The following is a 126,367-nucleotide window of genomic DNA, read 5'->3' on the forward strand; positions in this document are numbered from 1 at the left end:
ATTAGCGAATGCCAACCTCAATTTTTTCTCACTATAAACTATTATTGTGTAGGCCAAAATGGTGTTTCCATATCATCTAAGGTTGCTAACTCGTGCAATGCATGTACTATCTAATCTGGTTATTCTTTTTTTTTGCATATCAATGAACAATACGGTATATCTAATACTAAGGCCTCGCGATAACCACAAAAAATAAAGGATGAAAGGGTATTTTTTTTGTGGTAAGAACAAAAATATTTTTCTTTTCATTTTTTTAATGTTTAATTATTAAAAAATAATTAAAAATAATGAAATCATCTAAAAAATCATTTTTTAATCCATATCAGCATATATATTTCGGGGAGATGGACGGAAAGTAGCATTGAAACATCAAGTACCATTTTGTAAGTGAACCACAAAGCCGAAGAGCCAAACCTCATGAGTAGAACTTCACGGTACCTTTTTGTAATTTCCCAATTTTGTTACGGTGAGCTATAGAAGCAGGAACAGCCGAGCAGCAGAGCTTTTCACTCTCCAGTCTTTCTTCGTCCTCAAAGAGAAGCGGGCAAGAGAGCACGAAAACATCATCCAGAAAGCGGTGTGTGTGAACTGAAGTATAAATAATATCAAAACCAAAATGGCTCTCTCCATCTCCACATTTCAGCCCCAAAAAGTCTCCTTCAAATCTCACCATCAAAAACATCCGTTTCGTTTATTTCCCACTTCAATCTCAATCCCAAACCCTAGCACTAGCTTACCAATTTTCCCCATTTGCCAATCCACCAGGTCTCAGACTGGACCGGTCAAGAAACGCTCCTCTTCCTCTTCCTCTTCTTCTTCCGCCTCTGCTAGCCAGAAGAAGAAGAAGAAAAGAAGCAAAACTGGCGGCAGCGATAACCTGAGGGATGTCGAAATCGTTAAAGACGAGGTAGCTGATGATAATAATGAGGATTCGTACTCAAATTCTAGTTCAAATTCGAGGTCATTGTCGTACATTCCGAATACGCCACTGCCGAAGCCGCCGGCGGGATTCGTGTTGGATGAAAGTGGGAGGGTTCTCATGGCTTCTAACAAGCGGATTGCTACCATCGTGAGTGATTTCTTTTCCTTGTTTCTGTCTTTGTTTTTACTTATCTACCATTTGCTATTACTTCAGTTTTGCTCGTTTTCCTTGCTAGCTTCCAATTGTCAAAAGAGAATAATTAATGCTTTTTTTTTTTTGAAAAAAAAATATATATATTCCTGCATTATTGGGTCTGCAGAACTATTCTACTGAGGTTGGCTTCTCCCTTTTAAAATATGCAAATGGTTACATGTATATATTTGAATATCTTCCCAACATCTTCTGTGTCATATTTTTGTACGCTTTTTGATACTTTCGAAGTTTGAAATGAGGCATTTGATTAGCAAAACACTTCCTAGCATTATCTAATCCTTTGTTTGGGAAGAGATTTTTTAAAGTAATGTAAGGTTTTTCAAGGGTTAAAAACTTTGAACTTGTGTTCGGCATGGCAGAAGGTTTTTTAAAGTATGGTGAAAACCTCCAAAAACAACCCACCAAATTTGTGGGTTAAGGAGGTTTTCTCCCAAACACCAAAAAATTATGAAGGTTTAAAAAACATGAAAAACCTTACTTTGAAAAACTTTATTTTATAAAATCTTACTTAACTCTACCTCCTTCCAAGTGGATGTTAGTATCGTGTTTGGCATCCAAGAAGCCAAGGAAAAATGGTTAAAAGTTGCAAAAAAAAAAAGAGGAAAGGAAAGAGAACTGAAACTAAAGAGAGAATCAAATTGCTTATTATTCTATCTTTTAAAGCTGTCTAAGCACGGTTAGTCTGGTGTTATTTTATTAACATAATAACCATTCTTCTTTTTGTGTTTGTGGTTTTTTTTCCCTTTCATGTATTAAAAATTCTAATGAAATATTGACAGGTTGATTCCTCCAATAATTATCCATTAGAATGCATCATAAGGAGAGTATTTAGAAGTTCACAAGGGGATGAGTGCATGCTGCTATGCCCAGTAGACACGTAAGTAATTCTAAAATATAAGAATATCAAATTGTATTTTTTTATTTTATTCTTTTAATATCTGATATTCATTGCTGCAGGCCTGTGCAGATATTAAAGAGCAAGAATATTGATGGGTGGTCAGCTGTATGTTTAATCTGACTCTTAATTGTACATTAGAAAATATTTCTTGATTTTTATATATAGAAACTTTATTATATTAAACATTCAATTTTAAATTCTGTCTGTTGCACTCATCTCCATCAAGTCTTTCCTATTGTTGAAATATGATCCTAGCTTCTGGATATCAAATTTGGCTGTGATTGTTCTGTTACTTCTTGTCTTCTTGCTCTGGCTTCTTCTGACTCGACAAGAACATGGTTTGGAATTTTATTCCCTTTTCCCCCTTACTTGAGGTTTGCATTGAGGGGAATAATGGGAAGGGGAGGGGAATTGTGAAGAGGAAAATTTTTTTAAGTCTATATGGGGGGAGTATTTTAGAGAACTATATTTAATAACAACAACCATTGTGTGGCTGCATTTAAAAAATGCCATTGCATTATCTGGTATCTGGCATCATGCAACACCGGATTGCAGATCTCTTTGTGCAACAGCCTTTGCATAGTGGTTGGTAGCTTAATGGATTAAGCTTAATTAACGGTTAACTCACTTCCTCTCAAAATTCTGTATTTCTGCACTTGCACTTTCATCCCAACTGCTTTTGATTCTAATTTTTCCGTGAAAGAACCTCAAATATCATGCAATAAGTAATGAATTTTGACCTTAAAACAAGATTGAAGGGTAGTTGTCAATCTATTTAAAGGTTTAGTTAAAATGATAAACATTGTCATATTTGTTTGAATTTAGTGGAAGTTCTTATGGAAACTTTTGTTGGTGACTAATAACTGATGCCTATTCATGTGCACTTATAGATAGGTGCCAACTTATAATTTTTACGTTAATGAGTTCTACTTCTACAGCATGCAATTCCAATTTCAGTGTCATAAGAAATAGAACAACCAGATTTCTGTAGCTAGCTTTTCCCCTATATAATATAAATGAGGTCTATAATGTATTTGAAAAATGATTTTTTGCATTTTATTATTTGAAGGTTGATTATTAGGATAGAGGGGCAGAAAAAGTTGAAAAAATTTGAAGGATACCTGCCACTTTTTTGTCTGGTCTTCTTGTGTTACAGGTGGTCGTTAAGTGAAATATGAACCTTATTATTTTGTGTGAGGTTTTGCATAAATCATGTTCATAGTTCAAATTTCATTGTTTATTTCAAACTTTGCAAAGACATTAGGAAATTTTATTTAAAAAAAAAAGATGCTAAAAAATTATATATTCCTTCCACTCTGAGGAGGAAATGTGTCCATGCGCACCTCTCGCAATTTTTTCCCTCCATTTTGGCCCATATGAATCCCAACTAGTTTGGGATTAAGGCTTAGTTGTTGGTGGTGTTATTATTGGTCCATATGAACTAAAATTGTGATAAAAATTGTAAAATGTTTGAGATATGAAGGGAAATGAGTCAACTAAGTGTGAGTTTGTAAAGATTGTTGCGGGTGATAAAATTGGATGGATAAGCTGGCCTTGGAGAAATTCTGTCTTTCCCAGGCTTGCAATTGACCAATTGAAGATAATTAATTTGCAATTTCTTATTATTAATTGGAGTTCTTTTTTTTTTTGGCTTTTTCCATGATTTCTTTTTGTTCCTTTTCCTGTGGTAAACTTTACATCCAATCTAGTAATCCACATGCTTCTACATTTTAGGTCAGTGATGAAGAAGCTGAAGCTATTCTTCCAGCTGCAGCATATGCTCTTGCCAAGATACACATGCACCTGGTACATAGCGGGTACAATGAAGTGGAGCTTGTAACAATTTTAAATACTTGCATATGTTGTTGTGTTATGTTATGTAATTTGTCTTCACACTCTTTGGTTTTATCTTTGAATGGTCTTATCAGATTCTGTTATACAGCAAGGGGGGGATTTTGTTACTCTGAAGATGACATATTTGATTTCCGCACAGGTAATGACCTTCCTATTATGCTCCTTGAAGTGATTTAAGCTGTTATTGTTTATGGGAGAAATAGAGAATATCAGTGGTCAACCACTTTTTTAATTTTTTGTTCAAGGGAAGGTAGGGTGAGGGAGTAGTAGCAAGGTTTTAAATGGTGCTGAATTATTGGGGTATCATGGCCTATGTGTAATGATCATGGCCTATATATCTATATATATATATATATATATATATATATATATATATTTATTTATTTATTATTTGGTGATATCTGATGTGAGGTCCCTTCATCTATGAGATGTTTTGCTAACTTGTGGTGCCCATAAAATGTTGCAGATGATGGTCAAGATGTAGATGGCTTGCCAACTGAAGGTGTAGAAATTGCATGCTTCCATCTGGTAATGTGATAGCTCTCTATGATTACATGTAGTCTTATATTCTTTGGTCTTTATTTTAATTGACAATCCTGGATTTAGTGGTATGCCTTATTTTGTCTTTACAAAAATGTTTGGTTGTACTCTATTATCAATGAATATAACATCATATAGTAGCAAAGTGGCTACAAGAGAGCATGCCTTTTCTGTGAAAACCATAACTGATGCATGTAATATGCTGATTAAAGCCTTTATTTGTCTACTTCTGTGTTCTTGCTAGTTTTGGGAATAAGTAAACTTAGGATCTATTTGGCATTGTTGTTGGAGAAAAACCTCCTTAAATATATTAGTTAAAGGGTATTAAAAATTGGTTTATAGTTAAATTTGAAATGTATTAGTCATAAGAACTTCAAAACAGCTAAGCTCCTTTTTTTCAAACTACATTTTTCAACATCTAAAATGATTCTTTTCTAAATAATGAGCAATAAGTCTTCTATACTTCAATCTATTTTCTCTTTAAATTTTGGCTCTTCATGTAGGTGTTTTTATTTTAAAGCAAATCACTATGGTTTTTGCAGTCATTGATCTTTAAATTGTCTTGTCTCATACCACTTATTGTCATTTTTATCTACAACACAATTCTTCTCAATAAGTTCCTTGATAATGGTGGTGTTTTTACATTAGTATTGTCTCATACTTTTTATTGCCATTTCTAACTACCACACAATTCTTTTCAATAAGAGTTGAAAGATATGTATGAAGGAGCAACTACTATTGTGCGCACAGTGGGAGGGGACACAAGAGATTTTCCTATCTCAATTGGATTACACCAAGGTTCAGCTGTAAGCCCTTACCTTTTTACATTAGTTTTAGATGAATTGACGAAACATATATAAGAGAGTATCCCTTGGTGCATGATGTTTGCAGATGATATAGTTCTGATAGATGAGACGCGAGAAGGAGTTAATAGAAAGCTAGAGTTTTGGAGAAGTACTCTAGAGTCAAAGGGTTTTAAGTTAAGTGGGACAAAGACAGAATACATGCATTGCAAGTTTAGTGAAAGCCGAACTGGTGATAGGGAAGGAGTTAGTTTGGATGGAGTGATACTGCTCCAAAGTAATCACTTTAAATATCTCGGCTCAATCCTTAAAGTAGATGGGGGATGTGAGGAGGATGTTAGTCATAGGATTAAAGCCAGATGGTTGAAGTGGAGAAGTGTCACGGGAGTTTTATGTGATTGCAAAATTCTCAATAAGTTAAAAGGCAAATTTTACCGTACAGTCATACGACTGGCCATGTTATATGGTGGTGAGTGTTGGGCACTGAAGGAGTCGTATGTGTCTAAGATAAGAGTTGTGAAGATGAGAATGTTAAGGTGGATGAGTGGTCATACTAGACTAGATAAAATCCGTAATGAGAGTATTAGAGAAAAGGTAAGAGTAGTGCCAATTGAGAATAAGTTGAGAGAGGGGAGATTGAGGTGGTTTGGTCATGTGAAGCATAGACATATGGAGGCTCCAGTTAGACAAGTAGAGCACATTGGGTTAGAGGATAGAAAGAAAAGAAGGGGTAGACCTAAACTGACTTGGAGGAGAGTAGTACAACATGACCTAGAAGCATTACACATTTCCGAGGATTTAACCCAACATCGTTTAGAATGGAGAAAGAGAATCCATATAGTCAACCCCAAACTCTTGGGATAAAGGTTTAGTTGAGTTGATGTTCACATTAGTCTTGTCTCATACTTTTTATTGCCATTTCTAACTACCACACAATTCTTCTCAATAGGTTCCTTGATAATGGTGGTATTTTTACATTCTTTCTTCATACACTTTTCTCACCTTTTTGGTTTTACAGAGAGAATGGATGGGGCTTAACTTAACCACAAAAGTTAGCTTGGGGGTTGGGGGGGGGGGGGGGGGTGAGGGGGGAAGGAGAGAGAGGAAGGAGGATTGCCCAAGTCTTTATATTTAGCATTCTTGTCTTATAATTGATCAATGTGGGACAATACGCCTCCCTCACACCTAGGCATCAATATATGGAGCTTGAAGTTTGGAAGATTGAACATCTGCGAGTGGTCCAACATCGAGACAAGGGTTGGCTTTGATACCATGTAAAAAAAATGGATAAGCTTTAATTCAACCCCAAAAGCTAGCTCAAGGAGGAGGATTGCCCAAGTCTTTATAGTCAGTACTTTTGTCTTATATCTGGTTGACATGGTACAATATCATAGCGTCCCCAACCATTGTTGAGCCTCTAATAAGTGTTTCACGATCCAGCTATTCAACCCTAGTTATGAGAGGGCGTGTTAATATTCAATATCAGTTTAGGATAGGACTGCATCTTACAAGGTGTTGGGCACTCCTTTCCCATTGAGTTAGCTTTTGGAGGTGAGTTAGGCTTAGTTGTCAAATCGAGATTTGAATCAATAATTAAAATTTTGATTTTGTGAATCGAAAATCGAATCAAATAGTAAGATTCAATAAAAATTTTCAAAATTAATTGAAAATGATATATGTACAAAAAATAAGTAAAAAAATATATCACAATGATATATTTTGATAAATATAGAATTATCATTTAGCTAATGTAAAAAATGCTTTATAATAGAACAATATATTCTTATTATTTTATGTGGTTTTATATTATAAATTATGAACTCTTGAATTGTAGACAATGATTATCGTTGTGTATGTGTTGAAACTTCCATTTAAATTTAATCAAATAGTTACATAATATAAAATGATAGTGTGTTAAATTAAAATGTTGGAATTTTGCTAGCGCTTTTAAAAAGAAGTAGGTATAGGTTCAATTAGACAATAAGTAAACAACCTCTACTGGGTCATTCCAAAAATTAACACCATTTACTGGGGGAGCCTCATGACAATCGAAGGGAGTAGGAGCTAGTGGTGTAGTGACTTTGAGTGCGGGTGGTGCTTTAACTCCATTCATTAAATGGCTTAGCAGGCCGAAGATGGCTGAACGTCGTGCTAAGATATTATGTTACAACTATGATGAGTCATATCCCTTCAACCATCACTATAAGAAATTATTTTGGCTAGAGTTAAAGGATCTTGCACCATATGTTGTTGAGTTGAATGACATAGGAGTTCGTGAACCTAAAATTTCCTTGCATGCTATCACTAGTAAGCAACAATCTCAGACCATGCAGTTGCATGTGGTAATTGAAGGCTATCCTTTATTTGTGTTGGTAGATTAGGGAAGCACCTACAATTTCATTAGTAAGGCTACTGTTACTCGGTAAAGTATTCAAATCCATCACATGAAGGGGTTACAAGTAGTGGTGGCTAATGGGGAGAGGGTTCCAAGCTTGGGCATATGCATTGTCATGACTTCACAGGTTGACCAAGAACTTTTTACGGTTGATTTTTATGTAATTCCTTTGGGGGGTTTTGTTGTTGTTCAAGGTGTCAAGTGGCTGAAAACATTGAGTCCAATCCTATGGGACTTTGCTTCTCTCATTATGAGTATTGACTTGCAAGGATGGAGTGTTACTCTTCGAGGGTAACTATGGAATCAAGACCCATATATTCATCTTTCAAATGGCGATACTTCAACAAAGGTGATGTTGGAGAAACTATTGGCTATGTTAAAATAGGAGTATAGAAAGGGGTAAATCCCTATAATCAAGGAATCCCTTGATTACTAAAATTATGAAATTCTTCCTTAATAGGGACTCTATAATTATCTATATATGTATAGCCATAGCTTGAGAAATATTATCAAGCTATAATTCTATTACTTTAGTTCTCTATCCACCACGAGTGGTTCTAGTAAAAAATTTAAAATCAATAGCTATTGTTGTCTCAAAAATAGTCCAAGAAAGGGGTAAATTAAACTTTACAATTTTTTAGTCCTTATTCGAAGCCTTTGAAAAATTGAGGCTAAGTTCAATTAGGTGTTCTTAAGTGTATGTTCAACCCAATTACAACATTAATCAAGACAATATATATATATATATATATATATATATATATATATATATATATATATATAAAGTAGGGGTAAACACGATATCATGCCAACTTAACTCCATATGCTCAATAATCCCAATCAGTAACACTCAAGCCAATTCAATAAAACATAACAAATTGCATAAATTTAAAAGTGTAGGGTTGAGAGAAATAAACACAAGATATTTTTATAATGGTTTAGCTTAAATAACATACATCCACTCTCTCAAAGTTCATCTTTGAGTCTTCACTACGCGATGTGTCCTTTTTAATGGGCAAGAGATAAGCCTTTTACAATCACAAGTCTTCACTAGGTGCTTGCTACCCTTACAAGTATTATTCCAAACACTCAAATCACATCAAGCTTCACTAGGTATATGAACAACCTTCATAAATAACATTTAAGATGAATTTTATTCAATCTCACTAAAAACATTGAGCAATTATTAAGATGAGAGAAAGCATGTATGCCAATGTAGCTAAAGAAAAGTTTAAAGCACTTAAATGAAAGTAATAAATTAATTTCAAAGAGTAGAGAACAATATCAAGCCTTCATAAGTGTAAAATGGTGTAAAATAAGTGTATTTATAGCTCAAAATCATTGTAAACAGTTGGATTACTTATTAGAACATTATAGACACATTTTTCTAGATTTAACAACTATATTTAGAGAAATAAATTAACAAAAACAAGAAAAAGAAAAGAAAGAAGAGGGAGAGGGAAAAGAATAGCTAGTGGAAGAAAAATAGCTAAGCAAAGGTTTTATGTGCATTTTTCATAGTAAAAATGAAGTGAAATCTTAAATTTTGAAGCTATAGGGTGTAACAACCCTATAGAAAAAGAATTAACCAAATCGGTAGATTCATATCGATTCACCCAATTTACCATTGAATTGTAAGATTCAATCACGATTTAGGTACATTTGAGATTCACCCCATAGATTTGAAACACTAGAATGGGAAATCAAATCGAATCGTAAGGATCTAATAGAGAATTGTAAGATTCTAATAACAATGGGCGCAACCCATTTTCTTAAGAGTTTTCTTGGAATCAAGCATAACAGGTGTTTGCCTTGGTGTGTTGTTTCATTCCATGGTATTGGATCATTGAGAATTAGGAGTTATGAAATTATGATGAGATTATGAAGTATGAACTATGATTGTACATAATCTATGATTTCACATAATTTTAGTTTCTTATATTTGTCTAGCTTGCCCTAATCTGTTCACTACATTGCTCTGCGTGCAAAACATTACCCATACTGATGGATCCTTGTTATTGTTTAAAAGGATGGATCCATGTAACAGGTGAGAGGGGAGGAAAAAAAAAGATGAAGATGAGACTAAAAATGTCCACTTTCTTTCAATTTTCTATTTCTCAAGTTGACAGAGAATAATGTGAGCATAAAATGAAGGGTTTGATAATGTTAGAATAAAATGAATGGGCTACATTAATGTGGATCTGCTACTGATGAAATTATGTTTTGCTGCCAAACAAAATAATCTGTAAATGTGAGCCTCCTAACAAATGATACAAGCACCATATCTTTTTTCATAAAAAAGACATTGTTTTGGAGCCTAGTCAGTTAGCATAACAAATAATTTGTTGACTTCACATGTGCTTGTTTTTAATAATGTATATTTATCTTTTCTATATATTCATTTTATGCAGGATGGTGCTCATTACATGATTTATACACCATCTGACCCACTTCTCTTTGTTGCTGTCAAGGTAACAGATATTCTTTTCTTAAAGAGATGGATGGAATCTCTTTGTTGTTGTTCATAGAATCTATTTTCAAATTATATCATGTAGTACAGGACAGTTAAAAAGGTTCAATCTGCCCCCCCACTGAAATTTGAAAAGCCTTAAGGATTTTTTTTTTAATTTAAATAATTTTAAAGTTATATGTGAATTCTAATAGAAATTTTTTATTTCAATTTTTTAAGTCTCACCTGTATATATTAAAAAAAAATTCCATTAAACCTATTAAATTTATTAGACCAATTAAAAATTGTCATAAACAAAATTTTGTTTATAAGACTCACTATAAATTCTGATTGTTATTGAATAGTTATTTGACAAAATAATTGAAAAAAAAATCAAAAGAAGGAAAATAGCATGTTGTATGAAGTTTAACAACATTATACCAATCAAACAGCCTTTATTTAAATCCATGTGCCTTACATTTTCTGCTCCATATTTATTTATTCCACATGCTATGTCACATTACAATTGGCTTGCGTTTAGTGCTCTACACTATTGGGTAGGATTATGACAAATAAAACAATGCCACGTTAAATGGGATAGTTTTGTGCAAGATATTTGGGTTAAAAAGCATTTTCTAAAAAAGGAAAGGAAAGAAGTAATGGTCTTTAAACTTTCTCTTTCTAAAAAAGAAAAGGAAAGAAGTAATGGTCTTTAAACTTTCTCTTTCTCAAAATTTAATTGGCAAAATGCGTTATTTGGTCCTTAAGTTTTTATTAATTTTTTTTTTAAATCAAGTTCTTGTAGATTTATTTGGTCAATTTGCATCTCTGAACTTTAATTTTTTTATACACAGAGGCCTTGGACTTTTTTATCATTTTTGACTTTGTATCTTTTTCCTAATGAATATAATAAAAAAATATTAAATTGACTAAATATTGTTAATAAATAAATCCATCTTTTTTCTCTCTCCTTGTCACCTTATCTCGCTTTCTCTCTCACTTTGCAATAGGAATATCTGAACCCCTCTCCCCACCTCTCTGTCCCTTCTTCCCTCTACAAACACATACCCAAATTCTCTCCCATACCATTTGTCCGTTGACAACACAACAAAATTAGAATCCAACGTAAGAAAACCCAATAAAATTAAGGCAAATCAGAATAAAAGCTAAGAAAAACCTCAGAAAAGCAAAGGCAAATCACAATCGAACCTAAGAAAATTGAGGCAAATCAGAATCCAACAGTCTTCCTTCACCATTTTGCATGACCCAACAGAGCCTTTTTTTTTTTTTCACCATTTTGCACAACTCAGCAACTTTCCTTGGAAATCGATTTGCTTCAACATGGATGATTGCTGCTTTTCCTTTCTCTATCAACTCATGGCCATTGTTGAAGCTTCAAATATGAGAAGAGAGAATAGTGTGGATTGGGACCCAAGCATTCATATCCATCTCTGCTCCATAATAGTCAAAGCACATAAACTAGGGATAGGAAATTACTTACCCAAATCAAACTCTGCTTCATTATTGACAGAAAATTACTTACCCAAGTCAAATTAAAGTACAAATTCAGAGAGTTATGTCTGCTCTGCACCCAAATCTAACTCTGCTCCGTCTCTGCTCGTGGTATTCACAATCTGGTGTTGAATCAAGCTATTAATGGTTGCAGAGCAAGTTCATACAACCTCCATGGTAGCCACAAAATGTGGAAACAATTCCGGAACTATGACAAATCTGGAACTATGTGAATCGAATGTTCTAAGTTTCATCTTTGAAAACCTTCGATTTGCTTCTCCCTTCAAAAACTAATGCAATTGTCCAAAATTGTGGCTCTACAAATGATTAGATGCAATGAAAGGGCTGGGTTGCTTTGATCGTCATTGGAATCGCTGGAAACAAAGGTTGTAGTGACTGGTTGTCTTCTTCGTCTTCTTTAGTTCTCGAAGGCAAAGAATGGATTTAATTTTTGTTTTTGCTTTTCTTTTTCCAGCTGAAAATATATCCTTTAGTTTAATTCTCATTTAACATCGTGTATAAAGCAAACGCTTAACTACTGTAAAGAAGTTCTCAATGTAAATAAATAAATAAAAGTTCAAGGATGCAAATTGATGAAATAAATCTATGGGGGATTCCATAAAATAGAAAAGTTCAGAGACCAAATAATGTGTTTTGCCAAACTAAAAAACAATTAGGTATTGTAAATATGATTCTTTAAAAATCACTGTACTATTATACTATTTCATTACCTTTTTTAGTTAATAATTGGTTATTGCTTTTTTTTTTTAATATTCTTTTGACATTTTGATTTTAAGATGAGCAGTATAACTAAAATTTTCTAAGTATGCTTTCTTCTATTTGTGCTAATATAATATGTTGAAAATTGTACTCGTTTACTTCATTATACCCGAGGAGGTTATGACAAAATTTGTTACCCTAATGTTACTTGACAGTTGACACTTGATTATGCTGACCCTTTATTTTTTTTAAAGCTTGATTTGGTTCCATTTATGTCAGGAATTAGAGCAAGTTGTATTTTGTTTGTGCAGGATCAAAATGGACAATTGCAAATTGCTGATGATGTAAGCATCATACATTTAGGGTTAATGATAAAAAAAAATTTGAATCTTTGATCCAATTTGCAGTTATGGCCACTTATTTTAATTTTTTTTTTCAATTATATAATCAAATTTTCATATTGGTATCAATTGTAGCCAAACTTGGAAGGATATGTGCAACAGCTCTCCATCTGCTTGGATGGCATATGTTTATTTGCAAAAGTTTTACGTAAACTATTTAATGGGACAAATAGAGTAGAGAGAGTGTGGTGGAAAAAATTAGAATAATTTTTTTAGCCTTTTCTTTATGTAAAAATTTTTTTTAAAAAATAATTTGTTAAAAAATAAATTATTTTTTAAATGAAATAAACTGTTGTGGGGTATTACACTCAAATATACCATATCATATTTCATATGCTAATGTAAAAAGTTTTTGAATAAAATATGTCATGTTAGCAATTTTAGAGTTTTTATGTATGCCTTTAGCAGTTTGGCTACGATTGATATCAATGTGAAAGATTGTATATGTAACTGACAAAATTAAACTATTGGTTATAACTCAGAATTTGAGAAAAGAATTGGAATTTTTGGGTCATTGATCCTACATATTATCAAATAACTTGTTTGCCATTTTATTTCCTCTAATTTTCCTTATGCTATATTACGAATGAGCTCTCTAATTTGAATTTTGATGATACATGGCAAAGTAGAAAGTAACATTAAGCAAAGGCATACATACTTTTTCTCCCAAAACTGTATCTTGTACTTTCTGCATTGTAGCATATGGCATATACGTGCAATCGTGTATAGCAAGCGGCATTGATGAAAAGCCATGAACATCCATGTCTAGTTACTTTGATATGTTATACTTGCTTACTACTTCATTGATGGTTAATTGGTTAAATATTTTGAACTTGTGAGAAATGTTGTTGTTGTGAATGTTGCATCTATATATACTAGATCAAGTAAATAGATTGCTAAAGTTTTGGTGTTTGGATAGGACAATGTGGGACTAAACAAGATAGGGCAATCCATCACAAGACAAGTAATTATATATTGTTCCATGTTATGTTTGATGTAAATTAGACAAGGTAAAACAAAACATGTAACTCCGCCTAAGTAGTTTGCGCTTAGCCGGTCCCAAGCTCGAATAAAGGAGGAGAGCTGCAGTAAGTGACAACCAGCATAAAAATTTCGTCACACCTTATGATATGAATTCAAATGATATAAACGTTGGGGCGTCCTCTACTTACGACCAGCTACATTGGAGCCCGGGTGTAGTGAGAAATATGCAAGGGTGTAGGGTGTTCACCTAAAGCGACGCGCCATACCGGCGCTCGAGTGTAGTATTAAGTGAGCAAGGGTTCCCACATCATGGACGGGCGTGGGTAAAGAAGTTAGTCCATAGGACATATAGTAAAATAGATAGTGGAACAGAACACAAGATAGACATAGAAAACAATAGAAGATATCATAGAAGGAGACCAATTAGGAAGGAACAGGATAGGAGGAGGATCAGGGTTGGTACTTGGAATGTTGGATCACTTTCAAGAAAATTAATGGAGTTTGTGGATACCTTGGAAAGGAGGAGGGTGAGTATTGCTTGTATTCAGGAGACTAAATGGGTAGGAGAGAAAAGTAAGGAAGTAGGTAATTCAGGGTACAAATTGTGATTTACCGGAAATGAGAGAAGTAAGAACGGAGTGGGCCTAATCATAGACAGGACATTGAAAGACGCTATAATAGCTGTGAAAAGAGTAGGAGATAGAATTATACTAGTAAAGGTAGTACTAGAATGAGAAATAATAAATGTAGTTAGTACTTATGCCCCACAAATAGGACTAGATAGTGAGAGTAAACAAATGTTTTGAGAAAATATAGATGATTTAATGCAAAGTATGCCGAATAAAGAGAATGTTTTCATTGGTGGAGATTTGAATGGACATGTAGGAAGTGATAGGCAAGGTTATGAGAATGTTTATGGAGGTTTTGGTTTTGGCGGTCGAAATGAGGAGGGGAAATACATCTTGGATTTTGCTATGGCATATGACCTAATATTAGCAAATACCTACTTTATAAAAAGAGAGTCACATTTAGTGACTTTCAAAAGTGAGTAACATAGAAGCCAACAAGTCAACATCGGTTAGTGGTCTTGGATGTCAAGTTTAGAAATAATTCAAGTAAGGTCAGAAGAAATAGTGTAGTTCGAACAAAGTGGTGGGAGTTCAAAGGAGTAAAACAAGTGAAGTTCAAAAATGAGCTTCTCGAGTCCGAAACATGGAAGCTGGATATGGAGGCCAATGATATGTAGATATAGATAGCATCAAAGATTATAGAAGTAGCTAGAAAAGTACTTGGAGAGTCTAAAGGATATGGACCACCCGTAAAAGAGAGATGGTGGTGGAATGAGGAAGTACAAAAGGCAGTGAAGAGAAAAAGGGAATGGTATGAGAAATTACCTAAATGTGATAATAATGAGGCATATGAACAGTACAAGATAGCAAAGAAAGAGGCAAAAATGGCAATTAGTCAAGCAAGAGCATAAGCTTTTGAAAAGTTATATGAGAAACTTGGAACTAAAGAAAGGGAGAAAGATATTTATAGATTAATAAGGAGGAGAGAAATGAAATGTCAAGATCTCAATCAAGTTAGGTGCATTAAGGATAAAGAAGGAAATGTGTTGATGAAAGATGAGGACATTAAAGAAAGATGGAGAAATTATTTTAATGATCTCTTTAATAATAGTCAAAATGGTAATAGCGTGAATATAGACTATAGAACAATAGAAAAGAATGTGAATTATACTAGAAGGATTAGATCTTTAGAAGTAAAGGAAGCACTTAAGTGAATGAAAGTGGGTAAAGCCTGTGGACCCGATGGAATACCAATTGAAGTGTGTAAGTGTTTGGGAGATATGAGAGTGGTATAGTTAACTAAATTATTTAATAAGATTCTAAACTCAAAGAAAATGCCTGATGAATGGAGGAGGAGTATTTTAGTACCTATTTTAAAAAATAAGGGAGACATACAGAGTTGCTCGAACTATAGGGGAATTAAACTCATGAGCCATACTATGAAGTTGTGGAGCATCGACTACGTCATAATACTTCTATCTCTCTCAATCAATTTGGCTTTATGCCCGGTCGTTCAACTATGGAAGCGATATTTCTCATTAGAACTTTGATGGAGAAATATAGAGATGTGAAGAAAGATCTACACATGATTTTTATTGATTTGGAGAAGGCTTATGATAGTGTTCCAAGAAATGTCTTATGGAGTGTGTTAGAACAAAAGAGGGTATTTATTAGGTACATACAAGTGTTGAAAGATATGTATGAAGGAGCAAATACCATTGTGCGCACAGTGGGAGGGGACACGAGATTTTCCGATCTCAATTGGATTACACCAAGGATCAGCTACAAGCCCTTACCTTTTTACATTAGCTTTAGATGAATTGACGAAACATATACAAGAGAGTATTCCTTGGTGTATGATGTTTGCGGATGATATTGTTCTGATAAATGAGACGCAAGAAGGAGTCAGTAGAAAGCTAGAGCTTTGGAGAAGTACTCTAGAGTCAAAGGGCTTTAAGTTAAGTAGAACGAAGACAGAATACGTGCATTGCAAGTTCAGTGAAGGCCAAACTGGTGATAGGGAAGGAGTTAGTTTGGATGGAGTGGTACTGTCCCAAAGTAATCACTTTAAATATCTCGGCTCAGTCCTTCAAGTATATGGGGGATGTGAGGAGGATGTTAGTTATAGGATTAAAGCCGGATGGTTGAAGTGGAGACGTGCCATGGGAGTTTTATGTGATCGTAAGATTCCCAATAAGTTGAAAGGAAAATTTTACTGTACAGCCATACGACCGGCTATGTTATATGGTAGTGAGTGTTGGGCACTGAAGGAGTTGTATGCGTCTTAGATAAGAGTTGCTGAGATGAGAATGTTAAGGTGGATGAGTGGCCATACTAGACTAGATAAAGTCCGTAATGAGAGTATTAGAGAAAAGATAGGAGTGGTGCCAATTGAGGATAAGTTGAGAGAAGGGAGATTGAGGTGGTTTGGTCATGTGAAGCGTAGACATACGGAGGCTCCAGTTAGACAAGTAGAGCATATTAGGTTAGAGGATAGAAAGAAAAAAATGGTAGACCTAAATTGACTTGGAGGAGAGTAGTACAACATTACCTAGAATCATTACACATTTCTGAGGATTTAACCCAAAATCGTTTAGAATGGAGAAAGCGAATCCATATAGCTGACCCTAAATTTTTGGGATAAAGGCTTAGTTGAGTTGAGTTGAGTTGAGTTGTACTTTAATATAAAAATAAATTATTTTCATTCATTTAATTTAAATGTTAGCCCCATCACTAGCTGAGATATTTACGCCAAATCACCAATGACCACCTGTCTTTGTCACCATCATTCTAACCTCTAGTGTTTTATTTTGTTAACATAACCTTCTCTTTTCTATTTCTATTAAGTGTTTTTTGGCCATTGAGCAGCAAATGCTGTGCATATCCTTTTTCATAAATTATGATCATTTTTTATAATTTTTATTAATATTTATAAGTATACCCTATGTTTTTAATATTTACATGTTTCTCATATTTTTGAGAAATTAGAAGACCTAAATTTTTTAGTAGCCATACAAATTATAATTGTTTCTAAAATTTTTATACAAAAATTAATATTTATGAATATATGCCTATATTTTTAATATTTACATGTTTCCTCATATTTTTATTTCCTATATTTTCAGAAATATTGTTTATATATGTCCATTTCCGCATTTTTGTTTCCATACTACATAGGTGAAGGCAATTTTCATTTGGAATAAAGGGCATTCTTGAAATGAGAAGTTGTCGATTTTGTCCTATGGAATGGACAAGTTTTCCCCTAATTGACTAAAAAAGAATAATTGTGGATGGGACATGATGTGAACATGCCTATCGTCCTTCGCATGTACATGCCGAAAACTTCATGTCCCATCCTATCACATCCATCTAGTGTATCAAATGCATCCTAATAAGTTATTCAAATAATGCCTCAATAATTTGTATTGGTGTTATACGTTGAAATATTCATACCAAGTTGAGAATGAAAGGATTAATATTTGTATGTGATCATCTCTCTTGTACATTGTACCAACAAATGACAATGGAAAAAAAATCCAAAAAATTTGATAATGCATTGCTAGAATACTTTGAGTTAAGCCTGTAGAAAGAGATGATTCTCATTGATTTCAATTAATCTGTACATGGGTATATATATACAATTGATTCCTATAATTGTGTTCTAAGGAAGAAATCCTAAATAAGAAATCCTGAATAGAAATATAGAATACAGAATATACAGAGAAATAATATAGTGATTGACTTTCCATAACACTCCCCCTCAAGTTGGAGCATAGATGTTAATCATGCCCAACTTGTTACAAATGTAGTCAATCCTAGCTCCATTCAGAGTTTTTGTGAAAATATCTCCTAACTGCTCTCCAGTTTTGATGTGTCCTGTTGAGATGATCTGTTGTTGAATCTTTTCACGAATAAAGTGACAATCAATCTCAATATGTTTGGTCCGCTCATGAAACACCGGATTAGAAGCAATATGAAGAGCAACTTGATTATCACACCACAATTTCGCAGGCAGGGAGGTCTTAAAACCTATCTCATCTAGTAATTGAAGTATTCACATTACCTCACATACTGATTGTGCCATGGCTCTGTATTCGGATTCAGCACTAGATCGAGAAACTACATTCTGCTTCTTGCTTCTCCAAGACACCAAATTTCCTCCAATAAAAACGCAATATCCAGTAGTTGACCTCCTGTCAACCTTAGATCCAGCCCAGTCGGCATCTAAAAAACATTCAACATTCAAATGCCCATGATTACCATATAGCAAACCTCTTCCTGGAGCGCCCTTCAGATAACATAAGATTTGTTCCAAGGCTTTCTAATGAGCAACAGTTGGGGAAGACATAAACTAACTTACCACACTAACGGCATAAGCAATGTCAGGACGAGTGACTGTAAGGTAGTTCAATTTTCCTACCAATCTCCTGTATCTCTCTGGATCTTCAAACAACTCACTATTCCCTGCTAATAGTTGTAAAGTTGGAGTCATTGGTGCGCTACAAGGCTTAGCACTTAATTTTCCTGTCTCTGTCAATAGATCGAGGACATATTTTCTTTGAGACAAGAAAATACCCTTCTTACTTCTCATAACTTCGATACCCAAGAAATACTTTATCAATCCCAAGTCTTTGGTCTGAAACTGAGTTTGGAGGAAGGTTTTAAGAGATGAAATACCTACAGAGTCACTCCCAGTGATGACAATGTTATCCACATAGACTACCAAGAGAATTAGACCAGCCTCAGATTGCCTATAAAATACTGAGTGATCACACTTACTCTTTTGCATACCAAATTCCTATACTGCTTCACTGAATCTCCCAAACCATGCCATAGGATTTTGTTTCAAGCCATAAAGAGACTTCCGAAGCCTACAAACTTTACCCAACTCCCCCTGAGCAACAAACCCAGGTGGTTGCTCCATATACACCTCCTCCTGAAGATCACCATGAAGGAAAGCATTCTTGATATCCAATTGATGCAGGGGCCAATCATATGTAGCTGCTAAAGAGATAAACAAGCGAATAGAAGTAAGTTTAGCTACAAGAGAAAAAGTATCAGAGTAATCAATCCCATATGTCTGAGCATATCCTTTTGCTACAAGGCGTGCTTTTAACCTAGTCACAGAACCATCAGGATTTACCTTTACTGTAAATACCCATTTGCAACAAATAGCTTTCTTACCAGTGGGCAAAGTCAATAGTTTCCATGTACCATTAGCATCTAAAGCCTCCATTTCCTCTTTCATAGCATCACACCAGCCAAGATGAGACAGTGCCTCACCAACAGTATTAGGGATAGGAACAGAGTCTAAAGAAGTAACAAAACACCGAGAACAAGAAGACAATTGATTATAAGAAACAAAAGAAGAGATAGGGTAAGTACATGAACGTTTACCTTTACGAAGAGCAATGGGTAAGTCTAGATCAGAATCGTGATCAGTATGAGGTACAGGATCTCCCAACGAAGTAGCTGGTGGAGGATCTGAGTCAGGAATCTCCAATCTCTTGGAATAAACATGAACAACGGGAGGTCGAGTAGGTCTAGAGACAGAAGGAACAGGCTGTGGGAGAGGACTAGACATTGGTTGGACAGTTTATATTAAGAGATCATCCTCCTCTCCCGGACTCTCATACATAGATGATGGAGGAAAAAATGGAGTGGACTCAAAAAATGTGACATCTGCAGAAACAAGATAACGATTAAGAGTAGGAGAGAAACAACGGTACCCTTTTTGGAGCCTGGAGTACCCAAGGAAGACACATTTGAGAGATTTTGGATCCAATTTAGTAACCTGTGGACGAACATCACGCACAAAACAGATACAACCAAAAATATGGGGTTCAATAGGGAACAAAGATTTTGTAGGAAACAAAGCAGTATAAGGAATATCCCCATTAAGGACAGAAGACGGCATACGATTGATCAAAAAACATGCTGTAGAAACTGCATCCACCCAAAAGTATTTAGGTACTTTCATTTGAAAAAGAAGAGCACGAGTTACCTCAAGAAGATGCCGATTTTTTCTTTCGGCCAGGCCATTTTGGGATGGGGTATCCACATAGGAAGACTGATGAAGAATGCCATTTTGTGTCATATAAGACTGAAATTGTGCTGAAAAGTATTCTTTGGCATTGTCACTTCTTAATATGCGCACAGAAATATTAAATTGAGTTTTGATTTCATTGCAAAATGCACAAAAGATAGAAAATAACTCGGAACGATTCTTCATTAAATATAACCAGGTAATACGAGAGTAATCATCAACAAAAGTAACAAAATAACGAAATTCAGTTTTAGAAGTAACAGAACAAGGACCCCAAACATCAGAATGAACTAACTCAAAAGGGAATGAAGCCCGTTTATTGATTCTAGACACAGAAGGCAAACGATGATGTTTTACAAATTGACACAGACTCACATTCTAGTACTGGTAAGGACTGAAATTGAGGACACAGCTTCTTCATGGTAGACAAAGAAGGATGACCCAATCTACAATTAGCTTCAAGAGGTGTTAAGGTACTAGAGCAAACAAGCGACCGCGGTACATGATTTTCCAGAATGTAGAGACTACCTGACTTGCGTCCTCTACTAATAATCTGCTTCGTCGTAAGATCCTGAAACAAACACTGGTCAGGAAAAAAGAAAACAGAACAATTTAAGGTACGAGTAAGTTTACTAACAAAAAGTAGATTAAAAGAGAATTTTGATAGACACAAAACAGAAGACAAAGAAATTGACGAAGTCGGGTTCGCAGTTCCAGAACCCATGACACAAGAAGTAGAACCATCAGCTAAAGTAACAGTAGAGGAAGTGAGATTAGACTGAAAAGCAGATAGAAGACTAGAATTACCTGTCATGTGATCTGTCACACCAGAATCAATAACCCATTTAAATGAGGAAGACACAAGGCATGTAGTGGATTTACCTGACTCAGCGATCGCAGTGACAGGGAAACTGGTAGGCTTTAGAGATGCCTGATACTGGGAAAATTGTGCAAAATCCTCTGCAGATACCAAAATAGTTTTCTCAGAGGAAGATACTGTAGAATTTTCTGCTGCCATATTTGCCATCTGTAATTGCTGATTTTTCCTTTGAAGTTGCGGACAATTATATTTTGTATGGCCAGGCTCATGGCAATAATAACAAATGACTCCTCTTGAGTCCTGATTAGAACTAGCCTCTCCATTATGCTGATTACTTCTGTTGCCTGTAATTCCTCCTCTACTTCCTCTTCTATTACCCTGTTGTCCATTTGGATTACGGCTAATAAGAGCACTACTGGCAAGCTGTGAAGATTGAGTACTCTCTGTACGAAAGACCCGTGTGAACGTTTCATGCAAAGAGGAAATCTCAGAACTGGAGAGAATCTGAGATTTAGCAGTCTCATACTCTGAAGGAAGGCCTGCAAGAAAACTCATAACAGCTAGTTGCTCCCGTTGGGCCTGCTGAACTTTCACATCAGGATTAAAAGGCAACAATACATTAAGTTCCTCATATACCCGTTTAAAATCCATAAAATAAGCCGTGAGAGACTTATCCTCTTTCTCAGCATGGTAAAATGCCTTACAAACATCATAATACGGGAGATATTCCCTTTATCAGAATACAGAAAATCTAAGTAATCCATCAATTCCTTAACAAATTCACAGTGATTAATTAAACTAATTACCTCACTATGAATCGAGTTCCGAAGCTGCAAAAACAACCGAGCATCCTCCTTTAGCCAAGTTTGTCGTGTATCATCAGTGGGTGGATCTTTAGTAAGGTGATCATCCTTATCAATGCTACGCAAATAGACCATAACAGTCTTACTCCACTCCAGGTAATTCGAACCATTAAGTTTGTGTTCCGTGATCTTAGTCATCACCGGAATCACATCAGAAATAACATTCTTATTGTCTGCCATTTGTTGAGACAAAGAAAACTAACCGAAACGCTAATCCAAAGTGCTTATAACAGCAAAATAACCCAAAATCACAAATCAAGCAAATACCGAAATAGGATCTGAGAGCCAAACCTCAGAAGTCCTTTAATGGTATATTGGATCAGGCAACAGCACATAGTGGTGGAATGAGGGGATTGAGGCGACGCCGGCGATGTTGTTCGGGGTCGAAACGGCCGGTCGGCGGCCAAGGTCTCTCCTAAGCTGGGTAGTGAGAACAAATAGTTATCCTAGATTGATGACCTGCTCTGATACCATGTAGAAAGAGACGATTCTCATTAATTTCAATTAATCTGTACATGGGTATATATATACAATTGATTCCTATAATTGTGTTCTACTAATTAGGAAGAAAACCTAAATAAGAAATCCTAAATAGGAATGCAGAATACAGAATATACAGAGAAATAATATAGTGATTGACTTTCCATAACAAAGCCGTTCAAGTTTTTTTGCAATGTGATTCTTAATTTGGGCAGTGTCAGTTTTTCCATTGTATATCTTATTTGCATAATGGTGAGCACCATTTCTTTATGCTTTGTTGGGGGAAAAATATGTCTCAAAAAGAAGGGTGGAGGAGAAAATGATGGAATATAAAATGGTGGTGGTAGATTGTTCTTTTCTCTCCACCTGTTTGGGAAAAAGGTGGAAATGGGGGAGAAAATAACTTTCCCTAGTTTAGGAAAGTTATGAAGGTAGGGGAAAAAGATATTAAAGAAGTTGAAATGAGACTTTTGCAAACTGCAATGAGTTTGTGCTTACAAATAGAAAAAAGGCAAATGAGTAAAAATGATATAAACTTTAGGTTTTGACTCTTGAAGTTGGATTTCTCCTCATTTTCACCTCGAATTGGTGTGGTTTGTATGGTTTTTAAATAAAGGCCATTTTGTTATGTAACAGCTGTTATTTATAGGTTTTTAAAGAGGCAGTTATCTGTTACCATATTTTTTAAAGGCAGATTCTGAGTTGCATTGGTAACGGTAGGCTGTTACCTTAATAATTCAACTCAACTCAACTCAACTAAACTCAATTCAACTAAGCCTTTATCTCAAAAATTTGGAATTGGCTATATGGATTTTCTTTCTCCACTCTAAACAATTTTGGATTAAATCCTCGGGAATGTGTAATGCTTCTAGGTCATATTGTACTACTCTCCTTCAAGTCAGTTTTGGTCTATCCCTTATTTTCTTTCTATCCTCTAACCTAATGTGCTCCACTTGTCTAACTGGAGCCTCCGTATGTCTACGCTTCACATGTCCAAACCACTTCAATAATTCAGCCAATAAAAAAAAATATAGGCTATGTTTTCTTCAGTTTTTTTCATTCTCTGTATGTTCCAACTTTCCGACTAATGTTTTTATCACATTTTCTCTCAAAATTTCACCTAAACTTCTCCTTCTTTTTACAAATCTCTCCCTTATTCTTTTTTAGGTTAAGATCATCATGAATATTTCTATTTTCCACTACTTATTCTTTTAAAAGTTGTGCATTATTTGTTTTTTTTTTTTTTTGCATATTTGTTGGAGAAAATTTTGTTTGATGTTAGATTTTTTTGTTAAAATAATAGTGTGAAGCATTTTTGCTCGATCTATAGGTTTATGTGTTTTTTTTTTCTAATTTAAACTATTTTCCAGAATTATTTTGCTAAAATACATTATTAATTATAAAATTACATATAGTTTGATGTATTTATACTTATTATATAGTTGTGTATTTTAGTTTTACTTGTATCTAGCGTTATCTACTCATTTCATGAGCTTTGCAAATTTTTCAAAAAAATTTGCGTAGCGCTTGGCCGTTACTGTTATGTTATGGCCGTTATAGGCCTATTTCTGTTACTTGCGGCTCTAACTGCAATTTAAAACCATGGTGGTTAGTTTCTATTAAATTTTCTGATCTCTTTTTTCTCATTCTCTCCCAAATAATGGAAAGGTGGTTTCACTCCTCTCTTTCTTCTCCCTGACATTCCCCCCTTGCAAAAGGCCTGTTGGTTAAGAGCTATAATAATCACATGTATCCTTGTTTTTGGAAATAATAGCCATACCTTATATATAACTCAACTCAACTAAGCTTTAACACCAAATTCGTAGGGATCAATTATATGGATGTATTTTATTATTTCATTCGTTTTGGAACTACATCTTAAGAAAGATCAAGGGTTGCTATGTTTCTTTTTAGTTTTACTACTACTCTTCTTATCATCTTAGGTCTGCCTTTTTTTTTGTTATCTCCTACCCCTCAATGTGCTTAATCTTTCATGGTGGAGCATATGTTGTGTACATGTTCTTCACTACCCAATGCATGCTACCATGCATCATGTCTAGTCAGATTGTGATCCAATAAGATTTTCGTTTGAACTTGGTCGGTAATTTGCGATGACATATGATTCTTGTTGCATTTCAAAGACAATATAGGAGTCTTTTTTTTTTTTTTTCTCTCTCTCTCTCTTTCTTTCTTTCAAACTTCTCCATTGATCCTCTTATTAGAAAATTGTCTTCATAGTTATCTTCCTGGCATATGACTAAACTAGTTATCATGGAGTCTTTTCCTCTGTGCCCCCCGTGCCTGACGCTCCCCCCCCCGCTCTCTCGATCTCGATCTCGAAATTGGATTGACATTCCATTACTCTCTCTGAAAGTTTCATTGTGTGAATCATGAGCTTGATACGTCTATAGTTTGAGAAACTTTAGGAACCTCCCTGCTTCATAAATATAACAGTGCTCCTCTTCACTCCCTTGGCTTTGTCTTTGATATCAGGATCTTATTGAAAATCTAGTCAACCATACCACTCCTACCTAGCCAAGACACTTTCAAACCTTAGTAGGGATCTCAGTTGGTGCATTTGCTTACCCATCTTCTATTTTAGAGCTTCCTTAACTTTTGAAATTTAAGTTCTCCAACTGTAGCTGATTTTCTTTCTTCCACAAGAATATTAAGATCTCCCAGGCCGTCTTATGGCTACCATTAAAAAGTCTAAGAAAGTAGCTTCTTTACCTTTCTTGAAAGTCCTCTTCTTTTAGCCAAACCTTGCTATCATTGTGTTTTATGCTCCTAACTTGTTTTAAGTGTCCACATTTCTTTCTCCTTCTCCTTGTCCAATTTGTAGATATCTTTCTCCTCTTATATCATATCACACTTGCTGCTTTCTTTGCTTCCTTTTTAGCTAGCTTATGTTTGTTCATATGCATCTCCATTTTCACAATTAGGTAACCTCTTATACTATTTCCCTTTTTGTCTTGATTGCCTTTGCGCTTTCAAAAATTAGCTTTATTTTGTAGCTTCAGATTACAACCGAGGTAAAAGTGGTTCCAAGTGAGAGGCTAAGAATGAAATAAATCATCAGCTGAAATCATGAAAAAAAAAGGATGATTGGCTATTGAATTGCTGTGTTTTTTTTAGCTGAGTTTTCAGAATTTTCTTAAAAATCGATATTGCTTGATTTAAATTTAAGATAGGACTGTATAGCTATGGTGATGGCTCTCACATTGTGATTCCCTTGTGGACAAAGGTTCTCTTGGACGATCCTGCTATAATAAGTGCGATAGATGAGGAGACCGAATTTAATGCCCTGGTGGTATGTAAATACTCCTTGCACATGCTCTTAATTCCTTTGCTGATTGACTTCTATTGATTTCTGTATCATAATGTCTTGTGCAGGAGGAAGAGGCAGCTCTTCTAGAATCATTGATGGGTGAAAGATGATCAGTTAGTTCGTGAAAACTTAGTGGAGTCTTCCAAACTTTTTCTTTGGAAGTGGCTTCTAGTTATAAACGGTTTGATCTTACCTGGCAAAAGCTGTTAAAGAGTTGCAACAGTAATTGGTTCCTTTTTATGTATATAGATAATTGCTAGCTAAAGATATTAAAATGCGGAAAATTACAAGTTATGGATCTTCCCCAAGCTTTGTTCAATGATCATATCCCTCTCTGTTTTTTCATCTTGTTTAGTTTTTTGTTCTCTTATTTGATGTTGTATTTTTTCATAGACACGTGCTTTAATCCTCTGAGCTACAGGCCCCATCCCGTCTCCACTGGTTCTGTTCCCTGGGGTTGGAGGGTTGTCCATGGAGCATGCAACTCTTAGATTAATGAGGGAAGGGCACCTTTTATTTGAATTTGGGCAAATATGCCAAGAGGATCACCTTCTATTTGAATTTGGGCATATATGGTCTATAGGAGGATGAGCTTAAACTTTTGATACATTTTAATAGAATGTAATTATGTTTGGTGGGTTGTAATGGAATGTAATCATATTTTATGAAATGGATGTAATTAAATAAAATTTAATAAATGAACTAAAAAGTCATACCGCTTACATTGTCTATGTTCGATTGCATTATATAAAAGATGCACCAATTGTTGTGTGGAGAAACTGGTCAGAACACTAGCTAGTGCCTAGTGACGTGGTAAGACGTTAATGGGCTTGTCAAGAATGACTGTTACTTAGTAGGAAGTATGTTTGATGCAATGTTGTAATCCAATTGATATGTTGGGCAGTAATAGCTTGTAATATTAGCTGTATTAATGCAGCCAGCTCATGTAATGCAACTGTGCAAATGCCCTGATTTTTAATCATAACTCAGAAATTCTACTTGTATCAAACTAATAGAGCTCCTTACCGGTACTTTCCTACGGGCAATGGCTTTACTGGCTATTGAGATTGCCATTCTTGATTGGGTGGTCCTATTTCCTCCATTTTATAAATTTCTCAATTGGCATTCATAATCATAGACGTGACAATTTCTCAATTCATCAAACCCTCAAACGCCTCCACCATCCAATGTACCCCGCGGCTAGTTATTGAAATCCTTAAATGCCTCTGGAACCACCGTCCCAAGGCCTTTCAATTCTTCAACCTCCTTTCCCATCGTCCTTCCTACTCCCACAATACTTCCTGGCTCCTTCCACGTCTCTGCCCGAGTTCGTGATAATCGCACTCTGTGTACCCTCATTTCTCGCATGTGCTCCATTGCCTAAGCCCTTTTCAGTTCCTGCTTCGATAGATTTAGGAATCACTTTAGATTATCATCACCATAATTAAATCTCACAAATCTATCAACAACAATCTTCGTTTTGTCACCTCCATTGGTGGATTCTCGAGGTTTCGCGTTCTGGCACAAATTTAAAGCAAAGAAGAGGAGCTTAACAACGTCTGCTTCTTTTAATTCTCGCTACTTAATAACTTGTGATGCCGGGGTATTTAGGTTAAGGACAGGTGTACAACGTCTAGACATAGAATGAGGTGATATGAGCGCTTCATAGTAACTATACGACTACTTCTTGGTACTTTGATGAGGTATAAAGAAGATTACAATGCTTTTAAGTGGTTTGGACAAGGCTTTAAATGAGATCCAACGACAACAAGAGTTAGAAGGCCAAACGGATTATCTCACTTAACAATCTACTACTTAAGTTAGTATAAGAGAAGAAAACAAAGAATACTAAGAATAAGTGAAATGGATTGTAAGAATGTTTTACCTAAGAGAATAAATGCCCATATATATACCATAAAAGACCAATAATAAGTGAATACATGGTGGTTTATGTCAAGTGAGATTATCTCATTCAATTAGATCTCTGCATAAAGTCACAGAGTACCACACTAGAAGTAATAACAATTCTGACACAAAATTGTGGTTGTGAGTAATTAGGAATACAAGTGTAGTATGCTAGGTAAATGGTTTAGCCAACTTATTACCAAAAGTTTATACTTAAAAATATAATATTATCATAAAATCTTTTGAAATATATAAAAATAATAAAATTTTTTATTAAACTTATATAATTTTAAATATTATCCATTTAATAATTATTATATTTATAATGTCAAATATTTAATAAACATTACCTAAAATTAAAGCAAAAGTTTACTATATAATTATTATTATGTTAAAATTTAAATTCATAAAATAAAAAATAGCATAAATTCAGTGATTGAAATATATGTTTTTTTAAATGAATAATGAAAATATTTTAATGTAAAATATACAAATTTATTTAAATTTTTAAATAAACAATTTAAAATATATATAAAAAAAAAATAATGATGGCTCTATATTTTTATGGGGAGCTCTCGGGGCTTAGGGAGGCATGCCCACCCCTAGTCCCAAGTGGCTCAGTCGCTATAAATATCTACTATCTGATTATTTATTTTTATAGTTGTTGTTTAAATAAATTTAATAATTAAATTTATTTATTTATAATATATATAAATATATGAAGAGTCAACATTGCCTTTCATGATTTATATTATTTATAAAAATATCAATAAAAACTTGTTTATAACAATACCTGTATATATTTATTGTTAATAATATAAATTAATAATGAAAATTCATTGTTAATATTTTCAGCAGCGATAAATTATTCATTTATAAAGGATTAGTAACAATTTTTAGCGATAACTATATGTCACTAATATTTTGAGCAGCAAAAAAATATTTTACACAAATTTATTGCTAATAATTTTTAGTGACAAGTTATTAATTGCTAATACTTTTAGCAATGAGAATTTATCATCAATAATTTTTAGCAACGACTTATCCAATACTAAATATATAAATAATTTCAAATTATAATATTACTATAATTAATAAAAATTAAAATTTTAATATTGTTTTAATAATATTGTACTTAAACTAAAGATCCTATTATAATTCTATATTTTTTATTTTATAAGTATTATTAATTTATTAAAATTTATTTAATTTATTACAATAAAATTAATAAATAACATTAAACACTGAATTATTCTAAATATTTATAAATTTATAATATTAAACTATTAAAATAACTATTTAATTTATATAATTATAAAATTTTATTCAATTAAACAAAAAATTTATAGTTATACCAATAGATATAAAATTTTAATCATATTCAATAACAAATATTTTAATTTTTATAAAATTATAGGTATTTTTTTAACTATTAATAATAGATAGTTTTTACATTTATATATTGTATTTTCATGCAATAAGATTTAAGCTTAATTAATTTTAACTTATACTGTAATTTTTTTTCTTTTTCAATATATTTTTTTTTGCTTTTTTTTCTTTAACAGATAAAATCTATTTATAAAATTTTAAATTTTTTAAGTTTTTATAAGTCACATTCACATGTATTATTTTTGTTAGGATAGTTACATGTGAATGTAATCATTATAATTTTATTATTATTGCTAATATAAAATTAAATTAATATCCTTATAAATTTAAAGATACCTAAAGTAAAGTTTTTCTAATTGACTACTATATATTTAATATTTTATTATTTATATAGTTTTAAATTAAAGATGTCACGACCCAACCTATGGGCCGGACCGGCACTAGGACCTGGGCCAGCCTAAAGCCCCCGAGGCCCGTAGTAAGCCTAACTATTCCTCAACCCATAACCAAGCCCATAATTTAGGCCCAATAAGCATATAAAATAATTTAAATTAAACTGTTATAATTTTATTTCGGGCCAACTTAGCCCAGAAATTATTAGAAACTAAAATTAGGGTAGCCCAGCTCAACCCTGTTACCTCATTTATAACCATTTAAAACTCATAAATTTTTTTTTTCATTTATTAATACGAGAACTTGAATTCATACAGTCCCTGACAGGCTTAATGGTACTACTAGCACATGCGGAGTCCTAAATTACAAATTTTGAAGAATAATAATACAATTAAGTAATCTTTTCATAACCTGAGAGGAAAGGGGCAGGTTATTCTGAAAAATGTCTCCTCCTGTGGCTTGGAAAAATATTGAACAGGAGTGAGCGTTCGACTCAGAGAGTAAAATATCAATTTTAACCACAATCTCTATAACTATCTAGAACTAATGCAACCTGTGGAGTGAAATGCAACAGCAACAATATTTTCACATCATAACAGCAAAAAGGTAATTTGGAGCACTCACACACCCTGTAATATCAATCATAATATATGGGAGCTGATCCCCTATATAACTCTCTTAAATCCAACCTGGTGCCAGCGAAGAACTCAGCTCGGACTTCCACTTAATAACCAAATCGGGGTCCCAACGAAGAACTCAAGCTGTGTCTACCCCGAAGGACCGGGTCCCAGCAAAGATCTCAAGCCGTGTCTACCCGTCCTATCCATAGTCCACACCACATCACACGCACGCCAACGCACGCACACTGCTCCAAATTACCACAACAACATCCATGGCACTTTCACAGTTATGAATGCAACATAAATCGTGCCTAGAGTTTATCTACATAGATATATGCATATAAGTGATGCATGGGCATGCTTGAACATATAATAATATCGAAATTACAATTAAAATTAATATTTTACTCACAGTACACCGATGACTATTGTGGCTGCTGGATGCATAAAAATAGTTGACCTCGATCACCTAATAATTAAATTATGATTTTATTAGTACTAAGTTAAGATAAAACTCTATAGAGGTAATAGACAGCTTAATTCATCTGGCAGAGTTTCCCCTATACCTGAGACCTACCCAACCTGCAAAAAGGCTCAAATAACACTTCTAAATTCTCAATTTCCACAACCACATCTCATCAATATCACATGGCTCCTCCTGGGCCCTCCAAATCAGACAATACTCAAAATCTCAAAAATTACATTTTAGTCCCTATAATTGACATTTTTCAAAAATCCACTCAAACAAGCTCTAAAACTTCTAAAATTTTTGCCCCGCAGTCCTTAATAATATTATAAGGCTATTGTAAAATGAATTGTAATTTTCTAATCACCCATGAATATTTTATTCAAGAATTTTACTCGATTCCATAAGTTTTCAACATCTAATGTATTCTTAATTCAACCCAATTAAATATTTACATATTTAAACCTCCATCCTCAAGCTTCAACCAATTATATAAAATTTAATTATCTTAATTTCAAATAATCTTATATGCCCATATGCTAAAAATCTAACTAAAATCCATCCATACTTCTCAAAAATATTCTACAATCACTCAAAAATTCAACAAACACCATAGAATATCTCCAAATAATTTTAATTTCATCATATATTTTTCTTAGAATTTTTCTCCAATTTTTCCTGTTTAAGAAACACTATATTTATGCCCCACAGACAGAGAAATAATAAAAATAGTCTTACCTGAAGTTTATCTGTGTCTCAAAAATTTCAAAAATTTATGAGGAAGCCTCTGGAAGTTGAATCATCTCCATAGCTCATCGAGCTATCACGCACCACCATCACAAGACGGTGGTCGCCGGCGACATTTACCGAATCTGATCATACCACCATGTTCCTCTCCTCTTCCTCAGTCCATAGGTGGTCTCGGATCGTCGATCCAACGATCGGATCGTCGTAGATCTGACGAAAAAGCTTGAAAAACCCGAAAATTCTCCCCTCCATATCTCACTCATCCGACCTCCATTTGCTGCAAAATTGGTATCAAAAGAAAGGTCTCGGAACAAGCTTTCCAACGCCACCTGAATCGCCTCGATCGGACGTCGGATGAAGCCAGAATCGCGTCGGAAAGTCGCTGCCCACTGTGCGTGCGTTTTCTCTCTCTCCTCCCTCTCTTGCCGCCGTTTTTGTTGGTTCTTGCCGTCGCCGGAGGGTCGCCGGCCAGGTGGGGAGCTGCTTGGAAGGTCGCCGGCCGGTCACCGGAAAAAGAAAGAAGAAGAAGAGAGGGAAGGAAAGGGAGAGAAGAGAAAATTTGGGGGGGGGCTTCCTCCTCCCGTTTTTTATTTTATTTTATTTTTTTTAATAAATGTTGGCAGTGACAGTGGAAACCCACTGTCACACACCAACAGTCAAATCATTTTTTTTTTTTATTTCTGGGTTGTTACAAAAGAGTACCTTTAAGTTCACGAATAATTATTGAAATTTATCTTTATTTCTTATTGATATGTCATGTATTTATGGAATCTGCATAATTTTTCTATTCATGGATGTGCACCAATGAAAATTGAGTGAAATTAGAATAAAATTGATAATTGAAATCTTGTTTGGTTGAAAAAGATTAAAGGTAAATTATAATGGAATAGGGTTTAATAAAGCCTATGAATTAATTTTTAGAGTAAGTTTAATAATAATTAAGTTATTAAATTTTATTTTCATTAATAAATTTATTATTATATTTTATTTTTATTAATAAATTAATCTCTATAATCATAAATTTTAGGAACCAATTTATTAAAAAAATACAATATGAGTATTAAATTATTAATAAAAATAAAATTTAAATACTAAATCATTATTAAATTTACACAAAAATTAATAATATGAGTTTTAATAAACTAGAACATTTAAAAAAAAAAAAAATTTACCCAAAGATTAATATGATGATTGGACCAATGACAAAATGGGTATTTGACCTGAAAAAACGACAATCGTTTTATCCGAATCGAATTCCCCAATGTCTCCGGCTGGTCACTGGTCAATGAAGCCAGTGTTAAGTAGTTAACAGCAAAATGATCCATTTCTAGGGCTTTTCTCTTAACTATGATCCTTGCCCATTGAAATGAAGTCCCAGATGAGAATTCTTTGTTTTCTTCTTCATCTTCTTCTGGTACTTTTTCTCGCCTCGCAAACAGTACTTTCCTGGAAAAAAGACGAGTTTCGAAATTGCAACCAAACCCCCTTCTGCAAACGCGCCCGCTCCAGGAAGCCTGGTGCGTGTTCACTAATCGCCCATGACGTAGCCATCTCCGACGGTCACCTCACCGCCAAGCTTCTCCCCAAAACCCTACCAGAATTAGATCAAGGTCTAGAAGATCAAATCAAGCCTTTGATCCTTACTCTCTCGATCTATCAAGATGGCATCATGCGTCTCAAAATCGATGAGGATCTCTCTCTGGAGCCTCCGAAAAGACGCTTCCAAGTCCCTGACGTAATCATCCCGGATTTCGAGAACAAGAAGCTCTGGCTCCAGAGGGTTTCAACAGAAACGATCGACGGGGACGCTGGTCCCTCCTCCGTCGTTTACTTATCGGACGAGTATGAGGCTGTCCTTCGTCATGATCCATTCGAGGTTTATGTCCGCGAGAAAAAATCTAATGATCGCCGTGTGGTTTCCTTGAATTCTCATCAGTTGTTCGATTTTGAGCAATTGAGGCCTAAAAAGGAAGGGGATGATTGGGAGGAGAGGTTTAGGGGTCATACAGACACGAGGCCCTACGGCCCCCAATCCATTAGTTTTGATGTGTCCTTTTACGGTGCTGATTTCGTGTCAGGGATACCGGAGCACGCCACGAGTCTCGCCTTGAGGCCTACCAGAGGTCCTGGAGTCGACTATTCTGAGCCTTACAGATTGTTTAATTTGGATGTTTTTGAGTACTTGCATGACTCGCCCTTTGGCCTCTATGGGTCTATCCCTTTCATGATTGCGCATGGCAAAACCGGAAAAAGCTCTGGATTTTTCTGGTTGAATGCAGCCGAAATGCAGATTGATGTTTTAGGAGATGGATGGGACGCAGAGTCTGGGATTTCGCTGCCTTCAGGGCAGAAAAGAATTGATACCTTTTGGATGAGTGAGGCTGGGATTGTGGATGCCTTCTTCTTTCTGGGTCCAGGCCCGAAGGATGTTGTCAGCCAATACACGAGTGTCACTGGAAAGCCTTCAATGCCACAATTATTTGCAACTGCTTATCATCAATGTAGGTGGAATTACAGGGATGAGGAGGATGTTGAGAATGTGGATTCCAAATTTGATGAGCATGATATTCCTTATGATGTTTTGTGGCTTGATATTGAGCACACAGATGGTAAAAGGTACTTCACATGGGATCCTGTTTTGTTTCCACATCCAGAGGATATGCAGAAGAAATTGGCAGTCAAGGGAAGGCACATGGTTACTATTGTGGACCCTCATGTTAAGCGGGATGAGTCGTTTCGGCTGCATAAACAGGCTACAGAGAAGGGTTACTATGTGAAGGATGCAAGTGGGAATGATTATGAGGGATGGTGCTGGCCCGGTTCATCTTCCTACTTGGACATGTTGAATCCAGAGATCAGATCATGGTGGGGTGACAAGTTCTCATACAAGGAGTATGTGGGTTCAACCCCTACATTGTATATTTGGAACGATATGAATGAGCCTTCAGTGTTCAATGGCCCAGAGGTATGCACCTTAGTTATTATCTGTTCTCTGAGTCTATACTGTATTCCTCCTTCCTTCACACCTTATCCTGCTCTCGCCTTCCCCCCCTCCCCCTTTCTCTTTCTCTTCTCCCCCTCTCCTCTCTTTTTCTTGTATAAGACAATGACTTGCTATTTAATCCACAATAGGTCATAGATAAAATTTCTAAAGATGATAGCCTTTTCCTTACTTTTAGAATACATGATTCTATGCTTACAACTAATGTTTCTAGTACTGACTCTGATTATTAGCTTAGCAGGACGTGCCTTGCATTTTGGACTCGTTTGATTTTCGTAGCATTCCTTACATAGCTTTGGTTTCTGTAGCCCTACTTGCAAATAGTTCTTAACTTCTACAAGAATATTTTGATTCCTTTCCATATATGATTGGTGCTCATTGAGCTTTTTATTGTCAACTGTTTTTACTTTCATAATTCATTGTTACATACCTTGAATTACCATCATTTGTGATCTAGGACAGTGTTGCACAGCAGAAAGTGAGAAAAACCTATTTGAGACTTGAGAGAATAAAGCCCTGTTTGGCATTAAGTTTCAGAGCCTGAAACTGCATTTCTGAATAAAATCACCCTTTTCGAGAAAGTAGTTTGAAAAAAAAGTTGTTTTATTATTTTAGTGTTTTTATGATTAAAACTGATCAAATTTAATTTTTAATTATTTTTTAACACTCTCTATCTAGTATATTTAAAAAATTGATTTTCTTAACTGCAGTTTCAACAGCAATGCCAAATAGGGCCTAAGAAATATGCCGAAGAATAGAAGAAACAAAAGATTGAAAATTAACACCATAATTAATTATTTATTCTAATTCATTAATGGGCACATAGAAGGAAAGATTCTTTTTTTTAATGTTGCAAAATGTCTTTTTTTTTTTTACTTTTTAAAATTTTTTGATTTTGTAAATGAGCTTGTAATGCAGCATTTAGTTGTGTTTAAGATGAAGTTTAACATTTTATATCGTTTCAATTATCATAATAATTTGAGGGCTAATGGCGAATGTGATGCAGTCAAGGAAAACTAAATTTAGGAATTATTTTTTTATTTAATTTTAATTGTGAAATTAAGATCTCTGATTCAGATTATCTAGTACAATTAGGAAGTTTAGGTTCCTATTATTTAGGAATTCTATTTTTATGAGGTATATTGGAAAAGTTATAGTAGGTTTCTCCTAGTTAGTATCGGTTTAATATTTTCCTAGTTTGGTATTTCTAATCCTAGCAGTAGTAACTAGTAAGGTTAGTTATTATTCTATAGATACATATGTAATTTAGGGTTTTTTTTTTTCTCTCCTGAGGTTTGTTATTTGACAATTAAGAATTAAATAATTATGAGAGTATCATTTCTTTTTTAGTTGAGTGTTTTATTTCTGTGGATCTATATCAATTTGGTGTCAAAGCTTGTTTGACCGAAATTTCTGAATTTCTTCCTTGACCACATGGTTGTTCACCATTTATTGTTGTTTTCTTGGTATTTTTTATTCTTAATGTACATTAGCTGAAGGCTGGTTGGATTGTTGAAGTTTTCTAGCAGTTTCCTAGGATCTTTGAAGACATGGTTCTATCCATGAAACAAAAGGTTTTACTTTTGCTGCTATGCTAGTTACTTTCTTAGTGGAAACTGTTGGACAATCTGATCACCAAGTCAATGTAGCAGCTGCAGTTTCTTTTTTTATATAATTCTTTTTTTAACTGCTGAATTTGTAGGCGGGAAAAAAATCTAGTGCTACATCTATTCCTTGGCCTTTGAAGATTGCATCTCTTCCTTGACAATTAGATTCTATATGGTTTGTATTCAAAGATTACAAGCTGAAATTGATCCTTACAGTCTGAATTATTTTTTAAATTTCAAACTGTCAAACATCTTTTATGAGCTTGAAGCATAGAGAAAGCATTGTGTGTTTCGACAAGCATATTGGAAGACATCTTTTATTCAGCTACAAATAAGTTTTAACTATTTGCTTGTGATGCTTACTCTCCTAACCTTTCTCAAGAAAATTCTAAAGAAAAACGTGAGAAGCCTCTTGAAGAAACTTTGGATAAGGTCGAAGTTATATTAAGAAATCTTGAAGATATTATTATTTACAAATCAAAATAATGCAAGGCAAGCATTTCATAATGAAAAGCAAGTAGTGTAATTTGAAGGATCAAAAGGTTTGGTTGTGGAGACTTTGCATATTGATAAGGTTGAGTTGGAAAAATTTAAGAACCCATTGTAGGGAAAGAAATGATAAGATATGAGCCATAATAGTTTGAGGAATGTATTCTATTGTTCATGGTGAACCGAAGAGCTTTCAACATTGGTTGTGACTAATTTTATATGTTCATATGTTCCTAGGGATGTGAGAGAAAAAATGAAGTTCATTGTTTCACTCTTTTTACTACCATCTAAGAAAATAAGAGTTACTTGGTCTCCAAATTCAGTTATTGATTCTTTGGCGCTATAAAACTTGAGGGTGTGTTTTCTCCAAGCTGGAGAGAATGATGCAGTTAAGGAAGCTAGAATTAGAATTGTTTTTTTTTTTAATTTAATTTTCAATTATGAAATTAAATTCTTTAATTTAGATTTTCTTGTGCAATTAGGAAGTTTAGGATTATATTATTTAGAAATTCTATTGTTGTTAAGAATATTTAAAAAGTTATAGTAGGTTTAGAATTTCTTAGTTAGTATTGGTTTAACATTTTCCTATATTGGGTTTCCTAATCTTATTAGTGATTGGTTATTAGTCTATAAATACCTATGCAATTTAGTTTAGAGCTTTGTTATTTGACATTGAGGATTGAATGCTTTCGAGAGTATTGTTTCTTTTTCTGTTGAGTTTTTTTTTTTTTGGTTCTACATTACAACGGTTTTGAAAGTTTGTCTAATTGGTGTTTATTTATAGTTGAAGTTTGTGTAGTTAAATGTAATACAATTTCAAATTGAGTTAAAGTGATTTGTTTAGTGCCTTTTTGGGTGTTGGAATATCACTTGTGGGAATAAGTCCCATATCAGTAATGTATAACAAAATTAAAGGGCATATAAGTGTTAGCAAACCTTAGCTAAAATGGCTTAGGCTATTTTGGTGATGGAGAGCCTAGTTAAAGCCTAGTTTAGCCTGTAACCTGCCAATTTGATATTCACTTTCTTTGGGTCATAAATCTTAACATGGTATCAGAACCATGGTTTCAAATCGTGATCGTGTTCATGCTCACGGTCACGAGTAACGGAAACAGGCCTATAATGGCCATAATGTAACGGTAACAGTTTGGCGCTACGCAAATTTTTTTTTTTTTTTTGAAAATTTGTAAAGTTCGTAAAATGACTATATATTGGTAGATACAAGGAAAACTAAGATATACAACTAAAGAGCGAAAAACCATGAACTTTACAAACTTTCAAATGTGGGACATAATGATTTTCCTTGTACCTTCAAATTCTGTATCATGTGGTATTAATGAGCCTAATGTTTGAAATGGTAGGGACTAAATAGCTATTCCATTTAAGAGCTGGGGCCTATAGTTATTGTATTTAATAAATTTGTTATCTATTGGCTAATGGAAGGACTGAAGTGCAATTGGCTTTAAATTTCAGGGACTTTGTGCTACAAGTTTTAAAAAATAAGTTGACTCAAGTGAATATCATGTCTAACTTAAAGAGTTCTTTTTTATTTACTCTTATTTATTATTTTGCATGGAACGTAAAATTTTCACATGTAGAAGGGGAAACAGGGTTCTAACTTACTATCTACTGTGGCCAGGTAACAATGCCTAGAGATATTTTGCATTATGGGGGCATAGAGCACAGGGAGTTGCATAATTCCTACGGCTACTTCTTCCACATGGCAACATCTGATGGGCTTTTAAAGCGCGGAGATGGGAAGAGCAGGCCCTTCGTTTTGTCAAGAGCATTTTATGCTGGAAGTCAAAGGTATGGAGCTGTTTGGACTGGAGACAACACAGCAGATTGGGATCAATTAAGGGTTTCAGTTCCAATGATTCTGACTCTAGGTCTCACTGGAATGTCATTCTCTGGTAAGTATGGTTTCTTTGTTTTGGGTTCCTCATTTCCTAGATGGTCACAGCTGATCATTTTTATTCCATTTCCCTATCTTTTAGGCGCGGATGTTGGTGGCTTCTTTGGGAATCCAGAGCCCGAGTTACTCGTTCGCTGGTATCAGCTTGGTGCTTACTATCCTTTCTTTCGAGCTCATGCTCATCTTGACACAAAGAGAAGAGAACCTTGGCTATTTGGGTACATATTCTCTACTTCTCAAATTAGTTGATCATGCAACTACTATTTGTGCTTTGTGCACCTTTTTTAAAAAATAATTTTGTTAATTTTTTTGTGGGAGTGGCTATGGGGTAGGGCAGGGTGGAAATGGGCTTCCCCTTTTTAATTGTTATTATTTTATAAATTATTAAAAAAAATTATATTTTAACATATTATCATCTCATTTTTTCTCTGTATATTTCAACATATTAGCATCTCATGTTTTTGTGTGTGTGTGTGTGTGTGTGTGTATACATATTAAATTTTGCATGCTATTGGTTAATATTTAAAAAAAAAAAAGGAAAAATAATGTTAAGTAATAAACTTTGTAATTTAAAAAATATAAAAATAATTGTATATTTTTTGTGTTAAAATAATAATAAAATATATTTTTATTAACATCAGGGAGTGGTGGGGGCCTAAACTCCTCATCGCATATGGAAGGTTGGGATTCCCTGCCAAGTTCAGTGCAGGGCAGGGATTCCCCACTGGAATTGGTAGAAATTGCCATCTAAATTTTTGTGTGGGTTGTAGAGAGAGAGAGAGAGAGAGAGAGAGGGAGGTGTATTTGGTTTGGTGGGGGGGGGGGGGGGGTTGGTTTGTGTTTGTTAGTCAGTGCTGTCAGTGTTGCTCTATGTGGGCAATCAAGATTTATGGTGTTGTTTACATTGTTCTTGTGCATTATTCACTCTTTTTTTTCTCTCCAATCCATGTTATACATTGTCCACTCTGTAGGCATTGCTTTTTCTTTTTATATTCGTTTGTTTGGCTGTATGTGGTTGCATTATTTCCTGGAGCATTGCATGATGGAGTCCAGGCTATAATATTTGTCTTCAAATGCTTAATATAAACTATGCCCAACTTTATTTTCAATGGTAGAAATGTGTAACATTTAAACCTGGAGGAAAACTCATTAATTTCTTGCAGCTGTGCTTTTCTTGATTTTTCTTCTATTACTTTTCTCCATTGCCTGTGGAAATCTAAGCAATGGGTTTTTTTTTTTTTTTTAATCCCTGATTTGATGCTTAAATAGTTGTATGCAAGATGATTGGGTTGTCTGTTGCTTGTGATGTGTTTCACATTGAATGAATGTGCTCAATTGTTGCAGAAAAGATGTCATGGTCTCAATTGATATGAGTATGGAGTTGGCTGCAGAAAAGATATATTTGCCTGTGTCTAAGTTGTTGGGAATATGTTTTGATGGGTTGGACAATCAAATTTTGTTGACTGGTTGGCTTTTTGCATCTGCAAAATATGCTGTGTGCTTGACTAATTTTCAACTCTGCCCAAAAATAATAATTGCTTTGCTTTATTAGCATGTTACAATTGTACAATATTTTACATTCATGACGGCATGTGGGGAATGATATCATGTATGTATTAAAACTATGAAGCATACATGCAATAACCATTCAATATACTAGTGTTGTTAAAGGCATGCCTCAGGGTAATGCCTCTACTAGTGAAATGTGGGTGACTTTTAACAGGTGTTTGCCTTATGGGCCTTGGTGTGCACCTTGTTCCTAGTGCAAGGCTCTAGAAAGGCATGTCTTCTTAATTTCCAGCTTTGGCAAGCGCCTCCATTGGCAAAAGACCCTACCATTAGACTTGGATTTTGCTGATCTACCAGAATCTGATATTGTCATACTAGGAAGTCACTGGAATTAGTGTCATTGGAGATAAAAAGTAGCAGGAATCTCATTAAAACACCACAACTAGGATTGCTGATCTCCCATATTTCCATTTTCGTTACTCACACTCCTTTAATCCCTCTTCTTGTACCTTGTTTTAAATCTTCTCTCATTATCTCGCTTATTTTCGCTTGTTGTTGGACTCCTTTGTTTCTAGTTTATTTGAAATTGCCCTTTTTTAAACACTACTAACGGTGCTATTTGGGTAATTGGGTTCATTATTTCAGGATTTTCTGAGAGTTATTCTTTTTGTTTTAAGGAAAAACACTAACATGCTATTTAGGTCCTCTGTTCATGGGTTATCTAAAATTGCTTCTTTATTTTCTTTTTCTAACACTAATAGCGTATTTGGATTTGTCTTGGATGTCCAAAATTTGGTTTATTTTATTTTCTCAGAAGTTCTAGTAGTGTTCTCCTAAAATAAAAATGATATTAATGGCTGTGAAATTCATATTCATTTCATGTACTTTTCTATGCTTATTAATCTTTTTAGATTGATAATTTTGATAAATTTGGTTAAATAGAGCTAATGATGACTATCTGATTTTAATTATAATTTTTAGTTAAATTTTACATTTTTTGCGCCTGACCTCATTCAGGTGTGTGCCTGTGCCTTTAATAACTATGCCACATATTGGTGCTGACTAGAAAATAACAAATTGAAGATATTTTGATATCTAGTGTGATTTGGTGGTAAATGTAATGTTAGACTGAACTATATATGGATACTAGTTTGGTAACTTGAAACCAAATGAATTTTGATTTGACTTGTAAGCAACTTGTGTGCTTCAATTGTCTAATCTAGAATTTTTTTTTTTTTTTTTTTTGAGTCTTGGAAATGAAAGTTCTTAAATGATTGTAGGGAGCGAAATACAGAGCTTATCAGAGAAGCCATACATGTTCGTTACATGTTGCTCCCATATTTCTACACATTATTCAGAGAAGCAAACTTTAGTGGTATTCCTGTCATGCGGCCTTTGTGGATGGAGTTCCCTTCTGATGAAGCTACTTTCAGCAATGATGAAGCTTTCATGGTTGGAGGCAGTCTTTTGGTGCAAGGGATTTACACTGAGGTGCTACTGTAACTTATTCTATATCAAATTTGAGAGTTTTTCTCTTGGCTTTCTCTTCTTATTGTCTCCTAAATTGAAATGTTTTATATTTTATTCCTACCAGCGAGCTAAACATGCTTCTGTCTACTTGCCTGGGAAAGAATCTTGGTATGACCTCAGAACAGGAGCTGCATTTAAGGGAGGTAGAACCCACAAGCTGGAGGTTTCAGAGGAGAGTGTTCCTGCTTTCCAAAGGGCTGGAACTATCATACCAAGAAAGGACCGGTATCGTCGAAGCTCCACACAGATGGTGAATGATCCTTACAGTCTGGTATGTAATTGACAACTGATACTTTTAGGCGCATATTTGTTTCAACTGCATATACAACACTGATTGGGGCACTCATATATATATACACAAAAAGTCTTGCCCCAACAAGAAGTTCCATTCTTGGAGGTATCATCAATTACTTGACAACGCCATAGCATGTTTAAAATTCTTATTTTTGTAACCTCATGTCTCATGAATCTGCTTATCATAGCTCTATAATTACTGGTCATATTATAATTTATTACTGGTTATATTATAATTTGGGGTTTGCATAGTTAAATTTCATTAAAATGAAACCTGAAAAAAGAATAATGGGGTAGTTTTCGATTGTAGAGGTAACTCAAGAGATGGGGTTCATGGAATAGAAAGCAAGGTGGGGGTTTATGGGTTAGAGATCAGGTGGTGAGACAGTTATCATCTTGTTCTATTCCCTTTGGTTAACATAGGTTTCATACTCAGGCATAGATAAACTTGCATCAAAGTTCATCCCTATCTTTAAATATCAAAATGCATTTAACCATGTAATTGCTGCAACTTCTTTGAATTCAGATATCTCTATATATTAGACCTTTTTTTGGTTCTTAGCATGAACAGCCACTGATTTTAACTTGTCCATAGGTGATAGCTCTAAACAGTTCTCAATCAGCTGAAGGAGAACTTTACATTGACGATGGTGAAAGTTTTGATTTCTTGCAAGGGGCATACATCCATCGCCGCATCATGTTCTCAGATGGCAAGCTTACTTCTGTAAACTTGGCTTCCAATACTGATGGCAAATCTCAATTTTCTTCAAGATGCGTCATCGAAAGAATTATACTACTAGGATACTCACCTAGGCCAAAGACTGCAGTAATTGAACCTGCAAATCAAAAAGTTGAAATTGAACTTGGGCCACTTCGGCTTCAAAGTGGTGCACGTGGAGCTTCTTTTGTAACCATCCGCAAACCAGTGGTCCGAATTGGAGATGATTGGACAATAAAAATTTTGTAAGAACCAATCGGGATCATAAGATTTTCCTTAGGAAAGATTTTCCCGGTTAATTACTAGGATGTAGTCAACTAAAAGATCGGACTTGTGTTTCACAAATACTGGGGTCATGCAAGGTCCAAAACGCTATTTGATTGCTGTTTGCTAGGAGGGACTGGGCTTCTCACAATACCAAACATTGACCATAAGCGTAATTGTAATGGATTAGTTAATTGTCTGTTTTTGTTATTGGGGTTATTGTTGCGTTACATCTCCTTGAATATGTTAAAAGATATTAAAATTTTAAATGTGATATTTTAATTATAAAAAATTTTTAAATAGTAAATAATTTTTAAACTGCTTTCTACTACATTTAAAATAATTAATTTTTATTTTTTTTTTATTTTTTGGCATTTCAATTTTAATTCCTAACGGAACTTAAGACCGGTATAAAGTGGAAAGAAGGGATGTTTGAGCTGAAGAATAAAGCAGTGGGGTTTAAAGCTTCATGGTAAAAAATTTTATAACTTTGTGCCTTTCTGCAATTTTGTTCAAGCTTCTTAATTTCGGTATTTTGTTCTAATTTATATTAAAATAAAAGATGAGTTGAAAATTTCCTGCAAGTAATTTTTTTTTTTTATCCAATTGTACAAAGGCGCAACTGACGTGAGATATTCTGGTCGCGGGCAGACGCACACTGGTTTGCCTTGGGTATTTTGCCTTTTTTTTTTATTATTGAAAATAAATATGCATATGTATCGGTTTAATAACCTTGTGACAATTTTACTGTAAAATGTGTTAACCCTTGAAAGCCTTTACACACACTCGTATACAATTGACGTCTACCTATAAATAATTAAATATACCAAAAAATTTAAAATATATTTCAAATAACATTGCATGAAAAATTTAATTAATCAATATAATACACAAATTTATACATGGTTATTATTAAAAAAAAAATTTATATTAATATGCCGAAAACACCCCACAAGGTAATTTTAATTATATTATATATAAATGTGGAAAGGGAAATATTAGTTTGTCAAAGATGCCATTTATTTTTGAAATTAATTATAATTATATTTTTATTATTTAAATTAATTTTAATATTTTCATAAATTTAAAATTCTTAATTTTAAAGTTCATATAAATTTAAAATTCTTATTATTATTTATAATTGACTTCAATTAAATATAAAATTTTATAAAAATAATTAATTAAAATAAAAAATTAATAAGTAAAAAAAAAAAAACAATTACTGTATAATCTATATCTATCTATCTACCTATAATCTATTTATAATTTATATTTTACACATAAATGTATGAACATTAACTTTGTTCAAATTGTTCTTCATTTTTAAAATTAATTATATTTTTATTTTTATTATTTAAATTAATTTTAAAATTTGTATAAATTTAAATTCTCAATTTTAGAGTTAATACAAATTTAAAATTCTTAGTTCTATTTAGACTTAACTTCATATAAATATAAAACTTTAAGAGAAGTCATTAACTAAAATAAAAAATTAATAAATAAAAATAAAAATATAATTTAATCAAAATACTTTATAAGTATTTAATTTTTTAAATTTATATTTACAATTAGTTATTTATTATATATTTTTAAAAATATTTTATCAGTTGTATATTATTTTTTAAGTTAATTTGCATCTAAGATTTTTTTTATTACAATGAAATAATATATTAATATTTAAAAAATTATGAATATTAATTAAAATTAAATATTTTAATGACTCTAATTTATAAAAATAAAAATAATATAAATCATCCAAAATTATAATTAATTTTAAATTTTATTAAATTAACAACTTAAAAGGAATTTTATTTAATTTTAATTAAAGATTAATACTAACAAAAAATTTTTTAAAGACAATTAAATTTAAACCTAATAACTTTATTCATATGTATATCTATATTATTACAAATATGATTTCTTAAAAATTACTATTATAGAGCTAGCATTATGCTACTTATAAAATATTATCTCTTGTGTTAATAATAAATAAAGGGGTAATATTAATAATATAATAATTAATTAATTAATTTTATATTTATAATATTATGTTATTATTTGTTTTATTTTTTTAGCATCGAAAATAGTAGTGTTAATGGCTTTTGTTCTTTTGAATGAACAAAAAATAATTGATAAGAACTTAAATTAAAAAGATATTATAAGAATCAAATCATATTGGATTAAATTTATTTAATTATGTTGATATAATTCTAATTTTGTATTAATAACTTAATTGGAAATCATATTATACCTAATCATATTGAATACCAAATAAAGAAATAATTAAAGTTGAAATCAATTTTATAAAAGTATTTTTTATGATTTTTTTAATATAATTTTAATATCATTAAAATTTAAACACATTTTAACACCCCAAATTTTTAAATAACTATTTTATATGTAAATTATAATATTTTATTTTATTAAATATTATGAAAATTAAATTGAAATTTTTTGGATTTTTAAAATTGAGTTTGATTTTTTTAAGATAATAAATTTTATTGATTTTTAAAAATTAATTTAAAGACCACGTGGCAAAATTAAAAATATTCCATAAATTTTTTTGAGTTTTCGGTAATTTTTTTTGAATAGGCATCGTTTTGAGTCCCAGGACAGAGTAAAAATTAAATTTTGAGTCCCTTGAATTGAACTAGCCGAATCAAACTAAACCGGATTAGACCGATCAAATCGGACAACCTTTCCTTTTTCTCCTCCCTCTTCTCTCGCGTGCAGCACCTTCTTCCCTTCTCTCCATTTTTCTCTCTCTTCTCCCTTCCCCCACGCCTGCCGACCACTCCTAGCCCCTTCCCACTTGCCGGCGCCCCATCTGGACACCTCCCCACCGCCGGTCACAGCTTTTGTCATTGGAAAATCGACCTTGAATCCCTCCTCATGCACAGCACACTGTTTCACCTTCCTGAACAAATTTCGGCCAATCTGGCTACCAATCAGACTAGGTCTTATGTCCATTTTGTTCTACTCTTCGAAAGCCTTCCAAAGATACCAAGAACATGAATTTTTATCGAGTGGTTTGTTTGATTTAGACTCGGGAAGTTTTAGCCCATTTCGATTTTTGGGCTAGAGTTCTCCTAAATCGGAAACCCCATGAAGATTCAGAGAGTACCAGCGTGCTCTACTCGGCAAAAGCTTCATCGTGATATAAATTTTAAAATTTTCTGACATCGAAAATTCGGTAGATCCTATGAACTTTGCAGTATTTCTTCGAGCCTTTAATGAGCTTATTTGATTAAATAAAAATTATATTCTAACTTCTTGTGTTGTGGGCTTCGCATAGATGCTTTCGTTTCACAGAAATTCCACCGGTACCAGGATATGCATTTTCAAACCGAACAGGCAGTCTACTGGAATTATCTTGGAAGTAGGCCAATATTACAGTCCCCGTCACCATTTTCAGATGCCTCGGACGCGTTCCCAGTGTCAGAATTGGCATAGATAAACCCGAACTATAAATTTTCTTAATTGTCTAGTGTTGGATTTAGAATAAAATCCTATAAAATATTCATGGATAACTAGAAAATTATAATTCATTTTGCAATAGCCTTATATCATTGTTAAGGACCGTGGGGCAAAATTTTAGAATTTTTAGAACTAGTTTGAATGATTTTTGTAGAATGTCAATTTTAAGGACTACAACTGAATTTTCTGAGTGTGAGTTTTGCCTGGTTTGGAGGGCCCAGAAGGGGCCATGTGATGTTGTTGAGATGTGAGTTTGAGACTTGTGATTTTAAAAGTGTGATTTGAACCTCTTTGTAGGTTGGGTAGGTTATAGGTATAAGGAAAACTCTGTCGGATTTTCGGCATAAATTAGGACATCTTTTGTCTTTTTAAAGTCTTGTTTTAAAGTTAGTACTGATAACTTTATAATATAACTGTTTAGGTGATTAAGGTCAACCATCCTCCTTCACTCAGTCACACAGCAGCTTCTAGTTAATTAGTGAGCAGATATTAATTTAATTTATGATTTCAATATTATTATATATTCAAGACATACCCATGCATCATTTATAAGTATATGTATATACCTATTATTAGGCACGTCTAGTGTTACATTTCTATTTGATGAAATCAATGTGAGTATCGCCTTAGTGTAATTTGGAGCTCTGTGTGTGTGTTGGTGCGTGTGGCATGGCACTGGATATGGATAGGATGGGCAGATTAACTGGAGCTAGTCTCGCTGAGACCTAATCCTTTTTGTGATAAGTCAGGGTGAGTACGGCTTTAAGTTGATCTCGTTGACCCCCACATTTGGATTATTAAGAGAAAATTCAGCTCGAGTTGATCTTGCTGGTAGGCATTGGATTAAAAGAACTGTATAGGGGATTAGCTTCCATATGCATACATATGTTGATGTGACATGCGAGTGTGTGAGTGCTCCAAATTATTATGTGTGAATATTATTTGAATTTAGTTGAATATGCTGGTATTTATAGCATTTCATCCTTAGGGATGCATTAGTCATAGGTAGTTATAGAAATTATATTTAAAATCAATATCTTACAATATGAGTCAAACGCTCACTCTTGTTTACCCTATTTTTCTTGGTTACAGGAGGATCTCATTCTTGTGATTAACCTGTTTCCTTCCTCGCAGGTCTCTTAGCAACAATATCAGTATTTCATAATATTAATTAAAAATCTAGAGCTCCGCATAAACTAAAAGTATTTCATTTAGTTTAAGACTGTAATAGTTTGTTTATTTTTAAATTGCAAATCTATTATTTATGCATGTGTGGATATATGGGATGGGTATTTATCTTGGATGAGGGAGCTGAGCTCCCATTTGATTAAATTACTTTGTTGAAGATTGTGAGGGTGAGTTGAGCTTCCCAAATTGATATATTTTGTGATTACAGGTCCGGTGAGCTAAAAACTTTTTATTAGATAGTTCAATTTATGGTCGGACTCTATTTGCTTGTCTTCTTGAAATTAGACTACAGTGATGGGCCTTAGGCTTAGAATAGTTAGGCTTACTACGGCCTTTGGGGGCCTTATGCTGATCCAAGTTCTAGTGTTAGTCCAGCCCATAATTTAGGTCATGACAAAGTTGGTATCAGAGTTTAGGCTCCAGATTCTTTGGAAAGAGTGTATTTAGGAATATAAAAGGAGTTTTATTAGGAGTCACATGCGGAGTATAGGATCCATATGTGTCCTTACACTGTCATTGTCACACCTTATCTCTCTGTAAGGCATAACATGATCCCGTAGAATACCTAATAACTACTGAACTTCACCTACTAATAATTCATTAAGTACACTACAAGGGATTTTAAAAGCTATTTTCTTACATTTTGAAAGTGGTGAGCATTTTGGTAGGAATTAAAATCATTTATTCAAAGCTTATAAACTAGTAAAAATTTTTGTCCAAATTAATTTTTACCACAAATTTTATAAAAATTTTGACAGAGTTTCATTTGTATTTGAAAAAAAAAACCGTTTTTCAAAAACCTGTAAAAAGTACTTCCAAAAATTTTTCACAACTCCCAACCACAAAATAATTTCAAGTCAATACATCTCAAAATTCTCAAAACAAACTATTTCATATCATTCCATCAATATTGTATGCACAATTTAAATTTACAGATATACAATCCAAAAATAAAATTATTACAATTTATTATACAACTGCTCACTTTACATTGATACTTATGACATTACAGTATTTACATTAAAATAATTACAATGGTATAAAATAATACCTATACAAAAATGATCGAGAGTTCTTGTCAATCCCGCAGCTCACTCTGCTACTTTCTCTTTGCTCTTATCTGCGATAGCAAAATAAGCTATCGCTGAGTATAAAAATACTCAGTGGTGCACAATAAAAATTTTAAATACAAAACATAAATCATTAATTGCCAAAATACAATTTAAATACTGCACAATTACATTTCACAAATTATCAAAGCTTATAATAACACAATTTAGTCAAATAATTTAAGAAACACAGTGTTGCCAATTCATACACACTTAAAGCCATGAAACAAAATTTTCGATCAATGCCGCGTTGTACATCACGACAAAGCAATCTACAACCTCACTAATCGAAATCAATAAGGGAGGTGGTTAGCTAGCTAATGAGTACTCATCCGATCTACAACCTCAACTGGTAAACCAAAGAGGGAGGAAAGACAACCGATCTCACCCCATAAATAGAGGAGAAATAATAAGATACTGTCATGCTAAGTGTGAATCAAAAATCAATTTCAAACATTTCATTCAAATGATTCGTGAGAAATCCAATAAATTTCCAAAGTGATAATTTCATTCACAAGATGGCAACACAATTCATAGTTAACTTCAAATTTTCATAAATCATACTAAATCAATTTTTCAATGACAAAAAGGCTCAAATAAGGTTTATTGTGCACAAACCTGACGTGAGTCGCCTCTAGGCCTTGACTCAGTCTCTCAGAGCTTCCAAGTTTTTTTCAGCTGAAACACACAGTTTCATAGTGTTTCAGTACCATAGCTTAGCATAAATCCAAAAATAAATTTAACTTCACTTTTACCTAGCTCTAACGTGCTAAATTCAACGTTCTCGAAATTTTTGTATTTTGGGTTACTATTCACTATACTATTCAAGTCAAATTGTTGACTTTCTAAGGTTTAATAGGTATGGGAATTCCAACTTCACCCACATACCACATTTTGGTCACCAAACTTGTTGGTTTTAATCATTTTCTCAACACTTAAGTCTTTTAGGCAAAATTGTAAATTTTCAGTTTTTGGTGTTTCGGTTGCACTATTCAATTGGTTATTTTATTGTTAGAATTTGGCAAAACTTCCTTCATAGAAAATGTTCCTTATTGTCTTAAGTTTATTCTCCTTTTTGAATCACTCCAATTGGAGTTTTGTAGCTCAAGTTATATGCAATTTACATTTACTGTTCATGCTGCAGAATTTATTTCTGGCAGATTTATTGCTCTAATTTCATTCAACAATTTGATCAAGTTAAGTCCATAATTTGGTCTAATTTTCTTCATATGAAATGTTCTACTGTGTCTTAGGTTTCCATCGGTTCAAGAATCACCTAAATCAGAGTTTTCTAGAGAGAGTTATAGCTATTGAAACTTTACTGTTCATGTGATAAATCTGCAGTTTTGCAAATTCAGTGAGTCAACTTTGCTCACTAATTTGATTAGGTTAATGGCATAATTTGGGTTAGTGTTCTTCATGAAAGTTTTAGGTCTATATCTCATCTAACTACTGGTAAAATTTCAGGTCATTTAGACCTTCTAGCTCAAGTTATGACCCAAACACGATTACTGTTCATGTGTACTATTCATACTACAGATTTTCAAGTTTGGTCAGTTTGTTCACTAGGTTTTGGTCACTTTTTGGGTATGCTTCCTAAATGAAAATTGTGTCATTTAGTGCCTATTTTCAGTCCCAATTGGTCCCATATCAATTGGACTTGTAAAATTTCATTTTTGGTCCCTCAAAGTTGACTTTTGGTCATACTTCATACCCAATCCGAATTTGGCTTTGATTCAAACACTTCTAACACACTTAATTAGGTCACAAATGACTATTTTTCACTTCACATTAGGTCAAAGACACCATTTACAAGTTTTTCACATTTTGGATCTCTTACCCTAATGTCCAAAACCCTAATTCATGTCATTTGTTGCATTTAGCTACTTTCAAGGTCTTTAATCATAACCACTCACTAATTTAAGTTTCTAAACCCATTTAAACCATTCAAATCATGCAAATCACCCTCCCCCTTCATGCTGGCCGAATTTCAGTTTGGTCCCTCAATAAATTTTCTTTCCATTTTAAGTTTATTTACAAGTTAATCAAGCTAAAAATGCAACAATTAAACTAACTTCACATCTTAAATCACTAACCTTGTTAGGTGTCTTTGAGCTTTCCTTTTTTCCTCTTTCTTTGATGACCAATCTCCTTCCCAAGTGACTAGAACAAGTTTTTATTTTTCTATTAGTTCTTTAATTTAATTCTCGATTCTGAAATTTTCTTTTCTCCGATTTTACTTGACAGTTAGGTCAGGAGTCAGCTCTCGGGGTCAATTGACCAAATTGCCCCTCGCCGGTTCATCCCGGTTTACAATTAATTTCATATTTCTTTCGGCTCCCTGACCTAATTATTTGACTGGCTTAACAGTTCTTTTTCGTAATTTTCTCTTTTCCACTGTGTTTGTAATGGTCCTAAGGACCGCGGCGTCACATTTTACGGTTCGAAATTTGAGTTTAAATCGACTTCGCAGTCATTCTCGAGAAGGTCACCCATCGCTGTGACTCTCAGCTCTTTTAACTTCTTATGTTATGTTTTTCTTATTCGTACTTAACTAATTGAACATTACTAGTTATTTGTGTTTATGGCTTATTTAGTTGTCTTAAGTGTGATTCTAATCCCCTTAATTGTCCGGACCGACACCGGTCACCGGAATAGTAAAATATACCAGGCTATGCAAATAGGAGTGTTACAGTCATCCTTGCATATAGTTTCTACTTTATGTGCCTGTATGTGATTATGAGTTGTAGAGATGCTTAGTATACTTTTTTTCTGCTTTATATGCCTGTATGTGATTATGAGTTGTAGAGATGCTTAGTATACTGTTTTTCTGCTTTATATGCCTGTATGTGATTATGAGTTGCAGAGATACTTAGTATACTGTTTTGGATTTTTGTGGGCTAATGCTGCTGAATTTTAGGAAAAAATGTGTAGAGATAGGAGAGTTGCCACAGCACCAGAACAGAAAGTGTCGGACGAAATATCGACACAAGATGAGGCACCTGCCCCAAGGAGACAGGGCAGAAGACCTAGAGCTGATCAAGTGGAAGAGTAGCAGCCACCAGTACAGGAACAATCCTTTATGGCCCAGGATCCTATGGATCCAATGGTAGCCACCCTAGCTGGTCTACAAAGGACCATTGACATGATGATGTAGTATATGGTCCGCCCTCCACAACAGCAGTAGCCCTCAATATTGAGAGTGAAATCTTATAAATGAATAATAAATTTCAAGAAGTTGGTGCTTGGTTTTTATGATACTACAGAGGATGCATAGTGGTTTTTAGACTCTTGCAAATAGGCAGAAGTAGAGTTGCAGTTAACTGACAGGAGACTAATAGAGTGTGTGCAGCATGTGATGGGACCTGTGCCTAGATAGTGGATGATGTATTACGTGCTCCCTCGCATTGAGGGGTTATCCTGGGCACAGTTTATTGAACTGTTCATAAATAGGTTTGTGCTAGAAAGTTTCAGAGATCAAAAGTAGTGGGCCTTTGAAGCCCTAAAATAGAATGGCAAATTAGTGGATGAGTATGCTTCGGAGTTCTTGGAGTTCTTGGAGTTGAGCAGGTATGCCCCTACTGTAGTGGCCACAGAAAGTATGAAGGTAAAGAGATTTTTGAAGGAGCTAGACAGAAGGTATGTGAACTTGGCCATATTGTCGGACCAGTCATTTGATGTGATAGTTGATCGCGCCATGCATATTGAAATTAGTTTATATGGGAGATGATGAAAGCAGAGTAAAGAAGAATAGAGCTGAAGGGTTATCTGGTATGCCATACATGAGTACCATGGGTGGTGGCAGCCAAAGTCACCATAGTGGAAAAAGTTGAGGGAACAAGAATGCAGGCCTCAGACACAGAGCCAAAGGGTTTAGGTCGAGCTATGGTTTTAACAATAGACAGAGTTTGGGCTATAGTAGTTTTGAATCTGGTTCAGGATCTTCTTTGGCACCATGCACACAGTGTGGAAGAGTACACTCGGGGCCTTGCTTAGTGAGCTCCGGTGGGCATTTCAGATATGGCTAGCAAGGCCACTTTGTTAGAAAATGTCCCATATTCAGTGAGCACTCGATGGGGTCATAAGGTTCAGTTGCTAATGTACTCCGTCAGTTAAATCCTAGTACTTCCAGCATGGCAAGCAGCCAGTTCAGTGGCCAACAGGGCCGTAGTTAGGGAAGACGCAATTTTAGAGGTAGATTTAGAGGTAGGAGTCAATTTCAGGGTTTTACAACTCAGGGCAGAGGTTAAGCTCAGGTTTTCAGCCTGACACATCAGGATGGTCAGGCTTCAAATGCAGTGGTAGTAGGTATTCTTCTAGTCTATTCTTTTGAAGCACATGTTTTGATAGACCCGAGTGCTACGCACTCATTTATTTCCCCTATGTTCACCTTAAGATTGGGTAAGAATCCTACAACTCTAGAGTGTTTCTTATCTCTAGCTACCCCTCTTAGTGACAACAAAGATTTAGATATGGTTGTTCTGCATAGCCCAGTGGTAGTTGATGGAAAGATTCTCTCGATAGACTTGGTTCCTTTATCAGTGATAAATTTTGATGTGATCTTAGGTATGGATTGGTTGTCAACTCATTATGCCACCCTAGATTACAGAAATAAAAAGATGTACTTCCATATACCTGGAGTAGAAGAATTTAGCTTTGAGGGTAACAGGAGCATGGCTCGGTACAACCTAGTGTTATCCATTTACACCAAGAAGATATTGAGGCGTGGGTGTTAGGGTTATTTGGCACTAGCAAAAGACACATCTATTGAAGGTGTCAATCTGGAAGATGTTCCTATTATTAGGGAATTTGTGGATGTATTTCCTGAGGAGCTTCCAGGGTTACCATCGGATCAGGAGATAGAGTTCTGCATAGACATTGTGCTGGGTCTAAACCCAATTTCTATGCCACCCTACAGAATGGCACCAACAGAGTTAAAGGAGTTGAAGGAGTAGCTGCAAGAGCTTCTAGACAAAGATTTCATCTAGCCAAGCACTTCACCTTGGAGTGCTTCTATTCTATTTGTGAGGAAGAAGGATGGATCTTTGAGGTTGTGTATTGATTATAGACAATTGAACAAAGTGACTATTAAGAACAAATATAAGCTTCCTTGGATTGATGACCTATTTGATCAGCTGCAAGGGGCTAGATTTTTCTCAAAAATAGACCTATGGCCGGGCTATCGCCAGTTAAGGATTAAGAATGATGATGTGCCAAAGACAGCGCTCAGGATTAGGTATGGTCATTATGAGTTCCTGATGATGTCTTTTGGACTCACTAATGCACCAATGGCCTTTATGTAAATAGGGTGTTTAGACCGTTCCTGGATCGCTTTGTCATTGTATTCATAGATGACATTTTGGTGTATTCTCTAACTGAGGAAGAGCATGTGTGGTATCTGAGGATGGTATTGCAGACATTGAGGGAGCATTAGCTATATGCAAAATTTTCAAAGTGTGAGTTCTGGCTGGAGAGTATCTCATTCTTGGGACATGTGGTCTCTAGTGAAGGTATTTCGTTAAACCCTAAGAAATTTGAAGTAGTAACTGATTGGCTTAGGTCTACTACAGTCACAAAAGTATGGAGTTTTCTAGCCTAGCAAGCTATTACAGACGTTTTATGTAAAACTTTTCCAGGATAGCAGCTCCTCTGACACAGTTGACTCAAAAAAATGTCCTGTTCTTCTGGTCAGACGAGTGTTAGGAAAGCTTTCAGAAGCTTAAGGAATGTCTAACTACAGCTCCTGTGTTGACGTTGCCAGTGAGTAGAGAAGGATATACAGTGTACTATGATACTTCCAGAGTTAGGTGGGGGTGTGTCTTAATGCAGCATAGTAAAGTAGTGACTTATACTTTAAGGTAGTTAAAGAGGCATGAATAGAACTACTCCACTCATGATTTAGAGATGACAGCTGTAGTTTTTGCATTAAAGATCTAGAGGCACTATCTGTATGGTGAGGTGTGGGAGATACACACTAACCATAAAAATTTAAAGTACATCTTCTAGCAGAGGGATTTAAATCTAAGACAGAGGAGATGGATGGAGCTTCTGAAGGATTATGACTGTACCATCCAGTATCACCCAGGCAAGGTGAATGTGGTGGCAGATGCCTTGAGCAAGAAATCTTCTAGTAGCTAGCACATATATCAGTGGAAAGGAGACTGTTGATTCGGGAGATACATGAGTTGATGGATCAGGGTCTGATCTTAGATATGACAGATGCCGGTGCACTTTTAACACATTTTAGAGTAAGGCCAAACCTACAAAATAGGATTAGAGTTTCACAGCACAAGGACCCACAATTAATAAGGATTGTGGAAAGGTTATAGCAGAGAAAAGATTGTGAGTTTGGGTTTTGTGTAGATAGTACCCTTATGCAAGGCTCTAGGGCATGTGTGCCTGATGTAGAGAACCTCATAAATGAGATTATGCAGGAGGCACACTATGTACCCTATAATATCCACCCAGGCTCTACCAAGATGTACTATGATGTGAAAGATAGATACTAGTGGAATGATATGGAAAGAGACATAGTAGATTTTGTGTCCGAGTACTTAACTTGTTAGAAGGTGAAGTTTGAACATCAGAGGCCATCAGGAAAGTTACAGGAGATTTATATTTTAGAATGAAAGTGGGAAATAATTACTATAGACTTTGTGACTGGGTTGCCTCATACCACACAGGGATATGATTCTATATGAGTGATTGTAAATCATCTGACTAAGTCGACTCACTTTTTGTTTGTGCGGATCACCTATTCTGTTGCCTAATATGCCAGGCTATATATTCATGAAATAATCAGATTGCATAGAGTTCCTGCTTCCATAATATCAGATAAGAGGCTCTAGTACACTTTTTGATTTTGGAAAAAGCCGTAGGAGGCACTTGGTACACAGTTTAATTTTAGCACAACCTTTTTTTTACCCTCAGACAGATTAACAGTCTGAAAGGACAATTCAGACCTTAAAAGATATACTTCGTATGTGTGTCCTGGATTTTGGAGGACAATGGGATAATCAGTTGCCATTAGTGGAGTTTGCTTATAATAACAACTATGATTCTAGCATCGAGATGGCACCTAATGAGGCATTATATGGCAGGAAGTGTAGGTCCCCTCTGTGTTGGACAGAAGTTAGAAAGGCAAAAGTACATGATGTAGACTTAGTGCAGTATACTTCAGAAATAATTCATTTAATCAGGGAACATTTCAAAATAGCCTTCAGCGAGCAGAAGAGCTATGTAGATCCCAGATGGAAGGATGTAGAATTTGCAATGGGGTGACTATGTATTCCTGAAGGTCTCCCCTATGAAAGGGATCATGAGGTTTGCGAAGAAAGGCAAGCTGGCACCCTGATACATAAGGTCTTTTGAGATCACGGACAGAGTAGGAGCAGTTGCCTACTGGTTGGAGTTACTACTAAGCCTTTCTCATATCCATCTAGTATTCCACATCTCTGTACTTGGAAAGTACATTCCTGATCCTTCTCACCTGCTGCAACCAGATACAATGCAGTTAAATGAGGATTTACCCTTCGAGGAGTAGCTTGTTGCCATAGTGGACTATCAGATAAGATAACTTCGGTGAAAGTAGATCCCTATGGTTAAAGTTTTATGGAGGAGCCAATCAATAAAGGAATGCACATGGGAGTCAGAGCAGGGTATGCGCAGCAAGTACCCGTATTTGTTTAATATGTAATACTGTACCTTATTATGCCTTGTGTAAAATTTGATAATGAATTTTCTCTAAGAAGAGAAGAATATAACACCCCAATTTTTTAAATAATTATTTTATATGTAAATTATAATATTTTATTTTATTAAATATTATGGAGATTAAATTAGAATTTCTGAATTTTTAAAATCTGGTTTGATTTTCTTAAGACAATAAATTTCATCGATTTTTAAAAACTAATTTAAAGACTACGTGAAAAAATTAAAAATATATTTAGACTCCATAAATATTTCTGAGTTTTCAACAATTTTTGGGTCTCAGGGCAGAGTAAAAATTTAATTTCGGGTCTCTTAAACTGAACGGACCAAATCAAACTGGATCGGATTGAATCAATCGAATCAAACCAACCTTTCCTTTTTCTCCTCCCTCTTCTCCTGCGCGCAGCAACTTCTCCCCTTCTCTTCCAATTTTCTCTTTCCTCTCTTTTACCCCATGCCGGCCGACCAACCCTAGCCCTTCCCCACTTGCTGATGCCCCACTTGGACACCTCCCCACCGCCCACAGCCATTCCTGTCGCCGAAAAATTGACCTTGAATCCCTCCCCACTCACAGCACGCTGTTTGGCCTTCATGGCCAAATTTCGGCCTATTCGGCCACCAATCGAATCGGGTCTTGCATCCATTTTGTTTTACTCTTCGAGAGCTTTGCAAAGACACTAAGAATATGAATTTCCGTAGAGCCGTTTGTCCGATTTAAGCCCAAGAAGTTTTAACCCATTTCGACTTTTAGGCCAGATTTCTCCCAAACCTGGAACCCCATGGAGATTCCAAGAGTATCAGTGTGCTCTACTTAGCGAAAGCTTCGTGGTGATATAAATTTTAAAATTTTCTAACGCTGAAAATCTAGTGGGTCCATGAACTTTGCAGTATTTTTTTGAGCTTTTAATGAGCTTATTTAATTAAATAAAAATTATATTCTAACTCCTCGTGTTGTGAGCTTCGCGTAGGTACTTTCGTTTAGCGAAAATTTTACCGACGCTCGAATCTATATTTTCTGACCGAATAGGCGAGTTACCAAAATTATCTCTGAAGTAGGCCGATATTACAATCCCTGCCACTATTTTTAGATGCCTCGGACACGTTCCCAGCTTCAAAATTAGCATAGGTAACGCCGAACTCTAAATTCCTTTAATTGCCTAGTGTTGGGTTTAGAATAAAAATCCATAAATATTCGCGGCTAGCTAGAAAATTATAATTCCTTTTGCAATAGCCTTATAGCATTGTTAAGGATCACGGGGCAAAATTTTAAAATTTTTAGAGCTAGTTTGAATATTTTTGCTAAATGTCAGTTTTAAGGACTACAACTAAATTTTTTGAGTATGTGATTTTTGCCTGGTTTTGAGGGCCCAAGAGGGGCCATATGATGTTGTTGAGATGTGAGTTTGAGACTTGTGATTTTAGAAGTATGATTTGAAGCACTTTGCAGGTTAGTAGGTCCTAAGTATAAGAAAAACTCTATCGAATTTTCGGTATAAATTATGATGTCTTTTGTCTCTTTAAAGTCTTGTTTTAAAGTTAATACTGATAACTTTATAATATAATTGTTTAAGTGATCAGGATCAGTCATCCTCTTTCACTCAGCCACCACAGTAGCTTCTAGTTAATCAGTGAGTAGATATTAATTTTATTTATGATTTCAATATTATTATATATTCAAGGCATACCCAAGCGTCATTTATAAGTATATGTACATAGCTATTATTAGGCACGTCTTGTGTTGCACTCTTATTTGATGAAATCGATGTGGGTGTCACCTTAGGGTAATTTAGAGCTGTGTATGTGTGTTGGTGCGTGTGGCGTAGTACTAGATATAAGTAGAACGGGTAGATCGGCTGGAGCTAGTCTCGCTGGGGCCCAATCCTTTTTATAATAAGTCGGGGTGAGTATGACTTTGAGTTGATCTCGTTAACCCTTGCATTTGGATTATTAAGAGAAAGTCTAGCTCGAGTTGATCTCACTGACCGGCATTGGATTAAAAGAGCTATATAGGGGATTAGCTCTCATATGCATACATATGTTGATGTGACATACAGGTGTGTGAATACTCCAAAATATTTTTTGTGCAAATATTGTTTGAATTTGGTTTAATATGTTAGTATTTATTTCATTTCATCCTTTCATCCTTAGAGATGCATTAGTCTTAGGTAGTTATAGAAATTATATTTAAAATCAATTCTTTACTCTATGAGTAGAATGCTCATTTTTGTTCACCATATTTTTTCAGGTTACAGGAGGACCTCATTCTCGTGATTAACCCGTTTCCTTCCTTGCTGGTCTCTTAGCAACAATATTAGTGTTTCATAGTATTAATTAAAAATCTAGAACTCTGCATATGCTATAAGTATTTCAGTTAGCTTAAGACTGTAATAGTTTATTTATTTTGAAATTGTAAACCTATTAGTTATACATGTGTGGATACACGGGATGGGTATTTATCTTGGATGAGGGAGCTGAGCTCTCATTTGATTAAATTGCTATGTTGAGGATTGTGAGGGTGAGCTGAGCTCTCCAAATTGATATATTTTGTGATTACAGGTTGGGTGAGCTAAAAACTCCCAATTGGATAGTCCAATTTATGGCCGGACTCTGTCTGTTTGTCTTCTTGAAATTAGACTACAGTGATGGGCCTTAGGCTTGGGCTTGGAATAGTTAGACTTACTACAGGTTTTGGAGGCCTTATACTAACCCAAGTCCTAGTGCTAGTCCGGCCCATAATTTAGGTTGTGACACACATAATACATATGATGCATTTATAATAATATACTATATACACTGCAAAATATATATATAAGTATGAATAAGAGTCCAACTTTTTGAATTAATAAAATCTTATAAATATTAAAAATATATAAATTTTATTTTTTAAAATTATTTTACAAAAATTTTATTATAATTTTTAATTTAGAATTAAAACCACTCTCTATATGTTAATCAATAATATATTTATAATATATATAACACGATCTATAATTTTAAAAAATAAAAATACTTATTAAATATATTAAATAATTAATATATTAAACAGGTTTTTAATTTTTTTATATTAAATAATATGACAATATAAAATTTCAAGATATCAATATAATAAAAATAAAATTTTATAATAATTTCAAAAATTATTCTTTTTTTTTAATTTTACAAATAATTTTCTTTCACATTAATTAAGATATGCAATTTTATTATGCAAGTTAATATTATTTTAAATTTTAAAAAATTAAATAAAATATATACAAATCAAACTTTTTTCTAAATAAATAACAGAGTAAAAAAATAGAATAGTAGAATTTAAATGAATTAAATTTAATGAGCTAATTCATATTTATTATTAATTTATTTTAATTTTTAAACATTTAAGCCTAGTTATATTTTTAAAATTTTTTATTATATTACATATAAGTTTATAATTAAATTAATATCATATTTTAATAATATAACACATAACTTTCATAAAAAATTAATCAAATAAAAAATAATTTTTAAATGATAAATATTTTTATTTGTATAATAAATTAAAATTGATATTTTAATTTAAATAATTAAATATAATATTTATAATATTATGATAATATTATATGTTATATAAAAATTAAGAAAAACACTATACAAAATAATTAAATCACTAATTTTTATAATGAGTATAATGACGTGTGTTTCATGTTTTATACAAAATTAGTATATATAAATATATGAAGGCAGACATTGAGTTTAAAAAAATGCCCTTAACCTTTAATATTATTTACAACCTTAATATTATTTACAATTTGCATTTTTGTTAATTTTAGAGTTTAAATAATTAAATTTAAAATTGTTATTTAATCCTACTTGTATTTAATTTCCTTTTAATTCATTTTTTTTTGTAATCTAAAATAAATTAGAAAATTCACAAATTTGAATATACCAACATTAAATAAGAGTAAAAAAAATAAAAAATTCTAATGGTGATCTCTTATTTCGGAAATTGAACAAGAATAGTGAACCTATATTTTAGTTACATCGGTGAAGAATTCAATTTTCATTTGGAGAATTCATATTAAGCAGTATCTATTTATATTTTTATTAATATTTAATTTAAAAATTCAAAATGAAATTTATAGGAAAACACAATGTTGTACTAACATTATTTTAATTCGAACTTAATTATTAATTCAATTTTATTTTAATTTAAATATAATTATAATTATATTTGTAACACTCATCACCCGTCTACAGTATATTTGAGCAAAGTGTGCTATATTCGGTATCGGAGCACCCTATCCTGTCTTGTTGTGTATAATATTAATTTAATTATATTATCTTACATGTAGAATTTTTTTTTTATTACAATTTATCTGTCATATTTTATTTTTGTGGAGACCGGTGGGTTCATTATTTACCTGTTAAATGGTCCATATTCATTTCATAATTTCATATTTCATCTCATTGCCCATATAAATTTTTTATAAACCATGTCATATCATCATAATACTCATAATCATTTCAAGTAAATAAAATACTTCATTTTATTCATATAAAATCAAGTGCAATATTATTTACAATCACAAAATGAATTTACATCGTTTACTTACATGTAATAATCAAAATGAAAATTTAACTATATATGAGCCCTACCAAAATGGACTACTGAGGTGACAATCTACACTGTAGCAGATCTGATCAAAGTCCTGTCTAGGCTCTACTGCTGCTGCTGGTGATCTCCTGTACCTCGGTGATGGAAAAATCAACGCGCTAAGTATAACGCTTAGTGGTGCATAAATTAAAATAAAAATAACTAAATAATTGAAAATTTTATTCCATATATAACTTTATAAAAAAATATAACTTTTATGAGTTTATAGTCTTTTACATATTTATAGAACTTTGGATGCAAATTAAGTTACTCAGGATCTTTTCTGTTCATTTATTCTATGTTCAGTCTTATTACTCATATATGTGCCCAAGTAACCTATAACAAACTATAAAGACTGGATACACGGGAGTATACTAGTTAAACATCCGTATATCTAACATGTATATATCTGTCATGTCAGGCACAAGGCCAGCGGGCAGGCATAAAGCCAGAAATAAAATCAGGCACAATGGCCAACGGGCAGGCATAAAGCCAGTAGAACAACCATCTTAGACATATATTGTCTATCAATGATTATTCCTGTGGGCAGTATTGTAATCTGTAGTCCCTAATTGGTATACCAATCGATCCATGTTATATAAATAAGTCTAGGTATACTTTGGGCAAATTAGTGTTATTAATTACTTATGATCTTATCATTTTATGTCATGCACTATTAGTGCTTTATAGTAGTTTCATGTCAATTTATAGTGGGAAATAAGGTTCCCCCTTCATTTTCATGTAACTTATACATTTAGCAATTCATATAGGTAATTTACATGTCATGTATCAAATAATATCTTAAACCTTTCTTTAGGTCTAGATTTGGTGTTTTATATTCTCCTAGCAAATTGACCAAGATATGGCTACTGTTTGGCTACACTTCCTTCATGGAAGTTGTCTCTCTAGGTCTTGTCTTTGTTTTTCTTTTTGAATCATGTCATTTGAAGTTTTAGAACTCAAGTTATGGTCAAATAACCAAAACTGGTTCCTTAACTCACTCAAGTTCTAAAACTAGACAGATTCTGGAGTCAATCTTTTCCTAATTATTTGGACATGTTACAATCACTTTTAGGCCTAATGTTCTTCATAGAAATTATTACCCTATGTCTTATGATTATTCAAAATTTTGAATTACAATTTTTCAGGTCTTGTAGAATTAATTATAGCAAATTAATTAGCCTGGACTTAGGTACCCTATGTCTACAGGATTCCAGGTTTAGGTTAGTTGTTTTGACTCCCATTTTAGGGTTCTTACACTCAAATTTTGAGAAAAGTTTCTAAATAAAAGTTGAAGCCCTATCTCTTAGGTTTCCATAATAGTTTGGCTCATCCCATTTGGGATTTTCTAGTAGGAGATATGCTATAAATACTATTCTGGGGTCAAGTGGTGGTTTAGTCAAATTCCAGGTTTTGATGTGCTGACTTGTTCTAGCAATTTGGCCTAGTTTCCTTGGGTTCTGGGTTCTGGTCATAATATCAATATTGTAGATCTATGTCTTATAGAAATTTTAGCATTGGTTTCATTTCATTTGCAATTTTTTAGACCAAGTTATGGCATTTTTGCAAAAACTGGTAAGGTATACCCAAGTCCAGAATTTCTGAACAATTTGGTTCCTGACAGTTTTTGTGTCCCAATTTGGGCCAAAAATTTGGTTTGGTTAGAGGCATTTCTGGGCTCTGTATTCACCATGAAAGTTGTAGTCCTATGTCTAAGCTTTCCAATGGTATAAAATTCAGGTCATTTGGACTTGTCTAGAGAGAGTTATGGCCAAATGAACATGTACTATTCATTTGGTCAATTTTCCAAGTCTAGATTAGGGTTATCCAGATTCAAGCAATTTTTAGGTCAAGTTAACGTCAGTTTTTGGACATAGTCTCTCCATGAAAAATGTGAAAAATTGTCCTAGGTTTCATCTCCAATTGGCCTCACACCAATTAGAGCAACACAATTCAACTTATAGCTTAAAAACCACACTGGACTTAAGGTTCAATTTCCTGCACAAAAAAATCAGCACTCCCAATTTCAAATCCTCCCAACTCCCAAACTTCATTTCATATTCATAGCACTTTAAATGATTAACAATTCATCTCAACATGCTCAATTTCAAGCCATAATGCAAAAGTACCAAAATTAGGTCCAAACCCTAACTTCAAATTTTCAATTCATGGCATACACATACCAAACTCATACTAATCACTTTATCCATCATCTATACTCATCAATAACATAAATAAACCACTTAATTTCATCAAAAACCAATAATTCTCAAACTTTCTCATGGCTGCCAAAATTTAGAGGTTCTATTTACTCATGGTTTTCTTTTGATTTCATACAATTTTTACTTGATTTAGCATGCTTACAAAGATTAAAAAAGGAAAATAACTTGTTTAGTGCACTAACCTCTAAGGAACACTTCTTTCACTTAACAAAACTTCACTAATCTCTTCTTTCTTGGCTGCCACAATCTTCCTCAAGGTATGGGATAAATTTTTAATGAATGGAGTTTAAGGTTTTATGGTGAGAAAGGGGAGGAGTCAAGCTTGCAAGGAAGAAATATGGTGGAAGCTATATTAGGAGAGAGGTTCGGCCATGGGTTTTCAAGGAAGAAGATGGATTTTCTTTTCGGCCAATTTGTCTCTTATACACATATTTATCCATTTAAATTTAGGTGTTAGGTTTTAATTGGTTAAAATTTTAATTTACCCCTTTATGACATCATGTATGCTTATGTCATAATTAGTATTTAATTTTTCTTTTCTTTCTTTTTCTCTGCTCATTTTTCATTACACAAATTTATAATTTAATTCATTTTAATTATTTCATTCTCACTATTTTTTATAGACATTTATGTCAAAATTCAACTCTGGAGTTGAAATGACCAAAATTCCTTTCATTATATTTATTGGGTTATTTTTATCTGTATCGATTAACTAATTTTCTTGAATTTTTCTTTGACATTTTTAATGTCATTTAATCTTCATAAATCCTCTAATTTAGTCTCAAAAATTATTTTCTAAGGTTCCTCGCAGGTCTGGGGTCAGCAACTGTCTTCACAGTCACTTTCCAATATTGTCACCCATCGTCGTGACTTCGGCTCGTTTAACCGAGTTGTACTTCGCTTCTTTTATTTTTCTTAAATTTTACTTAGTTTGTATTCCGTCAATTTATGTCTTCTCACTCTAATTTGAGTGTAGTTCCAGACATCTTAGCTGTCCGAACCAACATTAGTCGTCGGAACAGTAGAATGTATGGACTACCTAAAGTGAAGGCGTTACAATATTATAAATTTGATTATATTATATTAAACATTAACTTATAAAAATTACAAATTAACATTAAAAATATTTATTTCTTAAAAAAATAATAATACTTATATATTAATTAAATTATAAAAAATAAATATGCAAGTAATTAATGTAATTAAATTGTATCAAGTACAATATGTATAATTAAAAAAACTTAATAATCAAGTTATTTTATAAATTAAAATTCACCATTTACAAAATAACCTAACTTGAAAAAAGGTACATATAAATTACTCGTGTCGGGCTTTATAAGTTAAGTATTCATTATTTAAACCTGTTTATATAAATAATTAATTAAATATAAAATACATATTTTTTTATAATAATATTTATAAATTTATAAATGTATATAATAATTTTAATTTATAAATTATTAATAAAATTTATTTTATATAAAATTATTAATTAAAATATATAAAGTAAAATGTGTTCAATATTTTTTAGTAATAATAATTAGATTAAAAATATTAAATAATTTAAATAAATTTTAATCAAATTTGAGAAGAATTTATATATTAATAATATGACAAAAAGTCTAAATCCTTCCTTAACTTTTTATTATATATCAAACAAGTTTAATTTCAATTTTTGACTAAATAAACCCACACCTTTATATTTAAGTCTAAATAAATCACTATATAATAAAATATTAATTTATAATAAAAATTATTTTTAAAATTTTTAAATACTAATAATTATTTACTATTTATAATTAAAGTAAAAATAAAGAAAATAAAAAAATTAAAAAAAAAAAGAAAAACACAACAAATCATAATTACATAAAATAATCAATGAGCCCCGTTGATTTTCGTAATTTTCGTGATACCGTCCAACGAGGCTCATTAGCCTAGTCCAGTGTTTTGTAAAAAGCTATTCTCGGCAACCATGGTCTAAATTTTATCGGTGATGAGATATGGGATCCCCGTCTCACAGAAGGAGATACTCTCCGTCGCCTGTGGATCATCGTCATAGCAGAAGAAGCAAAAGAGATAGAAGCCGATCTCCGAACTCCAATTCTCATTCTAGGTCTTCTTTATTCTTTTGGTTGACTGCCAATAAATTTGTATATTTAATTGTATATTTTTGCAATTTTTGTGCTTCAAATTTGCAATATATGCAGACAGTCATCAAACAGGACTGAAATTAGTTGGGTATTGCGAATTGATACAGGAGAAGAAGTCGTTCTGATTCTCCACGACATCGTAGAAGTCGTTCGCCGAGTTATAGACGCCGTAAGAGTCCATCTCCAACACCTAGACGACGTAGAAGGCACAGAAGTAAGAGTGATTCATTCTCTCCTCTACCCAGGTCTCCTACCCCAAGTCTTGCTTCTTCTGAACGCAAAAATGCCACTCAGAAACTGAAAAAAGAGCAGGAAGAGAAGAAAAGGTAATCATAAGATTATTGATTTTGGGCGAGCAACCTATTTTATACGGTTTTAGTTTTTGTATCATTTTTTGTAATGCCGATTTCTGTTTATTTGTATGAGAATTCATTGTGAAATGCAATCAACCAGGTTCAGCGATTTGAATTTATGCTGGATAGCTGTAGAATTGTCTTATTTTCTATGTTACTAGCTCCATCCTATTGTTTAATTGGCAACATATTTGGGCTCATACAAAGTAACTCTACAAGTGCAAATTAAGTGGTTCAATTTGTTTAACCCGCAATGACCCCTCATTGGCTCTTGTATATCTGTTATGTAGGCTATTTATGTTAAGTTGCAGCCTTAGACATTTCAATTCGGACAATTACTTATACTTAGGACCTCCTACTCAATGGATCTGGTGAACTGTTCATAGCATACTTAGGATGAGAATGTGATTTAACTTTAATGCTTTTTTTTTTACTTAATTTTTGTTAATTTGAATTTTTTTTTTTTGAAATGATAAAGCATCGACATAAGTATTTTGGTTTGTGGAATGTTACTTACCTCTTGGGTGTCAGATTGCTGAAAAGTAACTTTTAGTATTTAGTTTACTTTGAATTGTCCTTATGAATGTAATATTGGTAATCTGGTAGGGTTTAGGCAAACTAATGTGATTGGTGAACGGTTAGGAATGAGCTGGATAAAAGCTTGTTTTTATTTGTTCATAAAGTTAAATAAATGAGTTTGAACGAAAAATTTAAAACTTGTTTAATAAATGAATGAACATGAATATTATGAGTTTCGCTCGACTTTTCATGAACATGTTCGTTTAAGAGTTCATAAACATGTTTACTTAAAGCTCATTTATGTTTATTTATATAAAGCATATTATATTTATTATATAAAATATAGATTATTTAATTTTGAAAATTTTTAATTCAGAATTGGACTGGATAATTGGTTTCGATTCCACTTCAAGAAGAAAACTAAGAACTTAGCCTGGCCTTCCGAGTTTCAGTTCTAGGTCAATTAAAAACTGTGGAACTAGGGCTACACAATGTTAACCAAACCAACCAAGCATAATCAATTCAATCCAATCCAAACCAAAAACCATGTATTGACACTTACATGATTTGGTTTTAAAATATATTCAATCTGAATTTTTGGTTTATCTTTGGCTTCAAGTCATAAAAAAGTCATTGAAATTGATTCAAACTGAGAATATACTAAGATTACATTATTCTGCATTATATGTAAATATTTTTGTATTGTTAATTCATTTTTAACCTTTTCACATGATGAAAAAATTTCTACATGCATAAATAAAATTTCACTTATTTTGGTCTTTCATACATAGAATTAATAAATATGTTCATATTATTATATTTTAATATCATGTTTGATGCAATCTGGGAAATATAACTTCAGGAATTATTTTGAATTAATTTTTTATTGTAAAATTAAGAAGTTTAGATTTCTATTATTTAGGAAATTTAGTTAGGAACTATTATTTTATTTTACTTAGGAAGTTTGAGTTTATTTTGAATTCCTACTTAGTATTGGTTTGGTATTTCCTAATTAATATTGGTTTAGTATTTTTTAATTTTGGGGTTCCTAATCCTAATAATAATAGGACTAGTTGATATAATATAATTACCTATGCCCTCTAGGTAATTTGGCAGAGTTTATTATGGTTATTGTTGGCATTGACAATTAATACAAAATTTGAGAATTTGTTTTCCCCTCTTGTGTGTTCTATTGATTCTCCATCAATTTGCTATTAGAGCTACTTTGATCCGTTTGCCTTTGAAATGAACAATAAGGGGGAGAGTTTGTTATGATTATTATTGACAATTGAGAGTTAATAAAATTTGAAACTATTTCTTTTTGCCCTTTGAGGGTTCTTTGGTTTTGCATCAATGTTATTTGAATGTCTTGAATTTTCTTCGAAGCAATTTTGCTTTATAGCATAAATTGATCAAACTGTTTATGCAAACTAACCGAATTTGAATATCTTTTAGTCTTATTTGATTTGATTATTTTTTTTATTATTTACAAATATACTTTATTGTTTTGGTTTGAAATATCTATCTTAAACCAAATCATGAACACCTCAGTTGAACGATTGACAGGTTTTGGGCTTGGGTTTGACTAGGCTAGTTCCTGTCCAGGTGTAAGACTGAAACGACTCGTGGCCATCTTTACCAAAGAGGAAAAAACCTTTTGTATTTTTTGGTTGACAGCAGTTTTATATTTAATGGTTTTAAACAACAAAAGAAAACTTAATAGTAATGTCAAGTAGATTCTAATGTTGTTTTGAAAGGTGATTGACATGTTTTAGTCATAAAAATTCCAAAACAGATACACAATAGTTTCAAATGACTTTATGCAACATCATCTAAATGGATAAATTTTGACAAAGCAATTTCAATCTCAATGTCTTATTGTGATGTAGAACCTTACCAAGATTCCTCATTCATGACTTGCTTAGTCAATCCATAAAAGGGAAGTTTTGATGCAATTTGCTGTCATCCCAAGTGCACCTTAGTCCTTAAAACTAACTTTTAGTTGCTTTTATTCAAATCATTCAATTGGGTGCATTTCTTATGAGTGGCCACAATAGCAATGCGATATATATATTCTTAATTATGTTGTTTGATAAGCTGATGTGATGCCTATTTTTTCATCCAATGGTCCATTCTTTTTTCTTATTTTTTCAACCTTTTTATTAATTAACTTTGAAGAAATAATCTTGTTTGGGTATTTACCTGTTATGAATAAGGGATGGAAGAGCTTGGTGAGTTTAATTAGATGGGCTGACTGTAATGAGCTGGACTGTTATCTGTTATTTTGTTAAGTAGTAGGTGTTAGTATAAGTAGTAGGTGTTAGAGCACTGTTCTCGAGTGGGCTTGCTTCCAAATCAGTTTGTGGGAGTTGCAACCATGGGAGGTCAATGGCAGTCTTCCAAATTCCAGGTTTCTTTCTTTTTCTTTATCTCTTTTCCTCTTTCTTGATCCTTTTCTGTTCTATCTTCTTCCTTCTCCGTTTCTTCTTCCTTCATCCCTGAAATTTTTTTCCCCTTTCTTTTCCTTTTGTTTCTTTACTCTGTTTCTTGTTCTTGGCAAAACCCTGTTCTTCAAATTTTTCCTGAAATTCTTTCCTTCTCCTTCTTCCTTTTTCCTTAATTTCTCTTTCTCCTACATTCTTCCTCTCCTGCGACTCTATCTTGACAATCTTTTGCTGCAATTACTTTTAAATTTCTACCATTTCCAATTTTTCCTACTCATGCCTCTGTTTAGGGTTCTCCAAATGATCTTGCTTATCGAGAGACTGCAAGAAGGGTTCCGGCATCAAACAGATTGCCTTCTTGGAAATTCTGTCAAGCTGCATGAAGACCAAGATGCCTCAAGTGAAGTTTCCAATAAGAATGACAAGGGCACTATTGAGATGGGGTAGCATGATTTTCTTCCTAATATGTCTAGTATAAGTGAGGTTTTTGAGGAGAAGAATGATGACGATGTAGAAGACTGAAACCATGGAATTGAAGTTTATTGGGGTGATGACAAGGAATTGAGAAAGAATGGGGAGAGTGAGGCTAAGGGGAAGGCTATATCGCTTGATAAAAGATAATCATTCATGGTGGAAATGAACAGAATAAGACTCAAAAGGAGGAACAAAAATTTCAAATTATAGAGGTTTTTATAGAAAATAAAAAGATTTCTCAATGCATGGAAGACCATCATCAGGGTTTGGATTCAAAAGCTTCCCTTGTCAATTCAGGGTTTAGAGAATTGGAGCTTGGGAATATTTCGGAAAATGAACATGGGAAGAGTGTGAGACTTGTTAATGGCAACACTTTTAAGAGGGTGTCTTCTGTAAAGAAAGGAATTGGGTTTTGTTTTGTAATTAGAAGTGATACTGAAGGTAGTCTTCTTCTTGTTGGAATTGTTGAAGATTTTGAAAACAATAATGATGTCTATATTGGGAATATTTCAATTCAAGAAGATTTGGAAGAGGCATATCATACTCAAAGAGAATGAATTTGAAAAATGGAGGAGACAGAAGAAGAAAATCCAATTGAATGTGGTGGAAATGCTAATAATACTGACACTACTGCCTCTATTCCAAAATTTTCTTTTCAAGCTTTGATGCAGATGATTATAGATTCTACAAGCATTTAAGGGTTAGCTTTATTTATTTATTTATTTTTTCATTCTTGGGGACAAGAATGATTTCAAGGAGTGGGGAATGTTATGACTAAGGGATGGAAGAGTTTGATGAGTTTAATTAGATGGGCTGACTGTAATGAGCCAGGTTGTTATCTGTTATTTTGTTAAGTAGTAGGTGTTAGTATAAATAGGAGGGAGTACTTGTAATTGAGGCATTTCTATAATCAATAACAAATGTTGAATTCTTCTTTCTTTCTTCTTCTCTAATCTTCTTCCCTTTCTATTTCTTTTCTCAAGCCAGTCTATTTCTATCCCTTTATCCCCATATTTCTCTGTTCCAGTAAGATGTGCAAGTCTATTGTGTAACATTACCATGGATGCTTATTCATATGGTCATGCACGAACTACTGAAACTACTTTCTTATCTTGGTAATTTGGAGGAATATGCTGCAATATATTTGCTGTGCCTGAACTTTCACGTTCCTCTCCCACTTCTCCCGCATTTTTCTCCTCTCACAAGACCAATGCATATATTTGTTTAAACCTTCATTTTCCTATGATGTGGTAGGTTTTATGCATATGTGATTGTAGGATCAAAATACTATCTCGAAAGTTCCTCGCCTTACCTCTTTAAGTGCAAAAAAGGGGAAAAAGTTAATGACTTCTGCAGGACTATAATGCATCCATCTCGGAGGGGTATAAAGAAATTCCTTTAAGTTTTTTTTATATATTCTGATATAACTCACAACTTTTAGTGGTAGTTTCCAAGCAGGGTTGTTTCTGCTTATCAAAGAGTTCCCTTTATTTGCTTGTGGCTCATTTACTATTAGAAAGTCTCTACAATACTATCAGTGAAGCTGATGCTAAAATTACTTTTATTCAAGAGAGATTTTGAAAATACAATTCGTTTGCCATATGGTAATAGTGATGGGCTGAATTCAATTTTAGTGGAAATGATGACTATATGATTTTCTTTTAATTAATAACGGAGGGTGTATTTGTTTAAATTGTATAAATATAATTTTTTGGATTTCTATCATAAGATTGTATTGGATACATTTAATGATATGCACCTTTATAATTGAAAAATTGCTTTAGAGGGTAAATTTCGATTTGATTTGATTTTTCATAAAGGAGGCCAAATGGATTGCGTGCATTTTAATTTTTTAAGTAATCATGAATGAATAAAATAATATGTAGTAAGTTATATCATACTTACTACAATTATTTTTAAAATGTATATTATTAAGTATAATTGTTTTCAAATTTTATATGATAAGTGTTGAGAATTATGGACCGTGGAGTGTGAAAATTAAACTGGTAGGCTACATGCTAAACTGGGCTTAAAATGGGCTCTCCATCACCAAAATGGCCAAAGCCTTTTGGTTTGGTTTGCCAATGCTAACACTTATATATCCTTTAATTTTATTGTACCCTGCTGGTGTGGGACTTGTTCCCACAAGTGGTAATCCAACAATATAAAATGACCTTTAAAAAAATGCAGTACATGCTAAGCCCACAATAATGTGTGTTTACGCCTACTTGTTTTCTATCAGATCTTGTGATCGTGATATTACATATAGTTTCACCTTAAATTTCATTTCTTAAGGATCAACATATCATATGCATAGGTTCGTGCTTATCATTTTGAAGGATGAGATGGTTGATGAATTACTACAATGAATGTTAATTTTACTTTGCCAATTTGTTGTTGCTTCCCTTTGGCTTCTAAAAGAACCTTTGCTTTTTAGTATTATCTGATTACTTAATTTTTGGCACATGCTATCAGGCTTCAACATGAAGCAGAACTGAGACTATTAGAAGAGGAGACTGCAAAGAGATTGGAGGAAGCAATTTGGAAAAATGTGGAAGACAGGTTAAATTCTGAGAAAGTCAAACTAGAAATAGAGAGGCGGATAGAAGAAGGTCAAAAGAAATTGTTTGATGATGTTGTAGCTCAACTGGAGAAGGAGAAGGAAGCTGCTCTTTATGAGGCAAGACGGAAAGAGGTTTGAATTGTGAACTGAGGCTACTTACTAATCACTTGTTTCTTTTCTTGATAAACTAACATAAGCTGAGTATAGTTAGTTTTATGTGATAAAGCATTAGTGGCAAATCATGATGTCTTACCATCATTTCAGGAAATTAATTTCTGGTGATAGGACTTAGGACACTTGACATAAAAGATGATCATATCTCATGTGATATGAAGATATACAAAATTTTGTTGGATGTGAGCCAAATAAATCTCTGATTACTTAATGCATAATAAGCCTTACAATTCAATTGGCAATGACAATAAAAAGTAATACCACAAATTATACAATAAAAATGGGATATTTAAAATTCTTGTTCCATTTTAACCGATTGCACTGAAATCATTAAAAACATAGGGCAACATCATAACATTTGTACATCTAGTCCATAAACCATACATCTATGTTTTATATAGTTATTCCATCTTGGTTCTCCCATGACTTGTTCTCAATGCATTGCCACTTTTATCTTCTTACCAATGCACCCTTTTTTCATCAACCATTTGAGCTGTGCTTTTTTTAACATGTTATTTTATTGTTGACCTTTCTAATCAATATAATTGTTTTAGTTGGTAGTTTTTTTTTTTTTTTACTTACTAGAATAGCAAGGATTTTCATGATCATGTAGTGCTCTCATAGCTATTAAAGGTGTGCCTGAGGCATAAGGTGAACTAGGCTTGATGTAGGGCAGCTTGCAGGGCTGCCTATTTGATGCAGCAAAGCTAGGTAAATCACTCACACACAAACACATGAGAGAGAGAATATGAGAGTAAATCTCTGTAGGAATTTTATTGATGAAAACTGAATCTGAAATTACATGTAAATAAGGTTATTTATAGGGTTTTGGGACTCCTAAACCTAATAGGAATATAAAGCTATTCATTAGGAAGTTTAGATAAACCAAAATACAATAGGAAGATATAAATAAAATATGTATAAATCTTATCCTAGATAGAATAGGAAAACATAATTAAATCCTAAATAGAGTTGGAGAGTTACTAAATTAATTCTAATCTATTTCCGTAGCTGTTGGGAGTCTTTCCATGAAGTCCTAAGTAAAATAGAACTGCTGGAGATTAGGGGAAAAAAAAAAAAAGGTGGCTGCTCTTGCTGGGACAGAAAACACGTCTACAAGTTGCCAGAGGGAAACACGAGTTTCTGAGTCCATTGTGCCCTGTGGAACACACTCTGGGTGTATTCTGGACTGCTTTGCTGTTTGGCCCCGCGTCACTATTAAAGCTAAATTTGGAGTTTATTTGCTGGAATTTAGGTGGAAAATTAGCATTTGTAAAAGGGTGGGATTGAAAAGCGAAGTTAAACAAGAGAAGATTTGAAGGCTGTGAACAATATCGATAAATAGCGCCCTTAATAGTAAAATCAGGGTTTATACTTGAGGCCTATAACTCCTTGGTCATCACACCCAAGGTTCCATAGGCATCACAACTAGAATCATAACTGCTGGAAATTTTATTGACTGAAAACTGAATCATAAATATTTAGCTCCTGTTTGGTTCAAATCAGCTACTTAGAATTCATTTGGAAATGAATTCTTGTGTTTGATGTGATATTACTTAAAATGTGGAATTTAATTGAATTCCATATAGTTTATGTTTGGTATAATTCCATAATTGAACTTCATTTATCCTTACTTCCTAAACTTCCTCAATAATATATATATATATATATATATATATATATCAAGCATGTGAATTTATTTTATGTTTGTTAATATATTGTTAATTGGTTCATATTTTTGTAATAAATTTATATATGATTTTGTACCTAATATAAATTTATTACAAAAATATGAACCAATTAACAATATATTAACAAACATAAAATAAATTCACAAGCTTGATATATATATATATATATATATAGGCACTTTAGTCCAAAAAAATGTTAGTCTTAATTTTGTGGAATTCATATGAAATTTCACCTATTTTGATAGAATTTGGTTTTCCTTATGTTTAATTCCTTAGAATTGAATTCTGCATTTTGTTATTCAAACAAAACATGCAAAACACGAAATTTAATAATTCATGTAACAGTTATTTATGGACTCAAACTAATCCTAAACTTTAAGACATTGGACTTCAATGGTAATCCTAAATCTTAAGGATTTGAACTCCTAAAGATATCTGGACAGAATTTCTAGCAATGTTACAAGTTTCAAAATTGCCCTTGAGACCTAAAGTGATGGACCAGCAACTATTTATTTAAATAAACACATAAAATAAGACTCTAGAAGGACTAGAAAGTATTTTATACTATCCAAAGTAAACCCCATATTTTTCCTGTAACTTAATTCTGCATTTCTCGAGTTTTTACTCTTATTTTTTCATTAATCTTTTTGTTGTCTACTTTAAGGCTCTAGGGCTGATACCTCTACAATGAGAGGGCAGGCAGCCTCCTAGAGGGATCAGGTTTGTTGCCTTAGGCATCCACCTGTTGTGAGGAACGAGGCTAAGGAAGGCGTTCCTTCCTAGCTTCCATTGCCTTCTAGACCCCTTGTTGTAATTGCTGCCACTGCTACAATCACAGTTCCTGTTTTGCCAGAATCCAGGTGTCTACTAGCCTGCAGTTGCTGCAAATGTCATTGTTATTCTCTGAAATTCATTGGAATCTGTCCAAACCACCACACAAAGAGTTTCTAGGTACCGATTCGATCCAATCCTCCCATTTCCATCAATCATATGACTCAAATTTCTCATTCTACCTTGTTTTGATTTCTTATTATTTCTCTTTCCTCCCTTTTTCTTTCATACTATATGAGAAATTTTTCTCCCGTTTATAATTTATTTCAACTTCCCTCAGTTCTTTTTTTTTTCCCTTACCTTTTTTTTTTCTCCAAAAATAATATTGAAAGTGATGTCTTTCTTTCCCCTCTCCCTTGTCTCTGTTTCTGGTTATCTTTTCCTTTTTTTAGGCAATAATATTGAAACTTTGAAGTTGATCTTTCTCAGTTAAACAGATATACATGCAGAATGCTTTTTTTTAAAAAAAGAAATATTAGAGTTTATATGAGCTATTGTTTTTTAAAATTATTGAATTAAATTGTTTAATAAATTTCAGTAAGATCGGACTTCTTCAAATTGAAATTTTTAAAGTTAAAAATTATGAGTTCAAGCTTTTCTTAACTCAATCCAAGCAACGTTAATTTAGAAGTGTTTATATTGAAGGGTTCCCTCAATTAAAATATGTCACCTACAATTGTGAGTGCAAGTGGATGAATTACTGGTGAATATGCATGTAATTGCATCCATAAGGTGATCTTCCTTTTTAGGCAAGTGGGTATAGATTATCATGAAAGTTAGCCATGTCTTAAACTTTTTGTAGAGTAATTAGGTCAGAAAATCTTCTTAAGGGTCCTGGTATATTTAACATTACTGCAAGTCATTAAATGCTAGGAGTCCTATATCGCAGAGGCAATTCACACGGTCAATTCTGGTAGCTCATTTAAGAGAGCTCATAAGGTCTCATATATGCTCTTAGATCGTGAGTGATCTTTGCATGACTATTTTGGACTCATTGGTGCTCTAGATACATTATGCCCAACTTATGACTTTGATATGGTCGTCCTTAACATCCTTGATGGGTAAATTGCACTGAACTTTTCTCAATTTAGGTAGTTATTTCATTTTAGTCATTTAACTTTAATTTGTTAAAATAAAATTTCTCAACTTTAATTTTATTTCAAAAAAAAGTCCCTTTAATATGTAATAACAGGTTTCTAGGTTTATTTTTTTTTTAACTAACACTATATTAATAATTAATCAAAATAAATCTATAAATTATTAATCAATAGATGCACTTAAAGTGTACATAAATGAGATAGAAAGGCGAAAATAATAAGGTTAGATAGCGGTGATGAATACTATGGGAAACATAATGAGTTGAGACAATATGACCTGGTTCATTTGTAAAGTTCTTGGAAAGTTATGGCATATAAATATATAGGATACTATGCAAAGTACTCCTTAATAAAATGAGGTGGTGGAAAGATTAAGTCGGACTTTAATGGATATGATTTGGAGTTGATGAGTAACTTTTTTTTTGCCTATATCATTGTGGATGTATGCACTTAAGACCACTATATACTTGTTAAATAGGGTTCCTAATAAGGTAGTCTCAAAAACACCTTATGAATTGTGGACTGGAAGGAAACCTAATTTAAGACACCTGCACGTTTGGGTTGAGCGAAAGTAAGAATTTATGGCAAGTAGGGTAAATGGAAATGTGGTAAACAAAATTCGTAGATAAAAATGTGATGAATGGAATTGGTCGATGGAGTGTGTCCCATGTGAGTGAATCCTGGAGGGTAATCTTTTATATTTGTAATAGGTAAGGCCAAGATGGCTTCGAAGACATGGGTAGCATTCAAACTTGTTATGAAAGATAAAGGGAAGGGAGGCATGTTTTGAGCCTGCCAAACCAGTATCGATATGCAGCAATTTCATTACTTTGAAATGTTGGACAAGATATAATTCTAGGTTGATGTCCGAGCCTTGGTTATGGTACCTATGGAAATTCCATATGTGAATATTAAATCTTACCAATTTTCTTCCACATTCCAACTTAATATTGATTTGATTGAGGTCCATATTCTCTTGCATCAAACCTAAATTTAATAACATCAATTACTTCAGATCAGTATTGACAGGTTCTATGCTGTTTGATGTGTCAATCCTGCCCTTTTTTTTTCCTGTGCCAAACCCTAGAAGCTTTACTCTATTGTTCTATGCTGCTTCCACATCATCCTTATTTGCAAACCCTATAAGTCCGCAGATATTCCTACTTTTTTGTACCTTCAAAATCCGACAATCCTAAATCCTATGTCACTATGTTTGGACTGGATTTGTACCACATGAAATTGTTTATATTTTATGTCCATATAGGTGTAAAAGTTAGGAGCTTCATTGCTTCTATTATGGACCTTGGATGTTGCACTCAACATCTCGTGGAAGAACTCGTGCTCTTGCATCTTCTGAGAAATTACCATCTGACTTATGCTGTTGCCTGCCCTTTGTGACATATGGCAAACTGCATTACTAATATTTTTTTAAATAATTGCTCTCTTTTGTCTTCAACTTAATCTCATCTTATAATGAAATTTGATGCAGTTGAAAATTTCTTTTGATTTTGTGAATATGAAATATTTCTTTCTAAAACCCTTTTGTGTTTCTTTTCTGTAATGTGGGGTTAATGATTGCCTTAATCTCTTTATTACTTTCTCCAGGAACAAGCTCGAAAGGAAAGAGAGGAGCTAGACAAAATGCTGGAAGAGAATAGGAGGAGGGTAGAAGAAGCACAGCGAAGAGAAGCTCTAGAGCAGCAGCGAAAAGAGGAGGAACGATTTCGTGAATTGGAGCTCATTCAGAGGCAAAAAGAAGAGGTTGCTTGGAGAAAAAAACTGGAAGAGGAAGACGAACATGCTAATCACATGAAAGCGTTGGGTAAGAACAGATCTCGACAGAAGCTGCCTTTTGGCATTGGTTTATAACAATTTTTAAAAGCCTGTATGTAGGTCGTCTGCTTTCCAAAGGGGGTAATCGCTCGGAATTTTACCATAAAACTAAGGTATTTTACAAAATGCCCCTTAAATTGGGTTAAAATCATAGATATGCCCTCGTGCCTTTTATGATACAGAAATTGCTGTTATTACTAGACAATTTCAAAATAACTTTAGCTAATTTACTGTTTTAACTTCTAAAGTTCGACGAAATTAATTAGTTATTCTATATTTTTAAAATTAATTTTTAACGTTTAATAATCCTTATGTTTATTTAAAAAAAAAATCATTCTCCATTAATCAAATTAGAGATTTCACCAATTGAATAAATAAATAAATAAATCTATGCACAAGGGAGAAAATGGACTTCTAAGGATTATAAAAAAATTTTTCGGTTTCACCGTAGATTGAACGCGGTGGTACAAAAAAAGTAACAAAATAAAAATCCAGATGTCAGATGAGTGAAACATAGAGAAACACAAAATGCAATTCAATTTTGGTTACTTTTTCACTCTGGAATTGAACAATTCTTACTCTTCATCTACTGCGGCCATTCTCACTGCCTGCCACCATGGGAGACCAGAGTTTTTCACTTCTGCTATGCTTGGAAACTTTGGTTCTTCTTATTCTTTGTTCTCTTGTTTACCATTTCTCCTCTCTATAATTAGAGAGGTAAAAAAATCTTAAGTAAAATAATTGAAAAAAAAAATTCATTTTGATAATTAGAATGTGGAATAAGTTATTAAGGTATGTTAAAGTTACGTGACTGATGTATAAGAAACTGAGTTAAATTAATGAATTTTGTAAATCTAAAGGGTTTAAGTGATCCAAATTATAGTACGAGGAGCAAATTAATCTTTAAATATAAGTTGGAGGTCTTATTAAAAATGAGTGGTTGAGCTTCCTTAATCCTTTAAGCTAAGAGCTGCTTAAGTTTACCTTTAAACTTTGGAACAATGTCTAATGTAGTTTAAATTAAGTTTCAGCCCTACTTTGGACTATTTTTATTTTCTCACTTTATTAATTCTTTATTAATTTAATTTTGAAATCAAAATTTAAGTTGATAAGATTAAATCATTAAGATTACAGAATTGAATTTTAATTAAATTCTTATTTTTTAAATTATGTTAAATTTTATATAATTTAAATTCAAAATTTCTTAATTTTAAAAACGAATCTGATGACACATCACTAAAACTTATTAGTTGCGGTATATTCTAATGTTATTTGCTTATATTATAAAGTAAAGTTACTGTTATTATAGAAAAGGAGATAGTTAACAAAATTTTATAATTTGTTTTATGAAATTTTTTTAAATTGATATTATTTTTCATAAAATAGTTAGTTCGTTACATTAAAAAAAATATGTAAATTATTATATTTTTATAATATCTTAAATTTTAATTAAAATAATAGATTTTAAATGTGAAACACTGAATAACTATATATCTTATTTAGTGTTATTTGTAATTAATAATTTTTTAATTATTTTATTAATCATAGAAAACACTGGTATTGGAGAGCCACTTTTAGAGTAACCTATAACTTCGGGTTGCCTTGTCACTTATTATTTTTTTCATAATTCTATTATAAAATGAATAAAAATTATATCAATGCATTCATTAAAAAAATTAGAAGCATTTTTTTACTACATGTCTACAACTTAAATTGGAAAAAAAAAATCCTATTATAATATTAATAAATCTTTAATAATTAATTTTATAAATCATATATAAATTTTATAAAATAAACTAAAATAAAAAATAAATTAAATTACTACAAAACTTTTTGAAAATTAAAAAATATATATATTTATAAAAGCTAAAGAATCTATACCTTTCTTCTTGACATATTTTGATTAAAAAGTATAAGATTAAATTTTCTTCATTATGGTTCTCAAAAAAAAAAATTCTTCATTATGATTTATGAATTAATTATATTAATGAAAAATAATAATGTTGCTAAAACCAAAAGATATGCAGTATATCATATTTAAAAAGAAAATTACAAAAATTATTGTAAATAAATCCATAGTTTTTTTTCAATGATGCATAGAAATAAATAAAATTTTATTTATATTTAAATAGAAATAAACTAATTTTACAATGTGAATTATAGTTGGATTGAAATTGGATTTATTTTAATAATTTTATTAAATAAATAAAAGTTATAGTATGATAGGAATTTACATTAAGTGCATAAGGATATTAATGTCATATTGTTACACTGTACTCACGGGAAAACAGTTAAGCAACACGCCAACACCCACGTGGTCCACTAAAAAAAAGACTATATTTTGATTGGCAAGCCCTGCCCTGTCCTGTCACGTCCGGTGTGAAAGGTGTGCAAATTTCTCCGTCGGGCAATGACCATCAAAGGACATGTAAATTGTTATCCTCTTGTTTCATGGCTGAGAAGGCTCCCCAAGTCATATCCTCTTGTCAGCATGCAATGTAAAGCCGAAAACGTAGTAAGGTACACATGTTTTTTTGCTTTCAAATAAATTCAGTATTGCATAAAAAGCCTTCTCTAGTAGTAGTAGACATTGAATGACTCATTTGAGTGGTTTTTCTGGCTTCTGTGCAGATAATTTATAAGTAGCTAAAGCTCTCCCTATCATGAGAGGCCTTCGAATCGGGCTCTTCCCAAATTTCAGGTACTCATATCGTTAACAATTGCTTTATTCTTCTTACTTGTGATACTCGTTAATCAGTGTTTTAAAAGTTGTATTAGCTTGTGAAGTGGATACTAGTGTGGTGAGCGTAAACTGTTTTGAGAATTCTATTTTAGTTTTGGAGAGTTGCTAATTGTTTTGAATTTTTCGAAATTCAGAGGGAAGATGGCTTAATGGTTTTTCTTTTCTTTTTAAACTGCTAATGGTTTTTCTTTTCATTGTGGTCGATAATCAACCTTAACATCTATCCGTTGTATATAACTTTTTATTGGAAAATGGATTCCAGTCGAGATACCATGTTGGATTAAGATTAATGGGGATGGACCGGGCCGGGTCTACTCTTGCTCCTCGCGTTCACGTTTGGGCAGGTTCTCCTGAGGAAATTTTGGATTTCGTCAGGGGCCTTATCCTCGTGGCCGATGTTGTGGGGTGGCTTTCTTAAGGGGGATTTAACTTGACTATGGTAATAGTTATACTAAGAATCAATAAATAAAGGGTGTCTAAGTTTTTGAATTGAAGGAAAGTAAAATATATAAAAAAAAAAATTGAAAGAGTTTTACACTTTCTCTTATTTGGAAATAAGAAAAATATGGAGTAAAATAAAGTGTGATTCACCTTATAAGGAGAGTAAAAAATATATAAAAAAAAGAGAGTAAAAAATAAAGTTAAATTACAATTTTACCTTTATAAATATATCCCACTTACCAATAAAGAGGGTAAAATTGAGATTATATTTATCCAAACAATAGAAGTAAAGCTATATTTCACTTTTTTTTTCTTATTTTATTTTGTTTTTTTAGTGTAATTGAATTTGTTGCCCTGAAAAATGATTCTGACATTAACACGTACAACGGAGGGAGAGTAGGGCTAAGGAGAGCATTGGAGTCCCTGGAATTTTAAAAATTTTTAGGTTTACGGTGATAATTTTTTAAAGATAAATATGTTATAGAATAATTTACACTTTAATATTTAATATTTTATAAAGTATACAATTCAATTCATATATTTTCAAAATCAAACAATTTAGTTTCTCACTTTATAATCCATCAATAAAATAATTTATACTATATCTTCAAGTAGGTTTTAATTCAACCGCAGAATTACTTGGAGATAAGGGTATGCCCCCCTCCCCTCCACACATACAAGTTTCTCAAATTAAAAAATTACTCATAAATTTATTTCAAAAAAAAAAAAATATTTACCCTCTACAAATTTTAAAATTAAAATTTTAGTATATTTTTTATACAATTATTGTTTGTCCCTCCAATATTTTTATCTTTTTATAAATTCTATTAATAGTTTAATTTTGATATCTTAATATTTTATTTTTTTATTTTAGTCTCTATATTTTTATAAAAGTTTCATTTGTTTCTTATTAATATTTATTCCTTTCCCTCAAATGATAGATTCCTAGTTCCGTCTCTATTCTAATTGAATTAATTAAATTTTTATTATTTTAATGAAACCGATAACTTAATCGTTGTATTCTCAAGAACAAATAAAGTAGTTTCTCACTTTTTAAATTATATATATATATATATATATGTGTGTGTGTGATAGAATATATCTAAATTTAGGATTGTTAAAATAATTTTTTATATTTTTTTAATTAAATTTATTTTTCATTATTATTTTAAAAAAAATAAATTTGAGATAAATTAGATAAACTTTTTAATTTTAAGCCATCGTAATAATTCATAATATAGTATATTTATTATATTTTTAAATTAATAATAATTTTATTTAATTTTTAGCAAGTCAATTTTATTAATTATGCCAATTTTATTAAGGTGCATTAACTTTTATAAGCTACCAATAAGACCACAAAGTTAACTTAGCTCAACAAGTAATTATATCACAATTTCCTTTCTTCTGATTCTTTACTAAACCCATGACATTTTTTTTAAGCAGACATTTCTTGTTTCTTATTTCTCTTTTTTCTTTCTAATTGTACAGTGCAGTTGATACTGGTGTGAGAAGAACCTTCACCTGCCGTTGTGTACGTAAGACCAATAAGAAGTCTGCCTCCTTTCTCTCCATCCATCACTCCCTTCCCAACTTCTCTTCATATTCGTAATTCTTCTTCTCTCTCTCTCTCTCTCTCTCTCTCTCTCTCTCTCTCTATATATATATATATATATATATATATATATATATTTACACACGCACTCGTTCATTATCCTCATTTGTTTCTAATTTTGTTTTTCTCTTTATGGTTAAAAGTTGTTCTGCAGCTTTGTCGGTAATGGCGGAGGAAGAGAAGAAATCATTTGATGAAAATGAAGCAGCTTCGCTGGTTAAGGAGCTTAGAGGGAACATTAAATCTAACAAGACAAAGAGTTACGATTGGAGAGTGTCCCAGTTGGAGAGTATCAGAAAGATGATTGTGGAAAACGAAAAAGAGATTGCTAAAGCTCTTTATGATGACCTCTCAAAGCCTGAATTCGAAGCCTTTATTTCGGAGGTACAACTCTGTTTTCCTACAAGTAATTATATTATATATCTCTGGGAATTCTTGCCTATATCTATCTCTTGTGAATTTAAAAATATATAGAATATATGAATTCATATATTTATACTTGTTAATATAATAAATTAGATTTAAATAAAATTTAATTTTAATTAATTATATGTAATCACATGTAAAATAAGTATAACTTATATCTTAATTAACCTCTTGGGTCCGAGGTGGGTACGAATTTCCCTGTAAACGAGTAATGGATAAGGTTTAAATAAGTTTTTTTAATATTTTTGATTCTCTTAATTATATTTTCAATTACATCCTTTAATACAACAATCCAGTCCTTCCTCGCCAACAATGATAACCTCTTTCCTCCGTCTCTCTTCACCATTCTCTCTCTCTCTCTCTCTCTCTCTCTCTCTCTCTCCTCTTTTCCATTTTCTCATATAGCATTTTTTAGCGGAGAACTTCATTAACCAGACTGAAGGATGCATAACGTCCTTACAAATAAAACTAGCAATAGATGAAGGCACCTCCTCCTTGAGAAAAACAGAATCTAAGAATATAAAGGGCCCACATTGAGTTAGATGATAAGCAACTCCGTTGCACTCCCGATTTGCAAATCTGAAGACGCTAAAGTAATGGCAAAGGATTAAACCCGTAGAACTAAGCAAAAAACAAAAAAAAAAGTGGGGCCATGTTATCAGAGTAGGTTATATTTCGGAATCCCAAAAAGTCATAGTGGGCAGTGCTGCAATAAGTCAGAACAAGGTGAATTAATGACCTAGTAAAAAAAACTCCATAATGCCAAGTAAAAAAAAAAAGGAGGCTTGAGTTAGACCAGGATGATCCATGACCTCGTAAAGACAACTAGACATGTAGAGCCAAGTACAAAGAAAAAAAAAAAGTTAGGTTGGTATAAGTGACTACTAGACTTATAAACTTAAGTCTAGTTCAATTGCACATGATAAGAGAGTCTTGAATGTCCCACAAGAGAAACGAATAAGGAAGAAAAAGAGAATATACAACATGGCAGACATTGCCTTTGCTGATAGTCATCCACACTATTTGGATTAGAGAATTTCACGGTAATGTTTCAACCATTTCAGGGGTAAATTGCCTGTCAATGTGACGACCTACAGAAGTAATAACTAACCCCTCACAGTCTCGATTTAATCACCAGACCAATTCCAACAAAACCATTAGATTCCCTACAAGTTGCATCAGTAATAATCTTGTACAAGCCGTCCTTTTGTGGTTGCCATGTCGCATGAACTGAAGCATGATTAGAAGAGTTTTTTGGATTAGCAGCAGCAGCGATTCTCAATGTTCTTGTCATTTATTAACTTTTAGCAGCAAAATTGACTTTACTGCTAATTCTATTATTTCTTATAGTGATAACAAATATTAATCAAATTCTTATGCGTTTTAACGCAGATTTCTAATGCAAAGTCATCTTGTGAATTGGCGCTTAAAGAATTGAAACATTGGATGAAGCCAGAAAAGGTAACTTTGTAATAATGGGAATTATTTTTTGTAAATTATGATTAAGCTTTAATTAATATAGTGAATTTGTCAAAACATTTCAGGCAAAAACTTCAATCTCAACCTTCCCTTCATCAGCGGAAATTGTGTCAGAACCTCTGGGTGTTGTGTTGGTCATCTCAACTTGGAATTTTCCTTTCCGTATGTTGCGAAAAAGTTTGCTTTTATCATATTTCCCCATTAAATTTTTTAAAACTTCATTACAAAATTTATTTAATATCCTTTTTAGTCATTTTGATAATAGACATTCTTATAAGCTATTTTTTACCAAACATATTTAAAGGGGCACGATCTTTTTCTTTTTGAATATTCCATCTTTATATTTAAGGCTTTATAGCTTTATGTCCTTAAAATATTTAGTTATTATCATCATAAATGTTTGTTGATTTTATAGGAAAGTTCATAATTTCTGGCTTGAATAATTTTAATATATTTGTAAATACTTATTTGGCTTGAAAGGTTAATCATAAGAGTAAGGTTTGGAAATTGAATTCTCTTGTTAGTTAATAATAATAATAACAATAATGATAATATATTTTACCTATATTTCAGTGCTGTCGGTGGATCCAGTCATTGGAGCAATTGCAGCTGGGAATGCTGTGGTCCTTAAACCATCAGAAATATCTCCAGCCACGTCTTCACTACTTGTAAATTTATTTGATAAATATCTTGACAAATCTGCAGTAAGAGTCGTTGAAGGGGCTGTTCCTGAAACATCTGCATTACTGGAGCAGAAATGGGACAAAATATTATACACAGGTCAAACACATATATGAACTATATTGTGCTGCACTTTCAATGTGTTCGATGCATCTAAAATACCAACTTTTTTGCACATTTCTATCTAATGTTTAATTATATTGATTTACGTGTTATTTCTTTCTTTTATATATAGTTGCAAGCTAGTAAATAAATTAATATTAAGAATCATATTAACAATGTCATGATTTAGAGTTAGTTTGGCATTAAATTTCAGGAATAAAAAATACTTCCCAGTAAAAATATTATTTTAGATATTATTAAAAAATAATTTAAAAAATTATTTTATTATTTTAATATTTTTATGATTTAAAAATATTAAATTTAATTTTAAAATAACTTTTAATATTCTTATATTAATATATTTAATAAAATATTTTTCTTGATAATAATTTTATCAATAATATGCTAAACACATTCTGATACAATCATATACATGTGTATATGATGAGATTTACATTTTACCTGAGAGTTTTTCGCTCCAATAATAAACCTGAATCTTACCCTATGCATATTGAGCCATTAGGCCTTTTAGTTCTATAAATTCATTAAATAAATATGTAATTAGATTTAAAAAATTATATAACAAAAAAATAATGATTACTTTTATGCTTAATCCATTTCATCCCATGAAGAAGCAAAGGAAGCAAGTGCCCAGCCAATAACCAATTTCTGGTAATATCAACAAGGAAGGTGCTAATATTTTCAGGTAGTTCAAGAGTGGGTCGAATTGTGATGACAGCTGCAGCGAAACACCTTACACCCGTTATCCTAGAACTTGGAGGAAAGTGCCCAGCCATTGTTGATTCAAATGTCAATTTACAGGTGTGTAAACCGAACTGTGCCAAGGATAATAGACATTAATTATAGAGTATGTTAATTTTCCCCTGATATTTTCTTTTTCAATATTATTAAGGTTGCTACAAGGAGGATTATAGCTGGCAAGTGGCAATGCAACAATGGCCAAGCTTGTATTGGTGTCGACTATGTTATAACTACTAAAGATTTTGCTCCAAAATTGGTAAGATTTCATATTTGCCCCTTTTTTTAATTTTATTTAATTCAATTAAAATTTTAAGTCGAAAATAATAATTTTAAAAAACGATTCTAACATTTAAAACTAAAATTCATTTGTTTCAAATTTGCATTATTTAATAAAAAAAGGACATGCATTTTGTTGGGACGTTTTTTTAACCACGTCAATTTTTTTAATATTTCAAAAATGATAAAAATTAATGAAATTATTATCCTAGTTTAAAATTTTTATATTCTGTATTGTAAAATAAGTAGCCGACAATTAAATTATTTATTATAAATTTGATATGCAGTAGGGAAAACATGTCGCGAATATATATATATATATATATTTTAAGAAAAATACATATTTTTCAAAAGTTGTTTTTGTTTGGTAGATTGATGCGCTTAGAAAAGAGTTAGAGGATTGCTTTGGGAGGAACCCAATGGAATCAAAAGATATATCGCGGATTGTGAGCTTAAACCACTTCACCCGTCTAGAAAGGCTCTTGGATGAAGATAATGTCTCCAACAAAATTGTACTAGGAGGCCAAAGGGATCAAAACAAATTGTGGGTTTGTTTTATTAATTTCACTTTTTTGGTTTTTTTAAACCTTCTTTTGAACAACATATGTAACATGACGATGGTGTACATGATTAGTAGTACAAATCAATGGTTGTGTGATAATTAACTTACATTGCAGAAGGATGGCACCAACCATATTATTGGACGTTCCTAAAGATTCTCAGATAATGCAGGATGAGATATTTGGGCCATTACTTCCTATTATCACTGTAAGTATTATCATAAATTTAGCAAAATATACTTCCCCCATCTACATGTGTTTTGAAGTTGTTGAAGATTTTAGTTTCTTCTCTAAATGCTTAATTAATTGCTGAAAAAGATAATTTAAGTTTTTGTAAATTTTTTTTAATTTATAATTAATAATTCTTCTTAAGTTAGTTCAGTTTTAGTCTCAAGTCAATATTCAAGCCTAGCTAACTAAAATTATAGTTTATTGGCATGGCAATTAAAACAAATAATAAAAAAAAAGATAATAATAGGAATAAGAATAGACCCTGACTTGAGATTAATATTGCTAATAACTTATTAGCATAGCTTCCCCACTTGACTTGTTCATTTTTATTTTTATCTATAATACTTTGCCATGTAAACTATACGCAATAATGATGGCGCACTTTTCGATTAATAAATAAAATTAAAATCAATTGTACGTCAAAAAATAAAATTAAAATCAATTTAATATATATATATATATAATCATTAAATTCAATAAAATTGAAAATTTATTAATAATTTAAAATAAATAAGATTATCAATCCAAATTAAAATATAAATTATAACATCAAGCAAGTTATTAATGATAGTTTTTACATTTTATTAGTCGAGAAGCAAGATGCATAGAACTAAATAATTTTAATTTCTTTTTTTGATGTGATAGGTTGAAAATGTGAAGGACAGTTTTGATGCGATAAACTCAAAACCAAAACCTCTTGCAGCATATCTCTTCACCAATGATGAGAAGCTAAAGGAAAGCTTTGTGCAAAACGTATCGGCTGGAGGAATGCTCATTAATGATACAATACTCCATGTATTTCCCTCATCCTGCTTCTTTTAAAATAATATATTTCTCAGCTTTATTTTTATTTTTTAAAATAGTTTTTTTAATTTAATTAAATTTAAAAAAATTAAATTCTTTTGTTATAAATATAAGAAGTAATTAAAAAAAATAATTGATTTGAATCCTTATAAAATTTTAATTTCTAAAGAAAATAAATCAAATGGTTATGCATCCCATAAACATATAAATTTTTTTTTTAGTTAAATAGCAATTAAATTAAAGAATGGAATTTTGAACATAGACACACTGCAAACTTTGCAGGTCACAGTAGATACTTTACCTTTTGGAGGAGTTGAGGAGAGTGGAATGGGATCGTACCATGGGAAATTTTCTTTTGATGCTTTTAGCCACAAGAAGGCCGTTCTCTACAGAAGTTTTAATGGAGATGCATCTATAAGGTATCCGCCATACACAGAAAGCAAGAAGAAGTTAATGAAGGCTCTGATAAGTGATGGCATATTTGGGATGCTTCTTGCTTTGATAGGATGGTCTAAAGATTGAAATCATATAAAGCTGAATGATGATAACTGCAATATTTAACTGAAATATTTATGTATTTTATGTTATTATTCTCTAAAATACTGAAATTGAATTCAATAATATTTAACTAAACTTTCATATTTGCTACTCTTTCATGTTGGATGGCCGATTTTGAATTAGATTCAGATCAGTCAAAATCGATCTAAAGCTGGTCAAAACTGAAATTAGTTTTGCACCGAACTAGAACTCTCTTCATGCAAAGTATGGATTTTTTTAACTAAAAGTATGGATGGGGGAATTAATGAATTCATTATATAATTTTTTTCATTTATAATAAAAAATAATTAATGTATTAAAATTTTAATCTTATTATAAATTCTATTTCAAAAATATTTATAAATGTAGTAACTCAAACAATTTTATTACAAATAAATAATACAATGTTATTCAAAGACTCAGTGTTAAAAAATATTTTTTCAAATTTTTACAATTATAAATTTTTTTTTTTTACAATTTTACCTTGATTTTAAAAGTTTTTTAAATTCATAGTCAAAGTTGATTTAAGTAAGCTAACTTGACATAATTTTAACTATTATTTTCTCTTTCCGTTAATTGACATATTATAATTTTGAACGTTTGTATATTTCAAATTTTACTTCTTATTAAAAATAATAAATATTTAAAATCAAACTAAAATTTATATACATTAAAGAATTAGCTATAATAGCAAAAGGTTAAAAAAATTTATATTTTTAACGAAAAATATTATACATAATAAGTTGGATATTTTGAATCTTATTTAGGCAAAATAAAAGATATTATTGGCAAATAAAAATACATCTTGTTACTTAACTACATATATCTAAAATATAATAAAAGTATTTTTTTATATGCTTGTATAGTTTTAATTTAGATCATTATTTTTTTTTAGTTTTGTTGTATTATTACACTTTTAAAAGTGTACATTCAGTTAATCAAACAAATTAATTTTTTTAACTGATTATAAAATTTCATTTAATCAAATCAAAATTGAGAGAAATTCAAAGCTGATCCAAACATAAAACTCTATGGTATAATAATATAAGAAAAAATAATAATCAGTACAATTAAAGAGATAACCAAAATAAACATATCAAATAATATATATATATATATGTATATTTAAATTAATAAATTTAAAATTTACATGAGAATTGATATTATTATTTTTTTCTATTTTTATATATAAATATAATAATTTTTTGAATTTATATCATATAAATGATAGAAAGTTATGTAAGAGAAAAGAAAAAAAAAATTATATTATACCCATAGAAGAAAAGGAAAACTAAAACTATAAATTAAGAAAATTTCATGTGATTTGAGATTATATGATAAAAAATTATTAAATTGATTTATATTTAATTTTCAAATGATAACAATTAATGAAATTTTAATTTATAAATAGAAAATTTTGAGTAAATAATTTTTGATTAAAATTTTATACTTATTTAGTGATAACCAAGAATTTTGAGATATTTCAATTTAAATAATCATAATAAATAAAGTATAAATTATTATGTACCAACAAAAAATTTTTGAGGGGTCAATTAACAAAAATTAAAAGTTACTACACCTATTTAAAATTTTTTTATAAATATATAGAGGCTCTAATTAAAAAATAAAAGATTAATTAAAAAATAAATTTATTAATTTTAAGATTTATTAATTAATTAATATGAAAATTTATCTAAAATTATGTATAAAAAATTTAAATTATGAATAAGTATATGAGTATAAATAATATGCAATACATATTAAAAAATATTAGTAAATATATATTATTTTATTTTTATTAAAATTAAAATTTAAAATTAATTTTATAATTTTAAAATTATTTTAACTTATAATTATTTTTAAAATTATAATTATAAAATTTTAAAATCAAATGTTACTTATTTTAATGACTGGGTGCGTAGGAATTAAGCACGCATAGCTGCACCTAATGAATCGACATATTGAGGAGACAAGCCGACAAAAGTCAAAGTCGGCAGCTAATGGGAACCAAGAAGAACCTTCGCGGAAAGAGGATACTAAAGGAACAGCGGCAAGTGACGACATTGTTCATTGCACTTGGACTTCTTTCTTTGGGACTGCGACGGTTTCAACTTAAATTCACCGCCTGTTCCATTAAAATACATTTTATTTTCTGATGCACAGCAAAAGAAGTGGCCGCCATATGACCAGACCATCCTCAGTTGCAATGTAAAACAAGAATATATAAACAATATCGCTTGCTTTTTGTTCTTTTTTAGAGATATTTTATTATATATTATTAAAAATATATAAATATAAAATTTTTACATTAAAAAAAATAAAATAGTAAGAAACATAAAAATAAAAAAATTTTATATATTTATTATCTTAAAATTTTGAATTAAATATAATATCAAATCTATCAAAGAAGAATACTCGTTAAATATTTCAAACTCTCTATATCTCTAACATATATAATAAATCAAATTAACTCAAAAATGGAAAGGTAGCAATATCGATAATACTTTATAGTTTATACATGATTATCTTAATCTAATTATAGTATAGTACCCACCAACGTTTTCAATTATAGTTTATATGGTTTTAGCCAATCCAAATATTATCCTTGCCCAAGCCTAAATTAATTGAAAAATTAGCGCAAATTGAATATTGATGACTAACAGCGCATTATGCAGCTTTCAATTCAAAGAGAAATTTTTTTTTATTAAAATAAGAAGATAATATTCATTAATATGTATATATATAGAGAGAATATTGATATTAATGCTTTCTAAAAAGGATTGATCCTCTTATTAGTTTTATAATTTTAATTAAGGTAATTTACAACCAAATGTTTTAGGTATGACAAAACTCATAAATTAATTTCTATTTTCACTTTGAATAAAATTTTAATTCTTAAATTTTATTATATTAAATATTTATGAAATGCCATGAGTATCCCCATTCCTCCCAAACTAGCTTGACGCCCCACACTCACCCCCAACCCAAATATTTATGAAATGCTATTGGCAGTGGGAGGAAGAGGATTCTTCTCCTCTTTAGCTTCAAGTATAGCAAGGGCCTAAATAACGAACCAAAACCTAATCTCTAGCTGGCTTCCTTGAGGAATCAACTTTCACGCAGGTGCACTTCCTTCGTTTGTGCCTTCACAGGGCTTGATTCTCCATTGCCTCTCAAAGTAGGTGTAATATCTCACACCTAGGGTAATTGCAATCCACACCTGAAGAGGGAATGTTTCGTGAACACTCAACGAGAAGAAAGCCTAGAAGAAGTGAAGTATTTGGAGAGAATAAAAAAAAAGAAATAAAATATAAAAAGTTTATTCAAAAAAATTTCGCGATCAAAATTGATCTGGATAGAATATACTTTTTTAAAAGAATTTTTAAATATTACTAAAAGACAATTTAAAAAATAATTTTATTATTTTAATATTTTTATAATTAAAATATATTTAAATTATTTTTTAATTAATTATTTTCATATTTTTAATTCATATATTTATAAAATATTTTCTTCAATAACATCTCTAATATTAATGTCAAATCCATCCTACGAAGACAACGAGGAAATGAGCGAGATTCACACTTTTTATACTCCTTTTTGACAAGCCATGCATATTTGGACTAATTTTAGCTTATTATAATTATTGATTATAATAAATTTTGTGAATCTAATTAACGATCAAAATTTTAATATATTCATTATACATATATTTATTGTTTGAAATAAATTCTGATCAAAGCCTCATTCTCTCCCGAATCTTAGACAAGGCCATGGATTCACCAGTTTGGGACCCAAGCTATTCTTTCCTTCGTTTATTTATTAATGGCATTAGTGTTAATTTATAAATAAAAAATTGAAAATTTAATGGTTTTAATATTAATTTTATGTAGACTTAGCCAGACTTGGACTTGAATTTTTTTTTATTCATATTTGTTTTTTCTTGATCTAATCATGAGAATTTAATAATCAACAGTCAAAATATAATAATTTTAAATAAAAAAGTATACAATGGCCAAACAAATCAGGTTGTGAACACTCAATAGATTATTTTAATGGACAGTAGATGTATTTTTACAGCCTATACAAAAAAAATGAGCAAATAAAAAATTAATATATAAAAATAAAAATAAATTTAATAAAAAAAATTATATATTTAAATTTTTATATCCTTTATTATTTTTTTACCTATAAAACAATTATTTTTTAAATTAAAAATTGCTTTATATAAAATACCTGCATAAAATTATGAGATAAATTAATTTTACTCACATTTACTCAATTTTATTAATCATTTCATTTTACTCATTATACTTTAATTTATTTTAATAAAAATAAAATCACTCATCTTTTATTTTTTTATTACTAACAGTCACTCATAAAATTTTAGTAAAACTCCTGTGTTGTGTTTTACATAGTTTTAAATCATAAAAAAAATCATATTTTTGTCGGGTTTTATTTTTTCTTTGGTTTTTTAATTTGATCTAGTAAGGAGATAAATTTTTTAGAATTTAAAGTCACTCTAAGACAAGCCATACAAAAATATATGCCAGGCTATATATTCATGAAATAATCAGATTGCATAGAGTTCCTGCTTCCATAATATCAGATAAGAGGCTCTAGTACACTTTTTGATTTTGGAAAAAGCCGTAGGAGGCACTTGGTACACAGTTTAATTTTAGCACAACCTTTTTTTTACCCTCAGACAGATTAACAGTCTGAAAGGACAATTCAGACCTTAAAAGATATACTTCGTATGTGTGTCCTGGATTTTGGAGGACAATGGGATAATCAGTTGCCATTAGTGGAGTTTGCTTATAATAACAACTATGATTCTAGCATCGAGATGGCACCTAATGAGGCATTATATGGCAGGAAGTGTAGGTCCCCTCTGTGTTGGACAGAAGTTAGAAAGGCAAAAGTACATGATGTAGACTTAGTGCAGTATACTTCAGAAATAATTCATTTAATCAGGGAACATTTCAAAATAGCCTTCAGCGAGCAGAAGAGCTATGTAGATCCCAGATGGAAGGATGTAGAATTTGCAATGGGGTGACTATGTATTCCTAAAGGTCTCTCCTATGAAAGGGATCATGAGTTTTGGGAAGAAAGGCAAGCCGCACCCGATACATAAGGTCTTTTGAGATCACGGACAGTGTAGGAGCAGTTGCCTACTGGTTGGAGTTACTACTAAGCCTTTCTCATATCCATCTAGTATTCCACATCTCTGTACTTGGAAAGTACATTCCTGATCCTTCTCACCTGCTGCAACCAGATACAATGCAGTTAAATGAGGATTTACCCTTCGAGGAGTAGCTTGTTGCCATAGTGGACTATCAGATAAGATAACTTCGGTGAAAGTAGATCCCTATGGTTAAAGTTTTATGGAGGAGCCAATCAATAAAGGAATGCACATGGGAGTCAGAGCAGGGTATGCGCAGCAAGTACCCGTATTTGTTTAATATGTAATACTGTACCTTATTATGCCTTGTGTAAAATTTGATAATGAATTTTCTCTAAGAAGAGAAGAATATAACACCCCAATTTTTTAAATAATTATTTTATATGTAAATTATAATATTTTATTTTATTAAATATTATGGAGATTAAATTAGAATTTCTGAATTTTTAAAATCTGGTTTGATTTTCTTAAGACAATAAATTTCATCGATTTTTAAAAACTAATTTAAAGACTACGTGAAAAAATTAAAAATATATTTAGACTCCATAAATATTTCTGAGTTTTCAACAATTTTTGGGTCTCAGGGCAGAGTAAAAATTTAATTTCGGGTCTCTTAAACTGAACGGACCAAATCAAACTGGATCGGATTGAATCAATCGAATCAAACCAACCTTTCCTTTTTCTCCTCCCTCTTCTCCTGCGCGCAGCAACTTCTCCCCTTCTCTTCCAATTTTCTCTTTCCTCTCTTTTACCCCATGCCGGCCGACCAACCCTAGCCCTTCCCCACTTGCTGATGCCCCACTTGGACACCTCCCCACCGCCCACAGCCATTCCTGTCGCCGAAAAATTGACCTTGAATCCCTCCCCACTCACAGCACGCTGTTTGGCCTTCATGGCCAAATTTCGGCCTATTCGGCCACCAATCGAATCGGGTCTTGCATCCATTTTGTTTTACTCTTCGAGAGCTTTGCAAAGACACTAAGAATATGAATTTCCGTAGAGCCGTTTGTCCGATTTAAGCCCAAGAAGTTTTAACCCATTTCGACTTTTAGGCCAGATTTCTCCCAAACCTGGAACCCCATGGAGATTCCAAGAGTATCAGTGTGCTCTACTTAGCGAAAGCTTCGTGGTGATATAAATTTTAAAATTTTCTAACGCTGAAAATCTAGTGGGTCCATGAACTTTGCAGTATTTTTTTGAGCTTTTAATGAGCTTATTTAATTAAATAAAAATTATATTCTAACTCCTCGTGTTGTGAGCTTCGCGTAGGTACTTTCGCTTAGCGAAAATTTTACCGACGCCGAATCTATATTTTCTGACCGAATAGGCGAGTTACCAAAATTATCTCCAAGTAGGCCGATATTACAATCCCTGCCACTATTTTTAGATGCCTCGGACACGTTCCCAGCTTCAAAATTAGCATAGGTAACGCCGAACTCTAAATTCCTTTAATTGCCTAGTGTTGGGTTTAGAATAAAAATCCATAAATATTCGCGGCTAGCTAGAAAATTATAATTCCTTTTGCAATAGCCTTATAGCATTGTTAAGGATCACGGGGCAAAATTTTAAAATTTTTAGAGCTAGTTTGAATATTTTTGCTAAATGTCAGTTTTAAGGACTACAACTAAATTTTTTGAGTATGTGATTTTTGCCTGGTTTTGAGGGCCCAAGAGGGGCCATATGATGTTGTTGAGATGTGAGTTTGAGACTTGTGATTTTAGAAGTATGATTTGAAGCACTTTGCAGGTTAGTAGGTCCTAAGTATAAGAAAAACTCTATCGAATTTTCGGTATAAATTATGATGTCTTTTGTCTCTTTAAAGTCTTGTTTTAAAGTTAATACTGATAACTTTATAATATAATTGTTTAAGTGATCAGGATCAGTCATCCTCTTTCACTCAGCCACCACAGTAGCTTCTAGTTAATCAGTGAGTAGATATTAATTTTATTTATGATTTCAATATTATTATATATTCAAGGCATACCCAAGCGTCATTTATAAGTATATGTACATAGCTATTATTAGGCACGTCTTGTGTTGCACTCTTATTTGATGAAATCGATGTGGGTGTCACCTTAGGGTAATTTAGAGCTGTGTATGTGTGTTGGTGCGTGTGGCGTAGTACTAGATATAAGTAGAACGGGTAGATCGGCTGGAGCTAGTCTCGCTGGGGCCCAATCCTTTTTATAATAAGTCGGGGTGAGTATGACTTTGAGTTGATCTCGTTAACCCTTGCATTTGGATTATTAAGAGAAAGTCTGACTCAAGTTGATCTCGCCGACAAGTATTGGAATTAAAAGAGCTATATAAGGGATTAGCTCCCATATGTATATATGTTGTTGAGACACACAGGTGTGTGAATACTCCAAAATATTTTTTGTGCAAATATTGTTTGAATTTGGTTTAATATGTTAGTATTTATTTCATTTCATCCTTTCATCCTTAGAGATGCATTAGTCTTAGGTAGTTATAGAAATTATATTTAAAATCAATTCTTTACTCTATGAGTAGAATGCTCATTTTTGTTCACCATATTTTTTCAGGTTACAGGAGGACCTCATTCTCGTGATTAACCCGTTTCCTTCCTTGCTGGTCTCTTAGCAACAATATTAGTGTTTCATAGTATTAATTAAAAATCTAGAACTCTGCATATGCTATAAGTATTTCAGTTAGCTTAAGACTGTAATAGTTTATTTATTTTGAAATTGTAAACCTATTAGTTATACATGTGTGGATACACGGGATGGGTATTTATCTTGGATGAGGGAGCTGAGCTCTCATTTGATTAAATTGCTATGTTGAGGATTGTGAGGGTGAGCTGAGCTCTCCAAATTGATATATTTTGTGATTACAGGTTGGGTGAGCTAAAAACTCCCAATTGGATAGTCCAATTTATGGCCGGACTCTGTCTGTTTGTCTTCTTGAAATTAGACTACAGTGATGGGCCTTAGGCTTGGGCTTGGAATAGTTAGACTTACTACAGGTTTTGGAGGCCTTATACTAACCCAAGTCCTAGTGCTAGTCCGGCCCATAATTTAGGTTGTGACACACATAATACATATGATGCATTTATAATAATATACTATATACACTGCAAAATATATATATAAGTATGAATAAGAGTCCAACTTTTTGAATTAATAAAATCTTATAAATATTAAAAATATATAAATTTTATTTTTTAAAATTATTTTACAAAAATTTTATTATAATTTTTAATTTAGAATTAAAACCACTCTCTATATGTTAATCAATAATATATTTATAATATATATAACACGATCTATAATTTTAAAAAATAAAAATACTTATTAAATATATTAAATAATTAATATATTAAACAGGTTTTTAATTTTTTTATATTAAATAATATGACAATATAAAATTTCAAGATATCAATATAATAAAAATAAAATTTTATAATAATTTCAAAAATTATTCTTTTTTTTTAATTTTACAAATAATTTTCTTTCACATTAATTAAGATATGCAATTTTATTATGCAAGTTAATATTATTTTAAATTTTAAAAAATTAAATAAAATATATACAAATCAAACTTTTTTCTAAATAAATAACAGAGTAAAAAATAGAATAGTAGAATTTAAATGAATTAAATTTAATGAGCTAATTCATATTTATTATTAATTTATTTTAATTTTTAAACATTTAAGCCTAGTTATATTTTTAAAATTTTTTATTATATTACATATAAGTTTATAATTAAATTAATATCATATTTTAATAATATAACACATAACTTTCATAAAAAATTAATCAAATAAAAAATAATTTTTAAATGATAAATATTTTTATTTGTATAATAAATTAAAATTGATATTTTAATTTAAATAATTAAATATAATATTTATAATATTATGATAATATTATATGTTATATAAAAATTAAGAAAAACACTATACAAAATAATTAAATCACTAATTTTTATAATGAGTATAATGACGTGTGTTTCATGTTTTATACAAAATTAGTATATATAAATATATGAAGGCAGACATTGAGTTTAAAAATGCCCTTAACCTTTAATATTATTTACAACCTTAATATTATTTACAATTTGCATTTTTGTTAATTTTAGAGTTTAAATAATTAAATTTAAAATTGTTATTTAATCCTACTTGTATTTAATTTCCTTTTAATTCATTTTTTTTTGTAATCTAAAATAAATTAGAAAATTCACAAATTTGAATATACCAACATTAAATAAGAGTAAAAAAAATAAAAAATTCTAATGGTGATCTCTTATTTCGGAAATTGAACAAGAATAGTGAACCTATATTTTAGTTACATCGGTGAAGAATTCAATTTTCATTTGGAGAATTCATATTAAGCAGTATCTATTTATATTTTTATTAATATTTAATTTAAAAATTCAAAATGAAATTTATAGGAAAACACAATGTTGTACTAACATTATTTTAATTCGAACTTAATTATTAATTCAATTTTATTTTAATTTAAATATAATTATAATTATATTTGTAACACTCATCACCCGTCTACAGTATATTTGAGCAAAGTGTGCTATATTCTGTATCGGAGCACCCTATCATGTCTTGTTGTGTATAATATTAATTTAATTATATTATCTTACATGTAGAATTTTTTTTTTATTACAATTTATCTGTCATATTTTATTTTTGTGGAGACCGGTGGGTTCATTATTTACCTGTTAAATGGTCCATATTCATTTCATAATTTCATATTTCATCTCATTGCCCATATAAATTTTTTATAAACCATGTCATATCATCATAATACTCATAATCATTTCAAGTAAATAAAATACTTCATTTTATTCATATAAAATCAAGTGCAATATTATTTACAATCACAAAATGAATTTACATCGTTTACTTACATGCAATAACCAAAATGCAAAATCTAACTATATATGAGCCCTATCAAAATGGACTACTGAGGTGACAATCTACACTGTAGTAGATCTGATCAAAGTCATGTCTAGGCTCTCATCACCTGCCGGTGATCTCCTGCACTTCTGATGGAAAAATCAACGCGCTAAGTATAACGCTTAGTGGTGCATAAATTAAAATAAAAATAACTAAATAATTGAAAATTTTATTCCATATATAACTTTATAAAAAAATATAACTTTTATGAGTTTATAGTCTTTTACATATTTATAGAACTTTGGATGCAAATTAAGTTACTCAGGATCTTTTCTGTTCATTTATTCTATGTTCTCTTATTACTCATATATGTGCCCAAGTAACCTATAACAAACTATAAAGACTGGATACACGGAGTATACTAGTTAAACATCCGTATATCTAACATGTATATATCTGTCATGTCGTGCACAAGGCAATGCGGGCATAAAGCCGTAAATAAAATCGTGCACAATGGCCAACGGCAGCATAAAGCCGAGAACAACCATCTTAGATTTATGTTGTCTATCAATCATTATTCCTGTAAGCGATGATTGTAATCAGAGTCCCTAATTGGTATACCAATCGATCCATGTTATATAAATAAGTCTAGGTATACTTTGGGCAAATTAGTGTTATTAATTACTTATGATCTTATCATTTTATGTCATGCACTATTAGTGCTTTATAGTAGTTTCATGTCAATTTATAGTGGGAAATAAGGTTCCCCCTTCATTTTCATGTAACTTATACATTTAGCAATTCATATAGGTAATTTACATGTCATGTATCAAATAATATCTTAAACCTTTCTTTAGGTCTAGATTTGGTGTTTTATATTCTCCTAGCAAATTGACCAAGATATGGCTACTGTTTGGCTACACTTCCTTCATGGAAGTTGTCTCTCTAGGTCTTGTCTTTGTTTTTCTTTTTGAATCATGTCATTTGAAGTTTTAGAACTCAAGTTATGGTCAAATAACCAAAACTGGTTCCTTAACTCACTCAAGTTCTAAAACTAGACAGATTCTGGAGTCAATCTTTTCCTAATTATTTGGACATGTTACAATCACTTTTAGGCCTAATGTTCTTCATAGAAATTATTACCCTATGTCTTATGATTATTCAAAATTTTGAATTACAATTTTTCAGGTCTTGTAGAATTAATTATAGCAAATTAATTAGCCTGGACTTAGGTACCCTATGTCTACAGGATTCCAGGTTTAGGTTAGTTGTTTTGACTCCCATTTTAGGTTCTTACACTCAAATTTTGAGAAAAGTTTCTAAATAAAAGTTGAAGCCCTATCTCTTAGGTTTCCATAATAGTTTGGCTCATCCCATTTGGGATTTTCTAGTAGGAGATATGCTATAAATACTATTCTGGGGTCAAGTGGTGGTTTAGTCAAATTCCAGGTTTTGATGTGCTGACTTGTTCTAGCAATTTGGCCTAGTTTCCTTGGGTTCTGGGTTCTGGTCATAATATCAATATTGTAGATCTATGTCTTATAGAAATTTTAGCATTGGTTTCATTTCATTTGCAATTTTTTAGACCAAGTTATGGCATTTTTGCAAAAACTGGTAAGGTATACCCAAGTCCGAATTTTCAACAATTTGGTTCTCGATGCTTTTGTGTCCCAATTTGGGCCAAAAATTTGGTTTGGTTAGAGGCATTTCTGGGCTCTGTATTCACCATGAAAGTTGTAGTCCTATGTCTAAGCTTTCCAATGGTATAAAATTCAGGTCATTTGGACTTGTCTAGAGAGAGTTATGGCCAAATGAACATGTACTATTCATTTGGTCAATTTTCCAAGTCTAGATTAGGGTTATCCAGATTCAAGCAATTTTTAGGTCAAGTTAACGTCAGTTTTTGGACATAGTCTCTCCATGAAAAATGTGAAAAATTGTCCTAGGTTTCATCTCCAATTGGCCTCACACCAATTAGAGCAACACAATTCAACTTATAGCTTAAAAACCACACTGGACTTAAGGTTCAATTTCCTGCACAAAAAAATCAGCACTCCCAATTTCAAATCCTCCCAACTCCCAAACTTCATTTCATATTCATAGCACTTTAAATGATTAACAATTCATCTCAACATGCTCAATTTCAAGCCATAATGCAAAAGTACCAAAATTAGGTCCAAACCCTAACTTCAAATTTTCAATTCATGGCATACACATACCAAACTCATACTAATCACTTTATCCATCATCTATACTCATCAATAACATAAATAAACCACTTAATTTCATCAAAAACCAATAATTCTCAAACTTTCTCATGGCTGCCAAAATTTAGAGGTTCTATTTACTCATGGTTTTCTTTTGATTTCATACAATTTTTACTTGATTTAGCATGCTTACAAAGATTAAAAAAGGAAAATAACTTGTTTAGTGCACTAACCTCTAAGGAACACTTCTTTCACTTAACAAAACTTCACTAATCTCTTCTTTCTTGGCTGCCACAATCTTCCTCAAGGTATGGGATAAATTTTTAATGAATGGAGTTTAAGGTTTTATGGTGAGAAAGGGAGGAGTCAAGCTTGCAAGGAAGAAATATGGTGGAAGCTATATTAGGAGAGAGGTTCGCCATGGGTTTTCAAGGAAGAAGATGGATTTTCTTTCGCCAATTTGTCTCTTATACACATATTTATCCATTTAAATTTAGGTGTTAGGTTTTAATTGGTTAAAATTTTAATTTACCCCTTTATGACATCATGTATGCTTATGTCATAATTAGTATTTAATTTTTCTTTTCTTTCTTTTTCTCTGCTCATTTTTCATTACACAAATTTATAATTTAATTCATTTTAATTATTTCATTCTCACTATTTTTTATAGACATTTATGTCAAAATTCAACTCGAGTTGAAATGACCAAAATTCCTTTCATTATATTTATTGGGTTATTTTTATCTCAGACGATTAACTAATTTTCTTGAATTTTTCTTTGGCATTTTTAATGTCATTTAATCTTCATAAATCCTCTAATTTAGTCTCAAAAATTATTTTCTAAGGTTCCTCGCAAGTCTGGGGTCAAGAATCGTCTTCACAAATACTTTCCAATATTGTCACCCATCGTCGTGACTTCGGCTCGTTTAACCGAGTTGTACTTCGCTTCTTTTATTTTTCTTAAATTTTACTTAGTTTGTATTCCGTCAATTTATGTCTTCTCACTCTAATTTGAGTGTAGTTCCAGACATCTTAGCTGTCCGAACCAACATTAGTCGCTTAATGAGAATGTATGGACTACCTAAAGTGAAGGCGTTACAATATTATAAATTTGATTATATTATATTAAACATTAACTTATAAAAATTAAAAATTAACATTAAAAATATTTATTTATTAAAAAAATAATAATAATTATATATTAATTAAATTATAAAAAATAAATATGCAAGTAATTAATGTAATTAAATTGTATCAAGTACAATATGTATAATTAAAAAAACTTAATAATCAAGTTATTTTACTAAATTAAAATTCACCATTTACAAAATAACCTAACTTGAAAAAAGGTACATATAAATTACTCATGTCGGGCTTTATAAGTTAAGTATTCATTATTTAAACCTGTTTATATAAATAATTAATTAAATATAAAATACATATTTTTTTATAATAATATTTATAAATTTATAAATGTATATAATAATTTTAATTTATAAATTATTAATAAAATTTATTTTATATAAAATTATTAATTAAAATATATAAAGTAAAATGTGTTCAATATTTTTTAGTAATAATAATTAGATTAAAAATATTAAATAATTTAAATAAATTTTAATCAAATTTGAGAAGAATTTATATATTAATAATATGACAAAAAGTCTAAATCCTTCCTTAACTTTTTATTATATATCAAACAAGTTTAATTTCAATTTTTGACTAAATAAACCCACACCTTTATATTTAAGTCTAAATAAATCACTATATAATAAAATATTAATTTATAATAAAAATTATTTTTAAAATTTTTAAATACTAATAATTATTTACTATTTATAATTAAAGTAAAAATAAAGAAAATAAAAAAATTAAAAAAAAAAAGAAAAACACAACAAATCATAATTACATAAAATAATCAATGAGCCCTGTTGATTTTCGTAATTTTCGTGATACCGTCCAACGAGGCTCATTAGCCTAGTCCAGTGTTTTGTAAAAAGCTATTCTCGGCAACCATGGTCTAAATTTTATCGGTGATGAGATATGGGATCCCTGTCTCACAGAAGGAGATACTCTCCGTCGCCTGTGGATCATCGTCATAGCAGAAGAAGCAAAAGAGATAGAAGCCGATCTCCGAACTCCAATTCTCATTCTAGGTCTTCTTTATTCTTTTGGTTGACTGCCAATAAATTTGTATATTTAATTGTATATTTTTGCAATTTTTGTGCTTCAAATTTGCAATATATGCAGACAGTCATCAAACAGGACTGAAATTAGTTGGGTATTGCGAATTGATACAGGAGAAGAAGTCGTTCTGATTCTCCACGACATCGTAGAAGTCGTTCGCCGAGTTATAGACGCCGTAAGAGTCCATCTCCAACACCTAGACGACGTAGAAGGCACAGAAGTAAGAGTGATTCATTCTCTCCTCTACCCAGGTCTCCTACCCCAAGTCTTGCTTCTTCTGAACGCAAAAATGCCACTCAGAAACTGAAAAAAGAGCAGGAAGAGAAGAAAAGGTAATCATAAGATTATTGATTTTGGGCGAGCAACCTATTTTATACGGTTTTAGTTTTTGTATCATTTTTTGTAATGCCGATTTCTGTTTATTTGTATGAGAATTCATTGTGAAATGCAATCAACCAGGTTCAGCGATTTGAATTTATGCTGGATAGCTGTAGAATTGTCTTATTTTCTATGTTACTAGCTCCATCCTATTGTTTAATTGGCAACATATTTGGGCTCATACAAAGTAACTCTACAAGTGCAAATTAAGTGGTTCAATTTGTTTAACCCGCAATGACCCCTCATTGGCTCTTGTATATCTGTTATGTAGGCTATTTATGTTAAGTTGCAGCCTTAGACATTTCAATTCGGACAATTACTTATACTTAGGACCTCCTACTCAATGGATCTGGTGAACTGTTCATAGCATACTTAGGATGAGAATGTGATTTAACTTTAATGCTTTTTTTTTTACTTAATTTTTGTTAATTTGAATTTTTTTTTTTTGAAATGATAAAGCATCGACATAAGTATTTTGGTTTGTGGAATGTTACTTACCTCTTGGGTGTCAGATTGCTGAAAAGTAACTTTTAGTATTTAGTTTACTTTGAATTGTCCTTATGAATGTAATATTGGTAATCTGGTAGGGTTTAGGCAAACTAATGTGATTGGTGAACGGTTAGGAATGAGCTGGATAAAAGCTTGTTTTTATTTGTTCATAAAGTTAAATAAATGAGTTTGAACGAAAAATTTAAAACTTGTTTAATAAATGAATGAACATGAATATTATGAGTTTCGCTCGACTTTTCATGAACATGTTCGTTTAAGAGTTCATAAACATGTTTACTTAAAGCTCATTTATGTTTATTTATATAAAGCATATTATATTTATTATATAAAATATAGATTATTTAATTTTGAAAATTTTTAATTCAGAATTGACTGATAATTGGTTTCGATTCCACTTCAAGAAGAAAACTAAGAACTTAGCCTGGCCTTCCGAGTTTCAGTTCTAGGTCAATTAAAAACTGTGGAACTAGGGCTACACAATGTTAACCAAACCAACCAAGCATAATCAATTCAATCCAATCCAAACCAAAAACCATGTATTGACACTTACATGATTTGGTTTTAAAATATATTCAATCTGAATTTTTGGTTTATCTTTGGCTTCAAGTCATAAAAAAGTCATTGAAATTGATTCAAACTGAGAATATACTAAGATTACATTATTCTGCATTATATGTAAATATTTTTGTATTGTTAATTCATTTTTAACCTTTTCACATGATGAAAAAATTTCTACATGCATAAATAAAATTTCACTTATTTTGGTCTTTCATACATAGAATTAATAAATATGTTCATATTATTATATTTTAATATCATGTTTGATGCAATCTGGGAAATATAACTTCAGGAATTATTTTGAATTAATTTTTTATTGTAAAATTAAGAAGTTTAGATTTCTATTATTTAGGAAATTTAGTTAGGAACTATTATTTTATTTTACTTAGGAAGTTTGAGTTTATTTTGAATTCCTACTTAGTATTGGTTTGGTATTTCCTAATTAATATTGGTTTAGTATTTTTTAATTTTGGGGTTCCTAATCCTAATAATAATAGGACTAGTTGATATAATATAATTACCTATGCCCTCTAGGTAATTTGGCAGAGTTTATTATGGTTATTGTTGGCATTGACAATTAATACAAAATTTGAGAATTTGTTTTCCCCTCTTGTGTGTTCTATTGATTCTCCATCAATTTGCTATTAGAGCTACTTTGATCCGTTTGCCTTTGAAATGAACAATAAGGGGGAGAGTTTGTTATGATTATTATTGACAATTGAGAGTTAATAAAATTTGAAACTATTTCTTTTTGCCCTTTGAGGGTTCTTTGGTTTTGCATCAATGTTATTTGAATGTCTTGAATTTTCTTCGAAGCAATTTTGCTTTATAGCATAAATTGATCAAACTGTTTATGCAAACTAACCGAATTTGAATATCTTTTAGTCTTATTTGATTTGATTATTTTTTTTATTATTTACAAATATACTTTATTGTTTTGGTTTGAAATATCTATCTTAAACCAAATCATGAACACCTCAGTTGAACGATTGACAGGTTTTGGGCTTGGGTTTGACTAGGCTAGTTCCTGTCCAGGTGTAAGACTGAAACGACTCGTGGCCATCTTTACCAAAGAGGAAAAAACCTTTTGTATTTTTTTGGTTGACAGCAGTTTTATATTTAATGGTTTTTAAACAACAAAAGAAAACTTAATAGTAATGTCAAGTAGATTCTAATGTTGTTTTGAAAGGTGATTGACATGTTTTAGTCATAAAAATTCCAAAACAGATACACAATAGTTTCAAATGACTTTATGCAACATCATCTAAATGGATAAATTTTGACAAAGCAATTTCAATCTCAATGTCTTATTGTGATGTAGAACCTTACCAAGATTCCTCATTCATGACTTGCTTAGTCAATCCATAAAAGGGAAGTTTTGATGCAATTTGCTGTCATCCCAAGTGCACCTTAGTCCTTAAAACTAACTTTTAGTTGCTTTTATTCAAATCATTCAATTGGGTGCATTTCTTATGAGTGGCCACAATAGCAATGCGATATATATATTCTTAATTATGTTGTTTGATAAGCTGATGTGATGCCTATTTTTTCATCCAATGGTCCATTCTTTTTTCTTATTTTTTCAACCTTTTTATTAATTAACTTTGAAGAAATAATCTTGTTTGGGTATTTACCTGTTATGAATAAGGGATGGAAGAGCTTGGTGAGTTTAATTAGATGGGCTGACTGTAATGAGCTGGACTGTTATCTGTTATTTTGTTAAGTAGTAGGTGTTAGTATAAGTAGTAGGTGTTAGAGCACTGTTCTCGAGTGGGCTTGCTTCCAAATCAGTTTGTGGGAGTTGCAACCATGGGAGGTCAATGGCAGTCTTCCAAATTCCAGGTTTCTTTCTTTTTCTTTATCTCTTTTCCTCTTTCTTGATCCTTTTCTGTTCTATCTTCTTCCTTCTCCGTTTCTTCTTCCTTCATCCCTGAAATTTTTTTCCCCTTTCTTTTCCTTTTGTTTCTTTACTCTGTTTCTTGTTCTTGGCAAAACCCTGTTCTTCAAATTTTTCCTGAAATTCTTTCCTTCTCCTTCTTCCTTTTTCCTTAATTTCTCTTTCTCCTACATTCTTCCTCTCCTGCGACTCTATCTTGACAATCTTTTGCTGCAATTACTTTTAAATTTCTACCATTTCCAATTTTTCCTACTCATGCCTCTGTTTAGGGTTCTCCAAATGATCTTGCTTATCGAGAGACTGCAAGAAGGGTTCCGGCATCAAACAGATTGCCTTCTTGGAAATTCTGTCAAGCTGCATGAAGACCAAGATGCCTCAAGTGAAGTTTCCAATAAGAATGACAAGGGCACTATTGAGATGGGGTAGCATGATTTTCTTCCTAATATGTCTAGTATAAGTGAGGTTTTTGAGGAGAAGAATGATGACGATGTAGAAGACTGAAACCATGGAATTGAAGTTTATTGGGGTGATGACAAGGAATTGAGAAAGAATGGGGAGAGTGAGGCTAAGGGGAAGGCTATATCGCTTGATAAAAGATAATCATTCATGGTGGAAATGAACAGAATAAGACTCAAAAGGAGGAACAAAAATTTCAAATTATAGAGGTTTTTATAGAAAATAAAAAGATTTCTCAATGCATGGAAGACCATCATCAGGGTTTGGATTCAAAAGCTTCCCTTGTCAATTCAGGGTTTAGAGAATTGGAGCTTGGGAATATTTCGGAAAATGAACATGGGAAGAGTGTGAGACTTGTTAATGGCAACACTTTTAAGAGGGTGTCTTCTGTAAAGAAAGGAATTGGGTTTTGTTTTGTAATTAGAAGTGATACTGAAGGTAGTCTTCTTCTTGTTGGAATTGTTGAAGATTTTGAAAACAATAATGATGTCTATATTGGGAATATTTCAATTCAAGAAGATTTGGAAGAGGCATATCATACTCAAAGAGAATGAATTTGAAAAATGGAGGAGACAGAAGAAGAAAATCCAATTGAATGTGGTGGAAATGCTAATAATACTGACACTACTGCCTCTATTCCAAAATTTTCTTTTCAAGCTTTGATGCAGATGATTATAGATTCTACAAGCATTTAAGGGTTAGCTTTATTTATTTATTTATTTTTTCATTCTTGGGGACAAGAATGATTTCAAGGAGTGGGGAATGTTATGACTAAGGGATGGAAGAGTTTGATGAGTTTAATTAGATGGGCTGACTGTAATGAGCCAGGTTGTTATCTGTTATTTTGTTAAGTAGTAGGTGTTAGTATAAATAGGAGGGAGTACTTGTAATTGAGGCATTTCTATAATCAATAACAAATGTTGAATTCTTCTTTCTTTCTTCTTCTCTAATCTTCTTCCCTTTCTATTTCTTTTCTCAAGCCAGTCTATTTCTATCCCTTTATCCCCATATTTCTCTGTTCCAGTAAGATGTGCAAGTCTATTGTGTAACATTACCATGGATGCTTATTCATATGGTCATGCACGAACTACTGAAACTACTTTCTTATCTTGGTAATTTGGAGGAATATGCTGCAATATATTTGCTGTGCCTGAACTTTCACGTTCCTCTCCCACTTCTCCCGCATTTTTCTCCTCTCACAAGACCAATGCATATATTTGTTTAAACCTTCATTTTCCTATGATGTGGTAGGTTTTATGCATATGTGATTGTAGGATCAAAATACTATCTCGAAAGTTCCTCGCCTTACCTCTTTAAGTGCAAAAAAGGGGAAAAAGTTAATGACTTCTGCAGGACTATAATGCATCCATCTCGGAGGGGTATAAAGAAATTCCTTTAAGTTTTTTTATATATTCTGATATAACTCACAACTTTTAGTGGTAGTTTCCAAGCAGGGTTGTTTCTGCTTATCAAAGAGTTCCCTTTATTTGCTTGTGGCTCATTTACTATTAGAAAGTCTCTACAATACTATCAGTGAAGCTGATGCTAAAATTACTTTTATTCAAGAGAGATTTTGAAAATACAATTCGTTTGCCATATGGTAATAGTGATGGGCTGAATTCAATTTTAGTGGAAATGATGACTATATGATTTTCTTTTAATTAATAACGGAGGGTGTATTTGTTTAAATTGTATAAATATAATTTTTTGGATTTCTATCATAAGATTGTATTGGATACATTTAATGATATGCACCTTTATAATTGAAAAATTGCTTTAGAGGGTAAATTTCGATTTGATTTGATTTTTCATAAAGGAGGCCAAATGGATTGCGTGCATTTTAATTTTTTAAGTAATCATGAATGAATAAAATAATATGTAGTAAGTTATATCATACTTACTACAATTATTTTTAAAATGTATATTATTAAGTATAATTGTTTTCAAATTTTATATGATAAGTGTTGAGAATTATGGACCGTGGAGTGTGAAAATTAAACTGGTAGGCTACATGCTAAACTGGGCTTAAAATGGGCTCTCCATCACCAAAATGGCCAAAGCCTTTTGGTTTGGTTTGCCAATGCTAACACTTATATATCCTTTAATTTTATTGTACCCTGCTGGTGTGGGACTTGTTCCCACAAGTGGTAATCCAACAATATAAAATGACCTTTAAAAATGCAGTACATGCTAAGCCCACAATAATGTGTGTTTACGCCTACTTGTTTTCTATCAGATCTTGTGATCGTGATATTACATATAGTTTCACCTTAAATTTCATTTCTTAAGGATCAACATATCATATGCATAGGTTCGTGCTTATCATTTTGAAGGATGAGATGGTTGATGAATTACTACAATGAATGTTAATTTTACTTTGCCAATTTGTTGTTGCTTCCCTTTGGCTTCTAAAAGAACCTTTGCTTTTAGTATTATCTGATTACTTAATTTTTGGCACATGCTATCAGGCTTCAACATGAAGCAGAACTGAGACTATTAGAAGAGGAGACTGCAAAGAGATTGGAGGAAGCAATTTGGAAAAATGTGGAAGACAGGTTAAATTCTGAGAAAGTCAAACTAGAAATAGAGAGGCGGATAGAAGAAGGTCAAAAGAAATTGTTTGATGATGTTGTAGCTCAACTGGAGAAGGAGAAGGAAGCTGCTCTTTATGAGGCAAGACGGAAAGAGGTTTGAATTGTGAACTGAGGCTACTTACTAATCACTTGTTTCTTTTCTTGATAAACTAACATAAGCTGAGTATAGTTAGTTTTATGTGATAAAGCATTAGTGGCAAATCATGATGTCTTACCATCATTTCAGGAAATTAATTTCTGGTGATAGGACTTAGGACACTTGACATAAAAGATGATCATATCTCATGTGATATGAAGATATACAAAATTTTGTTGGATGTGAGCCAAATAAATCTCTGATTACTTAATGCATAATAAGCCTTACAATTCAATTGGCAATGACAATAAAAAGTAATACCACAAATTATACAATAAAAATGGGATATTTAAAATTCTTGTTCCATTTTAACCGATTGCACTGAAATCATTAAAAACATAGGGCAACATCATAACATTTGTACATCTAGTCCATAAACCATACATCTATGTTTTATATAGTTATTCCATCTTGGTTCTCCCATGACTTGTTCTCAATGCATTGCCACTTTTATCTTCTTACCAATGCACCCTTTTTTCATCAACCATTTGAGCTGTGCTTTTTTTAACATGTTATTTTATTGTTGACCTTTCTAATCAATATAATTGTTTTAGTTGGTAGTTTTTTTTTTTTAATTATTAGAATAGCAAGGATTTTCATGATCATGTAGTGCTCTCATAGCTATTAAAGGTGTGCCTGAGGCATAAGGTGAACTAGGCTTGATGTAGGGCAGCTTGCAGGGCTGCCTATTTGATGCAGCAAAGCTAGGTAAATCACTCACACACAAACACATGAGAGAGAGAATATGAGAGTAAATCTCTGTAGGAATTTTATTGATGAAAACTGAATCTGAAATTACATGTAAATAAGGTTATTTATAGGGTTTTGGGACTCCTAAACCTAATAGGAATATAAAGCTATTCATTAGGAAGTTTAGATAAACCAAAATACAATAGGAAGATATAAATAAAATATGTATAAATCTTATCCTAGATAGAATAGGAAAACATAATTAAATCCTAAATAGAGTTGGAGAGTTACTAAATTAATTCTAATCTATTTCCGTAGCTGTTGGGAGTCTTTCCATGAAGTCCTAAGTAAAATAGAACTGCTGGAGATTAGGGGAAAAAAAAAAAGGTGGCTGCTCTTGCTGGGACAGAAAACACGTCTACAAGTTGCCAGAGGGAAACACGAGTTTCTGAGTCCATTGTGCCCTGTGGAACACACTCTGGGTGTATTCTGGACTGCTTTGCTGTTTGGCCCGCGCCACTATTAAAGCTAAATTTGGAGTTTATTTGCTGGAATTTAGGTGGAAAATTAGCATTTGTAAAAGGGTGGGATTGAAAAGCTAAGTTAAACAAGAGAAGATTTGAAGGCTGTGAACAATATCGATAAATAGCGCCTTAATAGTAAAATCAGGGTTTATACTTGAGGCCTATAACTCCTTGGTCATCACACCCAAGGTTCCATAGGCATCACAACTAGAATCATAACTGCTGGAAATTTTATTGACTGAAAACTGAATCATAAATATTTAGCTCCTGTTTGGTTCAAATCAGCTACTTAGAATTCATTTGGAAATGAATTCTTGTGTTTGATGTGATATTACTTAAAATGTGGAATTTAATTGAATTCCATATAGTTTATGTTTGGTATAATTCCATAATTGAACTTCATTTATCCTTACTTCCTAAACTTCCTCAATAATATATATATATATATATATATATATATATCAAGCATGTGAATTTATTTTATGTTTGTTAATATATTGTTAATTGGTTCATATTTTTGTAATAAATTTATATATGATTTTGTACCTAATATAAATTTATTACAAAAATATGAACCAATTAACAATATATTAACAAACATAAAATAAATTCACAAGCTTGATATATATATATATATATATATAGGCACTTTAGTCCAAAAAAATGTTAGTCTTAATTTTGTGGAATTCATATGAAATTTCACCTATTTTGATAGAATTTGGTTTTCCTTATGTTTAATTCCTTAGAATTGAATTCTGCATTTTGTTATTCAAACAAAACATGCAAAACACGAAATTTAATAATTCATGTAACAGTTATTTATGGACTCAAACTAATCCTAAACTTTAAGACATTGGACTTCAATGGTAATCCTAAATCTTAAGGATTTGAACTCCTAAAGATATCTGGACAGAATTTCTAGCAATGTTACAAGTTTCAAAATTGCCCTTGAGACCTAAAGTGATGGACCAGCAACTATTTATTTAAATAAACACATAAAATAAGACTCTAGAAGGACTAGAAAGTATTTTATACTATCCAAAGTAAACCCCATATTTTTCCTGTAACTTAATTCTGCATTTCTCGAGTTTTTACTCTTATTTTTTCATTAATCTTTTTGTTGTCTACTTTAAGGCTCTAGGGCTGATACCTCTACAATGAGAGGGCAGGCAGCCTCCTAGAGGGATCAGGTTTGTTGCCTTAGGCATCCACCTGTTGTGAGGAACGAGGCTAAGGAAGGCGTTCCTTCCTAGCTTCCATTGCCTTCTAGACCCCTTGTTGTAATTGCTGCCACTGCTACAATCACAGTTCCTGTTTTGCCAGAATCCAGGTGTCTACTAGCCTGCAGTTGCTGCAAATGTCATTGTTATTCTCTGAAATTCATTGGAATCTGTCCAAACCACCACACAAAGAGTTTCTAGGTACCGATTCGATCCAATCCTCCCATTTCCATCAATCATATGACTCAAATTTCTCATTCTACCTTGTTTTGATTTCTTATTATTTCTCTTTCCTCCCTTTTTCTTTCATACTATATGAGAAATTTTTCTCCCGTTTATAATTTATTTCAACTTCCCTCAGTTCTTTTTTTTTTCCCTTACCTTTTTTTTTTCTCCAAAAATAATATTGAAAGTGATGTCTTTCTTTCCCCTCTCCCTTGTCTCTGTTTCTGGTTATCTTTTCCTTTTTTTAGGCAATAATATTGAAACTTTGAAGTTGATCTTTCTCAGTTAAACAGATATACATGCAGAATGCTTTTTTTTAAAAAAGAAGTATTAGAGTTTATATGAGCTATTGTTTTTTAAAATTATTGAATTAAATTGTTTAATAAATTTCAGTAAGATCGGACTTCTTCAAATTGAAATTTTTAAAGTTAAAAATTATGAGTTCAAGCTTTTCTTAACTCAATCCAAGCAACGTTAATTTAGAAGTGTTTATATTGAAGGGTTCCCTCAATTAAAATATGTCACCTACAATTGTGAGTGCAAGTGGATGAATTACTGGTGAATATGCATGTAATTGCATCCATAAGGTGATCTTCCTTTTTAGGCAAGTGGGTATAGATTATCATGAAAGTTAGCCATGTCTTAAACTTTTTGTAGAGTAATTAGGTCAGAAAATCTTCTTAAGGGTCCTGGTATATTTAACATTACTGCAAGTCATTAAATGCTAGGAGTCCTATATCGCAGAGGCAATTCACACGGTCAATTCTGGTAGCTCATTTAAGAGAGCTCATAAGGTCTCATATATGCTCTTAGATCGTGAGTGATCTTTGCATGACTATTTTGGACTCATTGGTGCTCTAGATACATTATGCCCAACTTATGACTTTGATATGGTCGCCCTTAACATCCTTGATGGGTAAATTGCACTGAACTTTTCTCAATTTAGGTAGTTATTTCATTTTAGTCATTTAACTTTAATTTGTTAAAATAAAATTTCTCAACTTTAATTTTATTTCAAAAAAAAGTCCCTTTAATATGTAATAACAGGTTTCTAGGTTTATTTTTTTTTTAACTAACACTATATTAATAATTAATCAAAATAAATCTATAAATTATTAATCAATAGATGCACTTAAAGTGTACATAAATGAGATAGAAAGGCGAAAATAATAAGGTTAGATAGCGGTGATGAATACTATGGGAAACATAATGAGTTGAGACAATATGACCTGGTTCATTTGTAAAGTTCTTGGAAAGTTATGGCATATAAATATATAGGATACTATGCAAAGTACTCCTTAATAAAATGAGGTGGTGGAAAGATTAAGTCGGACTTTAATGGATATGATTTGGAGTTGATGAGTAACTTTTTTTTTGCCTATATCATTGTGGATGTATGCACTTAAGACCACTATATACTTGTTAAATAGGGTTCCTAATAAGGTAGTCTCAAAACACCTTATGAATTGTGGACTGGAAGGAAACCTAATTTAAGACACCTGCACGTTTGGGTTGAGCGAAAGTAAGAATTTATGGCAAGTAGGGTAAATGGAAATGTGGTAAACAAAATTGAGATAAAAATGTGATGAATGGAATTGGTCGATGGAGTGTGTCCCATGTGAGTGAATCCTGGAGGGTAATCTTTATATTTGTAATAGGTAAGGCCAAGATGGCTTCGAAGACATGGGTAGCATTCAAACTTGTTATGAAAGATAAAGGGAAGGGAGGCATGTTTTGAGCCTGCCAAACCAGTATCGATATGCAGCAATTTCATTACTTTGAAATGTTGGACAAGATATAATTCTAGGTTGATGTCCGAGCCTTGGTTATGGTACCTATGGAAATTCCATATGTGAATATTAAATCTTACCAATTTTCTTCCACATTCCAACTTAATATTGATTTGATTGAGGTCCATATTCTCTTGCATCAAACCTAAATTTAATAACATCAATTACTTCAGATCAGTATTGACAGGTTCTATGCTGTTTGATGTGTCAATCCTGCCCTTTTTTTTTCCTGTGCCAAACCCTAGAAGCTTTACTCTATTGTTCTATGCTGCTTCCACATCATCCTTATTTGCAAACCCTATAAGTCCGCAGATATTCCTACTTTTTTGTACCTTCAAAATCCGACAATCCTAAATCCTATGTCACTATGTTTGGACTGGATTTGTACCACATGAAATTGTTTATATTTTATGTCCATATAGGTGTAAAAGTTAGAGCTTCTTTGCTTCTATTATGGACCTTGGATGTTGCACTCAACATCTCGTGGAAGAACTCGTGCTCTTGCATCTTCTGAGAAATTACCATCTGACTTATGCTGTTGCCTGCCCTTTGTGACATATGGCAAACTGCATTACTAATATTTTTTTAAATAATTGCTCTCTTTTGTCTTCAACTTAATCTCATCTTATAATGAAATTTGATGCAGTTGAAAATTTCTTTTGATTTTGTGAATATGAAATATTTCTTTCTAAAACCCTTTTGTGTTTCTTTTCTGTAATGTGGGGTTAATGATTGCCTTAATCTCTTTATTACTTTCTCCAGGAACAAGCTCGAAAGGAAAGAGAGGAGCTAGACAAAATGCTGGAAGAGAATAGGAGGAGGGTAGAAGAAGCACAGCGAAGAGAAGCTCTAGAGCAGCAGCGAAAAGAGGAGGAACGATTTCGTGATTTGGAGCTCAGTCAGAGGCAAAAATTTGAGGTTTCTTGGTGAAAATTACTTGAAGAGGAATACGATCATGATATTCAGTTGAAAGCGTTGGGTAAGAACTGATCTCGCCAGATGCTGCCTTTTGGCATTGGTTTATAACAATTTTTAAAAGCCTGTATGTAGGTCGTCTGCTTTCCAAAGGGGGTAATCGCTCGAATTTTACCATAAAACTAAGGTATTTTACAAAATGCCCCTTAAATTGGGTTAAAATCATAGATATGCCCTCGTGCCTTTTATGATACAGAAATTGCTGTTATTACTAGACAATTTCAAAATAACTTTAGCTAATTTACTGTTTTAACTTCTAAAGTTCGACGAAATTAATTAGTTATTCTATATTTTTAAAATTAATTTTTAACGTTTAATAATCCTTATGTTTATTTAAAAAAAAAATCATTCTCCATTAATCAAATTAGAGATTTCACCAATTGAATAAATAAATAAATAAATCTATGCACAAGGGAGAAAATGGACTTCTAAGGATTATAAAAAAATTTTTCGGTTTCACCGTAGATTGAACGCGGTGGTACAAAAAAAGTAACAAAATAAAAATCCAGATGTCAGATGAGTGAAACATAGAGAAACACAAAATGCAATTCAATTTTGGTTACTTTTTCACTCTGGAATTGAACAATTCTTACTCTTCATCTACTGCGGCCATTCTCACTGCCTGCCACCATGGGAGACCAGAGTTTTTCACTTCTGCTATGCTTGGAAACTTTGGTTCTTCTTATTCTTTGTTCTCTTGTTTACCATTTCTCCTCTCTATAATTAGAGAGGTAAAAAAATCTTAAGTAAAATAATTGAAAAAAAAAATTCATTTTGATAATTAGAATGTGGAATAAGTTATTAAGGTATGTTAAAGTTACGTGACTGATGTATAAGAAACTGAGTTAAATTAATGAATTTTGTAAATCTAAAGGGTTTAAGTGATCCAAATTATAGTACGAGGAGCAAATTAATCTTTAAATATAAGTTGGAGGTCTTATTAAAAATGAGTGGTTGAGCTTCCTTAATCCTTTAAGCTAAGAGCTGCTTAAGTTTACCTTTAAACTTTGGAACAATGTCTAATGTAGTTTAAATTAAGTTTCAGCCCTACTTTGGACTATTTTTATTTTCTCACTTTATTAATTCTTTATTAATTTAATTTTGAAATCAAAATTTAAGTTGATAAGATTAAATCATTAAGATTACAGAATTGAATTTTAATTAAATTCTTATTTTTTAAATTATGTTAAATTTTATATAATTTAAATTCAAAATTTCTTAATTTTAAAAACGAATCTGATGACACATCACTAAAACTTATTAGTTGCGGTATATTCTAATGTTATTTGCTTATATTATAAAGTAAAGTTACTGTTATTATAGAAAAGGAGATAGTTAACAAAATTTTATAATTTGTTTTATGAAATTTTTTTAAATTGATATTATTTTTCATAAAATAGTTAGTTCGTTACATTAAAAAAAATATGTAAATTATTATATTTTTATAATATCTTAAATTTTAATTAAAATAATAGATTTTAAATGTGAAACACTGAATAACTATATATCTTATTTAGTGTTATTTGTAATTAATAATTTTTTAATTATTTTATTAATCATAGAAAACACTGGTATTGGAGAGCCACTTTTTAGAGTAACCTATAACTTCGGGTTGCCTTGTCACTTATTATTAGCTTCATAATTCTATTATAAAATGAATAAAAATTATATCAATGCATTCATTAAAAAAATTAGAAGCATTTTTTTACTACATGTCTACAACTTAAATTGGAAAAAAAAAATCCTATTATAATATTAATAAATCTTTAATAATTAATTTTATAAATCATATACAAATTTTATAAAATAAACTAAAATAAAAAATAAATTAAATTACTACAAAACTTTTTGAAAATTAAAAATATAAATTTTTATAAAAGCTAAAGAAACTATACCTTTATTCTTTACATATTTTGATTAAAAGTATAAGATTAAATTTTCTTCATTATGGTTCTCAAAAAAATTCTTCATTATGATTTATGAATTAATTATATTAATGCAAAATAATAATGTTGCTAAAACCAAAAGATATGCAGTATATCATATTTAAAAAGAAAATTACAAAAATTATTGTAAATAAATCCATAGTTTTTTTTCAATGATGTATAGAAATAAATAAAATTTTATTTATATTTAAATAGAAATAAACTAATTTTACAATATGAATTATAGTTGGATTGAAATTGGATTTATTTTAATAATTTTATTAAATAGATAAAAGTTATAATATGATAGGAATTTACATTAAGTGCATAAGGATATTAATGTCATATTGTTACGCTGTATTCACGGGAAACAGTTAAGCAACACGCCAACACCCACGTGGTCCACTAAAAAAAAAGACTATATTTTGATTGGCAAGCCCTGCCCTGTCCTGTCACGTCCGGTGTGAAAGGTGTGCAAATTTTTCCGTCGGGCAATGACCATCAAAGGACATGTACATTATTATCCTCTTGTTTCATGGCTGAGAAGGCTCCCCAAGTCATATCCTCTTGTCAGCATGCAATGTAAAGCCGAAAACGTAGTAAGGTACACATGTTTTTTTGCTTTCAAATAAATTCAGTATTGCATAAAAAGCCTTCTCTAGTAGTAGTAGACATTGAATGACTCATTTGAGTGGTTTTTCTGGCTTCTGTGCAGATAATTTATAAGTAGCTAAAGCTCTCCCTATCATGAGAGGCCTTCGAATCGGGCTCTTCCCAAATTTCAGGTACTCATATCGTTAACAATTGCTTTATTCTTCTTACTTGTGATACTCGTTAATCAGTGTTTTAAAAGTTGTATTAGCTTGTGAAGTGGATACTAGTGTGGTGAGCGTAAACTGTTTTGAGAATTCTATTTTAGTTTTGGAGAGTTGCTAATTGTTTTGAATTTTTCGAAATTCAGAGGGAAGATGGCTTAATGGTTTTTCTTTTCTTTTTAAACTGCTAATGGTTTTTCTTTTCATTGTGGTCGATAATCAACCTTAACATCTATCCGTTGTATATAACTTTTTATTGGAAAATGGATTCCAGTCGAGATACCATGTTGGATTAAGATTAATGGGGATGGACCGGGCCGGGTCTACTCTTGCTCCTCGCGTTCACGTTTGGGCAGGTTCTCCTGAGGAAATTTTGGATTTCGTCAGGGGCCTTATCCTCGTGGCCGATGTTGTGGGGTGGCTTTCTTAAGGGGGATTTAACTTGACTATGGTAATAGTTATACTAAGAATCAATAAATAAAGGGTGTCTAAGTTTTTGAATTGAAGGAAAGTAAAATATATAAAAAAAAAAATTGAAAGAGTTTTACACTTTCTCTTATTTGGAAATAAGAAAAATATGGAGTAAAATAAAGTGTGATTCACCTTATAAGGAGAGTAAAAAATATATAAAAAAAAGAGAGTAAAAAATAAAGTTAAATTACAATTTTACCTTTATAAATATATCCCACTTACCAATAAAGAGGGTAAAATTGAGATTATATTTATCCAAACAATAGAAGTAAAGCTATATTTCACTTTTTTTTTCTTATTTTATTTTGTTTTTTTAGTGTAATTGAATTTGTTGCCCTGAAAAATGATTCTGACATTAACACGTACAACGGAGGGAGAGTAGGGCTAAGGAGAGCATTGGAGTCCCTGGAATTTTAAAAATTTTTAGGTTTACGGTGATAATTTTTTAAAGATAAATATGTTATAGAATAATTTACACTTTAATATTTAATATTTTATAAAGTATACAATTCAATTCATATATTTTCAAAATCAAACAATTTAGTTTCTCACTTTATAATCCATCAATAAAATAATTTATACTATATCTTCAAGTAGGTTTTAATTCAACCGCAGAATTACTTGGAGATAAGGGTATGCCCCCCTCCCCTCCACACATACAAGTTTCTCAAATTAAAAAATTACTCATAAATTTATTTCAAAAAAAAAAAAATATTTACCCTCTACAAATTTTAAAATTAAAATTTTAGTATATTTTTTATACAATTATTGTTTGTCCCTCCAATATTTTTATCTTTTTATAAATTCTATTAATAGTTTAATTTTGATATCTTAATATTTTATTTTTTTATTTTAGTCTCTATATTTTTATAAAAGTTTCATTTGTTTCTTATTAATATTTATTCCTTTCCCTCAAATGATAGATTCCTAGTTCCGTCTCTATTCTAATTGAATTAATTAAATTTTTATTATTTTAATGAAACCGATAACTTAATCGTTGTATTCTCAAGAACAAATAAAGTAGTTTCTCACTTTTTAAATTATATATATATATATATATATGTGTGTGTGATAGAATATATCTAAATTTAGGATTGTTAAAATAATTTTTTATATTTTTTTAATTAAATTTATTTTTCATTATTATTTTAAAAAAAATAAATTTGAGATAAATTAGATAAACTTTTTAATTTTAAGCCATCGTAATAATTCATAATATAGTATATTTATTATATTTTTAAATTAATAATAATTTTATTTAATTTTTAGCAAGTCAATTTTATTAATTATGCCAATTTTATTAAGGTGCATTAACTTTTATAAGCTACCAATAAGACCACAAAGTTAACTTAGCTCAACAAGTAATTATATCACAATTTCCTTTCTTCTGATTCTTTACTAAACCCATGACATTTTTTTTAAGCAGACATTTCTTGTTTCTTATTTCTCTTTTTTCTTTCTAATTGTACAGTGCAGTTGATACTGGTGTGAGAAGAACCTTCACCTGCCGTTGTGTACGTAAGACCAATAAGAAGTCTGCCTCCTTTCTCTCCATCCATCACTCCCTTCCCAACTTCTCTTCATATTCGTAATTCTTCTTCTCTCTCTCTCTCTCTCTCTCTCTCTCTCTCTCTATATATATATATATATATATATATATATATATATTTACACACGCACTCGTTCATTATCCTCATTTGTTTCTAATTTTGTTTTTCTCTTTATGGTTAAAAGTTGTTCTGCAGCTTTGTCGGTAATGGCGGAGGAAGAGAAGAAATCATTTTATGAAATGAAGCAGCTTCGCTGGTTAAGGAGCTTAGAGGGAACATTAAATCTAACAAGACAAAGAGTTACGATTGGAGAGTGTCCCAGTTGGAGAGTATCAGAAAGATGATTGTGGAAAACGAAAAAGAGATTGCTAAAGCTCTTTATGATGACCTCTCAAAGCCTGAATTCGAAGCCTTTATTTCGGAGGTACAACTCTGTTTTCCTACAAGTAATTATATTATATATCTCTGGGAATTCTTGCCTATATCTATCTCTTGTGAATTTAAAAATATATAGAATATATGAATTCATATATTTATACTTGTTAATATAATAAATTAGATTTAAATAAAATTTAATTTTAATTAATTATATGTAATCACATGTAAAATAAGTATAACTTATATCTTAATTAACCTCTTGGGTCCGAGGTGGGTACGAATTTCCCTGTAAACGAGTAATGGATAAGGTTTAAATAAGTTTTTTTAATATTTTTGATTCTCTTAATTATATTTTCAATTACATCCTTTAATACAACAATCCAGTCCTTCCTCGCCAACAATGATAACCTCTTTCCTCCGTCTCTCTTCACCATTCTCTCTCTCTCTCTCTCTCTCTCTCTCTCCTCTTTTCCATTTTCTCATATAGCATTTTTTAGCGGAGAACTTCATTAACCAGACTGAAGGATGCATAACGTCCTTACAAATAAAACTAGCAATAGATGAAGGCACCTCCTCCTTGAGAAAAACAGAATCTAAGAATATAAAGGGCCCACATTGAGTTAGATGATAAGCAACTCCGTTGCACTCCCGATTTGCAAATCTGAAGACGCTAAAGTAATGGCAAAGGATTAAACCTGTAGAACTAAGCAAAACAAAAAAAAAAAGTGGGGCCATGTTATCAGAGTAGGTTATATTTCGGAATCCCAAAAGTCATAGTGGGCAGTGCTGCAATAAGTCAGAACAAGGTGAATTAATGACCTAGTAAAAAAAACTCCATAATGCCAAGTAAAAAAAAAAAGGAGGCTTGAGTTAGACCAGGATGATCCATGACCTCGTAAAGACAACTAGACATGTAGAGCCAAGTACAAAGAAAAAAAAAAAGTTAGGTTGGTATAAGTGACTACTAGACTTATAAACTTAAGTCTAGTTCAATTGCACATGATAAGAGAGTCTTGAATGTCCCACAAGAGAAACGAATAAGGAAGAAAAAGAGAATATACAACATGGCAGACATTGCCTTTGCTGATAGTCATCCACACTATTTGGATTAGAGAATTTCACGGTAATGTTTCAACCATTTCAGGGGTAAATTGCCTGTCAATGTGACGACCTACAGAAGTAATAACTAACCCCTCACAGTCTCGATTTAATCACCAGACCAATTCCAACAAAACCATTAGATTCCCTACAAGTTGCATCAGTAATAATCTTGTACAAGCCGTCCTTTTGTGGTTGCCATGTCGCATGAACTGAAGCATGATTAGAAGAGTTTTTTGGATTAGCAGCAGCAGCGATTCTCAATGTTCTTGTCATTTATTAACTTTTAGCAGCAAAATTGACTTTACTGCTAATTCTATTATTTCTTATAGTGATAACAAATATTAATCAAATTCTTATGCGTTTTAACGCAGATTTCTAATGCAAAGTCATCTTGTGAATTGGCGCTTAAAGAATTGAAACATTGGATGAAGCCAGAAAAGGTAACTTTGTAATAATGGGAATTATTTTTTGTAAATTATGATTAAGCTTTAATTAATATAGTGAATTTGTCAAAACATTTCAGGCAAAAACTTCAATCTCAACCTTCCCTTCATCAGCGGAAATTGTGTCAGAACCTCTGGGTGTTGTGTTGGTCATCTCAACTTGGAATTTTCCTTTCCGTATGTTGCGAAAAAGTTTGCTTTTATCATATTTCCCCATTAAATTTTTTAAAACTTCATTACAAAATTTATTTAATATCCTTTTTAGTCATTTTGATAATAGACATTCTTATAAGCTATTTTTTACCAAACATATTTAAAGGGGCACGATCTTTTTCTTTTTGAATATTCCATCTTTATATTTAAGGCTTTATAGCTTTATGTCCTTAAAATATTTAGTTATTATCATCATAAATGTTTGTTGATTTTATAGGAAAGTTCATAATTTCTGGCTTGAATAATTTTAATATATTTGTAAATACTTATTTGGCTTGAAAGGTTAATCATAAGAGTAAGGTTTGGAAATTGAATTCTCTTGTTAGTTAATAATAATAATAACAATAATGATAATATATTTTACCTATATTTCAGTGCTGTCGGTGGATCCAGTCATTGGAGCAATTGCAGCTGGGAATGCTGTGGTCCTTAAACCATCAGAAATATCTCCAGCCACGTCTTCACTACTTGTAAATTTATTTGATAAATATCTTGACAAATCTGCAGTAAGAGTCGTTGAAGGGGCTGTTCCTGAAACATCTGCATTACTGGAGCAGAAATGGGACAAAATATTATACACAGGTCAAACACATATATGAACTATATTGTGCTGCACTTTCAATGTGTTCGATGCATCTAAAATACCAACTTTTTTGCACATTTCTATCTAATGTTTAATTATATTGATTTACGTGTTATTTCTTTCTTTTATATATAGTTGCAAGCTAGTAAATAAATTAATATTAAGAATCATATTAACAATGTCATGATTTAGAGTTAGTTTGGCATTAAATTTCAGGAATAAAAAATACTTCCCAGTAAAAATATTATTTTAGATATTATTAAAAAATAATTTAAAAAATTATTTTATTATTTTAATATTTTTATGATTTAAAAATATTAAATTTAATTTTAAAATAACTTTTAATATTCTTATATTAATATATTTAATAAAATATTTTTCTTGATAATAATTTTATCAATAATATGCTAAACACATTCTGATACAATCATATACATGTGTATATGATGAGATTTACATTTTACCTGAGAGTTTTTCGCTCCAATAATAAACCTGAATCTTACCCTATGCATATTGAGCCATTAGGCCTTTTAGTTCTATAAATTCATTAAATAAATATGTAATTAGATTTAAAAAATTATATAACAAAAAAAATAATGATTACTTTTGTGCTTAATCCATTTCATCCCATGAAGAAGCAAAGGAAGCAAGTGCCCAGCCAATAACCAATTTCTGGTAATATCAACAAGGAAGGTGCTAATATTTTCAGGTAGTTCAAGAGTGGGTCGAATTGTGATGACAGCTGCAGCGAAACACCTTACACCCGTTATCCTAGAACTTGGAGGAAAGTGCCCAGCCATTGTTGATTCAAATGTCAATTTACAGGTGTGTAAACCGAACTGTGCCAAGGATAATAGACATTAATTATAGAGTATGTTAATTTTCCCCTGATATTTTCTTTTTCAATATTATTAAGGTTGCTACAAGGAGGATTATAGCTGGCAAGTGGCAATGCAACAATGGCCAAGCTTGTATTGGTGTCGACTATGTTATAACTACTAAAGATTTTGCTCCAAAATTGGTAAGATTTCATATTTGCCCTTTTTTTAAATTTTTTTTAATTCAATTAAAATTTTAACTCGAAAATAATAATTTAAAAAACGATTCTAACATTATAAAACTAAAATTCATTTGTTTCATATTTGCATTATTTAATAAAAAAGGACATGCATTTTGTTGGGACGTTTTTTTAACCACGTCAATTTTTTTAATATTTCAAAAATGATAAAAATTAATGAAATTATTATCCTAGTTTAAAATTTTTATATTCTGTATTGTAAAATAAGTAGCCGACAATTAAATTATTTATTATAAATTTGATATGCAGTAGGGAAAACATGTCGCGAATATATATATATATATATATTTTAAGAAAAATACATATTTTTCAAAAGTTGTTTTTGTTTGGTAGATTGATGCGCTTAGAAAAGAGTTAGAGGATTGCTTTGGGAGGAACCCAATGGAATCAAAAGATATATCGCGGATTGTGAGCTTAAACCACTTCACCCGTCTAGAAAGGCTCTTGGATGAAGATAATGTCTCCAACAAAATTGTACTAGGAGGCCAAAGGGATCAAAACAAATTGTGGGTTTGTTTTATTAATTTCACTTTTTTGGTTTTTTTAAACCTTCTTTTGAACAACATATGTAACATGACGATGGTGTACATGATTAGTAGTACAAATCAATGGTTGTGTGATAATTAACTTACATTGCAGAAGGATGGCACCAACCATATTATTGGACGTTCCTAAAGATTCTCAGATAATGCAGGATGAGATATTTGGGCCATTACTTCCTATTATCACTGTAAGTATTATCATAAATTTAGCAAAATATACTTCCCCCATCTACATGTGTTTTGAAGTTGTTGAAGATTTTAGTTTCTTCTCTAAATGCTTAATTAATTGCTGAAAAAGATAATTTAAGTTTTTGTAAATTTTTTTTAATTTATAATTAATAATTCTTCTTAAGTTAGTTCAGTTTTAGTCTCAAGTCAATATTCAAGCCTAGCTAACTAAAATTATAGTTTATTGGCATGGCAATTAAAACAAATAATAAAAAAAAAGATAATAATAGGAATAAGAATAGACCCTGACTTGAGATTAATATTGCTAATAACTTATTAGCATAGCTTCCCCACTTGACTTGTTCATTTTTATTTTTATCTATAATACTTTGCCATGTAAACTATACGCAATAATGATGGCGCACTTTTCGATTAATAAATAAAATTAAAATCAATTGTACGTCAAAAAATAAAATTAAAATCAATTTAATATATATATATATATAATCATTAAATTAAATAAAATTGAAAATCTATTAATAATTTAAAATAAATAAAATTATCAATCCAAATTAAAATATAAATTATAACATCAAGCAAGTTATTAATGATAGTTTCTACATTTTATTAGTCTAGAAGCAAGATGCATAGAACTAAATAATTTTAATTTCTTTTTTGATGTGATAGGTTGAAAATGTGAAGGACAGTTTTGATGCGATAAACTCAAAACCAAAACCTCTTGCAGCATATCTCTTCACCAATGATGAGAAGCTAAAGGAAAGCTTTGTGCAGAACGTATCGGCTGGAGGAATGCTCATTAATGATACAATACTCCATGTATTTCCCTCATCCTGCTTCTTTTAAAATAATATATTTCTCAGTTTTATTTTTATTTTTTAAAATAATTTTTTTTAATTTAATTAAATTTAAAAAAATTAAATTCTTTTGTTATAAATATAAGAAGTAATAAAAAAAATAATTGATTTGAATCCTTATAAAATTTTAATTTCTAAAGAAAATAAATCAAATGGTTATGCATCCCATAAACATATAAATTTTTTTTTTAGTTAAATAGCAATTAAATTAAAGAATGGAATTTTGAACATAGACACACTGCAAACTTTGCAGGTCACAGTAGATACTTTACCTTTTGGAGGAGTTGAGGAGAGTGGAATGGGATCGTACCATGGGAAATTTTCTTTTGATGCTTTTAGCCACAAGAAGGCCGTTCTCTACAGAAGTTTTAATGGAGATGCATCTATAAGGTATCCGCCATACACAGAAAGCAAGAAGAAGTTAATGAAGGCTCTGATAAGTGATGGCATATTTGGGATGCTTCTTGCTTTGATAGGATGGTCTAAAGATTGAAATCATATAAAGCTGAATGATGATAACTGCAATATTTAACTGAAATATTTATGTATTTTATGTTATTATTCTCTAAAATACTGAAATTGAATTCAATAATATTTAACTAAACTTTCATATTTGCTACTCTTTCATGTTGGATGGCCGATTTTGAATTAGATTCAGATCAGTCAAAATCGATCTAAAGCTGGTCAAAACTGAAATTAGTTTTGCACCGAACTAGAACTCTCTTCATGCAAAGTATGGATTTTTTTAACTAAAAGTATGGATGGGGGAATTAATGAATTCATTATATAATTTTTTTCATTTATAATAAAAAATAATTAATGTATTAAAATTTTAATCTTATTATAAATTCTATTTCAAAAATATTTATAAATGTAGTAACTCAAACAATTTTATTACAAATAAATAATACAATGTTATTCAAAGACTCAGTGTTAAAAAATATTTTTTCAAATTTTTACAATTATAAATTTTTTTTTTTTACAATTTTACCTTGATTTTAAAAGTTTTTTAAATTCATAGTCAAAGTTGATTTAAGTAAGCTAACTTGACATAATTTTAACTATTATTTTCTCTTTCCGTTAATTGACATATTATAATTTTGAACGTTTGTATATTTCAAATTTTACTTCTTATTAAAAATAATAAATATTTAAAATCAAACTAAAATTTATATACATTAAAGAATTAGCTATAATAGCAAAAGGTTAAAAAAATTTATATTTTTAACGAAAAATATTATACATAATAAGTTGGATATTTTGAATCTTATTTAGGCAAAATAAAAGATATTATTGGCAAATAAAAATACATCTTGTTACTTAACTACATATATCTAAAATATAATAAAAGTATTTTTTTATATGCTTGTATAGTTTTAATTTAGATCATTATTTTTTTTTAGTTTTGTTGTATTATTACACTTTTAAAAGTGTACATTCAGTTAATCAAACAAATTAATTTTTTTAACTGATTATAAATTTCATTTTAATCAAATCAAAATTGAGAGAAATTCAAAAGCTGATCCAAAACATAAAACTCACTATAGGAAGTACATAATAATATGTTAAGAAAAATAATAATCAATTTACAATTAAAAGAGATAATTGTAATAAATAAACATATCAAATAATATATATATATATATGTATATTTAAATTAATAAATTTAAAATTTACATGAGAATTGATATTATTATTTTTCTATATTTTACATATATAAATATAATAATTTTTGAATTTATATCATATAAATGATAGAAAGTTAAGTGTAAGAGAAAAGAAAAAAAATTATCTTATACCCATAGAAGAAAAGGAAAACTATAAAAACTATAAATTAAGCAAAATTTCATGTGATTTGAGATTATATGATAAAAATTATTAAATTGATTTATATTTAATTTTCAAATGATAAATGTAATTAATGAAATTTTTAATTTATAAATAGAAAATTTTGAATAAATAATTTTTGATTAAAATTTTATACTTATTTAGTGATAACCAAGAATTTGAGATATTTCAATTTAAATAATCATAATAAATAAAGTATAAAATTATTATGTACT

At 31.5% G+C, this 126,367-nt stretch overlaps 5 protein-coding genes, 2 long non-coding RNA genes and 1 pseudogene across 18 annotated transcripts; all 8 read left to right on the forward strand.

The window, feature by feature from the left end:
- The first annotated feature begins 404 nt into the window (after nucleotides 1-404).
- Nucleotides 405-26,528, forward strand: LOC110648462 (uncharacterized). Of its 11 annotated transcripts, none has more exons than XR_009150137.1 (11): nucleotides 405-1,069; nucleotides 1,915-2,012; nucleotides 2,093-2,138; nucleotides 3,768-3,850; nucleotides 3,962-4,026; nucleotides 4,354-4,415; nucleotides 10,037-10,096; nucleotides 12,618-12,650; nucleotides 25,657-25,779; nucleotides 25,863-25,978; nucleotides 26,191-26,528. XR_009150137.1 is itself a non-coding variant. In XM_021802692.2 (10 exons), the coding sequence occupies exons 1-10, from the start codon at nucleotides 617-619 to the stop codon at nucleotides 25,905-25,907; spliced, it is 1,068 nt and encodes a 355-aa protein (XP_021658384.2). In that variant the 5' UTR covers nucleotides 406-616; the 3' UTR covers nucleotides 25,908-26,142. The 11 variants fall into 11 exon arrangements, 8 of the variants coding, with proteins under 8 accessions (XP_021658384.2, XP_021658386.2, XP_021658387.2 ...); XR_009150138.1 differs by having other exon boundaries at nucleotides 26,219-26,528; XM_021802692.2 differs by lacking the exon at nucleotides 26,191-26,528 and having other exon boundaries at nucleotides 406-1,069; nucleotides 25,863-26,142.
- Nucleotides 26,529-32,568: 6,040 nt separating this feature from the next.
- On the forward strand, nucleotides 32,569-42,854 carry LOC110640662 (probable glucan 1,3-alpha-glucosidase). The gene is made up of 6 exons (XM_021792050.2): nucleotides 32,569-34,282; nucleotides 38,054-38,327; nucleotides 38,412-38,547; nucleotides 41,119-41,329; nucleotides 41,433-41,639; nucleotides 42,258-42,854. The coding sequence occupies exons 1-6, from the start codon at nucleotides 32,684-32,686 to the stop codon at nucleotides 42,627-42,629; spliced, it is 2,799 nt and encodes a 932-aa protein (XP_021647742.2). The 5' UTR covers nucleotides 32,569-32,683; the 3' UTR covers nucleotides 42,630-42,854.
- A 21,994-nt stretch (nucleotides 42,855-64,848) lies between these two features.
- Nucleotides 64,849-77,353, forward strand: LOC110640564 (uncharacterized protein At1g10890). Its single transcript, XM_021791912.2, has 4 exons — nucleotides 64,849-65,090; nucleotides 65,235-65,453; nucleotides 71,393-71,612; nucleotides 76,879-77,353. The coding sequence occupies exons 1-4, from the start codon at nucleotides 64,978-64,980 to the stop codon at nucleotides 77,140-77,142; spliced, it is 816 nt and encodes a 271-aa protein (XP_021647604.2). The 5' UTR covers nucleotides 64,849-64,977; the 3' UTR covers nucleotides 77,143-77,353.
- Nucleotides 67,668-69,858, forward strand: LOC131181611 (uncharacterized). Its single transcript, XR_009150139.1, has 2 exons — nucleotides 67,668-68,409; nucleotides 68,734-69,858. It is a non-coding gene; the product is annotated as an uncharacterized LOC131181611 (long non-coding RNA).
- A 2,293-nt stretch (nucleotides 77,354-79,646) lies between the features above and the next one.
- Nucleotides 79,647-87,867, forward strand: LOC131168851 (aldehyde dehydrogenase family 3 member I1, chloroplastic-like). Of its 2 annotated transcripts, none has more exons than XM_058150464.1 (12): nucleotides 79,647-79,807; nucleotides 81,782-81,898; nucleotides 82,049-82,289; nucleotides 83,724-83,792; nucleotides 83,876-83,972; nucleotides 84,384-84,590; nucleotides 85,300-85,415; nucleotides 85,507-85,611; nucleotides 86,003-86,175; nucleotides 86,309-86,399; nucleotides 87,068-87,217; nucleotides 87,509-87,867. In XM_058150464.1, the coding sequence occupies exons 1-12, from the start codon at nucleotides 79,770-79,772 to the stop codon at nucleotides 87,746-87,748; spliced, it is 1,644 nt and encodes a 547-aa protein (XP_058006447.1). In that variant the 5' UTR covers nucleotides 79,647-79,769; the 3' UTR covers nucleotides 87,749-87,867. The 2 variants fall into 2 exon arrangements, with proteins under 2 accessions (XP_058006447.1, XP_058006448.1); XM_058150465.1 differs by having other exon boundaries at nucleotides 79,658-79,807; nucleotides 81,787-81,898.
- A 14,178-nt stretch (nucleotides 87,868-102,045) lies between these two features.
- LOC131181610 (uncharacterized protein At1g10890-like) lies at nucleotides 102,046-114,434 on the forward strand (annotated as a pseudogene).
- On the forward strand, nucleotides 103,486-106,946 carry LOC110640565 (uncharacterized). Its single transcript, XR_002492127.2, has 2 exons — nucleotides 103,486-105,497; nucleotides 105,822-106,946. It is a non-coding gene; the product is annotated as an uncharacterized LOC110640565 (long non-coding RNA).
- A 2,278-nt stretch (nucleotides 114,435-116,712) lies between the features above and the next one.
- LOC110640566 (aldehyde dehydrogenase family 3 member H1) lies at nucleotides 116,713-124,916 on the forward strand. The gene is given in 13 exon segments (XM_021791913.2): nucleotides 116,713-116,872; nucleotides 118,845-118,961; nucleotides 119,108-119,160; nucleotides 119,163-119,347; nucleotides 120,774-120,842; nucleotides 120,926-121,022; nucleotides 121,434-121,640; nucleotides 122,351-122,466; nucleotides 122,558-122,662; nucleotides 123,053-123,225; nucleotides 123,359-123,449; nucleotides 124,117-124,266; nucleotides 124,558-124,916. Coding segments are annotated over 13 exon segments (1,641 nt in total). The 5' UTR covers nucleotides 116,713-116,834; the 3' UTR covers nucleotides 124,798-124,916.
- Nucleotides 124,917-126,367: the final 1,451 nt, after the last annotated feature.

This window comes from Hevea brasiliensis, chromosome 7 (assembly GCF_030052815.1).
Source record: "Hevea brasiliensis isolate MT/VB/25A 57/8 chromosome 7, ASM3005281v1, whole genome shotgun sequence".
Taxonomy (NCBI): Eukaryota; Viridiplantae; Streptophyta; class Magnoliopsida; order Malpighiales; family Euphorbiaceae; genus Hevea; species Hevea brasiliensis.

Bases quoted from the DNA above. Each gene is read 5' to 3' on its own strand.
- LOC110648462 (XM_021802692.2), top strand. From the start codon at position 617: ATGGCTCTCTCCATCTCCACATTTCAGCCCCAAAAAGTCTCCTTCAAA. The intron at 2,013-2,092 runs GTAAGTAATTCT...TCATTGCTGCAG, and splicing joins CTGCTATGCCCAGTAGACAC to GCCTGTGCAGATATTAAAGA. The intron at 3,851-3,961 runs GTACAATGAAGT...TGGTCTTATCAG, and splicing joins ATGCACCTGGTACATAGCGG to ATTCTGTTATACAGCAAGGG.
- LOC110640662 (XM_021792050.2), top strand. From the start codon at position 32,684: ATGAAGTCCCAGATGAGAATTCTTTGTTTTCTTCTTCATCTTCTTCTG. The intron at 34,283-38,053 runs GTATGCACCTTA...TACTGTGGCCAG, and splicing joins CAGTGTTCAATGGCCCAGAG to GTAACAATGCCTAGAGATAT. The intron at 38,548-41,118 runs GTACATATTCTC...AAATGATTGTAG, and splicing joins AGAGAACCTTGGCTATTTGG to GGAGCGAAATACAGAGCTTA.
- LOC110640564 (XM_021791912.2), top strand. From the start codon at position 64,978: ATGGGATCCCCGTCTCACAGAAGGAGATACTCTCCGTCGCCTGTGGAT. The intron at 65,454-71,392 runs GTAATCATAAGA...ACATGCTATCAG, and splicing joins GAGCAGGAAGAGAAGAAAAG to GCTTCAACATGAAGCAGAAC. The intron at 71,613-76,878 runs GTTTGAATTGTG...TACTTTCTCCAG, and splicing joins ATGAGGCAAGACGGAAAGAG to GAACAAGCTCGAAAGGAAAG.
- LOC131168851 (XM_058150464.1), top strand. From the start codon at position 79,770: ATGAGAGGCCTTCGAATCGGGCTCTTCCCAAATTTCAG. The intron at 79,808-81,781 runs GTACTCATATCG...CTAATTGTACAG, and splicing joins GGGCTCTTCCCAAATTTCAG to TGCAGTTGATACTGGTGTGA. The intron at 83,973-84,383 runs GTATGTTGCGAA...CCTATATTTCAG, and splicing joins AACTTGGAATTTTCCTTTCC to TGCTGTCGGTGGATCCAGTC.